General features: G+C 29.7%; 7 protein-coding genes and 1 pseudogene across 12 annotated transcripts; 4 read left to right on the top strand and 4 right to left on the bottom strand.

Annotated features, from left to right (window-relative positions):
- The first annotated feature begins 9,956 nt into the window (after nucleotides 1-9,956).
- Nucleotides 9,957-18,826, top strand: LOC108326140 (aminodeoxychorismate synthase, chloroplastic). Of its 4 annotated transcripts, none has more exons than XM_017559436.2 (15): nucleotides 9,957-10,087; nucleotides 10,178-10,252; nucleotides 10,378-10,747; nucleotides 11,305-11,436; nucleotides 11,865-11,932; nucleotides 12,819-12,883; nucleotides 13,033-13,099; nucleotides 13,520-13,801; nucleotides 13,889-14,012; nucleotides 14,681-14,994; nucleotides 15,188-15,267; nucleotides 15,491-15,593; nucleotides 16,418-16,500; nucleotides 17,193-17,810; nucleotides 17,956-18,826. In XM_017559436.2, exons 3-15 carry the CDS (start codon nucleotides 10,405-10,407, stop codon nucleotides 18,434-18,436), a joined length of 2,760 nt encoding a protein of 919 aa, XP_017414925.1. In that variant the 5' UTR covers nucleotides 9,957-10,087; nucleotides 10,178-10,252; nucleotides 10,378-10,404; the 3' UTR covers nucleotides 18,437-18,826. The 4 variants fall into 4 exon arrangements, with proteins under 4 accessions (XP_017414925.1, XP_017414923.1, XP_017414926.1 ...); XM_017559434.2 differs by having other exon boundaries at nucleotides 10,375-10,747; XM_017559437.2 differs by lacking the exon at nucleotides 10,178-10,252.
- Nucleotides 18,827-55,174: 36,348 nt separating this feature from the next.
- LOC108324721 (uncharacterized) lies at nucleotides 55,175-59,068 on the top strand. Its single transcript, XM_052874950.1, has 6 exons — nucleotides 55,175-55,585; nucleotides 56,980-57,561; nucleotides 57,644-57,700; nucleotides 57,858-58,007; nucleotides 58,220-58,353; nucleotides 58,440-59,068. The coding sequence occupies exons 1-6, from the start codon at nucleotides 55,269-55,271 to the stop codon at nucleotides 58,538-58,540; spliced, it is 1,341 nt and encodes a 446-aa protein (XP_052730910.1). The 5' UTR covers nucleotides 55,175-55,268; the 3' UTR covers nucleotides 58,541-59,068.
- Nucleotides 59,069-59,753: 685 nt separating this feature from the next.
- Nucleotides 59,754-61,090, top strand: LOC108324722 (uncharacterized; annotated as a pseudogene).
- A 3,660-nt stretch (nucleotides 61,091-64,750) lies between these two features.
- On the top strand, nucleotides 64,751-79,455 carry LOC108326203 (uncharacterized). The gene is made up of 16 exons (XM_052874949.1): nucleotides 64,751-65,258; nucleotides 65,460-65,635; nucleotides 67,004-67,169; nucleotides 72,218-72,270; nucleotides 72,387-72,530; nucleotides 72,655-72,759; nucleotides 72,858-72,983; nucleotides 73,189-73,389; nucleotides 73,818-73,924; nucleotides 74,027-74,189; nucleotides 74,335-74,400; nucleotides 75,711-75,804; nucleotides 76,281-76,393; nucleotides 76,786-76,856; nucleotides 78,234-78,384; nucleotides 78,684-79,455. Exons 1-16 carry the CDS (start codon nucleotides 64,946-64,948, stop codon nucleotides 79,116-79,118), a joined length of 2,484 nt encoding a protein of 827 aa, XP_052730909.1. The 5' UTR covers nucleotides 64,751-64,945; the 3' UTR covers nucleotides 79,119-79,455.
- A 2,512-nt stretch (nucleotides 79,456-81,967) lies between these two features.
- Nucleotides 81,968-84,128, bottom strand: LOC108325129 (uncharacterized). 2 transcript variants are annotated; one of them, XM_052874948.1, is made up of 6 exons: nucleotides 83,780-84,128; nucleotides 83,452-83,479; nucleotides 82,806-83,036; nucleotides 82,576-82,639; nucleotides 82,447-82,500; nucleotides 81,968-82,227 (listed from the first exon to the last, which is right to left on the bottom strand). In XM_052874948.1, exons 1-6 carry the CDS (start codon nucleotides 83,899-83,901, stop codon nucleotides 82,166-82,168), a joined length of 561 nt encoding a protein of 186 aa, XP_052730908.1. In that variant the 5' UTR covers nucleotides 83,902-84,128; the 3' UTR covers nucleotides 81,968-82,165. The 2 variants fall into 2 exon arrangements, with proteins under 2 accessions (XP_052730908.1, XP_017413630.1); XM_017558141.2 differs by having other exon boundaries at nucleotides 81,968-82,225; nucleotides 82,441-82,500; nucleotides 83,780-84,125.
- A 1,125-nt stretch (nucleotides 84,129-85,253) lies between these two features.
- Nucleotides 85,254-90,319, bottom strand: LOC108324219 (MLO-like protein 6). The gene is made up of 15 exons (XM_017557085.2): nucleotides 90,052-90,319; nucleotides 89,907-89,964; nucleotides 89,617-89,777; nucleotides 89,356-89,478; nucleotides 89,078-89,138; nucleotides 88,131-88,219; nucleotides 87,885-87,959; nucleotides 87,704-87,798; nucleotides 87,562-87,611; nucleotides 87,219-87,259; nucleotides 86,952-87,125; nucleotides 86,814-86,849; nucleotides 86,128-86,201; nucleotides 85,929-85,989; nucleotides 85,254-85,825 (listed from the first exon to the last, which is right to left on the bottom strand). The coding sequence occupies exons 1-15, from the start codon at nucleotides 90,172-90,174 to the stop codon at nucleotides 85,382-85,384; spliced, it is 1,665 nt and encodes a 554-aa protein (XP_017412574.1). The 5' UTR covers nucleotides 90,175-90,319; the 3' UTR covers nucleotides 85,254-85,381.
- A 12,653-nt stretch (nucleotides 90,320-102,972) lies between these two features.
- On the bottom strand, nucleotides 102,973-104,880 carry LOC108325082 (tetraspanin-6). The gene is made up of 3 exons (XM_017558085.2): nucleotides 104,179-104,880; nucleotides 103,706-104,025; nucleotides 102,973-103,229 (listed from the first exon to the last, which is right to left on the bottom strand). The coding sequence occupies exons 1-3, from the start codon at nucleotides 104,668-104,670 to the stop codon at nucleotides 103,190-103,192; spliced, it is 852 nt and encodes a 283-aa protein (XP_017413574.1). The 5' UTR covers nucleotides 104,671-104,880; the 3' UTR covers nucleotides 102,973-103,189.
- Nucleotides 104,881-106,160: 1,280 nt separating this feature from the next.
- Nucleotides 106,161-110,369, bottom strand: LOC108324163 (serine carboxypeptidase-like 27). 2 transcript variants are annotated; one of them, XM_017557018.2, is made up of 9 exons: nucleotides 109,412-110,369; nucleotides 109,222-109,317; nucleotides 108,979-109,071; nucleotides 108,806-108,891; nucleotides 108,430-108,690; nucleotides 107,630-107,757; nucleotides 107,439-107,537; nucleotides 106,777-106,882; nucleotides 106,161-106,671 (listed from the first exon to the last, which is right to left on the bottom strand). In XM_017557018.2, the coding sequence occupies exons 1-9, from the start codon at nucleotides 109,779-109,781 to the stop codon at nucleotides 106,525-106,527; spliced, it is 1,386 nt and encodes a 461-aa protein (XP_017412507.1). In that variant the 5' UTR covers nucleotides 109,782-110,369; the 3' UTR covers nucleotides 106,161-106,524. The 2 variants fall into 2 exon arrangements, with proteins under 2 accessions (XP_017412507.1, XP_017412508.1); XM_017557019.2 differs by having other exon boundaries at nucleotides 107,439-107,534; nucleotides 109,412-110,366.
- Between the last annotated feature and the right edge of the window lie 1,430 nt (nucleotides 110,370-111,799).

Genomic DNA, 111,799 nt, shown 5'->3' with positions numbered 1-111,799 from the left:
GCACTTGGGGTGGTGGAGGGAGCAACACCCTTCACGCTTGTAAGAGAGAAACCATGAAAAAAATTGTTTTGAAAAATTCTTTCTATGACATATTTTATATATTTTGAGAAATGTTCTTAAAGAATATTTAGGGTGTGTTCACTTGGGGGAGAGGAATTGGGAGAGAGTGAGTGGATGGATTTGAAGGGATTTGAGGGTGAATTAATTGTTATTTGTTTGAGTAGATTTGGAGGTAAATGAGACTGAATTTGGAAGTAAAGTTTATCAAAATTAACGTAAGATTTGATTGATGTGAAGGATAAAAAAAATTGTTTAACTAGTAAAAATTGAAGATTACCAAAATATCCTTAGTAATAAAAGTAATATAAAATAATAATTATTAATATTATATATAATTGTAAAAATCATTATAAAGAGAAAAAAAAATAAAAATTAATTTTTAAAATTCCATCATTATTATTATTATTATTTAATGCATGCAGGTCTGTTGTTTGAATTTTTGGTTCATAGATTCTTAAAATTCATCTGTTTTGGAATCAAATACTTTTACTTGGAATCGATCCAGCAAGTTATACTTTCATATATATGTAAAATTGGAAATTATCAAATTACAAGAGGGTAAAGATGAAATTTTATATTAAATCCTTTCAAATCTTCGCACATCTAATATATAAACAGTGATTATCCTGCAAATCATCGCATTTCATTGCTTGCAATTTCCTCAAAACGAACATCATTTCATTCTTCAATTCATCTGCACAAATTAGTTTGAACAGTAAATTACCTAGAGGTGAACACAACCTTAATAAAACCGATTTTGAGGAGGGTTTTAATTTCTATATTAGCAGTTCTCGATGCTTTTATTTGGTTTTTCTCTTTCTCTATATTACAAGCACGATCTATGGAAGGATGAATAGATGGTGGCACAACAAACTAAAATTAACACCTAACACGTTGATTGGACACTAAATAAACAAATTCACGTTTTGTTCGAGAATTTTTACTATTTTTCTAAGAATTGATTTTTTCACGTTGATGTCAACCTTCGTAACCTATGATGGTTTGGTTCTCAAGGTGCAACTATACATTGGTTATCAAAATGAGAATCGACCATTTAGGAACTCAAACTTATAATCAATATGAAAAATGTTATTATATGAAAATATTATATATATTTATAGAATTTTTGGATCTTATAATTTATATGATAAAATTAAATAATATATAAATAATATCACTAAAAATAATAATTTACCGTATATAATATAATATAATAATGTAATATATTATGTGATTAAACAAATATTATGTAAGTATATAGTATTAAAGAATATCATAATAATCGAATTACTGATATTTGTTATATATTATGTTATAAATATTTATGTCAGCAATTATATTTTATAAAATTATATAATACTTTAGGTCAATTTGTTTTATCATATCATATATTTGTTGGACTAAGTGTATATAAGACATTTTTTAAAAATGTATTTTATATGAGATATTCTGAAAATTTTAGAAAGATTGTTATGAAAAATTTCTTTTGTTCCTTTTAGTTAAAAATTTCATTATAGAAATTTTATTTTGAAAAATTTGCAAAACTTATATTAGAAAATTTTCAAAATATAGTTCAGGAATCACATTTACAAAAGTTAAAATGATTATTTTAAAAATTTTGGGAAGGTCACGAAGAAATTTTAGAGTTGCAAAATGCAAAAACCTAGTTTTAGAACGTCTTATGAAATAATTATAAAGTATGTTTATTAAGATTTTACAAAACACTAATGAAAAACAAGTTTAAACAATGAGTTCATAAATTATTTTAAATGGGCCTCAATTCTTTCAAGGGCACCTTCTTTTATCTATTAATTAACCTTAGTCTTGAATAAAATCAAATGGTCCACAAATCAAATGGAGGAAATCCAAAGACCTGTCTGCAAGAAACATATCAAATAAATACATATATTTGTTTATTATTTTGAAAAAATCATATCACCAATACACAATCTAGCCTAATCACGGATTTCAAATGATTTTATCAGTTCCATTTTAATTGTTATATTTTTAAAAGATACTTTTTATTTAACCGTTATTTTTAAATTTTAAAAACATTAATTACTGTTTTATTATTCATACCATTGATTATACCTTATCTTTAATAGTTTATATATATTTATAAAAAATTAAAAGATAAAGTGATTTTTTTAATAAATATTTTATTAAAGTTATTAATTGTTTAAACAAAATCTAAACTACATTTTAAAAATCAAAGAAAGGGAGAAAATGCAAACTCTAAAGATAAAGACAGATAAACAAATTCATAAAATTGTACAAACACAACATACAAATCATCTACAATTATTATTATTTTATTTTCTTTTTTGCCTCTTCCTTACTATATGAGCATAGGATGTCCAGTGGGAGTTGGTGAAGGCGGCATGCTAATCACCAATTAAATAGAACCAAGATATGGTCTACTACAGTCGCGTGCTTTAATTATTACTATTAATATGTTGAGATTTGTATTAGAAATAACTTATCAGTAGTAAGAAGATCTATATTCTAAATATAAAATTCATATTACTATTAAAGCAAAGAAACAATCTCATATTTAAATTTCATGAGGAACGTGTAGTGTAAGTTTTGTATTTTTTGCATAACTCCCTATCATAGGACCGAAAGTTATTAAAGTTTTCGTGAACTTATCACAGCGTAGATAAAATGTACTATGGTGAAATAAAGGTATTTCTTTCATAAGCAAAACAGATGAAAAAATTTCATGTTTTTTTTTTTGAAAAAAGATAATATGATGATAAGATAGTTAATTCAGTTTTAATTTATAAAAAAACATATAAGTTGTTTAATATTTTATTTTTATATATTTATTTAATTTTTTTTCATAATAAATATAATTTATTTGTATTTTATGAAATGTAATTTTTATTATAAATTTGACGTAATTTCTTTATATTTTATATTATTTTATTTTATATTTTTAATAAATTTATATGTGATGATAAATAATTAACAATATTTTTTATATTAGGACAAATAAATGATAATATTATCAATCTTTAAAATGTCAATCACTAATGTTAAGATTTTTTTAATCAATTTAATCTATATCTACATTCTTAAAAATTATTTTAAAGATTAGTTAATTAATAAAATAAATAAATAAATATTTAATATGTGTTATAGGTACATTTTAACTATTATTACAAGTTTTTTAAATTATTAACGAATAACTTATATTAAAAGTATTAATTCTTATTTTATATATTATTTTATTATTTTTAATTTTATTCTTTTATGATTTCTAATTATTTTATCATTAAAAAATATTAAAGAATAACTTATATTTAAATTATTATTTATTTTTTAATTTTTAATTTTATCTCTTTATAATATCTAATTACTTTCACTTAATAAAATTAGATTAAGAAAACTATTTTTACCTTTGTTTCCTAAAATAATATTATTTAAAAAATAATATATATTTATTAATAATGTTCACACTGTCATATCAAATAAAATATTATATTTCTAAAGAGTTATTTAACTATTTGATCAATTTGATTTATTTATAAATTGATTTATTGTAAAAATAAAAATATATTTTAATTCAATTATTTAATGTTTAATAAATTATTAGTTTAGTTTATAAATAGCACTGTAGCTTCTCAAATTTAAATTCTTCTTATTCAATACTAAAACGTTTTTTGTCTATGAAGTTATAATTCTTTTGTTATTCTTTTTAAATATTATTTTAAAAATGATTTATTTATTATTTTAAATATTATTTTAAAAATTGGTGACTATTTTAACTAAATAATTATTTATTTATTTTAATATGTATCTTAGGCACATTTTAATCATTGTTAAAAGTAAATTTTAATGTATTTTTAATATATTTATTATTAAAAAATATATTATATTTAAAGTGTTAATTCTTTTTTTTTTAAATTTTAGTTTTCTTATGACTCCTTATTACTTGGTCATTTAATAAATTATTAAAACATAAATTATATATAAAATATTAATTATTTTTTATACTTTTTTAAAATTTCATTTATTATCAATTCTAAAGTACCGTAAAAATGGAAAGATATTTTAACTCTATAATTTAATATATAATAAATTATTATTTTAGTTTTTAAATAACACTATTAATTTTTCAAATTTAAAATTTTAATATCAATTTTCAAAACATTAATTATGTATTTATTAATCAATTTAAACACATCCCTAAAAATTATTTTGAAAATTAGTTGATTTTTAAAATAAATAAGTAATATTTCTTTTAATATATTATTAGATGTTTTTTAATTATCATTAATATTTTTAATATATTTATTATTAAAAAATAATCTATATTTAAAGTATTAATTCATTTTTTCTATACTATTTTTTCCATTCTTATTTTTATTCTTTTATATTTCATAATTACCTGATCATTTAATAAATTATTAAAATATAACTTATATTTAAAATATTAATCATCATTTTTATTATTTATTTCATTTTTACTTTTATTTCTAATTATTTGGTCATTTAATAAAATTAAATTAAAAAATATATATTTTACTTTTATTTCTTAAAAAAATATTTTTAGAAAATAATATATATTTATTAACATTACAAATTATTTACATTGCCATATAAAAATTGTTTTTCGAAAAAGTTATTTTATGATTCTTTTACATATATGATGGATAATTCAATTATTATGTAAATGGGTAGTAAGAAAAAACTATCAATGATTGATTAAGTTGTGTTGAGTCTTAATAACTTTAAAAATAAGGTCGTGTAGACTCATATCGATTACTGCGTAATCTATAAAATGGTATGGTGAAGTTGTGGAAACTAGTATCAACTTCATTGTAAACAAAATTTGAACTAAAGTTATCAAGATACATGACAACCTTCAAATGCGTCAAAAGAATAAACATGGTAACTTTAATTAAAAAAAAACATAACAAATCTTAACAACTTTAATTTGTTGTTATTATCTATGTTTATTCGATCCAACCTAAATGTGAGTTAATGTCATAATGTACTAAACCTAAATTAGGTAAATTTAATTAATTAATTAATGTCCTATCAAGTTTACACAAAAATTTATATAGTATAAACACTAAAATTGAAAATATTATGCTCTGTTGTTGTGACTTAAAATTAAAAGCATTCAACAATTAGAGAAGGAATTAATTTCACATAAATAAAGACAAAAGGAAAAAAACACTATGCCCAACTAACCACCAATTTTTTTCAAAGCCAATTGAATTGAAAGGAAATAATTGGCATGCGCAGGGAAATTAATTGCAGTACTGGTTCAATAAAGAACTCCATGAAGGCAATGTAGCAGAATTTTGGCTATATATAATATAAAAATAAAATTTAATATGAGAATTCATAAAACTAACTGAGAATCTAAAATTTTACTTAATTTAAAAATGCCTACTAAATATGCACATTTTTCCTAATTTTTTACACAGTCTTGAGATAATTTTTTAAATGAATATACGTGTTTACTTTTAATTCAGCATACATTTAAGGTCTGAAAATGTAACACATTTGATATAACTTCTTTTCATAACAGTACTAACTCATTATAATTGGTCACCTTCTAAAGAATTTTAAGTAATTTTCTATAAAATGGAATAAAAGAGAAGAAACTACTCACATACTCACAAGAAATTTAAAAGTACAAGCTTTTGTCCCCATGAATATAATGGATAAAGAATATTGAAACGTGTTATGCTTGAGTTTAGGGTGTAGATCTAGCCAAGCTTAGAAGTAGGTGTTGGGGAAGACAAGACCCTTGGCAGTGAGAGCAAGTAAATTGAGAGTAATTGATGATTGATGTGTTAGGAGTGATATGATTTAGGTGCTCAAAAATGCAACTCTGGGGCTTGAAAATTTTGCACAAAACAATCATAAAAGCAATATAAACGTGGTTAATTGAATCAACGCTGCATTAAAACTAGTAGTGGAATGTACCAATGCATGTTATTCAACAATATTAAATTGTAGAGGCAAGGAAAAATGTGTGGATATACTATGGAGAATCTTTGCAATTTCGTTGAGTTCGTGGTGTCGTCATAATAAAGTAGTAAATTAAAGGTTTCAGGACTCAACGGGTTTCCATTATACTAAAGTCATGTTTCATAATGATTTTTTATTTCTCTTATGCGATTGCAAGTCATCACAATTTAACATTTTTACATATTTATACAGAAATCGTGATGAGTTCACATGAGTTTACTTTTAAAGTTATCAACATTCAAAACGACTTAGCCCATGAGTGATATTTTTTTTACCTACCCATTTATGTAATAACTGGGCAAATCTGCACTATGTAGGTAAGAAAAAACTATTATTATTATTTTTATTTATTTGATTTGTTTTTAAACTAATTTATCATAAAATTGTAAATACATTTCAACTATATCATTTAATGTTTAATAAATTCTTATATATATTTAAATTGTCATTAAATTAAATGTAATAGTGAATCTTCAACAAATATTTTAAGATACCAAAATCTTTATATATATATATATGTATAAAATTATTTTGATGCCAAATACATAAAATATATTATAGTTTTAAAAAATACTTTAAATTATATATATAAAATTTAGGAGAACCAAGACTTCCCTTAGCCACTAAGCTCTGTTGTAAATTATAGAGTCTATAAATATATATTAAACATATATTAATTACAGGAGTATAACAAACAATATTAGACAAGTCATTTCATAAGTTAATTAGATAAATATAAAAAAAATTATTACACAAGTTAGAAATGCATTGATTAAATGAGTAAAGTGAAAAAAAAAAACATTAGACAAGTCTATTGATGTAATGCTTAAACAAGTCATTCATATACTAGTTAAATGACTATAGCAATATGCATTAGAAAAGTCTTTTCACATACAAATTAGATGAGTATATATTAATACACATTAGACAACTTTGTTAATTTACTAATTAGATGAATATTACAATATCTATTAGATGAATTGTTCGTACACTAATTAGATGAGTATAGCAAAAAAAAATTAGACGACTCTAGTAATACAACAGAAAATGAGTTTTTCCATACATTAATTAGACAAGTATAGTAAAAAAAATATAGATTATTTATTTTGTACACTGATTAGATGAATATAATAATACACATTAGACGAGTATGTCGATACACTGATTAGACAAATCTTACAACACATTAAACAAATTTGTTGTTATACAAATCTTGCACTATACATCAAACGAGTTTATTCATAGACATATTGATAAGAATATCAATACATATTATACGACTTTATCATTTAATTGATTAAACAAGTCTTGCAATATATATTAAACAAAATTGTCCATATACTGAATAGACAAGCATAATAACACACATTAGATAAATGTGTCCGTATACAAATTATATGAGTCCAATAATACATATTAGACTTTTGTCAATGCACTGGTTAAGTAGCAATACACATTAGATCAATGCATTGATTTATATTTTTAACGAGTTTACTCTACATATTTTTGTATACCTTTTATATTTTTAGAAAATTTATTGTATATTTTTGCACATACTTTATCTTTTATATTTTTACAAAATCTATTATTTATATTTTTATAGACATATTAACTTAAATTTATAAATAATTTTTCACGCTAATTTTATTTAAAACATAATTATAAATTTATTATTTATTATTTATTCCTTTAACCTTTCAATATTTTTAATAACATACAAAAATCAATCATGACTCATTACACACAAGTTTAAAACTAATTTATTTATAAAATGGATAACTAATTAACCAAAAGTTATAAAAAGAAAGGTAAGCCAATTTATAATTATAAAGAGATCAAATTAAATTTAAAAATAATTGATTATAAATTTATTTCTGACGATTTTATGTTTTATTTACTTAAAAAAGAAATATTACCTCTATAATAAAATTAGGTTTTACACATGTAGTTATTATAAAAAAACAAGGACATTTCATTAAATGTAATATAATAGAATACTGTAGTCGATATCCCAACGTTAATTATAAAGTTTACGAGTTTTTTTAAAAATCTGGATAATTAAAGAAGAAGATAGTATCATGTGAAATTCACATATAAATATTAAATTTTGTTAACCTAATTTTTGTAATCAGATGTTTTTATTGTCTTGTACTTTTTTTTTTCATTTTGATAATAAAAAATATCGTATATAATTAAAATGCTGATTAATTATTTGACAGATGAATTTATTTCATCAATTCATAATGTTGTTTTAAATACTATTTTATACAGCATTTGAGTTTGCAAGCCCTTAACTTATTATAATTTATTTTATTTTATTACAATTCCTCTGTATTTTTAGGCTTTTAATTTTTTTTCTAATGTTAAATTTGAAGTTTTTCTTAGTTCTCACAGTTATTAAATATATTTTTGTAAATAATAATGTTATTAGTATAAAATAATCATTTATAATTAAACTATTTAAAAATAATCTATTCACATGTACAACTTATATATATCCATTCTATGAACATAGAGATCACAATATAAATTCATTTACACTACCTCACATTATGACATGTTTTAAAATAGAAAGTTATTATTTTAATAGTATATCAACCCACACATACACACACACACACACATATATATATATATATATATATATATATATATATATATATATATATATATGTATATATATATATATATATGTATATATATATATATATATGTATATATATATATATATATGTATATATATATATATATATATATATATATATATAACTGAATAAATATTTATTATTCTATATAGCTAAAATTTATAATACATAAGTATTTTAAATATATAAATTTATTGACAATGTATTAATAGTTTAAATAAAATAAATTTATATTCTTATTTCATTATAAAATATTGTTAACTCCATCTTTATTTTTCTTGAAAGTCAACAACCTTATGCATACTTATATTTTGAGATGACATATGAATATTTTAGTCTACCAATACAAAAATTTTCTCAAATTATATTTAAATTAAGTGTTAGAATAGATGATATTTAAAATAAAAAATATATTTCAGATTTATAATAATTAATTTATATTATAATCAAATATCATTTCTATTATTAATAATTTATTTCAAAATAGCTAAAATTTTAAACTAAATGTATTGCAATCACTAGTATAAAAGAAAGAATTAAATATGTTTGTAGTAAACTTTGACAAGTTTTTTTTTTCAAACTAATATATTTTGGTCCATAAATTTTAACAAAATGAATATAATTTTTTTAATCTAATAATAATATTATTTTTATATATTAAACAATGTTTAAGACTAATATTTAAGTTAAAATGTATCAAATGATAAATCATTCTAATTTTATGTTAACTTTCAATGATTAAAAATATATTAAATTAAAAAAAAAGTTATTTAAAATAAAAAGGCTAGTTGCTATGGTAACTTATACATAAAAGGTTTTTTAAAAATATAAATAAATAATTCAAAAATGAAATATAACTAATGTTTAAGTATAGAGTAAAATTTATATATTTTTTTATAAAAGTTTTATTTTACAAATAGTCAAACTTCTTCTAATTTTGTATTGTGTGACTGAAGGTTATTGTTATTTTTTTCTTGTATTTAATTCATCTATAATTTTTTTTCCTGTCTAATTTTATTGGACTAATTAGTCAAATAATTAATTCTTTCGAAACAGTTGACTATTTAAAGACTAATAAATAAAAGTAATAATAAAATTAAATGTTAATTTTCTTAAATCAAAATAAAAAATATTTTAAAGAGTTAATAAATTGATTTTTTTTCATAAAAACAACATTAAAAATAACAAAATTTATGTTGTTTAAAAGTTAATCCAGGTTTATTAGTATTATATATATGCACTACTCTTTGTAAAGCACTAACAAACTCCATCTCCTCCACCCGCTCCGAATCCACTAACGCCATGATTCTTCTCCCGCCAATCCCATTCCAGTTGCCACCTCTCTGATCTCTGAACGCCCACCTCCTTTTCTCCGAGCCACAGCAATACACGTAAGCTTACACGTGCTATATTTTCATTCCCTCTCTGCTCATCATTGTCTTATATTCAATTTGCTTCTTCGGTATCTCTTATTCTTCCAGATCTAACTTTTCTCGCTGCCACTGCTCACTAGAGGAATTACACAATCACACCCACAATCACACTCACAATCACTGGTGAACGTTGAAACCTTAAGTTTTTGTGTTCCGTCCTTCGAATGTTTTCCTGAAGGACTTTTGTTTGCATATAATTAACTACCAGCTGATTAGTAATTAATTTTATGCATATTCATCTGCAGAAGGTGTTTAGACAGTTTTCCTAGGAAAACATGACTAAGTCGTCTTTGCGTTTGTTTCCTTCGGAGCTCGCATGTCCTGCAAGTGAATGCATGCAATACACGAATGTGAACTTTCTTCTGTCCAGACCATCCTTAAGGGTTTCTTGTTTAGTCAAGAAAGGTGGTGATGTTGGGGCATCTAATCACGATGGAAAGAACGTTAACGCTGAGGTTTCTTGCCAATTGATGCATAGCCACAAAGAGGAGTCGTATGAAAGAAAGAGAAGGCTGCATGTGCCTCTACAGAAGGCAGATTTTGTGAGGACATTGTTGATTGACAACTATGATAGTTACACTTACAATATATACCAGGAACTATCTGTTATTAATGGTGGTAAGTTCTCTGTTTCTCACTTTAATGTGGATCTGTGTAGAAGACAATTTGCAAAATGTTGTTTTCTTAGTCTAATAGTAAAATCTAACAGGGAATTGCCTTTTTCTTAAAAAGGACTCTATAAAAGAAATTGTAATCATAAATTAACTTCTTCAATGTTGAACTGCACGGAATTTGTAAAAAGTTTATTGTGTTGAAAATGCAGTGAGTAAACCTGTTTGTTACAATGTATTAACTAGCCATTTTGATAAACCTCTCTGTTCAACATAATGTGGTTTTAACTTGGAGCCTTAAAAAATAGAGCTATAATGGCCAATTATTGGATGATCACAAGAGTTAATGTTAATAGAATTGTTGTAGATGTAAATAGTAAGATACTGTTGATAAGTATATATGTTTGCATGCGTGTCACTATTTTTTTAGAAGAATTAATTATTAAATATCTTTGTGAACATTCCATACTCTTGTACAGTATACTCTATCTTGGAAGGTTTAAGAACCTTTGTAAGGAGTTTATGTCCTTTTTAACAGCTGGTTTGGTTTATCATTTTTGTCAGTCCCGCCTGTGGTGATCCAAAATGATGAGTGGACGTGGGAAGAACTTTGCCATTACTTGTATGAAGAAAATGCTTTTGATAACATTGTAATATCACCTGGACCTGGTTCTCCAACATGCCCGGAAGATATAGGTAAGCATCATGGATGACCTTACGGATTTGATAATTTCACTACATTTACTTATTGCTCCAAAAGAGGCAGCAGAAAACTAAGTTGCTTCTATTACAGATTTCAATATGTGTTAAAAGGTCCTATCTTAGTTAGAAATATGGCTAAAATACAATTATTAGTAAGAATTGGATGATCCTTCTCCCCATTAGCCTCTTTTGGAATTGGGTTAAGCTCACTTCATTCTAATGTGGTATTAGAATCTACCAGATTTTGTTGTTGGACCACCCAATAGATGTCCAACCGTATTTATTTTAAAAGGACACCTAATTTAGTTTGCAGAATCTAATAATATTATTTAATTTGATACGTTACCCTAATCTTTATTTCCTGAAGTGTGGAGGGTTTTTATACTTTAATAATTTTGGAAATGATTCCGGTTGTGGTTCAGGCATTTGTCTTCAGCTGTTGCTTAAATGCTGGGATATTCCTATTCTTGGTGTTTGCCTAGGACACCAGGTACTTACTTTTCTTTTCAGCAAGATTGCTGCCTCCTCTCTCCCCCTACTCCAATGTTGATTTTTACTCGCTTTCTTTCTGCACAAACCTTACATGGACGCTTCCTTCATTTCTAGAACATCTTATAACTTTTAAGGTTTCAATTTCTACTGCTAATAGTATGCAGAGTTCATTTTATTTCTTGAATTCCGATCTTGCATTAACTTACAACAGTTTTATATCCCTTAACAGCCTTCCTTTGTATTATGTAATCATACTAGGACAGAGTCTTCGTGTCATGATGTTTTCCCTATCTCATGTTTCTTCTGAAGATTAATTAGTATTCAAAGTCTATTGAAGGAATGGAGTTTGGACAGCTCGGAATGGAATAAGTATTTGGTTAATATGATTTTATGTTAAAACAGGATAAAAATCTTATTCCATTCACTCGTTTGTTATGGTAGAGATATAATCAAGAAGAAAATGGAGAAAAAACATTATGATGATCATATAATTGGGTTAAAGAATATTAAGATGATACACTCTTTTTAATTTTGAAAAAAGTTGTAGTTGTACCTGTATATATTGATATATGATGCTCTGTCAAGATGGTATCTTCAGCAGTATGTAAGCAGTGTACTAGCTGCATTATGCTTGATGATGATGGTCAATGTTTTGGTAATATGGTGGACCAACTCTTGTTCATAAATGCCTTATATTGACTATCATTTTTCATAAATCGCTCTCATAACTTGTGTTGTCATGTCTTCTGCTATCAAGTATTATATTAGACTTAAACCTGTTGCAAATTCATCCTTTTGATTCATTATATTTGTCATAATTCTGTTTTTCATAACTGTTGTTTAAATTATATTCTTATTTAATTGGTTAATATATGATGTCATAGGCATTAGGTTATGTGCATGGAGCTCAAATAATCCATGCATCTGAACCAATCCATGGTCGTTTGAGGTATGGCTAAACATTTCAAAACCATATTTTTTCCAGTACTTATTATGAAATTGCAACATTCATGAAAATAAATATACCTTAAAAGTATCGTTTAAAGTTATCATAGGCATCCTTCCCTTTTCTTTCGACTAACTCTTTGTACTTTACAGTGAAGTTGAGCACAATGGCTGCCAGCTTTTTCGTGATATACCTTCTGGCAGAAGTTATGGTTTCAAGGTTTGTTCACCACTACATATTTGTAAGAATACAGGTTGAAGTTGCTATGAACTTGTTATTGATGTGTTTGGCCATTTACCCAAAATAACCTGTGTTCAAGTCAATTTAATTAAAAAACGGATCCATTCACAGCAATTCTAAAACATTTTCCAAACTAAAAGCACTTTATTTGATTTGTAGTCCATTTCCATAATTGGAATTTTGAGCTAATGGCTTTGTAAGTGAATAATTAGTTGATATTATCTGAAAATATTGATGCAGTGACATGATCGTTCATCTAAAGTTACAAAATGCTAGACAATCTCTCGCAAATATTTGTTTATCCCTTTTCTCCTGTTATATTTCTTGTTTTTTTGTCAAAATTTTAAATGTATCTGATCTACCATCATAGTCATAATTGTTGTTAGTCGCATATTTCAGGTGGTTCGATATCATTCACTGGTTATAGATTCTGAATCACTTCCTAAAGAGCTCATTCCAATAGCATGGACCTCTTCCACTAGCACACTTCCATTTCTTGGGTCCAAAGATTTAGGCAAGTCCAACGTTCATGAAGCTCAAAAAGTTCAAAGCATTTTCGTTGACCCTTTTTTAGATAAAGTAGGAAATGGAAGTTCAAACCATTTTGATTATGGAAATACCAGAAGTAGAAGAGTTCTTATGGGAATCCGGCATTCTTCAAGACCACACTATGGTGTGCAGGTGTGTTACACAAACAATCTGCCTATAATATTTCCTTTACGTTTATATTAACTCATTATTTGTTAAATTAACAATTTTGATCTTCAGTTTCATCCTGAAAGTGTTGCAACCTGCTACGGAAGTCAAATATTCAAAAATTTTAGAGAGATTACAGACGATTATTGGCTGAGATTTAGGTCATCTTTCAAGGAAAAACATGCATATTCTGATGGTAAACTGAAGAGCTTTGTTATTAAAATTTATTCTCTTTGTTGTCAACGCATGAAAGATGTTTAATTACTGAGACTTTATTCTGATATATCTTTAGTGCTTTTGAAGTGTCCTTTGGGAACCAAAATTTCAGATTTTTTGGGCTTGAGTGAAAATTTTCAAACTTTTTTTAATTGAAAAACTATTGAAATATTTTTGTAGAGTAGGTTAATCATATTTTGAGAGGAGGGTTAAAAGATAACTAAAGTGGAGATAGAAATTAATAGAATTGATGAATTTTTAAATGAGGGTAATTTTGGAAAGTTCGAATAACCTTTGCTAATTTAACAATATTAATTTTAACAAATTCTTTGTACGTGCGAACTAGATAATAGTGACTTGTATTAAGGAATGGAGGGGCATTTGTCTAGATACTAATTTGGGAGTAATAATTGCTTAATTATTGGGTATGTCACTTTCCCTTTTCAGCAATTTCGTAGACTTCTTTTGGGAAAGAAATACTCTGACACAAATAGTAAGTTGTATCTTGTATCCCAGTTTTTTTATTCCCCAACTAGGGTCCGATCCTTTTAACAATGTTTACAAGCTCCATAATTTTATTTTCAATTTTCTTTGGCCTTCAAATGTATAAGTTCTGTGTAATTTACCCGAGCAGTAAACTTTCTTTAGCATGCATGCAGCTTTCAAACGTAATAGAGGTTTGCAGTAGTATTAGTGCAGAGAACAATGCAGTGGATCAGTTAAAAAGAATAGTTCATGCAGAGAGACATTTGGAATATAATAAAACAGAGATGCAGCATTTAGAAATGTTCAACATGGTAAATACTCATCATGCAACCACTGGTTATAAATGTTTGAAGTTGAAATGGAGGAAATTTGGTCACTTGGCTGGTCAAGTTGGTGGAGCAGAAAGTATATTTTGTGAGTTGTTTGGACATGAAACTGAAAACACCTTTTGGTTGGATAGTTCCTCCACAGAGAAGGTATTCCAGTGTTTTCAAGTTGAAGACACCTTTTATTATCTCATGCTTGTAATGCACAATACATACATCTATTTTCACTTAGATCTTGAAACTGTAATAATCGAGCGACATAGCATCTCGTCATATTGAGATAAAAAGCTTCATTATATGCTGCTAATTACCAAATATTTGTTATTCTTTCCATCCTATTCAGGAAAGAGCACGCTTTTCATTTATGGGAGGAAAAGGCGGACCGCTTTGGAAGCAGTTAACGTTCAGATTGTCTCATCAAAGGTTTGGAATCAATCCTGTCAATTGTTAATTTCGTTTTCTGTTTTACATTCTTTTATTTATTTTTTAATTATGTTTTTTATGAGGTGTTGGTGAATGGGCTTCTTCAAAATAAGTGGTGTGCTTGTGTTCTGTTGTATGCTTGTAAGAGTTGAGTTGCACTATTTTTTTTATTGATGCATGAACAGGATAATAAGTATTTCTATCACTATGTAACCTTTTCCAGTGACGGGAGTTCAAAAGGCGGTGGTTATTTGTCATTGGAAGATTGTCAAGGTTCTTCGGAAACGATATTTTTGAAAGAAGGTTTTCTTGATTTTCTGAACAAGGTACATACAGACTGAAACTGTGTTGGTCTTATGATGGTTTATCCTTGCATAACACTCCTCAACGAGGATACACCTTATTGTTAAACTTAGACATAGTTCTTGCTTCTTCCTAGCAATTAAAGTTTCTAGTAGAATTGGTCTTTGAGATGATACTAACCTTTGTCAGAAGTTCTATGTTATCCTCATTTTTCATAAGTTAGTTGAAATAACGCAAGGGAAAAACTTGCTATTCTTGTCTTTGCTTCAAGCCTGAAAGGCTTTTGCATCAAGGGACTTTTTGGATATAAAAGAGTTAATGGACTTCTACATAACAGGTCAAGCTTTTGAGATAATTAATCCTTAATGCATGTATATATAATTTCTATAGTTTAGAGGATATCTTATCCTTCCCAAGCTTTGCTACCCCGATTTTCTCTTATGATTTTTTAATCCTAAATGATTTATTCTAAACAGCACACATGCTAATAAAGCAAATATTCAGATAATACAAAAAAGATTCTTATTCTCCCTTCTCTGGTCATCTAGACCAATGCAATGCCATTTATCGCTTTGAGTGATTTATGCTTTGACTAGAGATGAAATTAAGAAAGGAAAGAGGGTGGGGTAGGATTCAGGATGACGTAAACAGGGTTAAGATAAAAAAAAGGTCGATTTGTTTGTTATCATTTGTATATTTTCTTGGTCCATATTTAAATGATTTACCAACTACTTGGATCTTCCCAATCATGATAGACCTCATATTCATTTCTCTAACAGTATATTCAATTTTTTCCCTTTTCTATTCCTTTCTACCACATAAAAATGTTGCCTTTATAATGTTGCAGGAGCTTTTATCATATCGTTATGATAAAAATGAATATGAAGGCCTACCATTTGACTTTCACGGTGGATATGTTGGTTACATTGGGTAGGTGGGAATGATAAGCAATTATATTTCTAAATTGAATAAACCTAAACGCTTAAACATATGTCTAACAATTTCTCCTAATTGTATCTTTATATGATGCTATTACTGCTTTGTTGGTATTATAGCTACTCTTTCTTGTCCTGCTTCGTTTCTCTGATTTTATGTTCTTAGTTTGAATCTTATGTTAAGTTAGGTAATTATCTCTTATTGTCATAATATGACAACCCAACATTTATAGAGTTTGAAATATTATGGATTATAATTCTGATATTTTGGATGTTACGGTTTCTCTCGCTAAGTATGTTTACTTGCACGATATTGTTATGTAAATTTATGCTAGAACATATGAGAAATATCTGACATTATATCGATTGTATCAATCAATCTACCTTCAGAATAATTTAGGTATATAGATCACCTCTCAGAATTAGTTTTAATATTTCTTTATTGTCTTTTGATTTGTATCTTTATGTAATCAGGACTATAGTTTAGTATCAATATAAATAAGGGCAAGTACTTCATGTTTTGTATCATGTGTAACACTGACGCATCATTTCTTAATATGTGTGTTACAGCAAAATATACTTAAGAAGGGAAGTTATTTCTGTTTTAACCATCTAAAAGTCTGTAATTCCAACGTGATCTCTTCAATGAACCAATACTAGACAAATAATCGGTTTCTTGTGTTGCAGGTATGACCTCAAAGTAGAATGTGGTGTCAAATCTAACCTTCACAAATCTAAAACTCCAGATGCATGTTTTTTCTTTGCTGATAATCTTGTGATCATTGACCACAAAAATGACGATGTTTACATATTGGCTATACACGAAGAAAGTTCAAGTGTTACACAGTGGTTGGACGACACAGAGGAGAAACTTCTGAGCTTAGACGGCTCTGTGAAAATGGCTTTGGGAAAACAGAACTCTCATTATTTAACACTTTCCTCAAACAAGGCTGGTTTTGCTGCTGAAAAATCTAGAGAGCAGTACATTGAGGATGTTAAGAAGTGTCTAAACTACATTAAAGATGGAGAAAGCTATGAGTTATGCCTCACAACTCAGATGAAGAAGCCAATTAAGGAATTAAATTCTCTTGGGCTGTATCTGCATTTGAGAGAAAGGAATCCAGCACCATATGCTGCTTGGCTTAATTTTTCAAAGGAGGACCTGTGTATTTGCTGTTCTTCTCCCGAGAGGTTCCTGCAGTTGGATAGGAAGAATACACTAGAAGCTAAGCCCATCAAGGGTACAATAGGTCGTGGTGCTACCAAAAAGGAAGATGAACAGCTGAAATTAAAATTACAGTTCAGGTGACCTATATTTAGTTCTACACATCACTATCTTAACAAATGTTTCTACAGCTTCATTTTGAATTTTGGAATTACTTGACATTGTCTTTAATGCTTTCTTTCAATTGGGTGAATCTATTGTGAACTAAGTTGCTTTCTCTTTCAGCGAAAAGGATCAGGCTGAAAACTTGATGATTGTCGACCTTCTAAGGAATGACCTTGGTCGTGTATGTGATCCTGGTTCTGTTCATGTGCCGCGTCTCATGGATGTGGAATCATATGCAACCGTTCACACAATGGTGAGTACAATTCGTGGGAAGAAGCGGTCAGATGTCAGTGCTGTAGACTGTGTCAAAGCTGCATTTCCCGGTGGTTCAATGACAGGTGCACCCAAGTTGAGATCAATGGAAATTCTTGATTCTATTGAGAGTTGTTCACGAGGTATCTACTCAGGCTGTATTGGATTTTTCTCATACAATCAGACATTTGATCTCAATATTGTCATAAGAACTGTCGTTCTACATGAGAGTGAAGCCTCAATAGGGGCTGGAGGGGCGATTATTGCTCTCTCAAACCCTGAAGACGAGTATGAAGAGATGCTCTTGAAAACAAGAGCCCCATCAAGGGCTGTGATGCATTTTGATTAGAGCTCAATAGGTCAAACAATAGCCTTTTCTTTGTTGGTCGAAGGTCAGAGACAATAAGATTCATTTCATCCTACTAATCTTTATATATTTTCATAAAATTGTAAAGAATGTTGTAATATAGCAAGGTTTATTTCTAATTTTGGTTAGAAATCCATTGGTTTTCTTTTCAAACAGGAGGGTTCCTTTTCAGTTTTTATGCATTGTTGTAGCAATATTTGTGCATAGATGAAATGGCCACAATTTAGGCTGCTTGTTTGTACTTGAGGTTTTTTCGGTTTTTTTTTATCAGGCAATTTTGTTTTCAAAATGTAATTCGAGTTGAATGAATTGCCGGAGATTTATTGTATTTCAATCATTTGCGTGTGAAGTTGGTGGCCTATTGTTCGTTGATATCGTTTTCGCATGGTTCTGCTATTATGTTACTGCACAATAGAGGTATCTATTTTTTTAGACGGTAGTTTGTATTTGAAATGAAAATGTTACTGTCATCGCTTTGGAAGTATTTAATTATTTATTTTTTATCTTTCCTTTTTCTAAAAGTATTTATAGGGAAGTTTGTTAAAAAAATTCAAAAGAGAGTTTTTTCTAATGCTTTATAATCCACAATTAAAAGTCATAAGCGAAGAGAAAATTTGGAACAACATAGAAGGCAATTCATGAGCATGATAAAATGTATAAAACATATGTTATGCTCAAAGTGAATTAATATATTGTTCAATTAATTAAGAGCCAGTATTAGTGGCTATATAAGAATTTGTTTGATTCAGTCTTAAACATGGCTTATTAACGAAGAAGTGTATGTCTACATCCAATAAAGCATGGCACTGATGACAAAAAATACACATGTTGTTTAAGCATGATAATCAATCATTTATCTCAAGCTGTGTGTATAGAAAAGACTACGGGAGAGAGATGTTTTATTTTAATGATTTTTTAGGGATTTGTTTCTTATTGTTATTTGCGTTTATAATTTTTGTTTTCAAGTTTTATTTTATAATTTTATTATTACATATTGGTAAAAGCAATTTTAGTCTTTATAAATATTTCATTTGAAATTTTTATTTCATTTTACTTCTAGAAAACATTAAAGAAAAATAAAGTCTTATAAATTTGTGAGACTAATTTGGATATTTGAAATTAAAAGATTCCAATTTTCATCTTAAAAGAAGAATTTATTTATTTTCTAAATTTTGTGTCTATTCTTTTTACATTCTTTCTTAAGCTTGGTTACAATTGGATATTATTGTTTGGGTTGAGGTTGGGATATATACAACATCATTTTTCAGGATTTATTTTAACATAATTTGTTCATGATTATTTTTTGGTGGTGGTCACTAATGTTACTCATTTTGTTAATACAAGTCAATAACATCTTTTAACTAATGATAATCAAAATTTCATTATTATTTAGTTGTGTTTTTTTTATTGTTGTCAAATATAATACTTTCTATTGATAAGATTATTTTTAATTGATACAAGTTGGAAATTTTATTAACTAGAGTGAATCATAATCAGGACATAATATCTCTCTACTAACAGTAATGAAGGTTGTCTCAATCAATAGGGTGTTTCATCCTACACCTCCAACATCTCATCCTGCATCTCCAAAAATTCCATTTTTAACTTTCTAACATCTTATTCTGCACCTCTAACTTTTTCAAAAATTTCATTTTTAACTTTAATAAATATCTTTTTTTCATTTTCTTCTCTTTATTATTAAAAACACTATGCACCACCTTAATAATAATTTAGTTTAATTTAAAATTCAAATATTATTTAATATAATTTTATATTTTAATAATTATTAAAATATGATTTATATTATAATAATAGTTATATTAAAAATATAAAAATAAAATAATTAAAATAAAATTAAAATTAAAAAATTAAAAAAAAATAAGAATAATAAATTTGATTTTATATATTCAAATATATTAAATTATATTAAATTATTAAAATAAATTAAATAATTATTAAATTTTAAATAAAAACCAAAATTTTAAAAAATTTGTTTATGGGATAGCATGATCAGTAAAATATGCTAACATTTTGCTTTTTATTTAAAATTTAATAAATATTTAATTTAATTTAAAATTATAATATCATTTATTATATTTTTATAATAGTTTTATTAAAAAAATTAAAATAATAATAACTAAAATAAAAGTAATAATAATAAAAATAAAAATAATATTTAAATATATTTAAATATATTAAACTATATAAAAATATTAAATTAAATTCAATAATTATTAAAATCTAAAAAAAACATAATTTTGAAAAGATTTCTTAATCGGATATAGAAATCCGATAACTTACCTTACGGATATGGATATCCGATAAGTAATTATTTTTAAAATTTTATTTTCTATTTAAATTTTAATAATTATTTAATTTAATTTAATATTTTAATATACTTTAATATATTTAAATATTTTATTTAATATAATTTTATTTTTATTTTTATTATTTTTATTTTTATTTTAATTATTTTATTTTTATATTTTAAATATAATTATTATTATAATATAAATCATATTTTAATAATGATTAAAATATAAAATTATATTAAATATTATTTGAATTTTAAATTAAATTATTATTAATGTGGTGTAGATTGTTCTAAATAAAAGGAAAACAAAATGATAAAATATTTATTAAAATTAAATTGAAATTTTTGAAGAAGTTAGAGGTGTAGAATGAGGATAAGATGTTAAAAAGTTAAAACTGGAATTTTTGGAGGTGGAGGATGAACTCTCGAAAGTATAAGATGAAACACCCATATTGATAATACTATTTACTCATTGACGACAATTATAGGTATCATTGACGACAATTAAGATTTTTTTTACTTGTTGACATTACTAAAGGTACTTACACATCGATATAGGCCATTTTTTTTTGTTGTTGTTTGATATTTGTTAGATTTTCTCGATTAATAATTAATGTTGATAAAACTATTTTATGGTCAATAACAACTAAGAATCTTTTAGTTAAAGTCTATTCTGATTATTTTTAATTTTTTTTATCATCATAACTAGTGTTATTAATTTTGTATTTAGTGATGATTTTAATACTCCATTCAAACAAAAGAAATCAATAAATTCAATTTGTCTTGTCAAGAAAAACAATTAAAAAAATTACTGAAGTCGAAAGGACAAACAATTAAATTCAATATTTTGATATTTTTCAAAAAATATAAAATCCACAACCAAATTTATATTAAATGATATGAAATTCTCTCATATATTTTGAAAGGACAGTAGACAATTATTTTATTCATTGTGAAAAATGAATAAGTTTGCAAATGCAAATACCTATTTAACTGGCGTGATTAGCTCCTCAGTTTGCCACGTTATATATATAAGGGTCAATTTTAGTCATTCATGACCTCAACCCTATGTCTGCTGCAAAATGTGATTTGAACATACATATATTTCCACCAAGACTGGAAAATGCACATGATTCATTGCATAATTATATTTCAATACATGTGCAAGTTTTGTATTATGATACTTAATTTTGTCTTTACCTTGCTATTTCCTTAACATGGTTGTGGAACTTTTGAAATTTTATACTCTAACTAAAATGTTTGAACATGTGGGTTACCTATTTTTACTATATTTAATTATTTGAGGACTATTGGGTATTGGGTTACTCTGCATTATAAAATGATTTAAACTTTGAATTTAAAAAATAAATTAGATTTTAATTTTAATTTTTTTTTATTTACATTGATTGCTTCTTCCCTATTTTTTTACATAAAAATTTATCTTATTTTTTTTTTCCATATATTTTGTTTTGTTGAACCTTGTTAAAAGCTGTTGTTATTTTCCCTCTATTCCTTTACATTCTTTTTTTAGAAGTTTGATATTTTTGTTTGTTCTAAAACACTTGTTTTAAATCTTCTCTTTGAATTAACAAAAAATTTAAAATTGGTTTTTTTTAATATACACTTCTGTTTGGAGTTATTTACTTAATGTTGGTTTTGATTTGACCATTTATAGTCTAATGGGCATATATTTAAGGATAAAACATAATTTATTAGTATTTCAAATACTCTCTTGAACTTAATGCATTGTTTTGTTAAAATTTAAAAAATTTGAATTTATCAATAGAATTTAAATATTATTGTAAGTTGATTTTAACATGAAATTCAAATTGAGATATGTGTGAATATATAAGAATGTAATTTTGACATATATAAAATACTTTATGCTAAATTTTTGTTACACATCACCTGTTTGGTAAAATACCGTCTATTTGAGTTATTGAACGCGACAGTTGTCATATGTTGCAAAAGTCCATTATAAGAGAATAATATTTATTATTTGTTAAGTATGAGAACATATATAATTGAAGTACTATGTCTTATCCAGTGGTGTATGAATAAAATATTTATTTCAAATTGATATTTTCTTATTCAAAACATATTTTTTGAGTTCTTATTTGTTTGTCTAAATTAGAGTGACTTCTTATTCATTTATTTCACACACATAAATAACAAAAATATTAAAGATAAAACAAACTTAAAATAACTAAAATAAAAAATAATACAAATCAAACTAAATTTAAGCATAGGTATAAACTATCACAATATCATATTATAAAAAGTTCAAGACTATAAATATCAAATTAGGAGAAGAAAAATGAACAGAAACATATAGTTAAAATTGAAACTATTATTAATGATCCAACATAATCAATAAATGTTAACTAAAGCATAATTTGAATAATAAAAGTTCCAAATTCAACCTTTTTTTATCCTCCATTTACGGAGATCCTGTGTTGTGGGCCTCACAAGAGAAAAGATTTGTCATTCATTATTCAAAAAATCTTTGGGAGGAACAAGAAAGGTTGAAAATCTTAGTGGTCCTATAAAATGCATTTCTATGTAGTCATCATCATTTCAAAAAAAACAATCCAATCTAACTAGATTTACAACTACACTCAGGGAATAGTCTTTAAGCAACTGTATACCTTTTTATAAATTAGGTTTAAAGTCAACATAATATATGTATGTATAATTGATCAAACAATAGTATCATATTACTGTAAGATATATTTTTAATATATAATGTCGGCATAACTGATTTTTTTTTACTGAAATAAAGCACGTTTGTATTCGTTGTATTTTTCTTGTAAGAGAGTCAACATTTTCTATGGGCAAAGTTGGTTTGGAATTAAGAATTATTTAATTTAATTTTAAACTATACTTTACAATATATTTTAAATAATTATAAATATATCTACTTCTATGTTATAAACTGGAATACCAATTCCATGTGTTCACCTCACTTAATTAAACATTTTAATATATTTGTTCTAAGTGGAAAAATAATTTAAAACATTTTAATAAAATGTAATACAACTACAATGATACACTTTTTTTTAACTAGATAATCAAATTTAACCCATTAAATCTGATAAAACATTTTAACTGTTGGAATTGTACATTTTGTTTCATTTTTAAAGTTATAACATGTAGACTATAGATAAGAACATCATTAAAAATATTTCAAAAAGATAATTTATAAACTTTTAGCAATAAATTAAAAAGTAACACTACATTGCGCATCCATGTAAGAAAAAAAAAGTACTGAACATAATAAAATGAAAAATTGAATGAATATTTTGGTTCCTGTTAACTCTATTTTTGTCTGAAATTGCTGCATGCTTTTTTCATACTTTACACTATACAAAGTATAGTGTTTCTGTTATATATGAAGTTTTCCACATCAATATCCCTGAAAAGATGAGACAACATATTCAAACATTAATCTTGTTTACATGAGAGGTAATTTGAATTTGAATTGCTAACTATTCGGCACCTTGAATATATGCATGTCTGCTACGAAAAATCTGATACCATTCGTATCTCAGCTTTTGTTTCCATTAAACATCATGGTCAACAAGTTTTGTATAGATTATTGTAAACAATCACATCAACCACTGTTGTAGATTCTATCTATTTGACAAACCTACTCTATTCTATTCAATTATAACACACCTAATCCTACATATATGATTCTTCGTAACATACTCATCATAAATGTCTGGTTAACTAACTTAATTTTATATTTAACCTATACCTATTAATTATAACTTATAATAAAATTTTAAAATCTTAGTGAATTTAGGGCAACAAATAATCACATTTTTTTCATATCCGATATGAAATTAGGTTTGCTGGAAAATACTAGGCCAAACTTGTTCTCTCTTTCTTTAGAATTTCATTGGATCCAAAACACAACAGCAACATTCTAATCTTTTGCTTTATAATAAAGTAGATAAATAAATAATATATATACGAAACAGAAATATACTGGAATGCAGTGCATGCAACTAAAAGACGAATAATAATTGTATTAAAAGATAAACATAAGCTGGTGATGACAACTAAGAGTGAAGTGACACTTGCCTATAAGGGTTCCCTTCTGCATCAGTTCCATGTCTCTTCCTAAAACAAGACAAAGAACATATAGCCCAGACACCATAACGTCACAATATATATAACAAAAGTTAAGAAAATAGGAAAATATATTAAAAGTTAGCTTCTATGTAGTCGCCATCCATATGAAAATAGTATTTTTACTATCGAGAAATTATTTTAATATAATAGCTTTACATTTCTTTACCATTATAAAGGAAACACGAAGTAAAATGTGTTATAAAAATATAAAAGAGAAGATAGGCATGTGAAAATAGTTACCCCATATAATAAATACAGTTTTAACTACTTTCTTCAACATAAAAGAGAGGACTCAATGAAATGATGAATTCATAGTTTCATGCTATATTTGAAATTTTAATATATAGTATGTAATAGAATTGTATTGTAAATGTAAAGTTATAATGCTTTTATTGGAATCTTATGTACATTAGCAGAAGAAATGTTAAGACCATACAGTTAAATAGGTAAAAATATAAAGAAGTAAAGTTTAAAATGATATTGCTTTTATTATTGTAATAAATATTTTTACATGTATGAACTCAGTTTATATAGATGGAAATACCATGTTTCTTTCAGTTATCCAAAATAATAATATGTTCACAGAACTAGGAGTCTATCATATTTGTAGAGATGTAAAGAAAGGAATCACACTGAAAAGGAAGCAAGTGAGTATTGTCTAACACGAAGTTTTTATCAAATATAAATATTTCTTAAGACATTTAGAAACATATTTTATAGTATAAGGTTTTTGAAATAAATTAATTAGCAGACACTATTAGTTTATGAATATGTTATTTATGTAAGTTAATGCACTTAAACCTTTAAGCAATCAAAAGCTAATAAATATATCTAACTTTAAGACCCAACAGTAAGAAATAAATACCACTACAATAAACAAAATATAGTTATATCTGTTTAAACACAGTTTAAAGGGTTTTCAAACGTTGAAAATCTATTTTTAATTATAAAGCATTATGGTAGTTTGTTTGATTCTGACATAATGAAAGACTTTTAGTTTTTACAATTGATGTATTTCCATACTGATCTCGTGTTATGAACAAGATATAATAAAAGCGAATAACAATAGACATGTATAACATTGAAACTATATTTGTGGGATGAATCGTTGCAACCTTAGAGTCTGTAAATGTGCTGTTAGTTTTGTCCATTTGATGTGTTTGCTTGAAAAAAGAAAAGAAAGAATGTGGAAGAGTGTTATACCATTTAGCTAGCAACATAATGATACTCTTACACAACAAGACAGGAGGCCAGACACTGCAGTTTGCATATAGCAGTGAAGAATCTTACAAAATTTTCCATATCTGGAGACTTTTTAGCATCACGCATGACGCAAATGCATTTTCTAGTAGAAAAATTTACAGAAACTCTTTTTCTGCACAATCACACCCGTTTTAAAGGACAACTTAAGCTTAGTACAAAGCTAGTTAACTTCTGCAAACTTTTCTTAATTACACATGCTTAATTTTCTGGTGTATGAAACAACTCTTCATAAATTGACTAGTTGTGTGCTGAGGTTCATAATAATCATTTGCGTTAGAGTGATGAATAAATACTAACAAAAATTTTTAAAATTCAGCTTAAGGGTAGAAAAAAAACCAAGAAGAATCAGAGGGAAAGATGTAAAGTGAAATTCATTATTCATTCTTAGATGTAAAAAAAGCAAATGATATTCCCATGGCGAAAGTGAGACAGGAATAGTATAGAATCTACTTTCTCAGACTGAAGAGTACAATTAATCTGCCAGCAGAGGCATCAAACACTGAGGAAGCGGGCCAAGCCAGCATCTTACATCATATGATTACTCTAATAATTTTATTCTCTCTCCATCTCTTTCTTTCTCCAATGTAACCACAGGTTACATATTACAGTTGCAACCTTAAGTTTCTCTAATATTGTATAATGATCAAACCCATGATGGCATTATTAAGGTTCAAATGATTCAATCTGTGTTATTTCAAAGGGTTAAGAAATTGTAGTTACAATTAGCAGATTCTTAACTTGGCTGTATGAAAAATTAAGTGGTGTTTTAGTTTTGAAGATGAGGATGGTTATGGTAATAAAAGAAAGATTTTTCAGAGAAGTGCAGTGAAATGTTGAGGGGAGAAGAAAAACACAAAATCCTAGAATTGATTTCCCCAGGAGGTGTTAGGATGTGGGTGGTCCCACAATAGCCTGACCAATAATGTCCTATTGTAAGCTTTTGACCTGCTTTGACCGTATACCATATTCCCTGCAAACCAATTGAAAGTAGAGAGAGAGAGTGGTCCATTCCTTTTTGTATGAGATTCCCCAGTGGCTATAATGATAATCCTCCAGCTGCTACAATCATGCTTTTACTTTTCCCAGGATCCTTGCCTTTTTTACTTTCTTCAAGCCCTGGCCAGACATGCGTGTGTATCACAGACACCTACCTAAGCTCAAAGAGTGAAACTCAGTTAAGTGTGAATCATTACTGAGCTGAGGAACACTGGTAGGAGAACCTACCCATTGCCAACCTCAATGCCTCTTATACCTGCTGCACTTTCAGAGCCCATACACCTTCCATTTCACATTACACATACAAGGCTAAGCAACCAGAATAACAATAATAACCATCATACCATTCATTTTACCTCCTTCTTCTAACTGCTTCCCATTTCCCACTTCCTATTTCATTCCTACACACAATTTGCTGTTACCACTAACACATTCATTCATGCTTCTTCATTTACATATCTTAACTCACATATATATTTAAATAATTGTGTTTTCTTTTCTTCAAGTTCGGCAACAGTGTTAATAAATTATAAAAGAGGGTTGTCAATTCATTAGCACATTTGATTTTCAATATTCAGATTCTATCCTCGTGTATAAGGAGTCTTCTCATCACTTCAATGGGTATCCTTAATTTGGTGACCCATGTTTGAAGCGGTAAAAAGTATCAAAGAACATAAAGAAATAAATTACTGTCACGAAGTAATATTGATCACGCAACTTATTATAACCTTAGAACGATTTCGTTTCACAGACTGTGACAGACGAGCTGCAACTCCACTTGTATATCAAGTAGTAACCAATGTTTGAACGGGGTTAAACGTGGCTAAGGACAAAAGAAATAAATAGACTACTGTTGCAAAAGTGTAACAGTTTTGTTTCTGCTCCAAAGAGTTCATCCATTGGTATTCAATCTTTGAGCCGGCAAAATGTATTTAATGACAAAATTACTGTTAAAAATAACATAGACCATGCAAAGGAAATGACCAATTAACAGCAAAATATTTGTGACATTCTAGTAATGAGCATATTGATTTTGTTACTCATGTTTACAATACAATGTGATAAGAGTGAAACTCTCAACAAAACCACTGATTCTATTTTGGATTAATTTCATTAAATCTACATTAAAATCTTAATGGGCCCTTATTAATGTAAAATGAAATCATGGAATTTATCCTGAAGAAAGTAGAATGAATTAAAAATTGTTATTAAAGAGAATGAGAATGTTATGATATGAGCACTGCTTATTTTAAGTCCTTGTTAATGTAATCATATTTTTAAAACAAAAATCCCATGAAAATAACTTGTAACATTATATATATATATATATATATATATATATATATATATATATATATATATATATATATATATATATATGCAATTAATTAATAACATATATAAGGAAATAACAAAATTAAATCTAAGTGAAACAATCATTATCTAGGAAAAAAAACTGCAGAGATTATGCAGCTAGCAAATTTGTTCCATATATAAATATATTTAATGGCTAAGGAGTATTAAATAAAATAATAAGAATAGATGGCTGTATGTAACTGTATGCTATATGACACAGTGTTGCTTCTTTTGAGGCTATTGTTGGTATAATCAGAGGTCATATGAAATGTCCATTAGACAGACAAGCATGGTAACAAGAAGGGTGAGCAAGTAAATTTTTTATAACTTCCATGTTAATTGTCAGGAATAGTTCTAATTTACGGTAACTTGGGGTTCTTGCTGTTTTCCCATGCCCAGTGAAAAATGATTATCAAATTGAAGTTAAACAACAGAGAGAAAAAAAAATACATATCCACATGTGAGCCCCCAGCTGGTAAATGATGGAATATGTTTCCCCCATTTAATAGTCTGCAGATCACATATGCATCACTCGCAAGAACCCTAGAAAAATCTGTTCGATTCAAGGTTTTGCAATGATGTAAAAGGAAGATAAAAAAGATGTACCTTTGTTCAGTCCTGAGGAAGCACAACCTGTGTCTTTGAAAATGACAATGCCGTGCTTTTCTTGAATAATTGGCCTATATGTATATATAGACTGTATATATGACCTCCAACAGTGGTACAATTCATCGTTAATATAACAAACCAAGGAAAAACCAACTATAAAACAAAAATAACTCAACCTTGTATTATTATTATCCATTCTCTTTTACCCCTTGAAATTAAAACTATAGACGATCACGATCCCCTCCATGTATGTACATGGAATATGCTTGGCTCCTCATACGCCATCTACGAAGGTCATTGACGCTTCGATGAGCTCTGCAAATGGCATACAGGGAGCCAGGCACATACACATATGTATGCATGATGATGAATTAATTAATTAATTAACAAGATGCATGATGGTAACGAAAGATGAAGGTTTTGGTGAAATTAAGAGAAAGTAACTAATGAAAAGAGGATAAGTATGATGCATGAATACAGAAAAGTGGTGAGATGATGATGATGATGAATGAGGAGAGAAAGGGAGAGGTAGGAGAAGGGGGTGAGAGTAGTAGAGAGTAAGAGTGAAGGGGATGGAGGTAGTATATAAGGAGGATGAAAGTAAGTGATAATGAAATGGGATGAAAGCCCCACAAAAACCCTAGTGAATTGGCATAAAAGAAGGAAAGCAGTGGGCTAAAGGTAGGGGGATTAAGGTGTGGCTAATAATAGTGGGGTTTGTGTGTGGTTTTGAGAGGGAAAGAAGAAGGATGTGGGGTTGTGGTTGCACCCTGAAGCGAAGGTCTCCCACTAAATATAGAGAGGAACAGAAGGAGCAAAAGTAGCAGCTAGGTAGGGGTAAGAGAAAGAGTAAGAGTAGTAGAAGTAGTAGGAGAGAGAGAAATAGAATAGGGTTACTAACCACGCAATTTCCTAAGCTAGACTTATGTTGTTTGAAATCTCCTTTTCTGGGTCGTAAAGCTAAGTGTGCTTTTGCTCTTCTCTGAAACTCGTTTTGTCTGGGAGTGCTTGGAGGACATGGATTCCTCATCACTCAACTTTCTTTAAATAAAAATAAAGCTAAAGAAAGATAAAGGAGGGGAAGTATTACCAAAATGTGCCTTCTTTTTCCTTTTCCTTTTTCCCCATCACCTCTATGTTTCTTTATCTACTTTTTTTATTTTTTATTTTTTTTTTATTTTTCCACTTTGCTTTATATGCAATCATATTTTATTACCAATTGATTATAATACTACTTCCTTCCAGGGACAGCTTTGCACTAACCCTTTTTTGTTTACATTTTAGAATAATCCTTCCTAGGCCCCCGACCCTGTCACCTAATTCCACCTCTTTTATTACCCTCTACTCCACGCTTATATTATTAACCCTGTTTTTCCTTTTTTGCTCTAACATGCTACATTTGTTTACACCATCACTCTTTTCTTGCTCCAAAACTTCTTCTCTTCGTTCATAAATCAAATGGGTTTTTGCTTTCTATTACATATAAATATATTACTAAAAATATCTGGATCAATTGTTCCACTTAGTCATTATTTACCAATATATGTCAAAATACAATTATTATAGCTAAATATCAGAAAAAACTTTCCTCACAAAGATACAAATTCAGAAACTTCAAGTAATCAGTTATATTAAAAGGAAAAAAAATTTAATGGGGATTCCTTTTTTCTTTTTTAAATTGTAAAGAAAAATTAATGGCTAAAATTAATGCAATTGTATTTTGAAGCAAATAATCAGCTCTTGGAGACATGCACAATAAGTTCTGTCTTAAATGTTGCTTTGAAGACAATTAATTATTTAGCTTTAATTATGTAAAATATTTATTTGAGGGAAATTGAAATTTAAAAGTAGGGTTATGACTTAAGAGAAAGGAAAGGAGGAATGGGGGAGACAGAAGGACTTGATGATTTGATTTAAAAATATGGATTATATATTTTGTCCATTGTAATTTTGCTAGTGCTTTATAAAAGGAATAACTTGTGTGTATAAGTTGATAGACACATTCTACAATTTTTGACAAATTATCACTTTGACTGACTTTTGTTCTGAAAAAGTAAAACATTCAACCCATGAGGGCAATCATATCACCTGCTTAGAATACGGGAAATTATATAAAATAATTATAAATAATAAAAATAATGTCGGGGTTAGACCCTACCCTAATTTTTAGTAGTGGCACAGTTAATAACAACAAAAATTACGGTAAAAAGCATATAAAGTCACACCAAATCAATAAATGATACAATGTTACATGTACTTTACAAACAGAGATAAAACAGTGAAAATGTTTTTTCTATTTTTATTTGCATTAGAAAAATGTGTTTTATCATGCATTCTTTTCATTAATTATTCACCATAATCATTCATGGCAAAAGGAAAAATCTAATTTCACCACTCTACATGCAGACTCAATAAGTATAACTGAATGTACTATTTTTTTTTCATATACATGCTATTAACATGATTTCCGTGGTCATTTGAAGGAATAAATTAGAGGTAATATAGATTAAAAAAAAGTAAACTTTTTGACAGTGATAAAACATCTAATCAAATTTGTTGTTAGTTATGTAATATATAAAAGGTTGAAAATGACTTTTAATATAGAATATTTATTATCAAAAAAATATAACACAAACAAAACATACACATCTATATATATATATGGTCTTTTTAAGGAGATAAAATGATTTAATCGATATTGTTATATTTTGTGAACATGTACAATTTATGGTGTATTTTAAAATAGAAATATAAGTATAAAAATATTTAATAATTAATATAGTACTGAGGTGTTAAAAGATATTTTAATCATAATTTTTTGAATAAAGTAAATACCATATGTTTGTATTTGTTAAAGGAGAAGTAAGGAATACATGATTTACTACTTGTGCTTATAACAGAAGGACCTAAAATGTATTTTGGAAATAGTATATTTAAAAAAATTGCATACACTTGTGTTTATCATATAATAGTAGTGTAAAAGTATTTTGATAGTAGTATTTAAAATATATATATAAAGGAGATACTATATCAACTTGTAATACTCTCATACCTTGAAAGAAAAGACTTAAAAAAAACAAAAGAAAAATATGAGTGCATTCCAAAGTTTATGTTTTATGAATGAAAAACAAAATACAAAAAGTAATAGAAACTTGCATTATGTGAATCTAACTAGGACAACTAATTGTTATAACCTAATCTTTTTTCACCAAAATGTATTCTGTTGTCATTTTTATATAGTATAAATATAATATTAACTTTCCACTAAAAAATAGTTTAGAGTGTAAAAAATAGTATTAACCATCATTAAGTCACAATAATATAACAAGAGTCAAATAGTAGATATTTTCATTCATTCTAATTAAGTTAGTTATTTTAATTGCAATAAACTAATTATAGTCTTAAAATCTACCTAATACATACTAACCACAAAATTCTATGATCTTTTTTTTTCCTTTACATCCTCCAATGTTTCTTTTTTAGTAGAAAATGGAAATTATAAAAAACGTTGCATGAATCAGTTTAACAAAATAATATATAGTGTTAATGCAAGAACAATGTTAACATACAACATAATCCTTTGAAAAAAAAAAAATTTACCGTGTGTGATTGATCTACGGATTGTCTATATCTTTAAGAGAATCTTTGCCTGTCAAAATATGGCCACCAATAGAATGTTAGGGTTGACAACGAAAACAACAGGTGTCAGGTTCATCTTCCATTTTCAACCTTTTTGTTTACTTCTCACACTTTACACAGCTGTGAATTATTTCCTACTTCTACACAAATTACAACACAACATAAAACAACCTCATCATAATAACATATTTTCAATTTTTTTTTTAAGATTTTGATTTTGATTTCAACTTAGCTGTAACCAGATAAACAAATGGGGTTTTATTTTATTTTATTATTTGTTTTAAAAAATAAAATAAAGGATGTGACATTTATGAGATTAGATTGAGAATCCCAAACTACTTATATCTGCTTTCCTTGTCTTCCCTCTCTGTCTTTGTATATATTCTCTGTCTTTAACTGCCATGCCACCATATGATATAAATTTGAAATCACTTTCAAATTCAAAGACACCTAGCACACCTTTTCAAACAAGTACAATTTGTTGCAATTATATCTAAACTCAAAGTCTTCAACAATGCAAACCAATAAAGCTGATCTAGTTTTTCTTGGTCATGAATAATAAATCATTTTTAATTACTTCCTTGGTAAGCATATGATACCTTTGTTTCCAATAACAGACTAGTAATCAAGTATTAATTAATTAAATTATTACATAATTTAGTGCAGAAGTTTCTGGTAAAGGAAGAATGATAGTTAACAGCTTTAAGGATATTTTTGAATAATTAAAACGTTGAACACCTATTTAATGTTAAAATTTAATTAAGATTTGAAACGTGAAAGTAGAGCACATTAGGAGCATGTGAGAATGCACGGATTGTAAGCAGAGATGTACCCTAACTCTCATATACATACATATAAGTATAAATACAAAAATAAATAAATAAAAGTAAGAAAAAGGTGAAAAAGACAAAACAAAGAGGATTTAAAACAAAAAATATGAAAGGAAGAAAAGTATTGTAAAGTTAATTCCTTTTTATCTTTCTCAGTAAAATATTTAATAAAATCTGAAAGAGGAGCGAATGTGAAAGTCATCTATATATATACACTCCATAAACCTTTGGGAGACAAACTTTTTGAAGAAAAGAAAGGCTATATATTTTTCAAACCTATCTTTCTTCTTTACTTGCTCCTTTCCCTGATTTATGTCTTTCTTTTATAAATAAATATGATTATTCTTATAAAAGTTTTCCAGTGTCAAGCCTAAAGATGTCTTTTTCATTTTCTAATGCTTTCTTCTCTCTTTTTTTTTTAACATGACGACACTTGTTAAACTATGTGACTATGAACATTTTATTGAGTACCTGTAGTAGCTTCTACTTTATTTTTTTTCTTTTAAAAAAAACAATAAGATAGTCTTTCTTTTTCTTTTTAAAAATTCACATACACGTAATTAATGAAATGCTTTTGAAAATTAAGTGTTTTATATATGTATTGCAAATAGAAAATCCAATTAGGCTTGTTTTGGATTAAAATAGAAAATAAAGAGAATGAAGGGTAAGGACATTAAGGAGTAGGTTTATGAGTAGGAATTTATCGTTTTATTTGTATTACAGAAATAGCTTCAAACTTTTCTTCATTCTTCTTCTTAAACTCATTATTTTTCTTCTTTTTCAAAGCTGAAAATCACAACTTCTCTTTATTTGCATAGTAGATTTTAAGTTTACATTCCAGTGAATGGTAGATTTGAGTTTACATTCCATTGAAGATAATGTTTATAACATTTCTTTGTAAATGTTTTCTTCAATCATCTTTCTTTTTCTGCAATTTTTATCTTTTCTCATTTTTTTCCTTTCATCCACCCTTGGGGCTTGATAAGGAGAGATAGAATTTTGTGAAATTAGACTTATCTTTGGTGTATTTCTTTTATGACTAAGAATTGATTATTAGATGTGATCAAGGGTTCTTTTAGTATTTCATTTTTCAAGTTATAATTTTCTTGGAGTTTACGAAAAATCTAGATAAGAGAACCAAATTAGGTTACAATTTCAATAAGGGTATGTATTTTGCATTTGAATTGTTAAATTGCTTGGTTTTTATTTATGATTGTTTACATGCACTTGAATTTCCTTTAGCAACTTTTGAATGAATTTTAATTTTTGTAGTATAAGTTTGGTATAATTTGAATTTAAAAGAAGGATTTTATGATACTGAATGTGTGATAACGATATTAGACTACTATGGTAAGATTTTTAATTTTACAACTGAACATAAGGTTTAAATATTGAATGTGAATATCATTTGGTGTATTATGAAATAATATATCTCAAGAGTTAACGATAATCAGAGTATATGGTATTCAGTAAATGGCAAGGAAATTTAGTGATTACAAGTGAGTGTACGCTATTAAATGATATGTAAATTGTGTTAATTTTGTTTAATTAAGTTTGTAGACTTTTAGTTATGCACGTATATCTCTTGAATAATGTATATCTTGTTCAAACATTATACAAATTTGAGAATAGGATTTTTAATTAAAGAGTTTGATGTTCAAAGTAAGAAAATGTTGTATTATTGATAGAAAAAATGTGTTAGTAATAATAAAAATTCATTTAGTTTTCTAATGATAAAAAATTGTCAATAAAACTATTGTCGATAAATTTTATCAACGGATCATGAAATTCATTAATAATTACCAACAAATTTTGATTGCTAATAATATCTATTGGTAAATATTATACTTGTGTTATTTTCTTTTCTTTTTATTCTTTTGCTCCTTCTTCCTCCTTTACTCCTGTCTTTCTTCTCCTCTTCATCTTTACTCTATTGAACTAGTAGTACCTCTCATTGTTACTTTCATTGGTATGACTTCTATTGTCTTTGTGTTTATCGTTGTCTCTGATTCATCTTTTTTCTCCTCTTACAACTTTGACTGTCACCATTGTTAACTTATTACCGTTACGTCACCACTCACAACACCTTTTCCTTTTTCTCTTTCTTTTCCTCTTCCTCCTTCTCTTCTTCCTTTTTTCTTCTCGTCATCTTCCTTCTTCTTTTATTTTTCTTCTCATCCATCTCCTCTTAATATAAAAAAATTTCATTAGATGTGGTGAGAAAATTACTCCTCATTCTACCAAAAGATTTAAAGACAAAAGTATTTGTTAGTATTGAAATCACATATTACCAAAAAAAATAATTGTCAAATACTACTGATAGAAATATCCGCTTGTAATACAAATTTTAATATATCGACAAATCTTACCAACGATTTTGTTATTAATAAGAATATCATTTGATAATTTAAATTCTAAAATATAAAGGTAAATTTGGACTTATCAACAAGTTTATTTCTTCCCATAAGTATAAAAATTCTTGTAACGAAAACTTCACTTGAGCTACTTATCTTTCAAGTGAAGTAAATCTTGAAAATGAATTAAATTTTACTATAGGTTATTATTCAAGTAAAGAAACTTTACTCTTTTGTTTTTATAACATTTTTTTATCAATAAGAAATATATAAATGATTATAATCACTTGAAGTGTTTAAACCCTTTACACACTTAAATGGTCAAAAGTGAGGAAAATAAAAAGAATATTTGTAGTCTCTTTCACAAAAAGATAAGAGACATTGGTGAAACATAACACTTAGGCATATACATATAAAAAAACCAACGCAAATATCATTGCGTATTAGGTGCACAATTCCTCCCAATTAATTAATTGGATGACCAACAATATTGAGGTAAAGTGTTCCTATATCATGAATAATTTGTTATAGATATTTGTCTTCGTCTGTACTACATAAATTTTCTCTTTTGTTATAATTTCTTTGTTACTTATGTGTTTTGCCCATGAATATTTATCAAATATTTTCTATTAATTAGACTGTCTTATAAACTAATCAAATAAAGTAGTAAGTAATTTAGTGGTTTTATTACATACTCGATGATCAAGGATAAGACAAATAGGAGCTATTTAAATAAAAAAAAAATACCTATACCATGAGTAGTTAACTCTTCTTCATGAATTACATAAACAAAATATGTTAGTTGTTAAGCGATCATTTTATTATTCATGTGATATTGATTGTAAATTAAATGACCACTTTGATTGTTATATGATTTTCAAGCAGCATGGATTAGATACTAGCTGAGCTTAATTACTAACCTGCAAAAAGAAAAGTGTTTGAAAAGAAGATAAAAAATTTAGCAACGCTTTGGAATATTTTGCAAATGAAAAATAATCGTTAATTGACTCACACACGCGTAAAAAGGTCTCATGACTTTGCTTTCAGTCTTTCATATTGATACAATCCAATTGATCATGATTAATCCAACTTTTCCTTCTTACTCCCTCCTGGTAAAACTTCTCTCACTTTAATTCTATAAGAAACCAATATAAAACTATTGTATCTCATAAAAAATATTTTAATTTCTTTTCTTATTTTTATTTCTTAAAATAGTTTCGAAAATTTATTTAAATAGATCACTTCTCACGTTCAGTTTTATCGTCATAGAATTCTCTTACGTATGCCCTACACAAGATATGCATCGTCAAATGCTACGTTTCTTAGTCGGTGTTATGTAAAGAGGTTCTGTGGTTGGTGGTCTTATCTTTCCAAGGTACCAGTAATCTGGTCACATTATGTTAAATTTCAAGTTTTTTTTTTCTTTTTCAAAAAACAATATGGGGTCATGAGTTGGTGGAAAATATCCTGCCAACTTATTCAAGTTAATTAAATATATACGTGAATATTACATTATTCATATTTTTCTTAAAAATTGAATTAAAAAAATTATTTAACGTAAATTATATTTAATTTTTTTATACAAATATTTGGAGGAGCAATTTCATTATCCATAGTAATTTTAGGGTTTTATGCTAAACCCTAGTAGTTTTTCCTTTGAGTGTATGACTACCTCTAGATATCTGTGGTCTCTTTCAAAAAGTTATGTACATCAAAAGTAATGTTCCTATAAAAAGTAATGTTATAGTTGATATCTCAATGTACACGAATCGGATGACTATTTGTTTTATATTGTAAATTCATTGGTATAGGGTATTCGGTTTGGATCTGTTTGCGTATAATTGTATTTTTAAAACAATTCTGTAACTCATTTTCATTGAATTTTTGCTGAGCTATCATCCATATACTTATATTAAATAATTGTATAAATAAAGTTGATGATATATTGTATTTTTGTAAAAGCTAGAGCATTCCAAAGTGTTGTGTTATTATATTTATTATTGTTCACTGATAAAAAAATAAATTAATTTATTCTGTTATTTAAAAAAATATTATAATCAATAATAATGTAATATGCAATGATAATGAGTAGAAGAAACCACATATTCTATGTAAAGCTGTTCATGTTATAATAGCAATAATTGTAATAATTTGAGTGTAACACCACTTTTATATAAACAAAGTGAATAAATAAAAGTCATACAAATATATAATAATAATAATTATTATTATTATGGTTTATATCACTTGTAACTCATAATATTATTATATCATTTGACTGATAAAATACTAAAAAAAATACGTCTAATTTTTTAAAGCTAAAGCGGTCTTAATACAAAAAAAACACATATAACTTATTAATAATTAACAATATTAACATTTAATTTTAATAATTAAGAATAATTCGATTAAAAATTTCACATCAAGATAAAATCAATTTAAAATATATATAGATATAAATCTCATCTTATAAATTAGTTTTATAAAATTAATTTGGTTTAAAATTTATTTTTTAATAATATATATACATATTCTCTTTATCTCTCAAAATTATATACTATTGGGTATTTTTTTTATTTTTTAACTTAATACTAGTTTATATGAAGCAACGTTGACCTAATAAGAATGAATAAGTTGTAGAGTAAATTAATCATGTATTACGAATGAAAGTAAAATATATATATTGTGTTATTTTGACTGAAAAATAAGTGAGATTGTGGTCAAAATCTCTCCTAAACCATTTAGGAAAAAAAAGCATTAAAGTTTGAAGAAAAAGGTTGAGTTTTTGTTTGATGTTTGGTGTATGTGGGTATTAAATGTGTGGATGATTGAAGAGATAATTGAGTGTGATGATTTATAGAATGTGCAATTGAGTAGTGACAGGGTTGTGGGCTTGACCATGCATACATTTGAAGTGAAATGATTGTGGAAAGAAATGATGGGAGAAGACTTTATAGTGAATGTAATGATTTAATCTGATAAAACATTTTTTGTGTCTAAAGTGAGATGGAATAGAGAGGGAATGGTACTTGCAGAGGTCTGCACCTCTTGTGTTCTTGGAACACTGTTTCAAAAGCTATATACCCTTCTTTGATTGCGTGGTGGGCTAGGGTTTCAGGACCATTTCTTTTCTTTTTCCTCCTCTTCTCATCCACCCTCACCATTCAACCTACATCATCTTTACCATAATTATAACATTTTTCACAATCTCACAATAATTCTTATTACTTCTTAAAAAATAATTTTAACTCTAATTTTTATAAAATAAATTTATAAAGGTGAAGTTTATACTCATTCGTATATTATATATTATAAATTCATGTAAAATTACAACACATCATTTTCAGATATATACATATTAAATCTGAGATATTAATAGATAATTTAATAATAATTTGATAAAATTGACATAATATGATTAATAAATACCAAATCTTATTAAGATATGAAAGATCTCCACTATTACATATTACTACATTATTTATTTCTTCATATTCAGAAAATAAAATAAAATTTCATGTTGGGAAAATTAATTTTGAATGTGATTATATTTTTCTTTATTAATACAAGCAAAGGGAATTTTCATCTCTTATTCTACCCAATTAATTTAGTTAAATACTCTTTAAATCAATTTTGTTATTTTAAATTACTCTAATTACTTAGTTAAAACTCATTAGCAAATAAAATTTTCACTTCAAACTAAATATAGTTAAAGGTGGTCTAAACTAAATTAAGTACACCTCGAATCTCAAGGCTAGAAGCTTTTTGTTTTGGTACAAAAGCTAGTTTAAAAATATCAATATAACACAAGTTGTATAGTTACATCATGTAAGTTGTGTATTAATAGAAATATTATATTTGTGTCATAAGTAACTTTAAATTGTTAAAAGTTGTAGAGATTGTTTATGGTTTATAAATTTTTATGTTAACTTTTTAAAGATAAATAAATTCAACTTCTAACATAAACTTATACCTAAACTAATTTGTAAAAGTTTTTTATTAGTTCTTTAACATATAGTTTTTAATTGATGCAAAATTTAATTTTATAATTAAAAAATAGTTTTATTTTTTCTCACATAAGTATTTATAAATAAGTCTCTCCTCCAAATAAATCATATATGACTATCTTTTTTTCATATATATTACTTAACATTTGTATATTATAAAAGAGAAATTTTGAACACTTCTTTTAATAAATACTTAAAGAAGAATAAGAAGTAGAAAAAATAAAATTCATTTTTTCATGAACTAAAATTAAAAAAATATTTACAAATGAATGTATGTATAAAGCAATTTAAATTTATGGAAAAATTAATATAGTTTTACTTTAATTTTTTTTCCTCTCCTAAGTATTTGTGGGGGAGTTTGTTTAAATATGCACATAATATAATGTTAAAGAGAGGAAAGATATCTGTAAATTAAATCACTTGTCAATTAAAAGTGTCATTAAAACAAAAAATAGTGAACGAGTTAAAATAGAATAAATTGTTTATAATGATGTTTAAATTTAACAAGGCACTGAAAGATCAATGGCTTTGTTAGGTAACTATGGAAAAGGTTATTTCTACCATGTCAGGTCATCTGTAGTAGGGTTTTGGAACTCTCTCCAACACTCCAATAACTGGTTCTGCAACCAACAAGGACAATTATTATCTTAATTTAAAGTGCATGTTTGGTTATCTCAAAAAGAATACAACAGGAATAAATGAATATTCGGTTGCGTGCTTAGAAACGAAAGTTCATTTGAAAAAAAAAAAGAGTTTTCGTACTTTATATATATATATATGTGTATAAATGTATATTTATATTTGAAATGTTTAAATATATTTCAATAAGTGTTGTAGAATGTTGATTATTATATAGTTGAACACGCTTTCCTAAATCATCGAAGAAAAATATTTTCGATAACCATAAAAATATTATCAATTCTTTTGTATTTTTAGAACTTGTTTGAGAGTTGGAATATTGAAATAATCAGAAAATTGTATATTATTACAGTGATTATTTGTTAATAATGTCATATATATATATATATATATATATATATATATATATATATATATATATATATATATATATATATATATATATATATCCGCTAATTTACAGTTAGTTGCAAAAGTTTATTGAGAAATTAAGACATTTATTCGTAGTTTTGTTGGTAAATATTTATTGATAAATAATTATAATAAGTAATTTGTTTGTCAGTAAAATGTGTGATAGATTTTTTTTTCTGTTTCATTTATTCTTTTTCGATAGTCCAAGTTATTTTCATTATTTGGAGCTCACCCTCTCTCTCTATTTATCTTCGTCCTCTTCCACTCCTTTGTTGATTTTGAACACTTTATGTGTTTTTAATTAATTATTTTAACAAAGAATTGATTAAATGTAAGAATAAAAAATAAAAAATCCTTCTACATATTATTATCTAGATAATTAGGTGAATGAATTATGTTTAATTTTACTGTATGATTTCATTTAATGAATTTATATAATGAACATGTTTGAAGATTTATTGAATCAATTAAGTTACCATATGTTATCATGCATGTTTAATATTCCATCGAATAATAAAGTAAATGAGAGTAATGCAGAAAATATTTGTTTTCAAGTAAATATGTCTTAACTTCAAATAATTTAAATCACAAAAAGGAAAATATTTATCATAATAAAAACGAAAAAAATTCATACATAAGTATCTTAAAAAACTGAAAGTATGAATCTTATTAAAATATTTAATAAAGTAATACTAATATTTTGATACTCAACAAATTTTTATATATACTTTACATTCATTATTTTACTCTTTATTTTCTTTCTTTCTTTACAAATTTCCAACACATGGATTTACGTGTCAAATAGTACTACTTTAATTATCATATTTTTGTTTTGTCCAATCTAATAATCTTATCTGATTTATGGTTCATCATTATGCGACTTTCTCATAAACCCTTTTTCAATTCGACGACTATAAAACAGTAACACGTTCTGTAATCGCCAATTAACTAAATAAAATATTATAATTTTCCCTCCAATAATATAAAGATAAAAACCAATATTTCAAGTATTTTTTCATTAGTATTTTCTGTGAAACACCAGAAAAAAAATTATAAGAAATTTAAGAAGTTTCGAATAAGTGAGTTTAAGAAGTTTTTTTAAAAGTTTTCTGCATTCTTTAAAAGAAAAAAAGATATTAGTTTTAATAATAATAAAAGTTGAGGAATTATTGGCAAAAGTCAAAGTTGATTTGTTGGTCTAAAAAGGCAAGAGGCATGACCCATGAATACAAAGCCAAATTACAAGTCATTACATGGGAAATTAAAAGCAAAACTTTTATAGGAAATGAAATAAAGTAATAAGATATGGTTGAACGATATTGATGACTTTCGTTAATTAATTAAATTAATATTACGTGAGAGATATTATTGAGTAGCTTATGTATCTCTCATAATGTGACTTGAGATTAAGATATGCACATGAATGATAAAATAAATAGATTAAAAGAAGGGGCAAATTGTTCCTTTTGATTGTGTTTTCTCCTTTATGGGGCATGGTGCTTAGTGCTTAGTCAGTTTTTTGTCCCCGCCATGTTGGATCACTATTTATCACACACTTTTCTAACTGAAACCCTATCAAAATAAATAAACAATTAATCCCCACCCTACAACTTACTATTATTTTCCCACAAAATTTTATATTCTATGATCATTTGATTAGGAATAAAATCAAATTATATTATATCAACCAGTGTAAATCTCTTTCCATGTTATGTGTAGTTGATTATGTAAAATTGAAAATTAAAGCTAATTTTTTAATATACAATTAAAATATATCCTAATGTCGGTTGGGCATATCAAAGGTTTAAACATGATTTTATTTTTAAATGATGTAAGATTTTCAACAAGTTATTTTCTCATTATCATATTATTTATAAATATTCAGTTTCATACTCAGGTATATTAAAAATCTTATATGAATTATATATATAATTGATAAAATTATAACATATTAATAGATATAAATTTTATTTTACAAAATTTTGTAAAATATAATTAGATTTACGATCAACTACTTAATAATAACATTATCATAAAATATTCTTTTATTTTATTCTTTTAATTGCAAAATTGTAAATACATTGTATTACTCGTTTATTTATTTACAAACCATTTAAAACTGAAATAGTAAAATTATAAATATTTACATCATTAGTTACTATCTTAAAAATTAAAAAATACAAAGGTTTATCAACAAGTAATACTAATCAGACGAAATAAATTAATAATGTAAAGTTTGGCAAACGAATGCATTTCAGTAAGCTCTCTAAGACCTCACGATCTTTTACGATAGGATCCAAAACATCAAATGAACAAAATAAGTAATCAATGATTTTTTAATCTAAATATTAGATTAATTCTCACTAAACAACAATAAATCTCTTTATATTTAAGTTTAATTTCCATATACTTATTTTTTTCTGCACATACATTTAGTATGATTTTATCATTATACTGCATTAATGATATGATGTGATAACATGGTTATTCCAATTACATGTCTATAAATTAAACTCAGATTCAATCATATTTGGACTTCACATTTTAAAAATTAGGTATCAGGTTTTTAATAATTTATGATCGATACACGTTTTACAATCTAGTTAGTATATATACTTTTATGTCTTACTAATTTACTATAGTACAACTATATATCCAATATATTGTATATTAACATTTTCAATATATTAAGGATTATTTGACTCAATCTATTAAAAAGAAATGAAGGTTTGAAATAAGATCAATATATAATATATAACTAAATATAAATTTTATTTTATAAATTGATTTTCTAAGGTTAAATTAAATTTAAAGTAAAATTCTTAAGATAATATTAGAATCATAAATTTAAGCTTATCATATCGAGACTTGTTATTGGGTTTATTCTATCACCCATAATTGAGATATTTAAAAGTGTAGTAAGGATGTTTTTTTTTTCTTAATTTTATATTTTGATAACAGTAAGAGGTGAGACTATGATGACAATTTTCGGGAACAATCTGCATAGAAGAATTCAAAAAAGAAATATAGAAGTATTACAACTCAATCATTAATGAGAAAATTCAAAGGAATAAATTTTTTTCTAAAATCATTATTTTAATATTAATATATATAGATTCTTACTAATTAATTACTAAAATTATTTATATTGAGATTTTTCTGAGAAGATAGACAAAAGAGATTTAACGCTTGTAAAGAACAATTGACTTTAAAATAGAGACTACCACCAATAAATTTTTTCTTCGAATTTTTTTAAACATTTTTTACTACAACATTATTAACACAACACTTTTTAAATAATATTTAATGTTATATCTTTCTTGTTTTTATTTAATACTTTCAATTCATATTCATAACTAACATTTTAAACTTCTTTTTAAGTAAATTAATTATATTTTAGACAAGTCAAATCTTTTAATTAGTCTTGATCTAAAAAAATATATAAGCCCTATAAGCTAAAAAAAAGTCTAAGGACTTTTTAAAAGAAAAAGTTGGACTTCATGAAAAAAAAAATGTTAGAAATGCGTAGTAGTGTGAAAGATAAAAGATGTAATTAAAGCTTTGTTGACCATAGGTGTTAGAAATCTTCCATTGAACATAATAAACAAGTGATTAAGTTTTAAAACTCTTTTATCACTTAATAGATAGTCTTATATATTCAACCATTTTTTTGTTAGTTTTAATAATATACAACCGGATAAGAAAATGTCTCTTGCCATTTTTTACAAGCAGTTTAAACTTTTAAAATGTAATAACACTACAAAAACAATTATTTAAAAATAGATTGCTGATTTTTGGATTAATTATTTTTAAAAAGTTATATTTAGAATATGATAAAAAAATAAATAAAATTTGAGTTCAGTGATCTTGGAAAAGACAATGAATTAAAAATACATTAACAATAAAACAAATTTTAAATGCAGATCTTCCTCATTTGGTATGCATGCGTTAGATTTTAGGGATTAAAGGATTTTAAAAATGTACAATATGCAGCAATTTTTGAAAAGAAATAGCCAAACATGTTCAATGAATATGTTGCACTGTATGTTTATTAATACATATAGTCTCATGACTGACAAAATCCGACTTCAAAAGTGCTAGCTAGCTAGTAGAGAGCACGTTGTGTATCCTACATATTATTGGTTATAAGATTGGCTCTAAATTAATTTAATTTCAGAATTGTGGGTTCTCACATAAAACCAAAACTGATTTCAAAAAGAACATAGTGGCATTAGCCTTAGAAGTATTGAAAGGATAGGTACAGAACTAGCTTTGAAATTTTGAAAGTTACACAATTAATTAATACACTTCAACATATAGAAATTCAACCAGTAACTATATAGTTTAGTGGTAAAATATATGTAAGCTGAGCCACAGCTGTCTGTTGTGTTAAGTAATTTTTTTAATAGTGAAGGAATCATTAAGTTATATACTATAAGGGGATAGAAAGAAAGCATAGCATTATGTTTTTTTGTAGATGTAAGAACAACAGAAAAGTTAAATTCCATGGACAATATATTATTGGTAGCACAGGCCAGAGGGGAGAACATGACACTGGGGACAATAAGGAGGAGAAGAACAAGACAAACACAGACACGTAAAATTTTATATGTATGTCTGAGATACTAATAATTAATTAAGTAATGAATGTGCTGATGTGCATGTTTCAGTGAAAAGTACAGATATTAAATGTAAAACACTTGGAGGATTAACAGCACCCATTTGGATCTTTGAATGCAGCAAGTAAAGGGTAAGATTTAATAATGGTGTGAGTGGTGTGTGAAGAAGAAGATGAGAGTGAAAAAGGGAAGAGCAGTTAGTTGGTGTTTGGAGTGTGTGAGAATTAATGGAGTGGTTCTAGAAAAAAGGTGGGGAATTAGCTAAGGTAGGCCTGGATTTGGTATGTAGAAATTGGCAAAGGATTGAGAAGGGAAAGAGAAAAACAGGCATTAAAAATGGTAAGAGATGGGAAGGTAGATAGCTAGCTTTATCGTGTAGAGTGTTGGAAGGAACAAGTGTGGGAATCCTGGTGTCAGATTTTATTGGACCCTCTTCCCTCTCTTGGTTTTGTGCACTCATCAGTACTGCCTCTGCCTCCAATTGCAGTCTTCTTTCTGTGTTCTTATGCTTCTCTTTCTCTCTCTCTCTTTCTGTTTGTATGCAAGTGTCTCTCACGGTTAGATTCTAATTCATCACACTCCTCTATATTTTCTGCAACCCCTTTTCATCATTTTATCATATCCCTTCTGTACATGAATTAATCATCATCCAAACAAACATGTCTTCTTTACTTTCAATCCACTGTTTAATCCAACCAAAGTTTTGTTAGTATTGTATTTCGTTTGAAGTACCCATGCTACAATTCTATTGTAAAGACAAATTTGAAGTTCATTATTTGTCTGCAAGTATATGTAACTCTCTCTGTCTCTCTCTCTATATATATTATATAAGTTTGGCTCCTTTATTTATGTTAAAGAAAACTTTCTCTGCTTCAATATTTAGCTAATGCCTCGAAGAACACGCAAACACTCTCAAACACACTGCTATTGGTTTTGGTATGTGGATGGTGAGAGTACTGCAGACAAAGCATGTGCTGTGACTGAGCAGGCATGTAGAGAGAGAGAAAAAAGAAATGAGTTTAACCAAGAAGAGTAGAATTTGTTTTGTTGGTGTGCGAATGGTGATTATTCTTGGATTTAACACAAGCAAACACGCATGTTATAGTAGTTATTATTGTTTGTTCCCTGCCCATAACGGCATCTATAATATAATCTGTTTTTCATTCTTGTGCTCCCCTTTTGAGGAGAAATGAAATGTTGGTTTGGTGTAACATTCCTTTATTTTTCTTTTTTCAGCAGTTTCAAAACAAAATATTCAAACACTGATAAAATATATCCTTCTCATGTGTATCATACTAGTAGGTTTTTGTTATGTGTCTCACACGTGAGAATGTTTTTTACAACATTTTTATTTGTATTTTTGTTCATTTGTCTGTCTGTGTCTGTAACATACAGCTAGCTTCTAGCTAGCTTAACAGTTGTACAAAATATAAATTTTGGAAGTTCTATTGTGGGGTATCCCTCTCCAGACTTTGCTACCAAATTATTTAAGATCTGTGTAAGAATTTGAACATGGAGAAATTCTTATATTATATATATATACATTCTTATGATGATCCCATGACATATTTTAAGGTTATTTTTATAAATTTATAAAACTTTATATTTTTACCAGATGATACTAGAAATTTGGAACTTAAGACAAGTTTAATCATGTTTTATATTAAATAATCTCGACAGACATTATTGGAGTCTATTAATAGAATACCTTTGTTCCTGATTTTCTTACTGAATGTGACTTTATTGCATTATTAAGAAATATTAGAGGGTAGGGGTAAGTAAGTTTGAAGCTTGGCAGGTCAAATACTTCTATATATAGGCTATTGTGTTCTTTTCTTTCTGTTGATTTTTAAATTAGATTTTCTCAGAAAAAAAAAGTAATATAGTGAGTGATTTTCTTCACTTTTGCTTACAATTTTGTACCACATGGTGTTTATAATCTACAAAGAGATTTATCTTCTTTTCTTTTATTTATTTTTTTTAAAAAAAGTGTATCACCTCCTATTTTTGAGTAAAAAAAATATAGGTTTATGCATATTTTTAGTTTTTATGAATATAATTAAATTCAATTTCAATCCTTAAAAAAATTCTGTTGTTGAAATCATAAATTTTAGTGTATATTTTTTAAAAGAATATTTAAAAAAAAATATATATTTGAGGCATGTCATGTTAGCAATCATGAAAGAGAAACTTTATCGGTTATCATATATAAATATTGTGATGTGATTTTATAGTTTGATTTTGAGTTAAATGTAACCCTAAATATTAACTCTTAGAAATAAAGATTCATATTTTATAAATTATAAATAAAAGGTGAGCTTGAACTTCCATTTCTTTATTTTGCTATTTTTTTCCTACATATTCTCATAACAATCAACTACAAAAAAAATGTTGTTTTATTTTTACCTGAACAAACAATTATCTGGGAAAACTTGCAACACTAGATTGACTTTCTGTGTACAAAATTGTGATTTATACCAAAAATAACAAATGAAATTGAAAGAATGTGAATGCTATGGAAGGGTGTGCAAGAAATGGATGGTGAAATAAATAGGTTAGCTAAATGAAGGATACACAGCATGCAAGCAAATCCAATGGACAAGGTAGACAACATTAAAGTGGAAATGTGGTTACAACTTAGAAATAGAAACATGACATTGGCAATTAAGTGCATGTTTGGATGTAAATTTGTTAAAAAAAGGTAGATTTGAAAAGCAGTTCTAAACATTCCTTAAGTGGGATGTGTGTGGAAAAAATGAAAGTTGTAAGAAGTAGTTGTATGATGACAGAAGTCAAAGAAAAAAAAGAAGATTTTGGAGTGGTGGGAGCAACTATAAACTTTTCCATTTCATTCAAAACTCCTTCCAAATGTGGAGAGGCCCAAGCACAGGAAAAAAAAAGAAACATAATCATAACGATTATTAATTATGGACCTTGTTCTTCATACAACACAAAGCATTACTAACTGCAATCATGTCAGAAACTCGTCACCAAAATACTATTTTATAGTAATTTTTTATTTTCTCTATTTTTAAATAATTTTTATACATTTTTCATTGTAGTACTTTTTCAACTATATTTTCAATAGCATCCTTATATATAATTTAGAGTAATTAATAAATTACCAAAAGAAGTGTTGTCTCTATCTCTCCTCGTTCACTTGTCATCTCTCAAAATTAAAATCTTTCAATTTATATGGGTATTTTAGATAATTAAAACTATCATTTAGAGATGATATATAACAAATGAGCTTTGTATGAACCCACCAAATGATCAGTGATAGTTAAGTTGTTGCATATAAGTTTTTTCCCCTAAAAATTAGATGCAAGATTTTGTATTTACATAATCTAGATGAATTTACTAAATTTCCATAAACCTTCCAAATGTCATTCAACAAATAATTAAGATGATAAACTTATAAATATCATACAATAAATTTAATAATATAGATTAATTGAAATATAATTTCACTTTAAAGTTAATTTATCAAACATATCCAAATCAAAATTTTAAATAAATAATTTATAATATTATGTCAAACTTTTTATATAATTCCATAACATATTTCACAATAATTATGAATTATCTTTCTCAAAATATATATATATATATATATATATATATATATATATATATTTCTTAGCAACCATGTTTATGATAAACCTATTTCACTACACATACTAAACTTCTTTATTACAATTCTTTTCCCCCAAAAAAAATTCAAATAGACACGTATCAAATATTCATATATATTCTTATCGAAATTATTTCACAATAATTTTTATAACACTTTTATCACACAAAAAGTTCAACATTTTCATCACAACAATTACACATGATTAGAGATATAACAATTTAATTAATTAATTAATTGTCCTTCAATATCTTGCTTTTCACTTGAATTCTAGTTTCACATTTCACATTAAATTTTAATATAACAATTTCAAGATTCACATATCGCATCATGTATATATAAGCATACTCATGTTTCCGTGATCATAGTTTTTGGTACTAACAACACATATATTTGCTTGCTAGTCATGATAGCGGTTACATAAGGGATAGTTGTTTATCACTCTAAACACTCAAATATAACTAGTCTTAAACCAATCCTCTTAATGAGAGTTTGATAAAGAATAAAATAATAATTTAAATTCACGTCATAAATATATTCACTAACTTTGGATTTCTCATATGTAAGTCACCTAATTTAAGATTTTTCACTCATATAACCATGAATCAAATTGATAAATTCAAAATGTGATTTTCGACATAATTATTTGCTAAATAGTTTTACAAATAAATAAAAAAAAATTGTTTTGCTTATAATCTTTTTATAAAGTACTAATAAAAGTGTTTTTGGACTTAATAGAAGATTTTGGTATTAAAAAGTTTACTTTTAGATAAAAAAAATTACAAAATTCTACACATGTAAAATAAGACATATCAAGACAACAAGCACAAAATGAAAAAATTAATCAATTTGGGACTTAAATGACAATAAATGACACTCCTTACCCCAATCAGATAAAACAAGAAGAGACTTTAAAAGATAGAAAACCATATTTTGTATAATAGAACTTAAGAAGAATAAAAAATAAATAAAAAAACATAACCTTAATCCTGATGACTAGAAAATTAAGTAACTAAGGAAGGGAAGAGAATAAGAGATCTTAACTATAGTCTTCTTCCTCTCCAACAAAATTTAGGTGAAAACATTAGCCTATTTATGAAATACGAACTTAAATTTAACTAAAAAAAACATTCATTTGCTATTGCATATATACATAGATTACAAAAGAGAGAGAAGGAAAGAGTAAAACAAATATGGTCATGTTTATCCTTACATTAAAGTGTTGACCTCATAAATAATAATAATAAAAATAATAATAATATTAATATTAATAATAATAATAATATTAATAATAATAATAATATTAATAATAATGATAAAAAAGGAGTAAGAAAAAATTGTCTCTATGACTTAATGTTTTGAGAGATGAATTTGTATTGAGTTGAGTGTAGTCAATTGCAGTGTTCAGAGAGAAAAGAGACGAGTTTGTTGGTATACAAAGTGATGTGTGGTGGACATAGTCTGAGGCATCATCCATCATGCGTCATGCATGATGCATCATCCATCATCCATGGAAGTAGCATTGGCATATGGTGGTCTGCGAATGGGGGGCCAATGCCTGCCATTAACGTTTCTTCTTGCAATGATGCATCTACTTTGGTGGATAATGCATTGATATTCATATTATCTGCATACAAAACTCACACTATAATATTATCTTCACAGTGTAAATGTAATAATATTCCTTTCACATTCTTCAATCATTGTTGTGTTGAGGACCAAAACAAACTCTCTGAACAACGTCACATATATGTATGTAAGAATGTCTGAACCAACTTTATCTTATACCTCTTCTTTTTCCATCCACATTCTCATTTATACATATATGTCGGTTTTTCTGTCCTTATGTATCTGTATCCTGCTACACAGATGTTAACTACTCCTTTAGAAATTCTTTCCCATAATAATTTACCAAAAATTAATAATTAAGTATAATGTATCATACGTCTCTCAAAATAATGTATTAGTGCAAAATAATAATAATAAATATATAAACAAAACGTATATTTACCTTTAATTTTTTTAAGGAATTAAAGTATTCAATAAAAATAAAAAGGAATAATTCACTTTCAATCTTGCTCATTTTATCAACAATAGCAGCTATAGTTAGATTCTTTAGTTATGGCATTGAAATTTAGTATTTAACATGCATGGAGAAAGACTTTATAGAAAAGACCAATTTTTATTATTTATAATATATATATATATATATATATATATATATATATATTCCTTTATAAATTGCTCTAAAATATAATTGTTTTATCTATATATGACACAAATGGTTACTCTTTTTATAAGTTTTTCAATCGATTTTTATTGTTTTATATATTTTTTTATCAAATAAACAGAAAATAATAATTTAAATTATATTTTAAGAAACTCATTTCTTTTATAATCTTTTAATTCTAATATATAATAACAATTCAAGTTATTTAAAAAAAAAAGTGAATAATACATCTGTTTTCACCAGTATTTTAAAAGAGAATAGTTTTATCGTAGAAGAAATTTTACGGATAAAAGTAATTAAAATAGGTTTGAGTAATGGAACTGATAAATTTGAAAGACAAACATTTCTCCTCCTCAAGAATAATTTCTTATGTTGAATCAATTTTCCATATTTTGTACTACTTTATTACAGGGTTATCATTTTGCTGTTTTTTCTTCTATCTTTCATTAATTATGAATTAATACACTTTTTGGGATGTGAAAATACATTTGAGAAAGTCTACTCCAAAATAAATGAAACATGTGAAAAGTAATTACGAGGTGTAGAAAGTTGGAATTAATACGAGTTTCTTTAAAATAAAACAGATATCAAAACTTACATTTTTCTTTTCTTTACTATTATAAAATTGTTGAACATATTTTATTTATTCTGAAATGGACTTTTCCAAATATAAAAGTACATTCCTGGAAGTCCATTTGAAAATGAATACAGGTTATTTAAGAATTTTATTTTATGATGTTTAAAGAAAGTTACCCTTAAACTTATATAGTCAGGCCCAATTTAAACTCTTCATAGAGATTCTATATGTGACACCTCTTTTTCTCTCTTGGCACTCCCCTTCTAGATTTTTTTTTTCACCAGAATTACTCTTCATCAAAAGACTATTCCCTTAATACAGTTCAGCAAAAACTCCAAAAAAACAATGGAAGATAAAAATCAGGTGTAGGAAATGACGATGGAGGAGATTAAAGTTGCTTTACATCAGCTGTTGCTCAACTCTTCCAACACTCATGGAACAGTTTTTGATTGTCCTATGGCAAAATTGTTCAAATTGCAACAGACTGGGTGTCTGAATCAGACTACTATATGAAATTCACTTCGTTGGCAAATAGGTCTGAAAGATTGAATGAAGAGGCTATTCTAAATTGTTTTATTATTGGGTTACTGCTTTTAGAACCCATCAAGGGTTGTATGAATGGCTCGTAATTCCATTTGGCTTATCAAATGCGCCAGCCACCTTCCAGTGCTCAATGATTCAGATTTTTAATGGTTTTTGAGGAAATTTGTGTTAGTTTTTTTTATGACATTAGTGTAAAGCACTAATTGGAAGGACCATTTGCATCACTTGGAGATAGTTCTGAATATCTTAAAAATGAATCAGCTGTTTGCTAAATTCTCAAAATGCACTTTTGGGGTTCACCAAATATGTTATTTGGGTCATACATTGTAAGCAAATGGAGTGGCAATGGACACTGAAAAATTAGAAGCAGTCACCAAGTCGCCTAAAGCCTACAACATTGAAACGACTACGAGGTTTTTTAGGCTTAACAGGATTCCCAGCCATTTGGAGTTACACGGTGTTCTACACTTTTCGCATAGGTCAGATAAATTATTTTGTAAACGAACCCCTCTTGCAAGTAATTTGATCTTTGTTGGAAAGAGTATCACTCAAAGCAGATGTCGAACCATGCTCATTGCTCAGAACCCCCACATACTTAACAAAGATCTTTCCACCACCATGAGTTGTTTCTAGATATATTGTTTTCCATCAAGTTCCTCCGTGACCCATACTTTGAAATATTGAAATAAGTGTTAGCAGTGGACTTTAAGCCTAACTCAATCTCACAAAACTGACTTGTAAAATGAGGTTTACACCCACTTATAAACTAAGAATTAACTTTATTACTAGTCAATGTGAGACTTCCAACAATAAGTATCTCTCTCCATACACCATGGTCCTCCTTACCTAGTTTCCATTTCCATTTAATTAAAAGACTTTGTTAAAGTTTTTAATATCTCTTATGTCCAACTCCTTTCCCTCTTTGATTTACACATATCCTAACCTAAGCTATATTGTTATCCTCATATCTCCATTCCCAAATAAAGTTCCTTCTTATTGTTTAATTTCAGCCTAAGTTAAAATCATAAGAAAGTCAAATGTATAATGCTATTATAAGTTTTAATTATAACCTTTTTTTAAGATATTTTTGTATAATAATTTTAAGAGTTATTATTATTTGAAACATGATTTCAAATAACAGTATTACAATATAAATTATTTATTATAAATTTCAAATTCAATTTGAAGGTTTAAATTAATTATTTGTTATAAAATTAATATAAAATGCTTCATACAATATGTATTTTTAAATATTAAAATTAAACTTAATACCATCTCTTTTTCGTTGATTTTGTTTAATATGAGACTCAATTTTTTTTAGTGGTTAATGTGGTTCTAATTTTTGTAATTTATGTTTAATTTAGTAATTTTTATGACGCCATCTAAATAGCTAAGGAGAGATGAATATTATGGGTCACATGTTACTTTGTGATTTTTTTAAATTTAAAAAAAAATGTTATTTATTAATTCTTTTAACTTTTTTTCTTAATTCAAAAAAGTTGTTCACGTGTCAAGATAATGTCAATGTTAAGTGTCAAGTGTATCATTGTCATGTGTCAACGTTAGTGTCTTATCTTGTATTCAATTTAGTCTCAATTTTCGTTACTTTTGTTAATTTTATTCAAATTAATCCCAATTTGATAAAATTTGATAAAATACAATGAGTCATATAAATAAATGCATATGGTGAAGGTATATGAATATTTCTCATATAAAAAGGCATCACTTTACTTCCTCTAAAGTGATATATTCTTTAACTATGTCTGGGAAATTAACAAAAATCTCAAACGAAAAGGAAAAACTTATTTTAATTTATGAATCTGAACCATATCATGCTCAGATCTCAGATACCATTTTATTGGGAACCAAAAATCAATAAATTCACTACCGGAAACGTATTAAAACCTAAATAGTCTAGTGGACACAAAATATACCATACGAGGAAACGTAGAGAAATTAAAAGAAATAAAGATAATTATATATAAACGTTAACACATATAAGAACGAACATACTAACTATAGAAACATAATACACACTCAAACATGAAAGAAAGAATTAATACATACCTTCATAAACTAATCTTATAATTAGAATCTAATTTCTTAAAAAGATGTACATCCATTTATATATTTATTATCACCAATATTTTGAACACATAAATAAAGTGCACATCACATCATGATAAGTCAAACTTCAAGTAATTAATTAAAAATAAGAATAATTATGATAATCAATTCGATAAAAAAAATATAAAGATGCATCCATAATGAGTTTTTTAATTTAAAATATCCCTGGCTTTTTTTTAATAAAAGTGAAGTTACAGTAACATGCATGCAGTTGACAACTACACCAAGATGTGTTATTGTTCCTTGTATTATACTTAACCAAAACTATTCCTTCATTGAAACGAAAAGTGCCACAACCATATAACACCAACATGACCCTCCTTCTTTCATCGTATCATCTTCATCTCACTCTCTCTTCACCGAAGATGCAGATCCCAACACGTGCTCGTTTGCTTCTCTTCTTCTTCTTCTTCTTCTTGAACTCTCTTGTTCACTCATCACCCTCTGTTCAAGGTCATATGACGTGACGTGTCAATGCATATGTTTAATTCTCGTCTTCTCAACCCTAAATTCCAAGCTCTCATTCATGTTTTGTGTTTCCACTATTTTAGATTTCCAGCCACTTCCACCACCACCCACCTCTGGCGGTGATTACGATTACGAGCCTCACCTATCGCCACCGGCGCTTCCGCCTGTGCCTGCTGCTGCTGGTGATAGCGATCCTCTCTCCGGCGAGTCCGTTCCCACGTCGCCGGCGGTGATTGGGAAGCGGCATCATGGATCTCCAGAAGCTCCGGTGAAGGACAACGGCGGCGTGTGGTGGTGTTCGGTGAGGGAGGAAGTGGAGGAGTGTAGATTCTTTGTGAGTGTGATTAACCAACTAACGGGCTACTCATGGAAATGGTTAACTCTCACAAAAATTATATTCTCTTTACTTGTGGATTTAATTTTCTTGCTCACTACTGTTAAAAGGTTTTTAAATTGTGGACTAAAATTAAAATTCAAGTTATGTATTGTTTTTAAAGTAATTAGTATAAGACTTAAATTATGTTTTCTTTTTATTAACTAATAAATACAGAATATAATTAGAAAGTAGTTTAAGAGGATAAGATTTCCATTAGTTTACAATGTAGATTTCTTTCGTGGTATGTAAAAAAAATGAAAATAGTTTATGCTATACTATATATGTGTCCTTTTAAGTAAAGATTACAAATTATAAATTAAAAAATAGAATGAGAGAAAAAAAAAGTTTTAAATTGTAAACGTGTGTAATTAGATAAACATGTAGATTTTTACAAGTAAAATAATAAATTCATATAAAATTAAAATAAAAAATAATCTAAACTATATATGAGAAATGACGTTTGAGCCAACAACTATCCTATATCTCGTTTTTATCTGGTCACCAAAACATAAAGATAGGATCTTTTTGTGGTTAATTTGTACAAGTCAGTCATAGAAGAAAAATACTAATATATAAGTGCAATAGAGCTTATTATTATGATACTTATTAATATATTATTATTAATTATTTTAAATGTGTGTATATATTAAAAGAGTTGTAAGAGAATATTATTAACTTTTGTTATAAAAATTCTGAAGAGGCAAGACTTTTTAATCCTTATTCAGAAAGACATTATCAAAAATATTTTTTCTACCGTAATTTTTCTCTAACTTATTTTCAAAGACTAGGTGTAACTAATCCAACCTGTAAGTAAAAACAGTATCAAGTTAAATTTTATATCTTACACGCGCTGATTTTGTGAATTTTATAAATGAATTTTTATTATTTCTTATTTTCATGATATTTTTAATTAATATTTCCATTTATTTGATTCGTAATTTTGACTATTTTATATTTCACTAGTGGATGTTTTATTATTAATATTTTTTTTATTTCTTTCTCTTTATTTCATTAGATAATATAATTTTTATTAACCAGTTTTAGATGGATACATTACAGTGTCAAAACATTGAGTATCTACCCATCACAGAACATAATAAACTTAGAAACCTTCTTTTCATTGTTTATACTTTAAAAGAAAAATAATTTTTGATCTTCACCTAGCAAAATTGACTGTTATTGACAATTTTCCTTTTTAAAAATTTAGCTGATTTTTACTACAATTTTAGTTGCAAGTGCTTATTTTCTTCGTTGGAAACTTGAAGTTGATGGGTACACTCAAAAAAGACTTTTAGTTTGGTCCTACGTCGGATTCTAGCAAATGGATAATTGAAAAAGGAATATGCAACATTTCCAGTGATACGACTCTTATTTCTTATTATGTCCTCCTTAGTGTCCAAAGAGAAAAAGCCCAAGAGTGCATGGTTTCGATTCAGAAAGGAGAAGCAGATTTGGTGAACTTAGAAGCAGGGCTTGCTTATACTGCATTCATCAACCACTCAATGAAAGCCATAGCCAGTGAGATGTACTGTGACCATTCAAAAACCTATGAAGCAGTTGCAGTGGTAAACAGAAGGGCATGTGAGAGCAAAGAAAAGATCAGTTTAATGGATTTCAAAGACCACAAGTCTTGTCATGGAGGTTACTCCACAGCAGTTGGATGGAACTACCCCATCAATTACATTAAAAATTTAATTAACAGTGCAGAACAAGATGGCAGGAAAATTGCAACTAATTTTTTCTCTGCTATCTGTGCTCCATCAGAGGTTGAAGGTCTTGATATATGCAGTGCATGCAGCAAAGAGAATGAAACCTGCTCTGAAAGGGGTAAATACTCTGGTCATTCAGGAGCTTTTAGGTGCCTAGTAGAGGAATTGGGAGACATTGCTTTTGTCAAGAGTGATACTGTATTGCTCTATTCAATGGAGGGGCCTCATACCCAATCATGGTCAACAAAGTCTGTTAGGGACTTCATGTAAGTATCTTCCCATATGCATGTTTTACATTATACGTGACAGAGAAAATGTGTGTCAAAACATTCAATTGATTAACTGCAGGTATCTTTGTCCGCAAGGAGGGTGCAGAGAAATCAATGACTATCCTGGAGATTGTTCGTAAGTTATTAACACTTGGTTCATGAGTTGCCTATAAATCCTTGCTTTGATAATGTCAACTTTAGTTTTACCTGCATATTCTCTGAGAAAATATGGATTCCAGATAAAGCTTCAAGATACACTATACTCAAGTGAGTTTTTCCTGATTCATAACCAGATTTGGAGCCGTTCCTGCAGATGTGATAATGGCTCATAACTCGATGCCCAACAAGAAGAGAGAGCATATTTTGGAAACATTAACGAATACTAGTTTGGCGGATGCTCTTCATGCCCCCAACAATGTTCGCGGCCACTTATTTAGTGCAAGGTAAAATAGAATATCTTGTCATAAGAACTTCTTTTGCTTGATTAGTTCTGTGGTCCCAGCAGGTTTTAGTATTACAGTGTTATACCATGTGAGTTAAACTTGACTTAAAAGTGAAATCCCAAAAGGTTCCTATATGTAGATATCTGGATGAAAACAGTACCTAAGTACAATGATAAAAGGACTGTCTCAAAAATTCAACCCTTTCTATGCAGTACCCAAGGACTAGCCATGATTGAAAAGATCACAAGGCTATATCTGGGGAAATCAGCTTCAATCTCACAGAGCATACAAAAATTGAATTCCCCAGAAACCGGAGCCAACTCATATGAAGCAGATAACGGTTCTGGTAAAGTCTAATTTCAGAATCCATTTGGAGTAATAAATCCTAGATCTATTGCTGCACTAAATTTATTCCAACATATGCCTTAACAGAAGAATCTTCTTCATCTTCTTACATTTGCTGTTCACAAGTAATGACTATGCTCGTACTCCTGATGTCACTGCTGATACTTGGAATACTCACTCCAAAATAGAACAAAAATTGGTATTATTCTATTCATATGCATTACAAATTACTGCAGGTACTATTTTTTTTTTTTGTGGTAACATTGAAAAAAAACTAGCATGACGAGCTCCGAAAAAACAAAAAAGACATGGTTTTATATTTAATTCCTTTACTGTATCTGTAGGTTTCAATAACGAAAAGTAGTACTGTTCACTGAATTCTTACCTTGATATTGGAATTGAGAAAATTTGCCAATTTCAAATGAAAACTATTAACTTTTTCCCATTTAAGTTTATCACCTTGTTCATCGCCAACCCATATGTACAGATATTTGAAAGCATACTGTGGTCTGAAAACCTCAGAATCAATCTAAACCAGTTTTTTACAGTTTAATCAATCTAATGAAGCTTTATACACGAGGTACATAGCAATATATACATATATACGAAAAGTATGAGTAAGAGGAATGTCACCAGTGCTCCATAATTGAGAAAAATGCCCAGGTCCTACAGACAATGTCAGACATGAGCATTGAATTAATAGGACTATATAAATCATAATGCTTAATCATTTTTCTGATTCGTCACTTGTGCAAGTGTGAAATTAATGAGAGCAGATGCTTGTGCGTCTGTTCTGTCCCTGAAAGCAATGGAGATCGAAGATGGAGAGTTCTTAAATTCAATAGAGTAATATGTAAGATAATCTCAACTGTCACTGCCGATAAAAAAATAAAAAATCTCAACAGTCACTACCTTCCCGGAGTTGTATTTCAATTCTCGAGGAAGTGTCCATTCAGTTCTTTACAAAGCAGGGAAATACTTGAATGTAAGTTTGTGGACTTGTTTGAAGAGCCAAATCACCAATAATCCTGTCAGGAAAATATCCACCTCCTGAAATGGTACAACTGACTAACATCATGAACAACTACTTCTTGATTTGTGATGTCTGAGACAAGCTTCACAGAATTATGGAAATCACAAGAAAAGAACAAAGCAAAAGTATATTCACAGCAGCCAGCATTAATCTAAAGAAGTTGAAGAGGCTCGCGTCAACTAATTGAATCGTTTGTCAGTAATGAAATATTATTATAAACTCATCAAATATTTAGAAACCAAATCATTGTAGCTAGCAAAGACTGATCCACCAATTGTACTGAATTCAAACTTAAATTGATTACTTCTTTCTAATAAAATAAAGAAGCAAACAGTAACCAGCATTACCATATATACATACATATAGATCATATTGGTAGAAGACAAAAAACATTTTGAAATTAGGATGGAAGAGATAGAACACATAACAGTAGAAGTGAATGGCATAAAAATGCATGTAGCAGAGAAAGGAGAAGGTCCTGTGGTGCTGTTCATCCATGGCTTCCCTGAACTTTGGTACTCATGGCGCCACCAGATTCTGTCTCTCAGCGCCAAAGGATACCACGCTGTAGCACCAGACCTCCGTGGCTACGGTGACACCGAGGCACCAGCTTCAATCAGCAGCTACACATGCTTTCACGTAGTGGGTGATTTGGTTGCGCTTATAGACCTTCTGGGTGTCGACCAAGTCTTCCTTGTGGCTCATGACTAGGGAGCCATCATAGGTTGGTACCTCTGCATGTTTCGCCCCGATAGAGTCAAGGCCTATGTCTGCCTCAGTGTTCCTTTACTCCACAGAGATCCCAACGTCAGAACCGTCGATGCCATGCGTGCCATGTACGGAGACGACTACTACATCTGCAGATTTCAGGTTATATATTATTTTCCTTAGGATTTGTCAGATTTTCCTGAAATTTTGGAAGGTTCATGAAAAATATTTGTTTATGTGAAATAAAGGAATGATTTTGTTCGATGGTGACAGAAACCAGGCGAAATGGAGGCTCAGATGGCTGAAGTTGGCACTGAGTATGTTCTGAAAAACAACCTTACAAATCGTACACCTGGTCCTCCAATCTTTCCCAAGGGAGAGTTTGGTACCGGATTCAATCCAGATATGCCTGATACCTTGCCCTCCTGGCTCACACAAGATGATCTTGATTACTTTGTCTCCAAATTCAACAAAACGGGTTTCACTGGAAGCTTGAACTACTACAGAAATTTTGACACGTAAATTCTTGATTTTCCGGCTTGCCAAGGATACTGTTTTCCACTGCTATAAATAATGTTTATTTATCGGGAAACTCGGTCAAAAAGTTGTATGTATATTTTTGCAGAAACTGGGAGCTGACGTCACCATGGACTGGAGCGCAAATCAAGGTTCCGGTAAAATTCATCACCGGAGATTTGTACTCTGTATACACGTCGCTGAACATGAAGGAGTATATCCACGGTGGAGGTTTCAAACAAGATGTGCCAAATTTAGAAGAAGTGATTGTGTTGAGAGGAGTATCTCATTTCAATAATCAAGAAGCTGCCGAGGAAGTCAATGATCACATATACCATTTTATGAACAAGCACGCACATGCAAAAACAACCTGAAACACTGTCGCAGATTCATAGAGCCAAAAGGTCTTCGTAGTTAAGGTTCATGCATTGTATTTCGATATAAACCCACATCCAGTAACCGTTTATGTCCCTTTGTAATACTAAATAAAATTTTCAAGTTTGTCTCTTCAAAAGGAACAGGGTACTTTATTTGTTATTTACAGATCACTTAAAATTTACGGGGTATACGAAGTCTTGATGAATGATTGAAAATAGAAAGTGAGAAAAAAAAGCTGAAAGGTTGCATAAATAAGATACAAGAGGAAAAAAAATTAATAACTCCAGCCAATAAATTAATTACTTTTATTAACTGCTATTTATTTCTCAATTTAGTATTTAATGAATATTTTATTAGTAACTATAGCATGTAAATAAGAAGATTGTTATATATATATATATATATATGGTTTGCTTCTTGGTACATTTTAATACTGTGTACCCGGTTTTAGTATACAAAAATATCATCGTATATTATAGATTTTAAGTTTTAAGGTAAAGGGATTTGAATAATTTTCATTCTCAAAACGAAAAAAAAAAAGAAACTTCCAAACCCTTGCTCACATCCATCATTCTTCTCAACCCTTTCTCTTTCATCTCTCTCTCCAACATTTTCTCTGTGTGATCCCTAATGTAGTCTCAACACTCCAACATTTTCTCTGTGATCCCTAATGTAGTCCCAACTAAAAAAATCAGAAACACTCACGACACCGCAATTTGTTGCTCTGGTTCTGTTCATTCATTTGATTTTCACTTTAATAACAAAATAATTGATAATGTTGATGTTGATTTTTGATTCGAGGGTTGTGTTATATCTTTTCCATTCCGATTGTTATTAAATTTCGTTTTAAAATTTAGAATTAATAGAGAGTTTTGATATTTTGACTATTAAGTTGTCCGAAAATATTTTCAAGTAAAGAAAAACTCTTATGTGAAAAGGGGATTTCAGAAGGAGTAAGTTATTGTCCAGAAAATGGATTGGATTTCTGAAGTCAGCTCTTAAAAATAATCCTGAAAACATATTTTCCACTGAAAACAATATTTTGAAATATACTTTTCATCTTACTGCATATAACCAACGTTAAAACACAACAAAAAAATGAAGCTCTTGCGCAACTTACTAAATGATTTAACACGAAGAAATTATTGAAGAGAGTTAAAGTGGAAAACAAATGAACGAATAGAGCAAGAACAACAAATTGTGGTAACGTGGGTTGCTGTGTGGGTGAGAGAATATGGAGATGACAGATAAATAAATTGGATTAGGCGAGTGTTTCTGATTTTTTTTAGTTGGAACTACACATAGAAAATGTTAGAGTGAGAGAGATGAAAGAGAAAAGGTAGAGAAGAATGAGGGATGTGAATAAGGGTTTAAGAGTTTCTTGTTTTTTTTTTAGTTTTGAGAATGAAAATTATTCAAATATCTATGACCTTAAAACTTAGAATTCATAAGATATGAGGATATTTTTAAAACTGGGTACACATTGCTAAAATGTACCAACTAAAAAAAGAGCGTACGCAAATTAATGAACTCCTATATATAATATAATTAAAATATTATAAGCTATTATATTATCATAATATACAAATAAAAATATAGGTACGAGGCGTTCTTTTATATATAATTGAAGTAATATAATCGAGAAGTTTTTTTATGGAAATATTAATGACATAAAGTTTGGCGAATGTATAAATAGTGACTGAACATAAGATATTGGAAAAGAAAAAGGCCTTGGAGAGCGATGAATGGGCCACACTTTTTCTTGATTCGATCATCCATCATCTACCAAAGTTAAGCCAATCACACATTTCTACTTTCAATCAGGTTTTTATATTCACAAGAGTATTTTGGTCTTCCAATAAATATATTATTGTTGCTCTTTTAATAGCCAAAACATAATACACAATAACAACTAATTGTACAACTTAGACAAAATAATTAAGAAGAATTACGGAAGTAATGCATCAAAAAATAAAATACTTTCATAGTGATATTTTGTGATAACAAATCTTTCATTATAAAAAAAATTATATTTCATGGACAATCAAAACATATAGATATTTGATTTTACAAAATCTAAGAAGATAATTGAGAAAGCAGAAAATATTTGAAATGGTACAAACTTAATTTAAAGAAGATAATGTTAGAATTAAATGAAGAGTATGGAGCGCACACTTATTTTAAAGATGAAAAGAAATTTGTTTGCATTTGAACTTTTCAACACCTATAAAAAATGTGTGACATATGAGTACATTATCAAAACCTCGTATTATTTTTATTTGTTACTTTATTCATTTACTTTGATAAAGAAGTTAGCAAGATGATGCATCATATATTTGAATTTTTCAACACCTATAAAAAATGTGACATAAAAGTGTATTATCAAAAACTTATATTATTTTTATTTATTGCTTTATTTATTTATTTTGATAAAGAAATTAGCAAGATAATGCATCATATAAGTGAGTTTTAGAAAACAATAGAATTTGTGTTTAAGAAAGAAAAAATATTTCTGTGAACTTTTTATGTACGTCCTTCATGTTTCATAATTTATAAATACCATATTAATCACTTGTAATTAGTAACGCTGCTGACATTTATAAAACTAATCACAATCAATCACTTTAATCCATAATAACACAATCATCCAAACAAATAACAGTACAGAATTATAAAATCAAAATGTCTTAAAGATGTGTATTTATTTACATTATTTTTTGCTCAAGATTCATTTTTTTTTTCATTTTTTGTCTATAATATTATCCGTCCATGCTTACTTTTTTTGTCTTTTTCTTTTATTTTTCATACAATTTAAAGAGCTGCGAAAGAGAAATAACTATTAGAAAAATGTTTTTTTAATAATTTCTTTTTTTTTATAATTTTTTACTTGATTGATTCATTTCAGATATACATGTCTACAGTAACATATTGTAAAAAGGTTAGAAAAAAAATTGTTAACGTGTGATGATCTAACTATCCTAAGTATTATTTCTCTCTTTTGTTGGTTGACCTTCTTTTAGTTGTTTTCCACGTGAAGTCTAGCGGTGGAACTTTGGCCACTGTCCCCTGCTCTCTGAAAAAACTAACAAATATTAAATATTATATGTATATCATGGGATAAACTTTTTTATAATTAACTTTGCTAAAATATCAATTGAATATATAATAAACGTATTTATAAAACAAAATTTTAAGGTTTAATGTTAGTAAGTCACTCAATTTTATTATTTTTAATTCAATATGAAAATTTTTAACTAATATTTATATTGTTGGTAAATTTTACATTCTTTAAAAAGTAATTATTATTTTTCCTTTCAAAAGTAATAGTAAACATTCAATGATTTATAATATATATATATATGCAAGTTATTTATTTTTGTAATAATAATAATTAATCACTTTAGATTGAGTCAACCATGTTTGGAAATTGATTAGATGTGTGAATAGGAATGAGTAATCAATAGTATGATGTGCGAAAATGAAAATAAGTAAGATTTTCTGGTTAGATAGAAGAAGAGTTGGAAAAGATAATGTTTTTAAAATAAGTGAAACACACTTCGTTCTTTATTTTATTTTCCAGGTATCTCTGTTATGTTTTCTAGCTTGTTCCTCCCAATTTTTTCTTGTTTTTTAATCACACACGTTTTACTTTTATTTTATTTTTATGAATCTATTTCGATCAGAATATATATGTAAATAAAATAAATATCTACTTATAAAAAAATTATTTGAGGCGAAGAGGAAAACGTTAATGCATTTGATTTCTAAGTTAGTCGATGATGTGTGTTATTCGTGATCATCATGGTCTATCATATCGCAACTTTACCTCATAGCCACATAAACAAGGCCACACACGCAACGCCACTGCTGTTTCACTCACCGAGTCACAGCAATCACCACACAACACAAATGCACATTAATTTCAACTTCACTGCCGCCGTTTAGCCCTCTTCCGTCCATGCTGACGGTGCTAGCGCCTCCGCCGCCGTCTCTCTCCATTCTCGCCTCCTTGCCCAGGCGCCCGCAGAGCAAGAAGCACCAGCAGCAAGAAAAGCGAGCATGGGGGGACTTCAGCCACTTCGCTCAGGTGGTTCGCAAGGACGTGGAATTCCTCAAGAGAGGAATCGACAACGGCGTTGCCTGGGCCAACCACACCTTCCGCATTCCACAGGTTGCGAAGAAAATCGACGACGTCGTTTGGCTCCGCCATCTCGAAGATCCTCACTCTCCTCCCTATCCTTCTCCTTCTTGGCCTCAACCTTGGTACCCAGGTTTGCGTCCACATCCCTAATTCCATCTGAATTTCGCGCTTCTGACTCATCGAGTTACTATAGTTGACGTCTTCAATGACATGACAAGAAAATTCCTATCGCAATCATGTTAATTAAATTAAGTGAAGAGTGTTGTTCTTGGTAATCAGAAATGCAGTTTGTTTGTTTACTGCGTTGATTTGGTCTCTGGTTGTGTTGCAGGACTAACTGCAGTGGACTTGTTCATGTATGATCTCAAGGCTTTGGAAGCGTATGCTTCTTACTTCTATTATCTGTCTAAGGTTTGGTCCAAGCCGCTTCCTGAAGTTTATGATCCTCAGGATGTTGCTCAGTATTTCAGTGTTAGGCCACATGTGGTGACCTTTCGTGTTCTTGAGGTACTGTTTTTTCTTTTTTCTACAGTTTGAATAATTATCGGATTAAGTTATGAAAACTTACTTGCCTTTTAATGTCCCATAATGTTTGTTTTATCGTGTAATAACAGCATTTGTTTGAAGATAATTGCTTGCTTCCTATAAAGTGGTACTATGATTAGTGAACATGTACTTGCCTAAAGCCTAGAGACCGATTATCTAGTGCAAGTAATAGTTGTCCATTTGCTTTTTTAGTTTCATAAGAATTATACAATATCTAGGATTTGGTACCATTTAACTCTTGCCTTGACTGTTAGTTTTTATTCGGTTTTTTTATCTGAATTGATGTAACATTTGATAATTATTCACTTATTTGATTGAACTCCTATCTGTAAGAAATTATCTTTTAATGATAGGGATATAAGTTTTTAATTTACAATTTGTCATCATTATGTCAAGGATATATGATCATTGCTGAAGATGTGCCACCGGATATCAATTGATTATATAGACAAAGTACAGTTTATAGTGACTTTGGCAGTACACCTTTCTTGAGGAACTTTAAATTAGGTATATTCCATTGAGTTCTTATGACATGAAGAGTATACTCCTAGTAGTCCATTCTCAATTCTAATGTCATCAGAGTCTATTCTAGTTATTACGCTGGTCACCTGGGGATGCTGAACACTACAAGTATCATGGTCCAAATATCTAGTTCTGGGTGTGAAGTTGGTTTGTTAAAATCTGGCATTGGTTGTGTATATAGGCAAAATACCCCTTGTGATGACTGTGAAAATCCTTCCCCAGTAAACTAGCTTTTAGGATTAAGTTGAACTTAATCTGATTTCAATTCTATTTTCATAAATGAACTTTACAGTAGTAGACACATGAATCAATTAACATCGGTGAGTTAAATCCGCCCTTGCATCAATGCACAATATATAACTTTAAGTGAAATGTGTTTTTTATTGATTAAATCTTGAAAGTATAAATATATATTACATATTTATTTTTTTCAAATCTTGTAAAGACAACAATAGAAAAAAGTAAGAACATAGTTCCTTATTGCATATATTTTAAAAGTATGTATTATATTATGTCAATTTTGATATATATGAGTTAGATATGAAATAATTTTGGATTCACGTAAAATTTTGTAGATATGATCCATATGATAGAAACTTCTAACTCAGTAGTGGTTTTTTTTAATATATTCAGTAAAGAATTACTAAATGGTGCAACTGTGTGTAAGTGTTTGACACACTTTGGTGTAAGAAGTTCCTCCTAAATACGCACATGCACATATTCCAATGGGTTTGAAATTGGTTTCGTGTTGCAGTCTTCACTTTTTCTTGAAGTGTTTCCTTATTGACTTATATCTCATTTTGGAAGGTGCTTTTCTCGTTTGCAACTGCTATGATCAGTATTCGAACTTCAGGGTTTAAAAAGTTCCTCCGTCTAGTTCCTGATGAGGATTTGGATGATACATCATCTCAGTATAATTTTGGGATGGTATTGAAGGAAACATTACTTAATCTTGGTCCTACCTTTATAAAAGGTGAGGAGTTTGATCTATAATATGATCATTATATTAAATTCTTGTCATGCTTCCATTATTGGGTTTTATATGTGTTAGATGTTAAGGATTTATTTTCTGTTAGTTGGGCTTAGCCCATTCTGTATTAAGGGCATTGGCCCTTATGTTTCACTATAAATAAAACTACCCTTAGTGTATTCAAAACACAAGGGGATATTTTCTCCTAATCCTCTCCATTTCTCACATGGTATCTAGAGCATAGGATTAGGTCCAGCCAACTCTAGTTTCCGGCACAACTCATCGCCGCCGCCGCGCCACTGTGGCTGCCGCTGTCGCCGCCTCCGCCGCCGCCGCCTCCGCCGCCGCCGGAGTTCCAGAATTGACCGACGACCACATCATCGGCATCGTCTCGCCCGGGCGACCACCGTGGTACAAATATCACAGCCAACGGACCAGTCACGCGCCTCCACGCGCCGCCGCCAGAATCGCCGGAGCCGCCGCTTCCCACCGCGCGTGACGGCGCGTCGCCGGAGAGTTCCGTCGCCGATCTGGACCGCCGTGATCGCCTCCTCGTCCTCTTTCTGGATCTGTGATCGTTGCGTCAATCGGAGCACTTTGGATTTTTAGGGTTTCTCCTTCTCCATGGCATCTTCCTCTTCTACGAACACTTATGTTGGTGGCTCTTCTTCTGATCCTTCAATATACACCAATTATGTGAATGTACACTTGTCTATTGACAAGTTAGATGGCACAAATCATGCAACATGGGCGTCTGACATCAAACTTTGGTTGAAGAGTCAAGGGTACTTAGATCACCTTACTCAAGATGTGACTACTGCTACAACGGATGACACTTCCCGCTGGATGAAAATTGATGCTCAGCTATGCATTGTCATAAAATCCACCATTCACTCCTCGTTGAAACAAATGTTTCGATCATATGAAACATGTTCAGAAGTTTGGGCACAGGCGAAGTTGTTGTACACAAATGACACTCAACGCCTGTATGGTGTTTGTCAGGACCTATTAACTGTTATTGGTCCACGCAATCATGGTCCCATGGCCGAATATTTGGGTAAAATTCATGCCCTTCTTCATGATTTTAATGATATATTACCTCCTGCTCCCACTCCTGCTGAAGAACTGGAACAACGATCAAAGTTCTTCATGTTGTTGGCTTTATACGGACTCTCTGATGATATCTCTCATGTCCGTGATCAGATTTTGGGTTCTCCTGTCATACCCAACTTTACTTCTACTTGTTCAGCTCTTCTGCGTATACCGAGCAAACCAGTCACTGAGACATCTCCTCATATTGATGACTCCTCAGTTATGGCTATCCAACGTAATGATCGAAGTCGGCCTCGCAGGCAAAATAAAGGACGTGTTACAAAATGTGACCACTGTGGCAAGTTAGGCCACAAAATTGATCAATGTTATGCACTTCATGGACGACCTCCTCGACCTGTAGCAATGGCCAATTCTGAACCATCTGGAGACCCTCCTACTTCATCTAATACCGTAGAAAAACCTGCAATCTTTAACGAATTTCTCAGATGGTATGAGGATCGTCAGCACTCTAGTTCCACTACATCTGCATCTGTTGCACGTACAGGTACACCTTTTGTTGGTCTGACTCACTTTCACTCCCTCGGATCTTGGGTCCTTGACTCAGGCGCCACCGATCATATCACTGGTAACAAGTCCTTATTTTCTTCTTTGTCATGTCCGGATAACTTACCCTCGGTAACAATGGCTGATGGGTCTAGAGTCTCATCTCATGGTGTTGGTACTGTTGATATTTTTCCGTCCATATCCATTGATCATGTACTTTATGTTCCCGGGTCTCCTTTCAACTTATTGTCCATAAGTCGTCTAACTCGTACCCTTAATTGTGTTATCTCATTTACTAAAGATTCTGTTTGGTTGCAGGACCGGAGTTCGAAACACATGATTGGCACAGGATGTGAGTCTCATGGCCTATACCATCTCCGCCCTTCTCCACATGTTGGCGTAATCATGGAGTCACCATCCCTTCTTCATGCTCAGTTAGGTCATCCTAGTCTTGCCAAACTACAACAACTTGTCCCGAGATTGTCACAATTATCAAGTTTGTCGTGCGAGTCTTGTCAGTTAGGAAAGCATACTCGTAGTTCCTTTCCTCGTAGTGTCTCACAACGGGCATCGTCCCCTTTTTCATTGGTTCATTCTGACATTTGGGGACCTAGTCGTGTTAAGTCCAATTTAGGTTTTCAGTATTTTGTTACTTTTATTGATGACTACTCAAGATGTACTTGGTTGTTTTTAATGAAGAATCGTTCTGAGTTGTTTCCTATTTTCCAATTATTTTTCAATGAAATAAAAACACAGTTTGGGGTTTCTATTCGAACTCTACGTAGTGATAATGGTCGTGAATACCTTTCTCAATCGTTTACACATTTTATGGCTTCTCATGGTATTCTTCACCAAACCTCATGTGCTTATACCCCTCAACAAAATGGGGTGGCTGAGCGCAAGAATAGACACCTTATTGAGACAACTCGTACTCTTCTAATTCATGGTCAAGTACCCTCACGTTTTTGGGGTGACGCCGTTCTCACGGCATGTTATCTTATAAACCGCATGCCATCTTCCGTCTTAGATAACAAAATCCCTCATTCTATCTTGTTTCCTCAAGATCCTCTACATCCTTTACCTCTTAGAGTTTTTGGGTCTACTTGTTTTGTTCATGATTTTAGTCCTGGTCTTGATAAGTTATCTCCTAGGTCTCACAAATGTGTCTTCTTAGGATTTCCACGGTCACAAAAGGGCTATAAGTGTTTTTCCCCTTCCCTCAATCGTCATTTTATCTCTGCTGATGTTACTTTTGATGAATCTTCTTTCTACTTTTCACATCTATCTTCGAGTTTTGAACCTCCACCTGTTACTGTTGATATTCCTATTTTCTGTGATTCTCCTAGTGATGCTCCACCCATTTTGTCTCCTCCTTCTTTGGACTCTCATTCACCACAGGATCGTCCTTCACCACCACCCCTTCAGGTGTATAGTCGTCGCAATCGTCTCCCTCATGACTCACTTCCAGTGCCGGTTCCTGTGTCTCCTCCGGCTCCAGCAAATGAGTCTGACCTGCCCATTGCCCTTCGTAAAGGTATACGCTCTACCCGTAACACTTCTCCCCATTATACTGTTCTTAGTTACCACAGATTGTCACCATCTTTTTATACATGTCTCTCATCCATTTCTTCTGTGTCCATTCCCCACTCTGTGGGTGACGCCTTAACTCATCCTGGCTGGCGTCAAGCTATGCTGGATGAATTAAGTGCTTTACAGAAAAGTGGAACTTGGGAGCTTGTCCAATTACCATCTGGAAAGTCTGTTGTTGGTTGCAGGTGGGTGTATGCTATCAAGGTTGGTCCTGATGGCACTATTGATCGTCTCAAAGCTCGATTGGTTGCCAAAGGCTACACACAGATTTTTGGTTTGGATTATGGTGATACCTTTTCTCCAGTGGCAAAAATGACCTCTGTTCGCCTATTCATTGCCATGGCCGCTCTTCGCCAATGGCCTCTTCACCAACTTGATGTCAAAAATGCTTTCCTTAATGGTGATTTGCATGAAGAAATTTATATGGAGCAACCGCCTGGCTTTGTTGCTCAGGGGGAGTCATCTGGATTGGTATGTCGTCTTCGCAAATCCTTATATGGCTTAAAACAATCTCCTCGGGCCTGGTTTGGTAAATTTAGCTGTGTTGTTCAACAATTTGGTATGTCTCGCAGTGAAGCGGATCATTCAGTGTTCTATCGCCACTCAAATGCTGGATGTATCTACTTAATAGTGTATGTCGATGATATTGTTCTCACAGGAAGTGACTATCTTGGCATCTCTAAGATGAAACAACACCTTTGCCATCATTTTCAAACCAAAGATCTTGGCAAACTCCGGTATTTTTTGGGTATTGAAGTAGCACAATCCAACACCGGTATTGTCATATCTCAGAGGAAGTATGCGTTAGACATCTTGGAGGAAACAGGGTTAATGAACTCTAAATCTGTTGAGACACCTATGGATCCTAACATCAAACTCCTACCAAATCAGGGGGAGCCTTTCTCAGATCCTGAACGGTACAGAAGACTAGTTGGCAAATTAAACTATCTTACTGTTACACGTCCTGACATTTCCTTCGCAGTTAGCGTTGTGAGTCAATTCCTAAACTCCCCATGTGAAGACCATTGGGATGCGGTTGTTCGCATACTGAAGTATATTAAAGGATCACCTGGAAAAGGTTTGCTATATGGTCCTAACAACGATACAAAAATCGTTTGTTATTCAGATGCTGACTGGGCTGGTTCCCCGTCTGATAGGAGATCTACTTCTGGATATTGTGTCTCTGTTGGTGGCAACCTAATATCATGGAAAAGTAAGAAGCAAAGTGTTGTGGCAAGGTCCAGTGCAGAAGCAGAATATAGAGCTATGGCATCAGCTACTTGCGAGCTTGTGTGGCTTAAACAATTACTCAGTGAATTGAAATTTGGAGATGTCACTCAAATGACACTTATATGTGATAATCAAGCTGCTCTCCATATCAGCTCTAACCCTGTCTTTCATGAGAGAACCAAGCACATTGAAGTTGATTGTCACTTTATTCGAGAAAAGATCATATCCGGAGACATCAAGACTGAGTTTGTTAACTCAAGCAACCAGTTGGCAGACATATTCACTAAGTCCTTACGAGGACCTAGAATTGATTATCTTTGTAACAAGCTTGGAACATATGATTTATATACTCCAGCTTGAGGGGGAGTGTTAGATGTTAAGGATTTATTTTCTGTTAGTTGGGCTTAGCCCATTCTGTATTAAGGGCATTGGCCCTTATGTTTCACTATAAATAAAACTACCCTTAGTGTATTCAAAACACAAGGGGATATTTTCTCCTAATCCTCTCCATTTCTCACAATATGGATTTTGTATTTCGTATTGCTTTAAATTTTTTGGTGTTGGGGCTTTCACTTCTCTCATGCAGTCACAAGATTATCAATATCCTTGTTACATTCATTTGATTGCTGATGCAGTTGGTCAGTCCCTTTCCACAAGGCCAGATATCATTGGTGTTGAGATGTCCAAGGTTAGATCACAACTGTGTCTGTATTGCCATTCTATCACATTGGTGCTACTGCTAACATTTTGAATGATTGGATTGACAATATGTGTATATATTTTTCAATTGTGTTCTTGTTGCAGGCATTGTCAGAATTGCATGATCAAATTCCTCCTTTTCCTAGGAATGTTGCAATGAAGATTATGGAGGAAGAATTTGGTTGTCCTCTGGAAACATTCTTTAGTTACATTTCTGAGGAGCCTATAGCTGCTGCATCATTTGGTCAGGTACTTTTTCCTATGATAGGGGAGTGCCATTTATGATTAAATGTTACTTATGAGAGTTTAGTTATGTTTTACTTTGAAGTGAGATGATATGTCTTCCTGATTTATTCATTTTTTTACTCTCTAGGTTTACTTTGCCCGTACTACTGATGGCAATAATGTTGCTCTAAAAGTTCAGCGTCCTAATCTGCATCATGTGGTGGTGCGGGATATCTATATCCTTCGCCTTGGGGTTTGTATTTACTATGAATCTCTAGTGTCATTTTAAGTTTCACTTTTATTTATCTATTTATTAAATTCTTATATGAGTGTTTATATTATCCATTTTAGTTGGGGCTGCTGCAAAAGATTGCCAAGAGAAAGAGTGACCCTCGCCTTTATGCTGATGAACTAGGGAAAGGTTTTGTTGGTGAACTTGATTACAAATTAGAGGCTGCGAATGCTTCAAAGTTTCAGGTAATAAATAAAAGACATATCCACTGGAGCTTTGTAATGTTCACATATTAATGAATTCTAGCACTGGTCAATTTAGAGCATTGATGAAATCTTTTATCAGGTTTTAACTTTTAAAATGTAGGTCGGTTTAATCGGTTTGACAAAAATCACTAAACAGTGATCAATGTTTTTGTTCTTTGAATTGACATGGTCTTGCTAAATGCAGGAAGTGCACTCGTCCTTTACTTTCATGTATGTGCCAAAAGTATTTCCACATTTAACTCGAAAGAGAGTTTTGACCATGGAGTGGATGGTTGGTGAAAGTCCAACAGATTTGCTCTCTGTGACTGCTGGAAACACTGTTGGAAATGTCTCTGAATATTCAGAAAGGCAGAAATTAGATGCAAAAAGGCGTCTTCTTGATCTGGTATGTAAACAAAAATGCAATTATCCATTATTTGTCTTCACATTGTGCAAAAGTATTGTATATCTTGGATGTTAAGTAATGTTGATTTGACACTATTGGCTTTTGGTAGAAACTTAGTGAACTACTGAAGATAATCAATATTTTTCTAATAGAATTACAAGTATGAGTAAAAATGAAACTCTTGGCCTCAAGATACTTTATAGATTCAATTACAAAATAAACAAGGCTTGGGATTGAGGTAGTGGTAAAATTTCTTTATCAATCCTTCGTTAACTTATTTGACCAGTATTACTCATCGGACATTTTATCATCCATTATAAATGACTGATTCTATGCAAACCTTGCTGTTTGATCTCTGAGACTCTCTGTGTTTACTATATTGAAATTGTCACATTCCGTTATTTTTTAATTTTTCATATTGGTTACAGGTCAGCAAAGGCGTTGAGGCAACATTGGTGCAACTTCTTGAGACAGGCTTATTACATGCTGATCCACATCCTGGTAACTTGCGTTATACTTCATCAGGACAAATAGGGTATTTATTTTTCCTTGCCTATCCAATACCTTCTGAATAAATTATGATCTACCTTCACAACAAAAGTCTAAAAGGATCTTTTAACTTCTTTGTACGTGATAGTTTTCTGGATTTCGGTTTGCTCTGTCAAATGGAGAAAAGGCATCAATTTGCTATGCTGGCTTCCATAATTCATATAGTAAATGGTGACTGGGAATCCCTTGTCCGAGCTTTGATTGATATGGATGTTGTTAGGCCGGGGACTAATATCCGACTTGTTACCTTGGTATATCACTTGTATCTCAGGCTTTAGTAATTATATTGCCATTGAATATTTAAACTAAATAAGAACAGCATTCTCATACCCAGTTTTTGGTTATTCTTAAACTTATGCTTACACAATGGCTTCTGAATTTATATTTTATTTTCAGGAATTGGAGCACGCATTAGGAGAAGTAGAATTTAAAGAAGGAATTCCTGATGTGAAGTTCAGCAGGGTGAGAGTCATATTTAAGAGGAATAGTAATTGAATTATGTTTGTCTGGTGACTGCATAAACCAAACCATGGTCTGTGACTGTCAAGAAATATGGAAATAATTTTACTATTTTTTGAACTTTAAGGCTAAGTTAACCTTACAAAAACTAACTTACAGGGTTAGGTTTACATTTTTTTATATACTATGATTCAGTTATATCTCTAGTTGACATGATCTTCAACATCTCCTCTTATCAAGGAATGAGTATCTCAAACGTGGGACTAGGAAGAACCCAATAGCGGGTGACATGTTAAGCTCGACAAACTGGACTATGATGTGTTCTTAATGGCTCTGATCCCACTTTATGAAAGTGAAATTTAAACCTAACTCAACCACAAAAATTTAGCTTCTAAGGCGATATGTGCACTTATATATTATAATTTGACAATATCTCTAGTTAGTATCTCTAGCAGGGTTAACCTTGACTAAAATAGAATGCATCATCCCCTATTTGAAGCTAACCATAACTGAAGAAAATTACACTTCCAAAACTAAATCAATTGAGTAATATCCATTATCAGAAGCAAACCATGTATAGGACATGGGTATACATAAAACTAACCATGTTTTATCATCTATAATGATAATTCAATGGATGGTTTACTTTGCAAGCGATTTATTTCAACAGAAATTATGTTATATGAAATTCAAATCAAATAAACTTGAGTACAATTAATTATTTTGTGCTCTTTACATTGAGAACCACAAGTTCTAAATCTAATTCCAACTTAGGTATAAATACAATCTATGATAGGACTTCCAAGAAATCTTTCAATCTAGCACCATCGAATTGCATAGATATTATAGGGGGTCTCTATAGTTTATAGTGTATTGTTTAAAATAGTTTAAAACTTATAATTTTCTTGCTTTAAACTGTCAAATAATTTAAGCTACAGTTTGCAGCTGTTTGATTAAAATTTAAGCCTTCCTTTCTTGGTTTCACGTCTGGATTTGATATGAAAGATATCAATTGTATATGGCATCAAATATAACTGGTTTATGCCTGATTGCCTTTCCTGCTCTGTTAGAATTAGAAAATGGCTTTAGTAATCTTTTCTGGTTGTTAGTATTGAATATCGTTATATGAAATTCATGCAAAGCACTTCTTACTGCATTTACATTTAAAATCTGGATTTGTCTAAATTTATATCCAGCCAAAGTAATAGTATCCATCTAATTGAACATGTGTTAATAGTTGGTCTTCTATTCTCATTTTTGCTTTTGCTTGTAAACTTCTCAACTTACTGAATTTTCAATCAATTTTCCTCAAGGTTCTGGGAAAGATTTGGACTGTAGCACTCAAATATCATTTTCGTATGCCACCATATTATACACTTGTCTTGCGATCACTAGCTTCCTTGGAAGGTACACTATCAATACGACAACAAATTTCTTTTTGTCTTTCTTATTTAGAGTCTTGCTTAGAAGTTCTGCTTCTATTCATTATGAATCATCAATTCTAGTAATTCAGAATATTTGTTTTGTCTTGAACCAACAATCTCAAAAGCTCAAGTTATTAGGTTAAGGTGCATGAATGTATTTATACTTTATTTCTAACACCCTCTCCCGCAAGAGCCTTTTGGTTCCAAGTGTGGATAATGCACAAGTTCACCTACCATGTGCTAAAATTCAACTTTAAAGGATGAGAGCAACAAGGAATAAAAACTCTAAACCAATTGATCAAAGGCTTTGATACAGTATTATGAACCATTATGACCAAAATATTATGTAAAGAGTAAAGACACATGAATGGTTCGCCACTATAATGCTGGTTATGTTAAATTTCTATTATTCACTCTACATTATCTTTTAACTCATCATTTTCTTTGAAACAATCTCAGGTTTGGCTATAGCCGCAGATAAAAATTTCAAGACTTTTGAAGCTGCATATCCTTATGTTGTTCGAAAACTTCTCACAGAAAACTCTGCTGCGACAAGGAAAATATTGCATTCGGTAATATAAAAACCTTGAACAGTTAGTTTTGCGTCAATAATCCAAAGAAGTGAATTGTAATGAATTGTAAACCAAGTCATCGCTTGTTTGTTTTTATTTACTGGCATTAACGCATAGAGAATACATTCTAAGCACTTATCTTGGAAAAAGAATGTAAAGAAATTTAAGATATTTTTATACATGAATCCTGTTCAAACTTTAGCCCCACATGATGTCTTTTTATGTCTCGTCAAACCAGTCATCATAGTTTTGCATATGCAATTATGTGAGCTACTAGGCAGCATCTCTGTCATTCTAATGGCCATTACAATTGTGTACTAAATAATGTTTCTTCGTAATATATCCTAGACATTATTCATTGGTTTTCCTAAACTCATTTTCCTCCTGTTAAGGTGCTTCTAAACCGAAGGAAGGAGTTCCAGTGGCAAAGGCTTTTCATGTTCTTGAGGGTTGGGGCAACTAGGTATGTCAAAATTCATGCTAGTGTATGCTCTCTGGGAAGTTTTGTATTTTATATATACTTTTTTTAGCTTAGTTTCCAACCTAATATTTATCTTATTTCTAGGATCTGTTGACTTTGTATTTTCAGTTTCATCTACAAACTACGTAGTAAACAGCAAGGCCCTCTTTGATTGAAAAGATTAAACTAAAAATGCCTGTAGTTGTCTAATTCAAATTAAACAGTTGGTGCTATGCATCTGCCGCTCTTTTGTGATCCTTCTTCGAAATTTAGCTGCTTGATGCTGTTAGTGATTTTGCTCTAATGTTCTTCTTTCTATTCCTTTATGCCATTATATATTATGCAAAATAACCACTCCAATTGATTACTTTTCCGTGATGGTAAATAATTTTAACATGAGTTTCATATATGGAATTATCCCAAAGTTTCATATTTTTTTGGCAGTCCAACACCCTCAAATTACAAAGTTCTTCTTTACCCTCTAGTTTCTGTGCTGGGTTTTATTTTTTAACACTACACCGTGTGAATGCCATTTGGGTAACGCATATTGGTCAAGGAAACATTTTCTTTAAACCAAGTTAGTTGTAGGAATAGGAGTAAGTAACATAAGCCTAAGCCTTTTGACATAGTTGCCTCAGTATTTGGCTTTATTTTTTTATTTTGGAGCTCATTGGCTCATTGTAATTTTCTAGAAATAGGTAAACTTCTAGGTACAGTAGTTTAGGGATATCGGTTTGGTTGGTGATCACTGAACTAGGAAAGGCCTCAATTCAATACTTGTTTTGATATTGCTACTCATCTCAAAGGGATCTTCTGTAATTTGCAATAATGTTGAACTTCACTCACAAACATATGCTAAGAATCAAATTTCTATTATCCCATATTACACTAAAAGATCTACACTACCACTTTTGTACACTTATTATTTTATCGTGAGAGCTCCCATGGATGTCATCTTACACATATTCGTTTCCGATACTTTATAATCTATACTTATCAATAAAGTATCTAATTTATAAATTAATAATACTTTTATAATGGTAATAATTTATAATTTTTATGTTTTGACAATACATGTTATTTTAATTTGGATTTACACTAGCAATTACATATTTATCATGATTTTAAGAAATTTGGTATATTTTTCAATATTTATATATTATGGATAGTATCCTATAATTTTCAAATTAAACGTATTGTCGTATTTGATACATCTATCATATTCGTGCATCAGATAACTTTTTATTCCCTTTTGTCATGCACTCAAGCTGATCTTCATAAAGAGATATTAGACTGGCCAGTTTTAGTTAATCTATTACTCAATAATTGTTAAGTTTTCTCTGCTATGGATGTAGTGTCTCATACCTGTTACTTTGTCAGGAAAGCCTTGCGACTAGTAGCGTCAAATAGTGAGACGCCCCTTGATCATTTATCAAATAAGGCCACTGACACAATTGATGTTGCGTATTTGGTTTTGAGGCTTTTACCATCCAAAGATGGTGTTGCTATCAGAAGACTTCTCATGACTGCTGTGAGTTCTTATAAGCTTTTCTATCTCAGTTGTTCCAGTTTATTGTCATTGTACCCAGCTCACCAGGTTACCCAAGCTTCTGGTGAATTCATTGTCAAAAACATTTTGTTGTGCCAAAGAAAACATTTTACTATGACTATATTTATTATACCGAGTCTTGCGTTATTAGTTCGAGCGTTTGATTACTGCAGTATATTATTGGTGAGCAGGAAAACTGAATATGCTTGTTTGGAAGATTTTCTTTGGTTGGCTGAAATAGTTATTTAATGTATGAAACTTACTTTCCATGGAATGGACAGGATGGAGCTTCACTAATCAAAGCAGTGGTCTCGAAGGAGGGAAAGTATTTTCGCCAAGAATTGTGCAAGATCATGGTTGACGTCGTTTACCAATGGATGATCAAATTATTTGGAGAAGGAATTACAGTTACTCAGTATTCCCAGTTGATATTGGCTAATGGACCTAGCAACAAAGAATCAGGTCTATCCCCTAGATCTTTGCCTAAAGATGATTACAATTTCATCTTTAGAGACCGACGACTCCGAGTGATATTCTATAATATTCTAAAATCTGCAAGTAGGGATAAAATATTGATGTTGCGGTTCTTCTGGGCTTCCCTTCTAATAATGGTAACAGCTTCAACTTTGGCCTGCCACCGGCTTGTGGTGTCTCTTTCTGAAGCTTACTTGGCCAAAATATTTGATGCTCCTAAGAGATACGCAGTCAGTGCATGAAATTTTCTTAAAATATCTAGTTTTCTCAGCAGAGAGAGATCATTCTACGTATCCAACAATTTTCCAAGAAAAAAAAAGGTTTATTTCTACGGATGACAGCAAAAGCAATTGTCTTTGTAGCTTTAGTTGGGTATTCTAGATTTGGAGCAAATTTGGTGTCAGGCAGGCCAAATATAGGCATACGATTGCAATGTCTTTTAGTTACAGTTTATACACGGGAAACTCTGTACTCTGTACTGATGCTGTTATCAATATCTAGATACCCTACATATATGTAAAGTTTTTCTTGTAAAGTGTTACGATTTTTCAGAAAATGAAAAATTATTTCAGCTACTAATTTTCTGTGTCACTCCTCTGTACTTATTTTAGTTATATCACGAGTGAAAAGTTATCGGATTAATGATAGTGTGAGAAGGGAGATGCATCGAGTCAAGTGCTCCTATAGATGTTAATTTAGAAGCTACTGCAAAAATTAAATGCATATAGCATATGTATCTACGGTAATAAATAATTTTAGAATTAAATATATTTTTATCTTTTAGTTTTTTAAAAATTAGAATTAGTCATTTTTAAAATTTTGACTTAATTTAATCTCTTCAATTTTAGAAATGTATATATTTAATTTATTTTAACTAAATTTTATTATATCTATTTGACATGTTTTTTAATTAATATTAAAACAAAAATATGTTTAGCAGTATAAATTTAAAATTTATTATAAAACATGTTTGAAATGTTAAATAAGTTTAATGAAATTTGATTAAAATATTAAATTTACGTAATTTTAAAATTAAAAAACTAAATTAGACTTAAATTTTAAAGAGAATTAATTTAAATTTTCATAAGAAAAACATATTTAACATATAATTTTACTTAGCCTCTCAATACTTTGGAAAATTGCCTTTTTTTTTCTCTGGTGGAGTGGACAACTGTATTTGTTAACCACGGTTTTTGTTTATAAAAGCTAAAGTTTGAAAGATTGGATATTTTAGAAGATCAATATATGCATTTTATATTGAAACGTTGATTTATGAATGCAAATTTGCTTTTGTTTTAGCATGCTATAACATGGACGAACACCAATATGGCTATCAACTTGGTTGCTAGATAGTGGGTTAATTACAATTTAATTATTAGTTTCGTACACGTAAAAGAGTTTTTTTGGGAGTAACTAACTATATTTTGCATTCCAAAAAATATTATTCAGAGGAAATGTGGAGGTGGTGAGATCAAATGTAACCTTGAATTTTTATGGAAGACGTGTATGTGTGTGAGATGTATTACTATAAGCATGTGTTCGGTAAATTCCTTTTTAGAGGAAATAACTTTTATCCTTTAAGAACATTTTCTTCAATTAGTTTAATAAAGGATATGTAACACATTCAATAGTAGTAAAAAAAATTAATTTTAGTATTTTTTTTATTTTTTTTTGTGTGTCAAAAGAAGTTATAAGAAAAATTTGTTTAATTTTACATAACGAAACATTAGCATTGAAAGACAATAAAAAACTACAATGGATTGCTCAGCGGTAAATGATTCTGCTTAAAGAAATTAAAAAAAGTTGTTGACAAAATGACCTTTTGTTTTGTTTTCTTCTTTAATTTGGGTTTTATTAGATAAACTAATAGCAATTCCTTTCTTGAACGAAGCAATTACATTCCTTTAAACAACTCACCGTTGTAAGTGTTCTTTTCTTGCAGAGAAAGATATGATGCAGAAAATGCGTAATTTCATGGTTTTCTGTAATGAGTGAATTTTTCACAGGTGTGGTACAGACACAGTAATGAGAAAGCTTTTACGTGTCTTCAAGGAAGAATTTGATGTGCATTTTGTCTTTAGATCATGATCCATATGAAACATCATTGAACTATGTACCTAACCGTGAATTGAATCTAAACTTGGTCATTTAATTTCATGAAACATTGTCGACCTAAATCTTTGATGTAAAGATCTAGCTGTCTCGGTTTATTATTTTGAAGATTTGTTATTCAAATAGTAATTTCAATAACATAAAACTTAATTAACTGTCGTTTTGGACATGACATGTACCTAATTAACAGTCACTTTCCCGACCAAGGTACATTCAAAATGGGACGTATTGACCATTTAGCCAGCTTGGCTGTTTCCAGAAACTCTTTAAAACTCAATTAAGGAACTAAATATCGTCCTCCTTAGTCCTTAATAAATTTCTTAATTTAGGTGCACTGGAAACATTTTTTTTTTCATGAGTATTTTGTAGTATATTCGATCAAAGTAGTTTTTCTTGTTACTAGGTTAAGGAAATAAAAGTAAAAAACATTACAAAACAGAGTTTTTATTATGCTAAAAGTATAAAAAAACATTAATATGTATGAGGAAATTTCTCAGTTTTAAATGATATGCGGTCTAAGAATATGCTCTGATCAAAATAGCATTATCAGTATAATCATACATAAAAGAAAATTATTGCATTGATTATTGTGACGAATTACTTCTTAATTATTAGATGGAATATTAATATTGCAGTAGTGGATTTAAAAAGAAAAGCTGCTTATAGAAGATTGAAAGTATTCAACAAAAGTGCACTTGAGGAAGTCATTCCATAGTGCTGCAGTAGTGGATTTAAGGGATTATTCCAAATATCATAGGATGTCAATTTTTTACTCAATCAAATAAGAGTTATAAGCTTTACATTTATTTCAATCAAATGAGTAAATTTTGAAGCTCTTAGAACATTATGTCCAGTAATCCAAATAGATGAACCCCTGTATCAACTTCAAGTAGATAATACGTAACATCAATATACAGTTGTAAGAATTGTACATCCAAAGAAAAAAAATATTACAAAGAAGTCAATTGGATCATGTGACTTTTTTGCAATGACAACTTTTACTACTTTTATACAGAATGTTATTAAAAGACTTTCAAATCACTTTGAACTCTTGTGGTTTCAGGTTACAATATCAAAGCAAATTAAAAAAATGACATTCATGAAGAGCAGACTCTTTCTTCAGGCAAACATTTGCAACAATGATGTGGAAACTAACTGATCTTGCTTTGGAATTGTATTAATCAGCTTTCAAGAGCTTCTCCGGAAAAATACTGTTTGTGAACCATTCTCCGGTAATCTGCAAGATGCACAGCCCCAATTAAAATATGCATTCTAAAAAAATCTCCATAACTTTAAGTTAAGAAAAATCCAACAACCTTTGTCTAGGAATACAGAAATTGAAGTGCAAATCAAATGAAAAAACGGGGGAGCGAAACAAATAAACGTAGGCAGTGTAAATCATTACAAATTTATAACAGAAACAATGTTGTTAGCTTAAAAAATAGTTTTAACCTTCCTTATCATTCCATAGTGCTGCAGCATAGCTGTTCAGAGGACTCTCCAAGTTAGGCTCTGTTATTAGAAAGTAAATTACTCAGACAAGCACACAAAGGTGAATGTAAAGCTCAAAATATATCAAGACCAGACCTTCCAATAAACTTTGAATAGACAGAAGAATAGTTCTGCAATCATAAGCTGAAGACCACTTGTCCTATGGAAACACACAAGTAGGACAGTTATTAGCCCCAATATAATGTGTGATGGATGGAACACTTGGGGCAGATTGATGCAATGAAAATCAGAATTTCATCTATAGATATACTTGTCGTTCATATTAATGGTAGAGCCAAACACACCTAAACACAAATAATGAATACCTGAAGGATGTCCAAACAAATGTTGCCAAACTGGTCAACATTTGGATGAAAACACATTGTCTCAAACTTCACTTGTGGGGGCTTAAAAGGGTAGTCCAGGGGAAAACGTAAAGAGAGTTTATAAGATAAACCCTCATACAGAGTTCCTTTTCCACCTTCAACTGTACCAATCCATGTAAAAATACTCTCACCATCAGGGAAAGCCGATACTCCAAGATCTCCTCCACTCATCTGCAGGAAAATTCATTTTCAGCATTTTATAGTGTTAGTGGCTGTGACAGCAAAATAACAACTACGATAACTGGAAAAGGAAAGCATATGTTACACCTTTGTTTCTTAAAAATCAGCTGATATCCCAATAGAATTAATTTACACAATTTACCACCCTAATATAGATGCTCATTTAAAAGAGTACATGTAAAAAATTTCAATTCTTCAAAATAAACCACCATGCTTTCTTCGATTCATTAAATAAAACTGTTCCATTAAACCGTCACCTGGACCAAAAATAGAATGAAAACGATCACGATTTTCTAGATGCTCCTTGCGAATTCAACTTTCTATTTCAGAATTTATTCTACAATCATAGAAAGGTCCATAACAATAATAACAACAACAATCATAATTAGAGTAAAAAGAGATATACCATGAGAGCCATTAATTCCTTCTGGAGTCTGCAATTACATGAAAACAAAACCATTAAATACAATTCCAAGTATCAAAATTTAAAAAGAAATATCTAAAAACTGAATAATTAACCGGGCATCGTATTTAAGATCAAATTTTCCGAACTCAAATTCGCTTGCCATGAAGAAACCAAATTCTGGTAACGCAAAAAAGAATCGAAATTCGAAAACAAAATTTCATTTTTCACTTTTATTCCCTACATGGGAGTAGGAAAAAGGGTCGAATTTTCGAAAGATTCCATTTAACGAATCAAACAGAAAAGAAGAAAGATTTCAAATTTTACTCACCTCTGAGAAACGGCGGAGGTATCGACGGAGTGAGGAGACGGAAGCTGTTGCTTCGAGGGAACAGCGGGCGGTCGCCGGTGGTCGAAGGAGTTGCCGGCGGCAGGGTTGGGACGGACCTCCATGAGTGGTGATCAAGATGAAGAAGGAGGCCCAATCTGATGAACGTCTCTGAGATTTATGAATGAACGGAAGAGAAAGAAAAGAAAAGCACAGAGAAAGAAAAACAATTTTGCGGGAAAACGAAGTGTGTAAGGAACAAAAATGGATGGAACTGCTTAATGCTATGCTATTTGCTTCTAACTACTGTTTCATTATCTTTCCCATTCTCACAATTATTTATCACTCTACTTTTTATGTGCTCAGCCTTTACACCAATCAACATCTTAAATCGCATTCTTAAAAAATTAGGCACTATAATAATTATTAAGATAAAATTTATTTTTTCATAAAAAGAAATAAAAAATTCTAAGTCTTTCTATACAGAATCTGTCACAAACTCAATACAACATTTTTATAGTATTTAGAGATTTGTTCATATTTTCAATCAAATAATTTTGTATAATTATAAAAAAATTTACCTCAAAAAACTATTTATTTTATAATAAATAATTTTTTAAAGGATTCTAAAAGAATATTTCATGTTTCATTGATACTGTAAAATGACAACTAAAATAAATCATATTCTTACTAAAACTTTTCATTCTCCTTTAGAGGAAATAGTTAGGTTATTACTCATTTGAGTAACGCCTAATTATGGTTATATAAACAAAATTACTTGAAAAAAAAAACGTTACTTATACATCATAGAGAGAGGAAAAGAGAGAAAAGAAGTATGAGATGTAATTATCATCATAATTGAGAAAAGAAATATTATTTAAAAGAAATTTGAAATTCTTGATACCTGAGGATGGTAAAATATTATGGACTGAGTACTTGATTGAAAAATGCTCTTTCAAGTTTTTTCTCTTTTTTTCTGTGTTTTTTCTTTTTTGGATTACATGGGACTAAATTAAAATCCCTCGACCAATAATTTGGTAAGTTAGCTTGTTAATAAATTTTTTTAATATATAAATGATCAATTTACATTAGATTTATTATTCAAATTGCATTTTTAATACCTTTTTTAAAGTTTAAATTAAAGTAATATTCGATATTTTTATCATATAAAAAATGATTATATGAGTTAAGTTTGACATATAATATTATATTTTAAGTATGTAAACATTTATTATTAGATAACCTATTTACAAAAGGTTAAATCATATTAAATTTGATTTATATATTATCATTAAAATAAAGTAATGAGACTCCATTGTTAGATTGATTAAATTTACATCATGAACAAAAGTGATTGAAGGTTTCCAATATATGTGTATACATTGAGCTTTGGCCAGTTTTTCAAACTGATCACCTCACACATTTCTTCGAATTTGATCAACAATATTAATCATCTTAGAGATAGGGAAAAAGCATGTTACACAGTGAAAGTGAAAGTCCATCTTATACAAGAAATGTAATCAAGTAACAAATCATGTTGTCCGAAGAAAATTTACTTGATCAGTTTCACTTCAATCTTCAAAGCTATAATACAAGGAGATGTTTCTAATACTCATCTGATCTACCAGGGTTGCGTCCCCTCCCAAATGAAAATTCAGATAAAGCAATGTTGATTTCATGTTGAGTTCGAATAGGATTGGGTCCCGTAGGAGGCAATTCTGCTGCTGGAGGCTGCATCATCATGGTCTCTTCATGGTCAACATCTCTTGCATGGTGGCTTGGGGAATGTGACCCTTCAACATCCCATTGACCATTTTCATAATTGGATGCTCTTGGAGAAACCAGTGGACTATCACTGTGTCTAGGGTGCATGTGAAGCAAGTGCACCGGAGACATGCCATGAGTTGGAGTTCCTGGTCTGCTTGAGAATGGGGTGTTAGAAGTCGAATCCTTGTTGTGTTTTAGATGCTTTTTAGCAGTGTGATGCCAGTTCTTTAGTGCTGATGCCACGTTATCTTTGAAAATGGTGGGTTTCATCGTAGAACCCATCTATATAATGCCACCAAAACACAAAAGGAAATAAGTGCTACCATTATTATGGTGTTTATTGGTAAACAAAGACCGAATTTAATATAATGTTTCTGTATCTTACCTGTGTGACTAGAGCATAAAGAGGCAAAGTAACGTAGCTGCATAGAACTTGGGTGAGAACCCTGCAAAATTTCACTTTCTTATTAGGTTACACACACAAGTATATAACCCTGCAAAATAGAGTGTGTTGAATTATCTCCAATACAAGTCAAATGTACTAGTTTTTTTCAATGCAGTTTTGGAAAATGAAGTGAACTTACCCCATTGTAAGTCTGATGACGATATCTTCAGTAGTTCGGTGAAAGCAATTGTTTATTTTGAACTTGTTGTCGTACTGTAACAAAAATATGATACAAAGTTAGAAATTCTTTACTTCTTTTAGGCTAAATGCTGCATAATAGTCGCAATTCTCTTGACACGAAGGTATTAGTTTTTTTAGGCTATTGGGTTTGCTTTATTCATTAGTTAGAACGGTTAGGATAAATTTAATTGAATTATTTATTTGTTTAAGATTTTTGTCAGTTTAAGAATACAAGGATTAGTTTAATGTAGTGGTTATTTTATTAGACAATAATAAGAAATAATTGTATCTTAATGGTAGAGTTTATGATTTTGGAGATAAAAAACCAAGATGTAAATCTATAAATTGCAAGTGTCTGACAAAGCAAATACACCAGAAGTATATTCATTGAATGTCATATTTCCTATCAAGAACTATTCTTAGTTTTTTTCCCCTAACTATTTGAGGTTCCGAAAGGTTGTTCTTGATTCCTAGTACTGATAGATTTTCTTTTTTATTTATTGTAAGAAAAATATTTTACGGTGTAGATTCAACAAGAAAGCATGGTCTAAGCAATCCTGCAACTTGTCTTCAATGTTGTATAGCAAAATAACAGGGTCCAATGCAGCAAAGTTTTAGGAAAGTTGATCAAGATGAAATACTTACTGTGCTCCAAGCAAAAAACGCCAATTGAAATGCATTCTGCAGCACAGAACAAAGCACGACTATTTTCAGTACACAAGAATTGGAATATTTCATTTTGACAGTTAGTTTAATCATAAGAAAATAAGTGATTAAATTCACCTGAAATAGAACGAGATGAATCAGAAAGAGAACGAGGCGAGGGCGACTGAACCAGAACAATTCATCTCCTGGCTCAACCACTGGTGCACCCTTGACCACTTCCCCCCTATCTTGAATCCTTAGTGCCATATCTGTTATGATCATTTGTAGCTTTGTTCCCACCAACAAGATTATCTGCATGATTCACATTAAACGTTATTATGACCAGTTCAATTGAATAAAATGTAGACCGACAACATAAGCAGAATGAGTGGTTCTTTTGCTTACAATTAGTGGGATAAATGGTAGCCACAAATAAGAATACCATCCTGTCCATATAGAACAAAAATTATCATTAACAAAACAAACTACCTTATAAAAAGCAAGTAATGTTGTTTCTAGTCCAGTAAATAATCAAGTTTTAGGTGGACCAGAGCATTCCAATTTGAACACTGTACGAAAATATGCAGGTGTGTAATCTTGTATCGATTGAATTCTACAAATATAGTGCATGAAAATGGTGCAAATAATTCACGATCTGACCCATATTGATTCAACTTTTAGCAACATCAGTTATGCATGACTTCATATGTCATATTAAAACTGGTTTCGATGTTTGAACAGGGCTTACCATTAGTATTTGTGAGCAGAATTAGCACTGCAAAGAACCAAATAGTTGGACTGCAAGAACAAAAAAACATGGTTCAGCTTAAATTGGTAAGGTAAGAAACTAGAGGTAGAAAGGAGAGCAAAACACAGGATGATATTTGTACCTTATTCCCACAACTACTGCAAAATCCTCATCAAGTGTTCTCTTGATATAGTTCTGGAAGTCAAATTTCGTCTCACTTGCTGGAGTCAAATGTGCCTATTACATAGCTTAGTTGAATTATGATATCCTTTTGAGCAAAAAATATCAAACTACAGAGCATATTTTTGTGAAAACAAACTCACCACTATGAATCCATGTCGTAATGCCATATAGTCAACCTTATTAACTGATCCATAGAATTGTCTGCAGAAGCTAATCTGATTGGAGCAAAATACAAAGGTCTCGTGAAATTTGTGTCACAAATAACAAACCGTGTGCTTGAAATTCAGAATGTATCTAATGGCCCAGTTTCATCATCCTCTTGGAACAACAATGTAAGAAATTTATGAGTCTATTCATGCATGTATGTATCATGATTGTGTACTCACTATCCATAATAAAATTGGTGATTTACTCCATGAGTTCAAGTGCCTTCGTCCAAACGTTGTATCCCTAGCAAACCTGAACCTCTCAGGATCTGCAATTCAATTAAAAAGAGTTTCAAAACCATGGCTAACATTTCTTATTATAGATATATTGATGAAAGTTAGTAATAAATCCTTTTCTGCCACATGGTATGCACATTTTAGAAAATGAGTTAAGGAAGCAAAGATAAAGAATATTTATTTTAAAAAAATTATTATATTAAAAAATCATTTATTATAGAGTACTTTTACAGTTGAATCTTTTTTAATCCTTGTAAAGGTATTTTTTTCATCAATCCCCTAAATAAAGAAAGCATTTATGATTTAAATATATTAATCATTCAACATTTTGTATAAATTATTAAGAATACTTTTGTGCGTAAAATTCATACATAATCCCTTCATAAATTAAATCAAAATGACCCAATTATCGTAAATGAGTAGAGTAATAAGAACCACTTTTGAGTTTTAGGCAAGAGAAGTTATTGTCACAAACAGATAAACTAATTAACATTTCTTACAAGGTTTTTCAGTTTACAATAGCAATCAATTTTTATATTGCGACATACCTTTTTATTTAAAATTAATTTCAATCACGTTTAACAATTGAAAAAAAAATCAATTTTACAAGTTAAAATGAAATCTACCAGAATTCAAAACAAACAGTGTAATTGGGAAAAAAAAGTTTAAATAGGCCTTAATTTATTTTGTCGGTATTACCCACAGAGGGCCCTGTTACCAAATAGGTAGGTAAGTCAACCTCCATGCAATTAAGATTTTGAAGACATTTATTTATGATGTGACGTGTGTTGCCTAGTACATGTCACACTTAAAGCCGTAGATACAAACTATAATGTTTTTAATTCATTGAGATATTTTGTTTCAGATTTTAACTCTATGTGGAGTCTTACCATGGTAGAACTGATGTTCAAGACTCTTCGTTTCGTCTTCCCACTTCCTCCATATTGACATCTGCATACCACAAAAAGCAAAACCATTCAGACACGCAAAACAATTTGTTTTGAAACTGCTAATGTCATGTTTTACCCATTTCTATTATTTTTAGTTAAAATAAAGGTAAATTGTACATTATCTATTTCGTGAGTATGAAAGTCAAACGTTATTTTTAGGTAAAAATAACAATACAAACATTATAAAAAAAATGGTAGGAAATAAGACGAGAGTGTACCTTAGTTCTACCCAAAGTCAGTGTCATGATGCACTGTAGGATGTGAAAGATAGCAAGCACAAAGACGAATATATGGAGCTGGTGAATCCCATATTCAGAGATAAAAGCAACTTTTCCTTTATCCTGCAAAACTCGAAAACAAAATCAAACTTTGTAGAAAGAAAACAGTATCTGATCCCTCCTCTTTTTCATGCAATGAAAGTCAATTAATTACCATTAAAGTTAATCAAAAAAAGATCAGCGTGTATTAATTGTGCTTACTTTTTGTGCGCATTTGTCAATATATCCTTCTGGACCTTTACTCTTATAATCAGGATCGCAAGGATTCCAAGTGGAAGCAAGACTTTCTGAGATGCAGATAGAGGTAATTCGATCTTCAAACACCACTAGGAGCAAGGATATGAATCCCAGCAGCATAAGCTCTAAACACAAACAATTTATATAGCTTTTCAATTAGACTAAGCAAGAGGATCTTGGAATTTAAACTAGCTTTTGTATAATGATAATAATAATATATAGAAGAAGTGAATTAATCATTAATTAATTAGTACCTCCTTTAACCTTTTCCAGCGCTTCATGAAGAGCCTTTTTGTGTTTCTTTTTCAACCACTGCAATTTCAATAATAACACAGCAAGAGATCAGGGATAACAGCGTGTATAACATGCATAAGTTATTGCTTTCTGATACGGTTGTACCTTTCCAAGTTCTTCAATAATATGTTCAATGAGGATTGAAATAGCGAGCATGACAAAGCACACAATTGCAACAGCCCATGTAGGAGTTGTCTCCAACTTCCTCTGTAAAACTTCTTCTCCCATGTTTTAGTCTCTGCACTGGTATATACAAATTTCTCTGCAAGAAGCAAGTTTTGTTTTGTTCAAAGAGAAGAGTATGTGTGGTTCAAAACCAATTTTTTTGGAGACTCTAGATTGGTGATGATATGGTTGGGAATTGCTTGTACTATAGCGCTTATAGATATAGATATAGATATAGATATAGATATAGATAGATAGAAGCATGCAAGATGAAAGAGCGTGTTGAAGCATCATTTTCAAAGAAAGGAAGACTTTGACAAGTTCAAAACAGTTATCGGTCAAAAAAAGATAAGAGGAACATTCTTTATTAAACCCTTTTTATATTCAGAAAATTCATTGAAAAATTAGGAAAAGTTTTTATCTTACTTGTACTAAGTATTTGAGTGTACTAAGTATTACAATCATGGACTTTTCACTCAATCGGTCCTACTTTTTCTTATATTCGCATACATTATTATATTAAATTTCTATTGTTAAATTATTCACGCATGCCATATTTTATTATTTTAAATTCATAAATATTTTAAAAAAATAAGTAGCTTTCAAATTAATTTCAATTTATATATTTGTAGGATCACAATGTTTCAAAATGTGCTAAATCAAGTTAGTTTGAAGTTTTCGATCAATTTATTTTTTATTAAGGTATGTTATCTCTTGTAAATATATTTCAAATATGTGTTTTATTCTTCCTAAATATGTAATATGATGGTACATTGACAAAATGCGTGGAGTTTCTCCTTGCAAAATATCATTAAAAAACTCATATTGGTTTAAAAAGTTAAGGTCGTTATTTATATTTGCAACGTCAAAATATGCACTTCAATTTACAAATTTTTTTAAATAATTATCTTAAGACTAATCGTGAAATTTACAATTACCACCTCGCGCAAATTGACCATATTAGGTTATAGAAGAAGAAAAATCATTCTCTACACATTTAATCAATTGAATCTATCATACATAAAATAAATATATATATATATATAGAAAAAAACTATTTCTCAATAATTATTCATGATCTTTTTCATGATTTTATTTTTTGTCTCGATAATTTATGATAAGTATAAAAGAAATATGGCAACTTTTTTATATATAAATCTCTTTGATAATTTAAATTTTTATGAATGTAATTTATATTTTAATTTAGTTTTAACATTTTTTCTTTGATAATCGATTACAACAACATTGTACACTTTTATTCGGATTTCAACATTGGTAATTGATTATAATAGTGGTGTAATCAATTATCAGTGAAATCATGGCTCTCCTACATGACTTTAATACTATGTAATTGATTAGAGGTGCTCCTAATCGATTATAGATGCTCATAATCGATTACTCGTGCTTGAAAATGTGTATGAAGTGCATGATTTCACCTTTTTTATTGTGGCAATGTAAAATTTATTGAAATCGTACACTCTTTGCATGACTTTTTCATTTGAAGTCGTAGAGATTATTCGATCTATATACGTAAATAAAAAAAGTTTACATAAATAAGTGATAAGGAACTAATTTTGCCTTACAAACGTAAAAAAAAACAATGATTGTCCTTTACTTTGTTTTTATATTCGTGTACACACAAATCAAACATGCATGCACTTAGTTAAAGAAGAACACAGTTGAAGTTAAATAATATATAACTGTATTTGGATTTATCTATATTCAAAGTACGTTCAAGATGAAAGAAATATAAAATGCATGCACTGCCTCTATATAGATATATATAGTATTTGTATTTTTGTATGATATTGATCATGGAAGAATAGAAAAATTATGAACAGATATATCTATCTGGAACATGTAGATCTAACAACAGGAAATGCTACTGAGGCTGTGGAACGAAATGGGAAGAAATTGTATATATGAGCCATTTCCAGATGCATGATGCATTAACAGATACACGGTCATCAATTCTATACACAGCCTTTTTCTGACTTGGGTACTATATTACATCACCAAACTCATGTTTTCTTTCAAAAGTAACAAGTTCATCTCCTAAATCTGAATCATCTTGGTCATATATGTAATGGATTGCTTGAAGAGAGGCTCCAATTTTAGGGTAACCTGTATATATAAAAGTGTAAATCAAACTGGTGATTGTGGAAGCATAGTTATATATTTGAAAAAGGTCAAATTTGATTTAGTTATATTTTTCAATCATTAAATTTTTAAGTTAATTTTTTTTAATTCAATAGTATATTCATGAGGGAAGTATTCCGTGGTATTAAGAAAAATATTTGTCCATTAGACTGCCATGAAAATATAATATACAGTAAAATGTAAATAATTATCATATTTTGAAGGTGGAGGGTGAAATTCTTGGTTTTATCTTAGCTGCATTGATTCAAGATAAGAGAGGCTTTATGACTTTTATAGAGGTGAAATAGTATTGGTGCATAATTTGACGGTTTATTTAATTAGAAAAATTTAACTTGGCATACGAATGGTTATTTAAAAATATACTATTAGTTGGATCTTTTGAGATTTGAAGTTTTGCCGAAATTATTGACTAATTCAAATTAAAATTACATATCAATGTTGTAGTGGTAACCCATATTGCATTTTAAAATGACAAGAACTCGAGTCAATGTAAATTCAAAGAGATGTTTTCCACCAAAAAAGTAAATAAAATTAAAAGAGGTCTTTTGACATTATAAATCACTCATCCAAGATCGATTCCTCTCACTACTAATCCTCTTACTAAATACTAGAATTAATTTTTTTTTCTTTCAAAAATTAAGTCTCTAATTATTTTAGTCCAATAAAATGACTAAATTATAATTATTTACATAGTTAATATGTTTTATATGTTCTTCACATTTTCTAGTCGAGTAAAGTAACTATTTTTTTATTTATTTATTTTGGTTTATGTATATTTTTACTTTTACAAAATATAAAATTGTTATTTTTAGTCTTTGTAAAATTATTAGGCTATATTAATGAATTATTCGATCTTTAAATATATAAAATTAATGAATTATTTTGATTAGTATTATAACCTTACGAAAAAATGACATATTATTTGGACTTGATTATTAATATAATTTTAATGACAAAAAGAATCTTAAGATTTAACATAAAGACGTGATTATAGTAAATTAACTATGTTTCACAAGTTCAAAATCAAATTAAAAACTATTTATTTATTTTCACTCTCTCTGTGTTTATAATAATAAAATAAAATTATTATTCTAAAGTTCTTAGTATAACCTTAATTTAGATAAATATCACATGTTAATACTTTTTTAAAATACATTTTTGGTTTTTTGAAGTTTCTAAACAAAAATTAATTTGGATTTAATTTTTTTTATTTTTACGTAAGTGGATAAATCTTGAAATCTCACCTGACTTTAAATGAAGAAGTTGTATAAGAGAGTATAACGTGTATACTATCACAACATAAAAGTTGATGAAGTCGTTCATCTTTTCATGTTTTCAAACATTGATAATCAATTACGATTCGATTATATAGTGTTAAAATTGTACAAGATATCACCGACTTCACTAATAATCAATTACACTACTATTATAATTAATTATCAGTGTTGAAATTTGAACAAAAGAGTCTAATAATTGATTATAGTGTTATTATAATAAATTATTAGAAGAAAAAAAAGTTAAAATATGAACTACGTGTAAATTCGAATTACCAAGTGTCTTTGAATTGTTTCATACTTACAATTTCGTTAATTGATTCCTTAAAATCATGTTCCACGTAAAACAACATCAATTTTTGTGGACCAGCTACTTTGTTGTTTTTTGGCTACTAACCACTCTAGTGGGTGTACTATTTTCTACATCAATATAGGATTAAAACTTAAAAACTATATTAGAAATTAACTCATTTATTTAGTGATTCAAGATTTTTATTGGTGCGGATTCTTTACCACCAATGTCAAATATATAGAAAAAATGTGAAAGCTGTTTGAGGATTTTCAATGAAATGTAATAAATGAGTTTGAAAAAAAAAGAAAAAAAAAAAAAAATATATATATATATATATATATATATATATATATATATATATATATATATATATATATTGACCTGGGAGGTAATGACAAAATATACAGATAAATGGGAAATTCTATAAAATTTTGGAGAGAAAAAATATTAATTTAACAAATATTTGAAGTAGATATTAAATAGATGTAGATTTATTTAATAGAAAGTTGACAATTTCATATGACTTTTAACTTAAAAACAAACATAAAATAAAAGAAGATGAAAAGTAAAGTGGTCGAAGATAAGATTGCTCTAAAATAGAAATGGTTAAGGAAACTAACTATTTAATGAGCATGTCTTGACTTCCCCCCAAAATAAAATATTTTTTCTTATATAAAAAATTGAAAAAGATAAAGTGAAATTGTTGAGTGAGGATAGTATCGAGGCAACATGTTGTATTGTAGGGTCCACAAGGGCATGTTTCTTACAAGCGTAACACGTTACGTTGACATCACAAATTTCTATTCTAGTTTTAGGCTTATGTCTTTTTCTTATTGAATAATTAGTATTCATTATTGGAAAAAGTCGATATAAGAACCACACATAATAATGTAAATTTAATAAATTAGAAGAAGTCTTATTCTTTTAATTCATTTACGTCCAACTCTTCTTTTCGCTGTGTGCTAAGTCAATAAAAAATTACAAATTAAAAGAAACTCTGTAGAAAGTTTCTGGAAGTTAAAGACAAAATTAGAAATAAATGATACTTTAAATATATTTTTATTAGTTTTATATCAACAATGAATAGTAAATAAAGACTAATTTGATTACGTGATGAGTTCAAGTTTCTTAAGTAATCAGTCAAACATCCATTGGAAACCTTAATTTTTTATATGGAAGAAAAGAGAGTTGACCAGAGGATGTCTTTTGATTAATTAATTAAGTAATTAATTTCCCAATCATAAGTTTAATTAAATTTATAGATACAAGATTATTGGAATACCGGATCCGATAGGGCGTGGACCTTTGTCCACCCTACAACGCTGAAATGATAAAGTCTAATATAGATATTACCGCTTCCAATCAATAATTAGATGGCATATTTGATAAAATGACTTAATTTTAGAAAATTAAAAATAAAGTTATAATTAAAAATTTACAAGAACTGAAATTACACTTTCACAAAATGATATGGACTAAAAGTGGGTTTCAGTCTAATAATTATAAAGTTTTATATGTGAATTACAGACCTAATTTTAAAATAAATTAGAAAATTATTTGGTAATAAAATATTTTGTGATATTTAATTGTGATGTTACAGGTGTTCGTGTTATTTAACTCGGACTCTAGAGATTTTATTGAGAATTTACCTAAATATAGTGGTGTTATAGATTTTGACAAGTAATACATAATTTATTAACGGAGATTAAGAATTTAAGTTGAGTTTGTGCAAGTTATTGTGTTTAAACTAATTTGAATGTTACAGTGTTTTTAATTTTTTATTTTATTTAAATTAATTATTTTAAACTTTCAAATATTGATGTTATAAATGTTAAATTGACGGAATGGGAATATTAATTTATATTTAAACAAGGTTTAATCATTCACTAAGTCCTTATTTTCGCATGGAATCTCAATTTCGTCCCTTTCTTTCTGAAAATATCAATTGGGTCCCAATTTTATGAAAATTGCAACAAATAGATCATTTCCGTTAAATAGTGTCAAACGGCGTTACAGTGTGTGTGACGTGGCACGCTGTACTCTGACGTGTTATCTGACGTGTTGATTCAAGCAGCAGCAGCAGTATTTTCCTGTTCTTCTCCGCGCCAGACCAAAGAGAGACCCAGGGTCTCTTTCTTCTCCCAGCAGCTCGCCGGCGTCCCAACCGGAAATGGCCACCGCACTCCAACCAGCGTCGTCGCCACTTCCGATGCCCATGGACGAAGCCACCGCCGGCCGCCGCTCCAAGCTCCCTTTCTCTTCTTCTCGCGCGGGAGGTTTGCACCGGATTGATACTGGCTGCCGCCGCCTCCGAGACTGTCAGGGGCCGCACCGTCAGATCTGGCCACTGCTGCCACTGCCGAGCCCCGATCCAGCCGCCACGACGAAACGATCTCCACAGGGGATCCTCTATCCGGTCCACGACTCCGCCGACAACGCCACCCGGGCCGCCACGGTCTCGGATCCCCCTGGTACAAACGGCAACCCTGGTCTTTGGGATTCTTAGTGGTTAATGGATGGATATAGGTTGTGGGCGTTGACAGAATGGAGGAATCAGCTGAAGCATATTTGGTTTTCTGTTTGTTGGGGTGAATTGGTTTTGGAGGGTATGGTTTTGTTGAGTGAATGGGTTTTTCTTGTGAGAGTTGAAGATGATTGAATTTGAATTTGAAGTTGGATGATGAAAATGGAGGAAGAAGGTGAGGTGGTTGGGTCACGGTGGGTATTGGAGATGAATGAGGTATGTGGTTATATGTAATGGTTGGTGGATGTTGGCTGTGATCATCTTCCAATTCAACGTTTTCTTCGTGATCTTCGCTTTGTGAAGATTCTCTGCTGCCACAGTACTTGGATATTAAGGTATAGTAACTCACAAGAAGAAAAGCACTGGCCAAGACCCCAATGACAGCGATTACTAGAGGAGAGAAATTTGGACTTGAATCATCAGCGGGAAATTCGAAGGGAGGAGGAGGAGGGTAGATTACATAACACCGCTGTGGACAATACAAGCTGCAAAACCCTTGAGAACAGTCTTTGTTGTTCATGTATGGAACCAAACTTTTCGTGTTTCCAAGAGAAGTCATTGTTCAGAGAAGAGAACCTTGGAAGTCGGAAGTTAGGATGATGATACAGATAATGACGAGTTGGATGAAGGAGGAAGAAAATGATAATACAGATAATGACGAGTTGGATGAAGGAGGAAGAAAATGATAAAGAAAAGAAAGAAAAAGAGGAAGAGGAAAACGAAAGATTCTTCAGTCATCCACGTCAGAGTACAGTGTGCCACGTCACACACACTGTAACGCCGTTTGACACTATTTAACGGAAAGGATCTATTTGTTGCAATTTTCATAAAATTGGGACCCAATTGATATTTTCAGAAAGAAAGAGACGAAATTGAGATTGCATGCGAAAATAGGGACTTAGTGAATGATTAAACCTTTAAACAATAAATAACTAAAATGAACACACACAAGTTTTAATACGCAAAAAAGACCTACCAACTTTGACTTTTGCAAACCTGATTTGATAAATTGCTTTTAGGATTGGTTTGTGAATCAGAAGTTGAATTTCGGTACTAAACTTTAGAAAAGGTTTTGTTTTTAGTCGTTACAAAAATATATGGAAACATATAAATTAATAGAAAAATACATTTTGCAAATGATTTAAAAAGATAAAAAATGAAAAATTATTACTCAAATATGAACTAATATTTATGAATAGAGAAATCATAAGAGTTATTTACAAAACAAGTACCAATCAATGCATTGACGTAAAACGTATAATTAATGTAATACATCTTTAGTTATTATTAGTCATAAAACATATATGCAAAATCAAAATATTAAAACAGTATAAAAGAACTTATGGTGCATGTATTTATTAGTGTTGTAAAAATGGATTATAAACTAAGAGTCAGTCGAGTTTACTATGAATTTGAGTTGGGTTGAATTTGAAAAAAAATGTAATTTTTTTATAACGGTTAGTTTTTAACTCGGTTCATTTAGAACTTGACTTATTCAGGTTGAGTCCATGGTGAGTCGGGTTAGCTTACCAACCTACCTAATTTAATTTAATTATTTATTATTTTGTGTTTCAATATTATTAATTAGCAATTTTTTATTATATTGTAGATGAGATAAAAAAAGATGTTTTAAGAGAAAAATATATTATAGATTTATCGACTCTAATATTATACATGAATAATGATACAAAAATTATCAATATTAAAAACTTATTTGTTCAGTGCTTGTTTTTTTATTACGCTTGAATTATATTATATTTTATTTATTTATTTTGAATTGTCTTTGGAGTTTAATATTTAGAATGAAATTTATTTACATTTGAATTAAAAATAAATTATTTAAAAAAAATTTATAATTAAGTAAGTCAACCCGTTTAACCCACAGACTGGATTCGAATTTTTTCAGCTCACTAATAAGTAAGTTGGGTTCACTAAGTGACCAACCTGGATGAACTGGGTCGAGTAGAACTGAGTTACCCATTTTGACAGCTGTATTTATTAATGAATTTCACATTTTTTTAAATAAACAGCATTATTTTCTACTGCAAAAATACAATAATCTATTATATATGTTTTTTCATTTTCTCTTAAAGTGTAATTCATAATGTCCATTGTGTTAATAAGTTTCTAGAGCGTTCATGTTGTATAACATTATAAAGTTGTTAAAGTCAACCTTTTTCAGGGCAATTTTTATTTAAATTCATTTAGGAAACCTTTTTCAACCTTTAGAATCACTAACTTCATCAGCTAGTGGTAACATTTATGATAGTGACAATACTAAATAACAATTGTAATGATTGTTATAATTGTTATCTTCTTATTAAATTTTGTGTCCGATTATCATATAAAATAATAATCATAAACATGACACCGTGTGTAATTATAATTATTATTGTAAAATAACATTTATTATAATAATAATCAATTAAAAAATAACATGATAAAATACGATATTTTAGAATGTGATTATTAAGATATTTTAGAACATGATATAATTTAAACATTTAGATATTTGATTGTTTTCGCAAAATAATGTTAAAAATTCGATAAAGCAATACCGAAATCTATAAATGTTCTATTTGTCATATATTTTATTTTTTAGAAATGATCATTTATCTATAGCCTTCAGTGTGAATTAATTTTTTTTTTCATTTTAAACAGAATAATTAGTTATGATTTATTTTCTTTGTAATTTTTTATTTGGTTATACATTATTATCATTATAAATTATCATGGTTGCATAATTTTTCTTTTCTATTGATTTGAATATTATATTTGTGAATTTTTTAAAAAAAATATCATGTGACCATTGATTTAAAAATATCGGAAATGTTGGATAAATCACAAAATATCAAGAATCCTTCTTCCCATATGCTTGTTTATAATGAGGAAAATATCATTTGTGACTGACCACTTTTTCTATTGTTGTACCTTAGTTGGGCCACTTCAGCCATATAGTTATGAACTTTACAGCGATGTTTATCTACTAAAAGTTGCATGAGATAGCACCGAAATAATTGCATATAGGTACGTACAAAATGGTTTATGCTCTGTCTAAGGAGATGAAGACTAAACTGGAGGAATAAAGTCTGAATTATTCCCTTTTCTCATGTGCATTTTGCAACTTGCATACACACTCTCACCAACTTCTTCAATATTTATTAATGTGCTAGACCACACCAATTTATAGAATATGGTATGTTAAAAAAATAATTTTAAATTTAATTCAATTTTTATTAAATCTACTAATAAAATATTATGTTAAGAAATGATTCAGTTTTATTAAATTAACTTATAAAATATTTTGATAAGTTAATTGAGGATGAAGTTTATCGGGTATTTGTCTGAGTTGATCATCGAGACAAATCATCGATTTTGATATCATTGTTAGGTCTAACAGGGATGAGGTTCACACAAACACTAATGAGACATGAGCCCAACCATATAAGGAATTGACATCACTCTCTACCCAAAACTTTAAGGCAATGAATTAATGAGTTTTTCATCTTTAATAGTGTTCTACTTTTTCATTTTTATCAAAAGTAAGACTTAGACTCATACTTGAATTCCCAATCAATAATTCATAATAACTTATCAGATCATATACATAATTTTAATATGAAGAATACAAGTTAAAGTGTAAATATTTACTGGTATACACTTCTCTTTGTTTCCTAACTTTTTTAAACAAATTATATACATTTTCAATTCATTGACAATTTTCCGTTTTATTATAATTGTAAAAAATGTATAACGAAAATACTTACATGTATATAGTTTTGAGTTTTGTTTGGGTTTTCTCACATGTCAACTAGTTACTTAAATGTTAGAAGGAGTTACATTATAAAAATAAAGTATGTGTTGTATTGTTATATGATTAGAGATAAATGCCATCTATAATTGATCACTTTTATCATACTTCGCTAATACTTTTAAATACTCTTTTTTAAATCAATTATATTTTTCAAATTTTGGTGTTTTTCTTCTATTAAAATTTTAAAATACATTGATTTTGTATTATAATTATTTTTAATATATCAAAGTTAATATAGTTTGAAACTACAGCCGAAAGTACAACAGAAAATTTGAATCTGTTTTTTCATAATTAAAATATATTAATATGTTACTAATATTAGTTTTCACTTGGCACCATCACCCCTCCATTGTTGGATCTTCAATAGGATAAAAGCTGAATCAAAAATTGAATGAGAGAGTAAATATTCTTAAGAGTTAGTATTTTCATAGAGAAAAAAAGGAAGTTTTCTGAAATGGATAATTGGGACTCTCACAATATTTATCTTTATGAGTACTTAATAGATTATTTTCTAAATTAAGTATCTAATAAATTATATATTTTATTTTTAATATTATATTTTTTATTTTATTTTAATTTAAAATAAATAAAATTCTCTTTCATTCTTTTAATTTGCTTTTTAGTAATAGGCGATATATTTTAAATGACACATATTAATGCATATTCAATACTTTAAATCGTATAACGCATATTATAAGTTAAGGGGTAAATAAACATTAAAATTGATTAAAAACAATTAGAAAATATTTAAATAAAAAATTTAATGATCAAAAGCAGTGAAAGAAATAACTAGTACTCAAATTAAAAATCTATTATGGAAAACTTGAAACTTAGGTGAGTGTTATAAAATTGAAAAAACAGGTAGGTTGCACTATTTACAACAAAATACTTAAAGAATTAAAATCCAATTTGAAAGGAAAGTAATAAAAAATAATTTAAAAACTTTGAACTATCACAGTCATATTAAATTTTCTTCCATTTTGTACACGCATCTAGCACCAAATAGAAGAAAGATGGGAGAGGCAAAGTGCTGCAAACTTCTTCTATGGGGCCAGGCTTTCAAATAACTTTTAATTACAACTTATCCTACTAAATTCATACTCTTTTTTTAATCACTCTAGTAAGAATAATAACCCTACCATCAAATGTATTAGTCTTTTATTTGGATATACCAACACCACAAATGAGTTTTCATTTAATCTTTATGGATTTCTAATTATTTTAATTAATATTTTTCACTCAATAATACTTTCAAAAATTGTACCAATATTTCAGATAAATGGAGATATGATTTATTATTGAGTTGTGTAAATTAAAATAAATATGTTGCAATAACGTTAGAAAATACATTTTTTTATTTAACTAATTTGTGTATTATGAATCTATACGAATTAATAATATACAACTTGTATCAGTTAGTTATTGAATAAATGACTTAATTTGAAAACTTAATAAAGTCATAAATACTGAAACTATTCATAATTGAAAAGTGGTAAGGCCACAGTAGTCAGCCCTAGAATCGATTACCTTATTTATTGGGCCCAATTGAACAAACAGGTCCATAAAAGCTTCATTAATATCGCGTCCAGTTTTTCTGCACCCCATTGTTTCCATGTGCACAGTCATAGGGGTGGGTAAAAGACCAAAATTCCCTTTGCCGTTGTCACCCCCTTCTCGTTACCACCCCTTTGCCATCTCTATCTTATTTATGTTTGTGTTATGAATGGATTCAAAGAAAATATGTACTCCAAAAATTGGATTGTACAACTTAAAAGACACACTACACAATCCAAAAACCTTATTTTATGAAAAAAAAAAGACTTTAAAATTGCTTAATCTGAAAATAAAAAAAAACTTCGATTGCACAATTTGAGAATAAAAAATTATGTTCAAAATATGTAATAGTTTTTGCATATGAAAAATAACTTTTGGATCGTATAATTTAGAAATAACTTCTTAATTATATAGTTTGAAAATAAATAAAAATATTCAAATTACAAAATCCAAAAGTTAAAAATTATTTTGAAATAGTATAATTCAAAAGGTTTTTCCTTACGTCAAAAGCTAACTTTTGAATTGCAAAACTTCATTTTAAGGACAAAGTAAAAGTTTTCATATTTATATTTGTAAAGTGCAAAAGGAAAACATGGCCTGAAAAAGAAATCCCTTAATATCATCCAATAATAAATCAATTAAAGTAGAATTTGTGTCTTAAAGAAGAATTTGTGTCTTGGGGTTACTGTCAAGACAAGTGGTTTTCATTATTTAATTTAATTTTGGATTTAATTGTAACAGTTCAATTTTGTTTACATTATTAAGTAATTAAAGATTAACTTAATTATTATGTTATAATCACCAGAAATCAAGAATCTTATCTTATATGATGATTCATGATTCAATAGCGATGTAAAAAAATACATTGTTAATATATTTTAATTAAATTCTAAACATTGTACTCAGTGTTGAGATATATAAAATGAAATGAAGCATTACAATTGTACGTATTGTTTTGTTTTTTATAATAAAATTATTTTGGTTTGTCTGAGCGGTTTAACTCTTTCAAACGAAATCAAATGGTATTAGTTTTGTAGATATTTTTCTGGTTTAACTCTGTTCTAAGATGGAATATAGATGTTCCATTTGGATGAAACACGCCATCAAAGTCTTACCTTAGAACTTATTCGATTATTCCATCTTCCATTATTTTAACTTTTTGGACATTTGTGTAAGAACAGAAAAGCAAGTGGGATTAGGGTGCTTATTCTATTCTATCCAACCCCGTTGCACATAGTTCATGTATTAAAATTAAAAACCATCATTCACTAATGAGAAAAGGCAAAATAAAGTAATTGCACAAAAAGCATAATTATGCTTTATACATACAAAAGCAACCATTTGGGAAAGGTGGTAGAAACAAAGGCCTTTAGGCCTTCTACACCATACACTGAGAAACTACTGAATTCTTCCACTATGGAATGGAGCACCCAAACATGGCTCATAGCAGAGTTTCTCTTCTAATAAAGTTGTTCTCTTCTGTCATGTAACCACCTCCAACTGTGGGAAAAAGCACACCAAAAAGCATTAGACAGTAGCTAAATTGTTCATATTCAAAGGTTGTGCTCAATTTATCACCATTCAGATTTGTTCAAAATTCCCACATTTCAATGCAATAAAAGTAATACCCAAAGCAAAAGACTTTTCCTTTCTTACATAAAGCAAAAGACTTTAAATTAAAGCATCTGAAATAGGTTTTAACGTATACACAAATTTTTCTTCTGATATTTTAGCCAGTGCTTATAGCAATCAATAAAATCTACCATGTATTTAGAGCTTATTAGCAGTGTGTTTACATTACCTTTCCATCATAAGTTACCATTCATATGACTTTTAAGATCATTGTGGTGAAATTTAACAAATTTTTGAGTTTCCAATATGCAAGACACTATATCTGTTTCTTTTATGTGGTTTTATTGTTGGAAGGGAAATGAGTTAACAACATGATTAAATTTTCTGGAGATTTGTGGACTCACCAATGGTAATCCCATCTGGGTCGAACTTTGGTCATCCTGTTTTCACCATAGGGATAATCCGTTTCAGCTCTTTTTGTGTTTCTGAAAGCACAACAGCCAATGGAATAAATTCCTATGAGAAGCACAAGCATGGTGACAGTGAGAACCGAGAGCTTGTGCCAATTCCCTCTTATGTCTTCAAGCACACCAGCTTTGCAAGAATCACACTCATAGCAGAGCAAATTGGGGGCATTGTTCCACCTGTAGCAATCAGGGTCTTGTGTCATCATCATTGCTGCCATGTTGTAAGTGCAAGCAGTTGGTGGCTTACAACATCCAGACTGCATAACCCAAAACAACTATAACTTAGCAATGATCGATGTGAAAAGATTAAAAAAAAAAGTCTTTTTGGCTGTTTTATTGAACTAAGACATGGAAAAATTGAAAAGCCTAAACAAGTTCTAAAGAGAAACAAGCTACATAACTAGTTGTACCTGTATTGGAGACATATCTCTCTGCATGTAATCAAGAGGGGTCCAAGAGGCAAGCTTTTCACAAGTTTTAGACCCCAAAATACAGCTTCTGATTGTGCTCCAATAGCGAGGATCCTGTATTCTCTTCCTCAGCCATGGTGAGTAATCCTGAAGATGATACTCCTTATACACCCTTCCAGGCACTTCAACACCACCACCCTTGCTAGTCACACCAAAACCAAATATGGTCAAACCCATCAGTGCTGCTATGAGCAACAACATGACCACCAAGTACAACCATAGTGCACATGCCACATGAAAGCATGCACCAATGAAGCCTGCCAGTGATACCACCAGCACAACAAATCCTATAACCAAAAGAGGGGTTTGGAGAAAATTTTCACAGGTTATGCTGCTCCTTGCCATCCATAGACCTGCTCCAATTATTGGTATGGATGCTAAAAGTGTAAACAAGTTCAAGAACCCGATCACTGTGTTGCTGAACCTATACATGTCTCTCACTCTCACTCTAACTCTAACTCTATCTCTACTTTGTCATTTGTTAGCTGCTTCTTGTTCTGTCTTCAGCTTTGTTTCCCATTTAAAAAGGTGACACTCAATTTGCTTTGTTTATGTTGTGCTTCAAACTCTAACTTTTGTTGGGGGATGTGAAAATGAGCAAATGAAATGAGATTGTCCTTCTTAGTTACTAAGGAAGTTAGTTTCTGTCTTGGTGTGACGAATCTGCCCTTCTTCCCTCCTTTCCCGGTCTTTTTTTTTTAAGTATTCTAATGACACAATTGACGTATCTATCCTTAATACTGATGCATACAGAAGCATCAATTCCATGTGAATTTTGGCAAGGCAAGCAAAGAATTTGGAACAAGTGATGGTGTTTTTTGTAACTACAAATGATGCCACTGCTTTTGAGATATGGACCCCAATAGGACTTCTTTGCGAAGCAAAATCATGAACGAGATTTGTGGTATTGTTAGACGGGTATTATAGAATAATGATACAGTATGTGGGATGCTGTCTTTCTTATCCTGTCTCATCTGATCTTATTGTCACACCAATACCATGTGTCTTTTCGGCTCCACTAGGTAGCCTAATTCTTTTCTTAAAAGAAGTTCCACCGAGCTTTAATTCGTCAATGATAAATACCTTTGGCAAGGCACCTTGTCTTGTTGATACATTGTGCTCTACCATGGAATTTTAAATGCATAAACATTGCCATCTTCCAAAAGTTTTATTGGCAAAATATCAGTGAGTATCTGCTACAGCATGACCATTATACAAATGTGTGAAAACTACAGCGCAGACTGTAGTGTTCACCTTTCAGTTGTTCAATTAACGTGCCTTTTGCTATTTTAGAACTGTGATTTTCTAGTTCCTTAATTAAATGAAGGTGATGCCTTTTTTTATTAGTGACTTGATTGATTAGCATCAATTATCAGACGCTCAAACCACACTCATTTTTTCTTCTCCTTCTGAATCACTTTTTGACAATGAACTTTGCTGATAAATGGTCTGAATACAAAATTAAACACAGTGGACAGAAACATATCTATTATTATATATTTTGATCCTGATTTACGAGCCATACAATCATTGGTACAGCTTATAAGGGGATTGGGTAGCCTCAGTCCACCATTTCTCATTACCCCAAAATCCGCAATATTCGTCAAAAGAGTGGAATTGGAAGTACATGCTAAGTCACTGACTGTAACATCATAAAAACAAAGCATTGGCATATATCTAATAAATTTAATTATTAATTTCTCTCTACATACATCTAACGTCACAGAAGCCAGTGCAGTGCCCCTATATCTGTTCAACTACAGCAAAGCGATGTATGACAGAACCAAGGAGCATTCGAGCAGGCTTTATAGCATTGAATGCTTTGTCACAGTATGTCACTTTCAATCTCTCTTCTCCAGTTCAGAATGCAACAACCCATTTGTTTTCAAGTACACTTGATTAATGTTAAAGTTTATCCGCAGTAATTAAATAGTAGTGTAAGAAATTTTTATTACTAGTAGAACAACATCCTTTGACTATACAAGATATGGAATTGGTCTGAATTACGAAAACAATATAAAGAATAGCATTTCGTACAAATAATCACATTTTCACAAAGAAATACAAGTAGAAGAACTACTGTTGGTAAATTTTATCAATTTTCTAGGCAGAGAAACCAAGTGTGAACTCATGAGGATTGAATTCCTTATTCTGTCTCGAACTGTTCCAGTATATATATATATATATATATATGAATGGTAATTATTCTTGGCCTAAGTGCAAGAATGGTGGTACTTATGTTCCTATACTTGTGTGAATATTCATTAAGTGGTAATGAACAAATTTCTAACTTGTTGTTGGCATCGACTTGTTCTGCAAGAATGAACTAAAAAGAATGAATGCTTGTCGGGGCCTATGAAGAGGAACCTCGTGTCCAGCACCTCTTACTGTAACCATTGTCAACCCTTTATAAACTTGACTCCAACCACCAACCTTCACAACAGAACAGAAAAAATTATTAGCTACAGCAAAAAAAAAAAATATCACATGTGTGTCTGTCTCATGAGACAGTTTGTTAATGATAGAAGTTGCACCAACCTTGCCACTGTCATACCAAGGGTACCAATTGATGATGGTAGGTAGCTTCAAGGCATCAATTGAATATCGAGTAGCAGTCACTGGAACCACCGCATCAGTGTCTCCACTGCAGCCAAAGATACAAAGATAAAGATTTTCAATCACAAACACAAAAAACAAGGGATAATTAAAAAACAGTTAAACAAATACTATGCATTGAAGATCAAATGGTAAAAACATTTTCACTTTTTATTGGACAATGATTAATATAAAGATGTGTCGTGTGAATAGATACTGCAAAAAAAAAAAGTTTTCAGTCATAGTTTTTTTATTTTGGTTTAGGTTCTTATAAAAAAGTTTCTTTATTTTTATCTCTATAAAATATGAAATTAATGTTTTTATTTCTTATAAAATATATAAATTTTAGTTTTAGTTTCGTAAAATATCTCTTTTTTTTTTCATACCTTCAAAATTTGAAATTATTATTTTTAATCCCTAATATTCATTTTAAGATAAACAAGTAATATATACATAAAAGTCAAATAACAAGTGTGTGTGTGTGTAAGCTATTGAAGAAACACATGGCAAATTTTTCTAGAACAGTGCACCTATACTATCTCTTTGTAAGTAGATTCTTCTGTATAAGCTATAATTAAGAGAAGATAAAAAGAAAATGCAGGTACCTGTAAACCCATATTCGGACACCAGCACTAATAAGTTCTTGATATATAGGAAGCATAGATAATGGAGAATCAGTCCAATAGTTCCCAACAATATCACTGCTAAGAAACACATTTTAGATCTAACTTATAGTAAAAAAAATAGAATAGGCCTCAAGAAAACAGTTCAAGAATTGCACATAAATGATGCATACCCGCATGCTTTCCATGCATAAGGAATCCCAGTTACATTGGCATGAAATGCCTTCTGAACTTCTGGACGGTTGAAATACAAATCAGAATACCTTTCAGTACAGGGATCATATGCTCGAGACATCCATGGCTGAGTTTGGAAGCCAAACATAAGAGAAAAAGAAAACAAGAAAGACAAAATATCAATGTAACAGTTTGTGACCCAAATATTAACAACTACAGGTGCTATACATCCGAAGACTGAAACTTGCAATGAAAAGTTCAAACATGTATTTTTCTTCAGGTAGTTTAGCAATTGCAAAATGCCAAAGAAGGAAATATGATATTCTTCCTATTCTTAAATAGACTAGTAACCATTTACTTTTAAGACAGAAGAATTAAACAAGAATGATGTCTGCATAATTTCTTGCATTCATGACAACAAATACACTGCATCTTAGGACCAATATGTTCTACTTTCATCTACAATATTGTCTTGTTAGTGAATCATAAGCAAATACCAACCAACCTATGTTGAATTCCAAGAGATTTTAATCAAACTGCTCAATAATATTCTCCCGTTCATTGCTTCATAGCTTTTACCACATGGAGATTTCAGAAGCTTATTAACCACTTCAAAAACAATCTAGTGCTAGAGTAGATAATACTGATGGAAACTTCTCAATAAGCAATATAAAAAATCAATGCTAATAGCATAGTTGCATCAGTTTCCCTTGAATTTTGACAGCTATAATTCAGTGAAAGGACTTCAAATTAGAAATGATGTTTATAGGTAAATGGAATAAGTGAGAAAATAGCTTACATAGCGACCCTTCAAGCCGCGTCTGAGTGATGCTGTGTTGTTACAAGGCTGAGTGTAAACGCTGTATGGATCAATGTTTCCCTGCTCCAAAGATGCAAGTCTCAGAGCCTGCATGCATTGCACTGATGGATGCTGAGAGGACCCAAAATTGCACGCAATTTTTAGCATCCTATACGTGGAATCTGAAACCAAACCATGGGTCCACCAATATTCAAATGTGCCAACATAATCATGATAGTCATCAGTAACAGCATTACCAACCTGATAAACAGAGAAAAACAAAATCATTAGTGATTGTAACAAGGTAGTGGCAATTCTCCTTTAACATTACAGATTACAAAAATGCACAACTATTTCAAGATTCTTACAGTCTCACCATAAAACCCTTAAAATTTATGACTGGATTCTGGATTCCCTTATTTTTCTGGTAAACAATTTGACCCAACTGGGGAACGTAGTGACCTGAAAAATTATGTTCAAGAAATTTGATCGATAACTGTGGGACAAAATTCCGTGGTAAGAAAACCGACATATAAAAAATAAAATCACCTGCATAACTCTCTCCAGCAATGTAGAATTCTCTATGCTTATACTGAGGAAATCTTTCAAACCAATTAACAAGAAAAGCATATGCATCTTCAGCTGGAAAGTCAGATCCCAGATGCACATTAGCTTGTCAAAATCACAATTCATAAACCAAATCACTGTTGCTAAAACAAACAAAACTGGTATGAAGAGTGAATCCTGCATCTACTAGTGCATTCCCTTCACAACAACTAGATAATACATTACCTGTTTTCTGGTCACCAAATGTATACAGATCTGTTGTTTTATTCGAATATGAAAAACCAACACCAGCAGGGGAATCGAGGAACAGTATATTTGCCACTGCAGTACCCCAAATAAAAAAAAAGGCATAAAGATATGATATACGTTGTGAAAAACTAAAAACAGAACCAATGGGAATGTGAATTTCACTTACACTTGTTCCAAGCATAAGGGTTCGAGTAAAGCGACCTTCCATCAGGCCTAATGTGAAAAGGACCAATTTCTTCAGATGCCCCATAAGCAATAGAGGAACAACCGGGGCCACCATTGAGCCACAAAACTAGTGGCCTTGACTTTGGTCGACGACTCACTGGTGCCTCCACCAACCAGTAAAACAGTGCTCTCCCACTTTGCTCATTCACAGTCACGTAGCCAGAATACTGAGCAAACCCCACATTCTTTGGCTGTCCTGGCAGTTGGGTAATTCTATCTCTCTTCTGATCTTCAATGGGGGAAGCCAAAGAAACCACTCCACAAATGGACAAAAGCAAAACAAGATAGAATCTTGAAGAATAACCCGTCATGATTCTGCCACTCAACGAATACCCAGAAGAAAAAAGAAGTACAACAATATTTCTGGGTTGGAATTCCTTTTCAGATGATTCCTTCTAAACCATGGAAAAGAAAATGTAAGAACCAATATGGAAGTGAGTTGTAGTACTACACAGGGTCAGAGTCCAAGCACAAACACAAATCCCAACACAGTGATAGATAAGATCTACACTCCAATGCCAGAGATTTGTAGCAGTTCTACTGGTCCAACATCAGATTTAGACGGAGACAGAGAGAGAGAGAAAGAGGAGAAAAGAGAGTTCTTGGAGAATAGAAAACAACAAAGCAAAGAGAGAGAGAGAGAGAGAAAGAAAGTGTGAGGAAGTGAGAAACACATTGCATAAAGCTGACAACATATTTATAAGGAAGTGCCAATGATTGTTATGATGAGTTGTTGCAATTGATTAAGCACCATGCATTCGGTCGTCAACTAAATCATCAATGCTTTGAATTTTTCTTTTGCTCTTTCTGTTTACTGCTCGTGCTTTGTGTATCAGAACTTCACTGAAGTAGTTGAATGCGCACATGGGAGCACCAAGAGTTTTTTTCTTCAGTTGGTTCTGTAATTCTCTTTGCTAAACATATTTTGTCTTGGTCAACATATATATCAACGAAATTCATCTATCAACACTTTCACTATGGGAAGTTGTTGAGTAAAGTATTTCCCAAAATGAATTTAGTAGATTGTGAATCACCATTAAGGGTTGAGTAGATTTTCCAAGAGTAATTGTGACATGTAATAAATGTTGATCACAGAAGATTCTCAAACGTGTGGTGTATATTAATGTGTTGAGTATGATGCTATGATTATGAACTAGTGATGCATTTGTGACAGTATCAAGATTGAAAATAACCATATCTGCAAAATGTTGGTTCAACAAGGGTGAATCTGTGAAGAATAAAAACTTAGTTTTTGTTGACCTCACTTAATTTTTCTCTTTGTTCCTTTGACTGACCTAGATCCAGCATGCAAATTTGAACCTGATGATCAGATCTAAAATAAATTAGTAATTAATTTTGGTTGAATTTTGAAAAAGAAAGAACATTGTCGAGAGATAATGAGTAAAAGAAACCAATGAATCTATTTCTTTTGTATTCTTTAGTCAACATACATATAAACATTAAACCTAACCTTCGAAAATTTTGCCAAATTTGACACGGCTTGTGCTTAATTTGATATACATATAATTAGACACAACACATGAACACAGTCTTGTATGTTACCAACCACCAGCAGTTGTTAAATAGTTGTTCACTGTGTTTTCAGAAAATTTATAGAAGTATCAGAAATTATGCTGAAATGTATTGATAATCGTAATAATATTAATAAAATTTAGTTATAACGAAAATATTTAACTTTGTGTAATATTCTTAAGACACTAAATAATATCTGAGGGAAAAAACTGTCAAAAACAGTTTATATTTGAATGAATCATGGATTGTGTCGGTGAGCTTAATCCTAAAACATACAGATGTATTGAACCTTGAACCTCGCGTCAAACAAAAATGAGATTATTTATTGTTGATAAAAGTCTCATTTTCTAAATATGTAACACATGTTGTTTTTTAAGATTGAAACCCGAAATCAATAATTAACCTAAAACAGTTTTAGTCGAGTTATATATGGTAAAATGTTCAACTCGTATAAAGTTTTGTTTACATCGCCTTAAAAAAATTTAAAATTAAAAAGGCTTAATTACTTATTTAGTTTTTACTTTCATTCAAAAATATTAAATTCGTCGTGCAGTAGTCTTAACTTTACTTCAAATTGTTATTGTTTTCCTATTCCTAAGAGAGTGTTATCACTTTCTCTTTAGACAACGATAAGTAATTTTCTTTTCTATTTTTATTTTTATTTTTTTTGTCTCTTATTTTAATTGTGAGTATTTGTATAGTTTCGTACCGAACAATGGTATCATAATGAGAGATATAGAACTCTTAAGGTTTTAGATTAAAAGTTATGTGTTGGTCTATTATATTAGTTTGTTCA

The sequence above is a fragment of the Vigna angularis genome, chromosome 3 (assembly GCF_016808095.1).
Source record: "Vigna angularis cultivar LongXiaoDou No.4 chromosome 3, ASM1680809v1, whole genome shotgun sequence".
NCBI classification, from domain to species: Eukaryota; Viridiplantae; Streptophyta; class Magnoliopsida; order Fabales; family Fabaceae; genus Vigna; species Vigna angularis.
This window is presented reverse-complemented; position numbering and strand designations above follow the sequence as displayed.

Coding starts and splice junctions, on each gene's coding strand:
- LOC108324219 (XM_017557085.2), bottom strand. CDS start 90,174: ATGGGAGAAGAAGTTTTACAGAGGAAGTTGGAGACAACTCCTACATGG. Junction 87,612..87,703: donor GCAGTAGTTGTGGGAATAAG/GTACAAATATCA, acceptor TTGTTCTTGCAG/TCCAACTATTTGGTTCTTTG. Junction 86,850..86,951: donor TTCATCTCGTTCTATTTCAG/GTGAATTTAATC, acceptor TCTGTGCTGCAG/AATGCATTTCAATTGGCGTT.
- LOC108326203 (XM_052874949.1), top strand. CDS start 64,946: ATGCTGACGGTGCTAGCGCCTCCGCCGCCGTCTCTCTCCATTCTCGCC. Junction 72,531..72,654: donor CTGCTGCATCATTTGGTCAG/GTACTTTTTCCT, acceptor TTTACTCTCTAG/GTTTACTTTGCCCGTACTAC. Junction 72,984..73,188: donor CGAATGCTTCAAAGTTTCAG/GTAATAAATAAA, acceptor TGCTAAATGCAG/GAAGTGCACTCGTCCTTTAC.
- LOC108324721 (XM_052874950.1), top strand. CDS start 55,269: ATGTTTTGTGTTTCCACTATTTTAGATTTCCAGCCACTTCCACCACCA. Junction 57,562..57,643: donor AAGTCTGTTAGGGACTTCAT/GTAAGTATCTTC, acceptor GATTAACTGCAG/GTATCTTTGTCCGCAAGGAG. Junction 57,701..57,857: donor GACTATCCTGGAGATTGTTC/GTAAGTTATTAA, acceptor ATTCATAACCAG/ATTTGGAGCCGTTCCTGCAG.
- LOC108326140 (XM_017559437.2), top strand. CDS start 10,405: ATGACTAAGTCGTCTTTGCGTTTGTTTCCTTCGGAGCTCGCATGTCCT. Junction 15,594..16,417: donor TTCTTGATTTTCTGAACAAG/GTACATACAGAC, acceptor ATAATGTTGCAG/GAGCTTTTATCATATCGTTA. Junction 16,501..17,192: donor GGATATGTTGGTTACATTGG/GTAGGTGGGAAT, acceptor CTTGTGTTGCAG/GTATGACCTCAAAGTAGAAT.
- LOC108325129 (XM_052874948.1), bottom strand. CDS start 83,901: ATGGAGGTCCGTCCCAACCCTGCCGCCGGCAACTCCTTCGACCACCGG. Junction 83,480..83,779: donor ACCTCCGCCGTTTCTCAGAG/GTGAGTAAAATT, acceptor ATGTAATTGCAG/ACTCCAGAAGGAATTAATGG. Junction 82,228..82,446: donor TGCAGCACTATGGAATGATA/AGGAAGGTTAAA, acceptor TGTGCATCTTGC/AGATTACCGGAGAATGGTTC.
- LOC108324163 (XM_017557018.2), bottom strand. CDS start 109,781: ATGACGGGTTATTCTTCAAGATTCTATCTTGTTTTGCTTTTGTCCATT. Junction 109,072..109,221: donor ATTTGGTGACCAGAAAACAG/GTAATGTATTAT, acceptor CTGACTTTCCAG/CTGAAGATGCATATGCTTTT. Junction 107,758..108,429: donor GCGGCTTGAAGGGTCGCTAT/GTAAGCTATTTT, acceptor TTCCAAACTCAG/CCATGGATGTCTCGAGCATA.
- LOC108325082 (XM_017558085.2), bottom strand. CDS start 104,670: ATGTATAGGTTCAGCAACACAGTGATCGGGTTCTTGAACTTGTTTACA. Junction 104,026..104,178: donor GAGATATGTCTCCAATACAG/GTACAACTAGTT, acceptor TGGGTTATGCAG/TCTGGATGTTGTAAGCCACC. Junction 103,230..103,705: donor CCCAGATGGGATTACCATTG/GTGAGTCCACAA, acceptor TTTTTCCCACAG/TTGGAGGTGGTTACATGACA.